The following is a 144179-nucleotide window of genomic DNA, read 5'->3' as shown; positions in this document are numbered from 1 at the left end:
CTTTCCCAAGCCTTTATGCACTCTGGTCAAAAGGGACCGGTTCAGGCTGACACACTCTATGACCTCACTCGGGGCGTGGCTACTTACTTGTACAAAGTTTATAGGAGACAAGTTATCTCATGGCTCCTAAAATCACATTCCTATCTTAACAAAAAATACTTTCATCAAGTTTCGTATTTCATATACAACGTAAAAGATGGAGACTTCGTACATGTAGAGTATATACTTTTCAAGTTACAGTATTACCTTTATAACACTTTTAATGACATCACAAAATAACAACCCATACGACATTAGTTTTCTATAGATTGACTCTGACAATTCCCCACGTTCTTATGTTAGAAATATTGTTCCAGTATTCACTTTTTAACGTGTTAGAATTTAGGCGGGAAAAGTCTGTGAAACAAAGGCACATTCCTTTCATTTATACTGGAGGTGGATAGAGAGTCTCCTTCTCCTTAAATTTACGACAGGGCGTGAGGTGTCAAAACCCCACAGTTCCCTCCTCTCCCGGTGGGAGGGGGTCTGGTTGAAGCTCCCCCTGCAAACCTGATCTGACCCATTTTGGATCCAACTAGGACAGTCATGACAACACCCAGTTTTATGCTGTTTTAGTCTATACAACATTTTACATTTTAGTCATTTAGCAGACACTCTTATCCAGAGCGACTTAGAGTTAGTGAGTGCATACATTTTTTTTCTTCTCATAATGGCCCCCCGTGGGAATCGAAACCACAACCCTGGCGTTGCAAACGCCATGCTCTACCAACTGAGCTACACGGTACCTATACAACATGTCCCCCTGTCACCTACAGCAGAACCTGATGAAAAACATGGGGGTAAACAACAAAATTGGCCATGCTTTCTTGTCCTACCAGATCTGCGATGAGAAGGTTCTAGCCTGTGTATCCCTCTGTCCTTCAACTCTTGTTGGATGTAGTTGTCTGGTTTGTCAGGTCCCAGGCTCCCATGACTTATGATTATTTATTTGCAAGTTAATTACAATCTGTACCTGATAGAGCAGATCTAGTCTCCTGTGCGGAAGTAATCCTTCTGGCGCAAGAGACTCAGAAGTTCTGACTGAACAGACGCACATTTGAGAGCCCCAGGACGGTCCATTTACTTTGTGTTGTTACAATTTATGCTATGAAATCCTGTGATTTCATTGGGGCAGTTCCCACTCATAGCAAATAGCTGGCAAAACAATCCAAACAATGTTCATATAATAATAATAATAATAATAATATGCCATTTAGCAGACGCTTTTATCCAAAGCGACTTACAGTCATGCGTGCATACATTTTTGTGTATGGGTGGTCCCGGGGATCGAACCCACTACCTTGACGTTACAAGCGCCGTGCTCTACCAGCTGAGCTACAGAGGACCACATATGCTACAGAGGACCACATATGGCCAATGCGCCCACGGAGGCAGAGCTGCTGCTGCTGGCAGTCACTGTGGGGCAGAGTAGTAAGTAACTGAACAGCTTGTTGTGAACAATATATGTTTGAAACAGGATTTACACACTTTTATGAGCATTTAAAACATAATCCAAATCAAATCTAATCTAATTTTATTTGTCACATACACGTGTTTAGCAGATGTTATTGCGGATGTAGCGAAATGCTTGTGCTTCTAGCTCCGACAGTGCAGTAATATCTAACAAGTAATATCTAACAATTTCACAACATACAGTATACCCAATACACACAAATATAAGTAAGGAATGAATTAAGAATATATACATATATGGACGAGCAATGTCAGTGCAGCATGGACTAAGATACAGTAGAATAGTATAGAATACAGTATATACATATGAGATGAGTAATGCAAGATATGTAAAAATTATTAAAGTGACTAGTGTTCCATTTATTAAAGTGGCCAGTGATTTCAATAGGCAGCAGCAGCCTCTAATGTGTTAGTGATGGATATTTAACAGTCTGATGGCCTTGAGATAGAAGCTGTTTTTCATTCTCTCGGTCCCAGCTTTGATGCACCTGTACTGACCTCTCCTTCTGGATGATAGCGGGGTGAACATGCAGTGGCTCGGGTGGTTGATGTCCTTGATGATCTTTTTGGCCTTCCTGTGACATCGTGTGCTGTAGGTGTCCTGGAGGGCGGGTAGTTTGCCCTCGGTAATGCGTTCGGCAGACCGGGTGGTGCAGTTGCCATACCAGGCGGTGATACAGCCTGACAGGACGCTCTCAATTGTGCATCTGTAAAAGTTTGTGAGTGTTTTAGGTGCCAAGCCAAATGTCTTCAGCCTCCTGAGGTTGGTGTCCAAACACACCAAGACAGTCGTGAAGAGGGCACGACAAAGCCTATTCCCCCTCAGGAGACTGAAAAGATTTGGCATGGGTCCTCAGATCCTCAAAAGGTTCTACAGCTGCACCATCGAGAGCATCCTGACTGGTTGCATCACTGCCTGGTATGGCAACTGCTCGGCCTCCGACCGCAAGGCACTACAGAGGGTAGTGCGTAAGGCCCAGTACATCACTGGGGCCAAGCTTCCTGCCATCCAGGACCTCTATACCAGACGGTGTCAGAGGAAGGCCCTAAAAATTATCAAAGACTCCAGCCACCCTAGTCATAGACTGTTCTCTCTGCTACCACACGGCAAGCGGTACCGGAGCGCCAAGTCTAGGTCCAAAAGGCTTCGTCACAGCTTCTACATCCAAGCCATAAGACTCCTGAACAGCTAATCATGGCTACCCGGACTATTTGCATTGCCCCCACACCGCACCCCACCACAACCCCCTCTTTTACGCTGCTGCTACTCTGTTTATTATTAATGTATAGTCACTTTAACTCTACCCACATGTACATATTACCTCAATTACCTCGACTAACCGGTGCCCCAGCGCATTGACTCTGTGTCACGGTTCTCTAAGACCGAACCCAGAAGCAGACCAGGACAAGGTGAGTTGAACGAATGAGAGTGTTTATTTACAGATAAAAGATGCAGAATAGTCCAGGAGACGGAGCGGGTGGCGGAGATGAGTAGGTGGTGGTGAAGTGGCAGATGAACTGATGGCACGGCAGGGGTTGGGTGAAGGTTCCGGGAGAATGACTGTAGACAGAACAAACAGAGGTAAGTACAAGGCAGGTCAACAAGGTGCAAAAAACAACAAAACTAACGCTAGTACTCAGAGGCTGATACGCTGGCAAAACATACTGTTTATGGCTAACGACCCGGCAGGGAATGGATGTCAGGTCAGAGCTTATGAAGGGGTGATGATCAGGACCAGGTGTGCCGAAGCTGATGAGAAGCAGGTGCGGGTAATCGAGTGATCACCCGCCTAGCAACGTCGCCCGGCAACCGGACAGGGTGCGTTCAGGCACCTTCGGGAAACAGGAGATACAGAGCAGAAAAATGGCAACACAGGCAGGAACAGACTCAGGACGCAGGGTTCATGACAGTACCCCCCCCTCCGACGAACGCCACCGGGCGGACTACCCGGAGCGCCAGGATGGAGGCGGTAGAAGTCACGAAGGAGGTCAGCATCAAGGATCTGACGCCGAGGAAACCAACTCCTCTCCTCAGGACCAAACCCTCCCAGTCCACGAGATACTGGAAGCCCCGGCCCCGCCATCTGGAATCCATGATGCGGCGCACTGTGTAGACAGGACCTCCTCCGATCATCCGAGGAGGAGGAGGAGGAGGTGGAGGGGGCAACAGAGGGCTGAGGAGAACAGGCTTGAGGCAGGAGACATGGAAGGTGGGATGGACTCTGAGCGTACTAGAGTCGAACCAGAACAGGATTAATCACTCTCCCCACCACAAACGGACCAATGAACCTCGGCGACAGTTTCCTTGACTCAGACCGCAGAGGAAGGTCCCGTGTAGCCAACCAGACCCTATCTCCGATTGCATAAGCGGGGGCTGTAATACGGCGACGATTTGCCTGGAGCTGATACCATTCAGAAACTCTAAGGAGGGCCTTTCTGGCCCGATGCCAGGTCCGGTGGCAACGACGAATGTGGGCCTGGACAGAGGGAACCGAGAGATCTTTCTCCTGAGAAGGAAACAAGGGGGGTTGGTAGCCGTATAGGCACTGGAAGGGAGACATCCCAGTGGCAGAAGTAGGGAGAGTATTGTGAGCATACTCAACCCAAGGCAACTGAGAGGCCCAAGAGGTGGGGTTGGAGGAAACAAGGCAGCGCAGCGTGGATTCCATCTTCTGGTTGGCTCTCTCCGCCTGTCCATTAGATTGGGGGTGAAATCCAGATGTAAGACTGACTGTAGCTCCAATGGCCAAACAGAAGGATTTCCAGACAGCAGAGGTGAACTGAGGGCCACGGTCGGAAACTATGTCACTGGGCAATCCGTGGACCCTGAAAACCTCCCTAACCAGGATCTTGGACGTCTCAGAGGCAGAGGGAAGCTTGGAGATGGGCACAAAGTGGGCGAACTTGCTGAATCGGTCCACAATAGTCAGAATGACCGTGTTCCCCTCAGAAGAGGGCAACCCAGTGACAAAGTCCAGAGCCAGATGCGACCATGGTCGCCGGGGGATCGGTAGGGGGTGAAGAAGTCCAGAGCTGGGCCGATTGGCACTCTTGTTCTGCGCACAAACTGGACAGGCAGCAACAAACCTCAGAGTATCTTCTCCCATGGCAGGCCACCAAAATCGTCTGCGTAGAAGCGCCATCGTCCGAGCCACGCCAGGGTGACAAGCCATCTTGCTGGCATGGGACCATTGGAGGACAGCCGAACGAACCGACTCAGGCACAAACAACCAACCGGGTGGACCGTTACCGGGGCCGGGCTGCGTCCGAAGGGCCGCCATAACCTCCTCCTCAATCCTCCACATAACGGCTCCCACGACAAGGTTCCGGGGAAGAATCGTCTCAGTCTTGGCCCCACTCTCCTCCGTCTTGGAGAACATCCGGGACAAGGCGTCTGCCTTGCTGTTCTTAGACCCCGGTCGGAACGTCAAGGAAAAATTAAAGCGTCCAAAAAACAACGACCACCTGGCCTGACGGGAGTTGAGACGTTTAGCCAATTGCACGTAAGCAAGATTCTTGTGGTCAGTCCAGACAACAAACGGTTGCTGCGCCCCCTTCAACCAGTGGCGCCACTCTTCCAAGGCAAGTTTCACCGCGAGAAGCTCCCGGTTACCCACATCGTAGTTCCTCTCCGTAGACGAAAGACGACAAGAGTAGTAGGCGCAGGGATGGAGTTTACCGTCAGTGGAGCATCGCTGGGACAGGATGGCGCCAACCCCCACATCAGACGCATCCACTTCAACGACAAACTGACGGGCAGTGTCAGGTTGAGAGAGAATCGGAGCGTTGGTGAATCGCCTCTTCAAATCCAGAAATGCTCGGTCCGCCTCAGGATTCTAACTGAAGGTTCTGGTACTAGAAGTCAGGGCAGTTAAAGGAGCGGCCACACGGCTGTAATCACGGATAAATCTCCGATAGAAATTCGCAAACCCCAGAAACCTCTGGAGCTGCAATCTCGTACCGGGCTGGGCCCAATCCAGAACCGCCCTAACCTTCTCTTGGTCCATCCTAATCTCTCCCCTGGAGATGATGTACCCGAGGAAGGATGTAGTGTGGGCGTGAAATTCACACTTCTCGGCCTTCACAAACAGGCGATTATCCAGCAATCGCTGCAGAACCTGCTTGACATGCTGGACGTGGCTGGAAGGCTCCTTCGAGAAGATAAGAATGTCATCCAGGTAAACGAACACAAAAAGACCGATCATATCTCTCAGGACGTCATTCACCATACTCTGGAACACTGCTGGGGCATTGGTCAGTCCAAACAGCATCACCTGATACTCGAAATGACCCATCGGTGTATTGAAACCAGTCAACCACTCGTCCCCCTCTCTGATCCGGACCAGATGATACGCATTGCGTAGGTCCAGCTTGGTGAACACAGTAGCACCCTGTAAGGAGTCGAAAGCAGAGCTCATCAAGGGCAGGGGATACTTGTTCTTGACCGTGATATCATTCAACCCCCGATAATCAATACAAGGTCGATGAGAGCCATCCTTTTTACTCACAAAGAAGAATCCTGCCCCAGGGGTGATGACGAGGGACGAATGAGACCAGCAGCTAGGGACTCCTTTATGTAGGTCTCCAAAGCCTCACGTTCAGGTCGGGAGATGCTGTATAACCGTCCCTTGGGATAGGCAGCTCCAGGGAACAGGTTTATGGCACAATCATATGGTCGGTGGGGAGGGAGTGACAGAGCCCTCTGCTTACTGAACACTTCCCCCAAATCGTGATATGTCTCGGGAACCAGGGACAAATCTGGGGGGTTAGCCTCAATCACCTGACTGGGAACAGAATGGGAACAGGCAGTCTTGAGGCAGTTAGCATGACAATCAATGCTCCAACTAGTTACCTTGCCAGTCACCCAATTGTGTTCTTTCTTTCAGCCAGGGGTATCCAAGGACCAGAGGAACATGGGAAGAAGGCAGAATGAAGAATGAGATAACCTCAGAATGATTCCCTGACAACAGCATCTTAACCGGTTCAGTCCTCATCGTGATACGTGCCAGACTACTGCCGTTCAGAGTGGTAGCTTCAATGGCTTCCGGTAATCGCTCCTTGGAAAGCCCCAGCTGTTCCACCACGTCGGCATCAATAAAGCTTCCATCGGCACCTGAATCGACGAAAGCGTTAATCGCTAAACTCTGATTCCTGTTCATGAGGGTAGCCGGGAAACGGGGTCTGACAGGGGTATTGAGAGGTTGAAACTGGCTCGCTAAAAGTCCTCCCAACTTTAGCGAGCCGAGCAGTTTGACGGCCGCTGGGAACAAGTGGAGATGTAATGTCCCGAACTACCACAGTAGAGGCAGCGGTTGGTCTTACGTCTATGTTGGCGCTCCTCCTTGGTTAACCCGTGCCGCCCCACTTGCATGGGTTCAGAATCTGGAGGCAGGACCTCTCCACTAATCCCGTGTGGTGGACAATGATCGACGCATTCTGGTCCACCTCCTGACCCGACTGGAAACTGAGAAGCTGATTGATTGGACGGGCTCCATTGCTTCTCCCTCCTTCTCTCTCGATCTCTGTTAGCCAGCCGAATAGACAAAGCTACCAAACTGTCCAGGTCACTAGGCTCCGGATAGGAGATCAACTCATCCTTGAGTTTCTCTGACAGCCCCTGGTAAAAGGCCGCTTGCAGTGACTCCTCATTCCACCCACTCTCCACAGCCAATGTTCTGAATTCGACTACGAAGTCGGCAACGCTGCGAGTTCCTTGGCAAAGAGAAAACAGGCGCTTAGCTGCGTCCTTACCTCGGACTGGATGGTCAAACAGCTTCCTCATCTCTGCCGTGAACTGCTGGTATGACGCCATGCAGGTGTCCTGTCGTTCCCATACGGCTGAAGCCCACTCCAGGGCTCTACCACGCAGCAATTCAATAACAAAGGCTATCCTAGCCTTGTCTGTGGCGTAAGAGTGGGGCTGTAGATCGAACACTAATCCACACTGCATAAGAAAGGAACGGCATCTTCCCAAATCCCCTTCATACTTCTCAGGCGTCGGAACCTTGGGCTCACTGAAGGGCACAGCTCCAGAAGCGGCAGGCGAGAGAGGTGAAACTGGTGGTGGATTCTCCACCGGCAAACTGAGCTGAGCCTGGATCTTCGTCAGACTGGTAGAAAAGATCCGAACCGATAACGCTATCTCCTGTAGCGCCGTGCTGTGTTGTCCCAACATCATCTCCTGATGGGTAATGGCATGGCGAACAGAGTCCAGGTCCGCTGGGTTAATTTATGGCCGGATCGTTCTGTCACGGTTCTCTAAGACCGAACCCAGAAGCAGACCAGGACAAGGTGAGTTGAACGAATGAGGGTGTTTATTTACAGATAAAAGATGCAGAATAGTCCAGGAGACGGAGCGGGTGGCGGAGATGAGTAGGTGGTGGTGAAGTGGCAGATGAACTGATGGCACGGCAGGGGTTGGGTGAAGGTTCCGGGAGAATGACTGTAGACAGAACAAACGGAGGTAAGTACAAGGCAGGTCAACAAGGTGCAAAAAACAACAAAACTAACGCTAGTACTCAGAGGCTGATACGCTGGCAAAACATACTGTTTATGGCTAACGATCCGGCAGGGAATGGATGTCAGGTCAGAGCTTATGAAGGGGTGATGATCAGGACCAGGTGTGCCGAAGCTGATGAGAAGCAGGTACGGGTAATCGAGAGATCACCCGCCTAGCAACGTCGCCCGGCAACCGGACAGGGTGCGTTCAGGCACCTTCGGGAAACAGGAGATACAGAGCAGAAAAACGGCAACACAGGCAGGAACAGACTCAGGACGCAGGGTTCATGACACTCTGTACCGGTACCCTCTGTATATAACCTCCCTACTGTTATTTTATTGCTGCTCTTTAATTATTTGCTATTTTTATTTTTTCTTAAACTGCATTGTTGGTTATGGGCTTGTAAGTAAGCATTTCACTGTAATGTCTACACCTGTTGTATTCGGCGCATGTGGCAAATACACTTTGATTTGATTTGATTTGAAGAGGCTCTGTTGCGCCTTCTTCACCACACTGTCTGCATGGGTGGACCATTTCAGTTTGTCAGTGATGTGTACGAAAAGGAACTTGAAGCTTTCCACCTTCTCCACTGCGGTTCCGTCTATGTGGATAGGGAGGTGCACCCTCTGCTGTTTCCTGAAGTCCACGATTATCTCATTTGTTTTGTTGACGTTGAGAGAGAGGTTATCTTCCTGGCACCACACTCCCAGAGCCCTCACCTCCTCCCTGTAGGCTGTCTCGTCATTATTGGTAATCAAGCCTACTACTGTTGTGTCGTCTGCAAACTTGATGATTGAGTTGGAGGCGTGCTTGGACACGCAGTCATGGGTGAACAGGGAGTACAGGAGTGGGCTGAGCACGCACCCTTGTGGGGCCCCAGTGTTGAGGATCAGTGAAGTGGAGATGTTGTTTCCTACCTTCACCACCCGTGGGCGGCCCGTCAGCAAGTCCAGGACCCAGTTGCACAGGGCGGGGTTCAGACCCAGGGCCTCGAGCTTAATGATGATCTTGGAGGGTACTATGGTGTTGAATGCTGAGCTATAGTCAATGAACAGCATTCTTACATAGGTATTCCTCTCGTCCAGATGGGACAGGGCAGTGTGCAGTGTGATGGCGATTGCATCATTTGTGGATCTATTGGGGCGGGAAGCACATTGAAGTGGGTCTAGGGTGACAGGTAAGGTAGAGGTGATATGATCCTTGACTAGTCTCTCAAAGCACTTCATGAATTTATATTATAAGAAACCCCCCAAAAAACAGTTTACTTATTTTTTGGGACCAATCACAAGTCGGGCGCTGCCCCTTATGCCCTAATGGGTGGGCCGCCACTGTGTGGTAGTATAGTAGTGCATTTAGTCTCCGTCCCAAACGGCACCCTAGACCGTTTATAGTGCACTACTTTTGACCATAGAGAAATCCCTGACCACTCACTGTAGATGTGATTGCCCCTAACTTGAGCAATACTACATGTAGGGGTTTTATGTAAAATAAATGGGGACAGTTTCCCGGATTAAGGGCTCTATTCAATCAGATCCGCTTTAGCCAACATCCGCATAGCTGTTGTTTTGGCGGTGTTGGAGGTAGAACAGGGTTAGAGCCGTCAAATCCACCTAAAGCAGACATTGCCATTAGCTGCACTGAGTCGCATTAACAGAAATCCCATGCAGCCATGTTTAGAAGTTCAAACACTGGAATGTGAGATGTAATTTACACCTCGATTAGGATGATAGAAATCCTCATTATTTAATTTCATGATTTTTCAATATAAACATAATTCTTTCTATATAGCCTACACTTTCTCAGTCTGAACTTTTAACTTGAGTGGGGCAGGTGTGACTTCATGACAATGATTGCAAGAGCAGCTGCAACACAGTTCCACCTCCAACACCGCCTAAACATCCGCTATGTGGTTGTCTGTTATCGCTGGTTAATGCTTGATCTGATTGAATCTAGGACTACGCCTAGTCCTGGACTAAAAAGCTTGAGCTATTTCTATGGAGAATCTCCATTGAGCAAGCTTTTTCCGACTAGGCCTTTCACTGGAATTGTGGAAGTATGGTTGTACTGCTGCATGCATCCTAAATAGCTCCCTATTACCTTTATTTTACTATGGGCCCGGTCATTAGTAGTGCACTATAAAGGGAATAGCTAGGGTGCCATTTGGGACGGAAACATGGCTTGGTTTTGAAGGGGAATTTGGATGAGTGTGTGGTCTGATGCTCCCTCTCTGCCCGGAGGTATAAGGAACAGATCTCCAGTGATGGCACTTTGTAAGCACTTGCACAGCTGATGAGCTGTAATTATGTTTTAATGATTTCTGTAGGGCATCTTTCTCCCCCCTCTGTGCAAACCCCCTACCCCCTACCCCCTCCACCCCTCCCTCTTACCTCTACAAATTAAGACAGAGTATTTTGAAAACATTTGGTGATGAAATTATCTATGTGCATCCCAAATGGCACCTTATTCCCTTTGTAGTGCACTACTTTTGTCCTATGGCCCCTAGTCAACTTAGTGCACTAAAAAGGGAATAGAGTGGCATTTGGAACACAACCTCTATGCTCTATGAAGTCTACTGATTGAAAGCTCTATGAAGTCCACCATGGCACCCACAGTTGGTTGATTGGTTGGCAGCTTTGATGTCTCCAGTCTGCCGCCCACTGTCCACGGCGGCCTGATAGTTTAGGCCCACAGATCCCCCTGATTTGCTATAATTAGGACAACTTGTTTTAGAAAAAGGGCATCGAATGACTTTGACGGCTGTGTCGCCCTGTTGACGCCCCCACCACTGCTAACCACCCCCTCTCCTCCTCCCCTTCTTCCGATCGTGTGCCCAGGGGCATCATGGGTAGCCTTGTCCCTTATTAAGGAGACCGTGGCTGTAAAGTGACAGATGTTCTGATGCGATCTGGCTGCCTCCTTGGCCTTCGTTTTTCTTGTTAGTACACACGGTTACTGAGGGTGTGGGAACTCATGGTTTAGGAGGGTGTGGGGACTCGCAGAGAGACCAGGGTTCTCTAATAACTGTTAAATATATTATTTGGAGGGCCGGATGGCGAGGTGGGTTGAAGGAAGCTATAACTCCCCTGGTGATCCCCTTACATAGTGACAGACTCAGAGCACTTCATCTCTATGTCTACGTTCCAAATGGCACCCTATCCCCTATTGACCAGGGCCCATAGGTAGTCACTATGTAGAGAATAGGGTGCCATTTGTAACACAGACTATACTCCCAGATTGGAAGATGTATCCCCCCTCTCCACTCCTCTCCTCTGCTTTCTCCTTTCTTCTCTCCCCTGTGGTGCAGGCCCTGATGTTCGGGGGTTCACTGACGTTGAAGCGTTTATAAATCTCAATTTTGGATCTATGTTGCCCCCCTGCCTGGCACAGGATAGATTAGGGTTGGGGTCCTGGGATAGGCTGTCTCCCACCCCCGTCCTCCCTCTCTTCACACCCTCCCCCATCCTTACCCTTCCCCTTCACCCATCCTCTGAGAATCTAACCCTTTTAGCTTCCTCCACAGGTAAAATTGCCAAGGACCTTGCGAGACCTGGGTTCCCCTGGAGGTAAAATCTATAATGAGGTTTTGATTTGAGCTACACGGTTCTTGAAAATGTACTTCTTTAGCTTAACCACATGCCTGCTGCCTCACAGAAGGTCAGAAAAAGCCCGGATGGACACTTACAACATCAGCTGCAACAGTGAAGGAAACAGAGAGAACAACAATAAACAGTATTAGTCCAAAGAGAGCGACCTGTAGACACTTAATCTTTCAAAAATAACTTTTCAAACGTGCTCTGCTGCTTCTTAAACGTTCACACTTTCAAAATGAATTATTCACACAGCGTTATTGAGTCATAGGGCCTGGTATTAAATCTGGTTGTCTTCTTTCTCAAACACCTTACCATAGTCCAATCTGTCTTGTTGCTGTGGTAAATCTGAGATAAATATTTGGTAGTCATCAATTAGGGACATTTTACATATCATGAAATAATTTGCTAATTAAGATCATCACAATAATCTGGAGCTGTCTAGCGTGGATAGCAGGCCTTTCACAATCTTCTTCTTCTTCTTCTTCTTCTTCTTCTTCTTCTTCTTCTTCTTCTTCTTCTTCTTCTTCTATGGTATCATGGCGGTCTGCAAACAATAGTTTAAGTGCATGCCGCAACCTACTGTGCTGGAATGTACGATCAATCATGATCTGCCCAATTCTGTATTACCATGAAAATACAATTCTAAACCAAATATATCCCTAACTTCTACCACCCCCTCCCCCCAAAGCCCCTCCCCAACCCCATTAAACTTGATCTATATCATGCTGAAACACTCCACCCTTAGGATTGTTCAGCATGTCAACAACCATTTCAACAGTAACATCTGTTGCCCCCAATATCTCTTTTGCCGTCTCCACAATAACCTTCACCCTGACATTTCTGTTTTCCACAACTCAAGTCGTATTGATAACCTTACCAATAAAAGCTATGAAGTCAACTTTATTAATTATCAAAGTGTCCTTTGACACCGCACATTCATGAGCACAAGAATTCTGAACAGGCCTCAAAACCATGCCAGGACCATCAGAAGCACCAGCCCCGACAGTAGGTCCACTTACTACAGGTACATCCATGTATGCTCCATTAGTCGCACTGTAGTTCTAGCAATCTACATCATGACTGATCCTATATCTCTGAGCCTCTCTAGCCTCTCTCAGTACCTGGCATCCACCAAATGCTGCACTGTGTTCTCCTCTACAATTACAGCACTTAACCTTCACATTGCTTCCACATTCACCGTAATCATGTGCCCCTCCACACTTGGCACATCTTTTCTTTCCTTTACACTGAGCAGCTACACCATCAGCTGTCGGCTGGCCTTTCACAATACTAGTCAACACTGTATTTGTTATGTTCTAAATCTACAGCTAGAGGGCGCTCAAACCCTAACATTAGAGTGACTCCTGATCTGAACTGACTGAACAATCAACATACAGCCTACAGTCAATTTGAGCTTCATCAGATTGTATCATCTATATTGCTTGTAGTGAATATATAATGTGGTTTGAATCAAATGTATTTTGACATTTCATTTGATTACAATAATTCAAAGTCATATTCTTATCATATTTGATGTCACTACAAACACTCATTGCCATACCTGCAATATATGCATTGAGTTGTTTTACCATAAAAAAAAAAAAACATTCATCACAATATATTACACTTAGTCAGAAGGGTTTTACTGCTAATATTGTCCCCAGATAATAATATGCATTTTGAACCCGAGAGCCTTATTTCTCACAAGATGTGCTAAGATGTTTGCTTAGTGTCAATTTCTGAATTAGAAATTCCCCACAATTCATTACCACTTTATTGATGTATCCTCCCCTGACTTCATTAAATGATTCATAAATCAACCCCTCAAAAAAACAACGTTTGCTCTGCCTAAATCTGTTTGATATCAAAATAGGGAATCAGACAGCCATCGCAGCTATAATCTTAGTTAATCATCTAATTTAATGGCCTGGGTTTGTCAAAATGATGTGATTGGTCAGATTGTAATTCTTCCAAATCAGAGTTATTTGGGACCTAATGTTTTGTGACAGATGAGTTGTGGATCTGGCAGACAGGACCAAACTTGTGGAGTTTCTCTCTAAATACTTATCATAGCGATGAGTTAAACATCCCCAGGAGGGTCAGTAGAGGTTGCCTTTGAACAAACACCTCAGGGAGACTATACTGGGACTGAACTAGAACCTAGAGGTCTTAACAACCAGTGCTGGGACCGCTACACCAACTACACGGAATTGTCCCAAATGGTACCATATTCCCTATATATTTCACTACTTTTGACCAGAACTCTATGGGCCCTGGTCAGAAGTACTGCACTATAAAGGGAATAAGGTGCCATTTGGGATGCAACCAAGGTCTTATCAACCATGCCTGTTTTGGTTTATCAAACACTACAATTAGTAATTTCTCCTGCTACTGTGGAGGAGAGAAAAAAGAATGGGAAGAAAAAAGAAAGAGAGAAGGGAATATGTTTAAGAGTGAATCTTTATCTGAGCTTAATTTCCCATGCTTTAGCAGAGTGGAGGATTTCTCCCCCCATACAGATCTCTTTGTCAGATCCTACCTACCCAGGATAGACCCAGGGGCGCTCAGAGAACATACACATCACCTAGATTTGCCTTCCAGCTCTCTTCCTCTCTCTCTCTCTCTCTCTCTCTCTCTCTCTCTCTCTCTCTCTCTCTCTCTCTCTCTCTCTCCCCCGCTGGCTTCTTTGTGAAGAACGAATTTTGGAAATCAAATCTCAGTTTGTCTGAGTAAAACTGGAGCAGACTTCAATTTGAATATATTTACTGCAACATAATTGTTCTAAGCACATATACACACACACACAACCCCCATCCTCCCCTAGCTACCAAACTTTCTCTCCAATGACAATGCAAACCAGGCATCACAGTTGGTAAATTAAACACTGTATGAATTACTGTAATGTCTCATGCAATGCACCTCCTCCATATCAGACCAATATGTGAATAACTGCAGTATGGAAAAAACTATCAGGTTAGTAGCTTGTCTATGATTAGACAAGCTACTAACCTCACTACAGTTTCACCCTCACTGTTGCTTTTATCTGGAATTGCACTGACCTTCCAGCCTTAATGGCCTGTTAATAATCCTGTTAATTATGATCCTTACAGTCACGCTTTGATGACCTGCTAATCATGACATGCTATGTCTCTGATGACCTCATCACGTTAGCTACAATAGAGGACTAGGGAGGACATGAAAGTAACCTCTCCCTCAACTTCAACAAAACAAAGGAGCTGATCGTGGACTTCAGGAGACAGCAGAGGGAGCACGCCCCCATCCACATCGACGGGGTCGCAGAGGAGAAGGTGAATAGCTTCAAGTTCCTTGGCGTACACATCCCTGACAATCTGAAATGGTCCACCCATACAGATAGTGTGGTGAAGATGGCACAACAGCGCCTCTTCAACCACAGGAGGGCGAAGAAATTTGGCTTGGCCCCTAAGACCCTCACTAACTTTTACAGATGCACCATTCAGAGGTGCATCTGCCTGCCCTCCAGGAAATGTACAGCGCCCGGTGTCACAGGAAGGCCAAGAATGTCGTCAAGGACCTCAGCCACCCGAGCCACAGCCTATTCACCCCGCTTCCATCCAGAAGGCGAGGTCAGTAAAGGTGCATCAAGCTGGGACCGAGAGACTGAAAAACAGCTTCTATCTCAAGGCCATCAGACTGTTAAATAGTCACCACTAGCCGGCCTCCGCCCAGTACCCTGCCTTGAAATTTAGTCACTGTCACTAGTCGGCTGCTACTTGGTTACTCTACCATGCACCTTAGAGGGTACTGCCCTGTTTACATAGTCATGGAACACTGGTCACTTTAATAATTTGTACATACTGTTTTACCCACTTCATGTGTATCTGTATATACTCTATTCTAGTCAAGGCCTATCCTATTTAACTATTGCTGTACATATACTATTCTTCAGATATACTATATATTCTATCCATATACTGTCCATATTGTCTATACATTCTCACACACATACACTACCGTTCAAAAGTTTGGGGTCACTTAGAAATGTCCTTGTTTTCAAAAGAAAAGCAAACCTTTTGTCCATTAAAATAACATCAACTTGATCAGAAATACAGTGTAGACATTGTTAATGTTGTAAATGGCTATTGTAGCTGGAAACTGATTTTTTAAGGAAAAAATACATAGGCGTACAGAGGCCCAATATTAGCAACCATCAGTCCTGTGTTCCAATGGCACATTGTGTTTGCTAATCCAAGTTTATCATTTTAAAAGGCTAATTGATCATTAGAAAACCCTTTTGCAATTATGTTAGCACAGCTGAAAACTGTTGTGCTGATTAAAGAAGCAATAAAACTGGCCTTCTTGAGACTAGTTGAGTATCTGGAGCATCAGCAATTGTGGGTTCGATTACATGCTCAAAATGGCCAGAAATAAAGAACTTTCTTCTGAAACTATTTTTGTTCTGAGAAATGAAGGCTATTCCATGCGAGAAATTGCCAATAAACTGAAGATCTCGTACAACGCTGTGTACTACTCCCCTCACAGAACAGCGCAAACTGTCTCTAACCAGAATAGAAAGAGGAGTGAGAGGTCCTGGTGCACAACTGAGCAAGAGGACAAATACATTAGAGTGTCTAGTTTGAGAAACAGACGCCTCACAGGTCCTCAACTGGCAGCTTCATTAAATAGTACCCGCAAAACAACAGTCTCAACATCAACAGTGAAGAGGCGACTCCGGGATGCTGACCTTCTAGGCAGAGTTGCAAAGAAAGAGCCATATCTCAGACTGGCAATAAAAAGAAAAGATTAAGATGGGTAAAAGAACACAGACACTGGACAGAGGAAGATTGGAAAAAAAGTGTTATGGACAGACAAATCGAAGTTTGAGGGGTTCGGATCACAAAGCAGAACATTTGTGAGACACAGACCAAATGAAAAGATGCTGGAGGAGTGCTTGATGCCATCTGTCAAGCATGGTGGAGGCAATGTGATGGTCTGGGGGTGCTTTGGTGGTGGTAAAGTGGAAGATTTGTACAGGGTAAAAGGGATCTTGAAGAAGGATTGCTATCACTCCATTTTGCAACACCATGCCATACCCTGTGGACGGCTCTTGATTGGAGCCAAGAAGAAGCACTCAGCTGGAATTCTGTCTATAATGGAGTGGCCAGCACAGTCACCGGATCTCAACCCTATTGAGCTGTTGTGGGAGCAGCTTGACCGTATGGTATGTAAGAAGTGCCCATCAAGCCAATCCAACTTGTGGGAGGTGCTTCAGGAAGCATGGGGTGAAATCTCTGCAGATTACCTCAACAAATTGACAACAAGAATGCCAAAGGTCTGCAAGGCTGCAATTGCTGCAAATGGAGGATTATTTGACGAAAGTAAAGTTTGAAGGACACAATTATCATTTCTATTAAAAATCATTATTTCTAACCTTGACAATGACTACATTTCCTATGCATTTTGCTATATTTCCTATTCAAACTAATTTCATGTATGTTTTCATGGAAAACAAGGACATTTCTAAGTGACCCCAAACTTTTGAACGGTAGATATATATATATATATATATATATATATATATATATATATATATATATATATATATATATATATAGTACCAGTCAAAGGTTTGGACACACCTACTCATTCCAGGGTTTTTCTTTATTTTTACTATTTTCTACATTGTAGAATGATAGTGAAGACATCAAAACTATGAAATAACACATATGGAATCATGTAGTAACCAAAAAAGTGTTAAACAAATAAAAATACATTTGATATTTGATATTCTTCAAATATCCACCCTTTGCCTTGATGACAGATTTGCACACTCTTGGCACTCTCTCAACCAGCTTCATGAGGTAGTCACATGGAATACATTTCAATTAACAGGTGTGCCTTGTTAAAAGTTAATTTGTGGAATTTCTTTCATTCTTAATGCGTTTGAGCCAATCAGTTGTGTTGTGACAAGGTAGGGGTGGTATACAGAAGATAGCCCTATTTGGTAAAAGACCAAGTCCATATTATGGCAAGAACAGCTCAAATAAGAAAAGAGAAACGACAGTCCATCATTACTTTAAGACATGAATGTTGGTCAGTACGGAAAATGTCAAGAACTTTGAAAGTTTCTTGTAGTGCAGTCGCAAAAACCATCAAGCGCTATGATGAAACTGGCTCTCATGAGGACTGCCACAGGAAAGGAAGACCCAGAAATACCTCTGCTGCAGAGGATACGTTCATTAGAGTTACCAGCCTCAGAAATTGCAACCCAAATAAATACTTCACAGAGTTCAAGTAACAGACACATCTCAACATCAACTGTTCAGAGGAGACTGCGTGAATCAGGCAAAGAAACCACTACTAAAGGACACCAATAAGAATAAGAGACTTGCTTGGGCCAAGAAACACAAGCAATGGACATTAGAGCGGTGGAAATCTGTCCTTTAGTCTGATGAGCCCAAATTTGAGATTGTTGGTTCCAACCACCGTGTCTTTGTGAGACGCAGAGTAGGTGAACAGATAATCTCTGCATATGTAGTTCCCACCGTGAAGCATGAAGGAGGAGGTATGATGTTGTGGGGGTGCTTTGCTGGTGACACTGTCAGTGATTTATTTAGAATTCAAGGCACACTTAACCAGCATGGCTACCACAGCATTCTGCAGCGATACGCCTACCCTCTGGTTTGCGCTTAGTGGAACTATCATTTGTTTTTCAACAGGACAATTACCCAACACACCTCCAGGCTGTGTAAGGGCTATTTGACCAAGAAGGAGAGTGATGGAGTGCCGCATGAGATGACCTGGCCTCCACAATCACCTGACCTCAACTCAATTGAGATGGTTTGGGATGAGTTGGACCGCAGAATGAAGGAAAAGCAGCCAACCAGTGCTCAGCACTTCCTTCAAGATTGTTGGAAAAGCATTCCTCATGAAGCTGGTTGAGAGAATGGCAAGAGTGTGCAAAGCTGTCAGTCATGAAAAGGTTGGCTACTTTGAAGATTCTCAAATATAACACTTTTTTGGTTACTACATGACTCCATAAGTGTTATTTCATACTTTTGATGTCTTTACTATTACTCTACAATGTAGAAAATAGTAAAAATAAAGAAAAACCCTTGAATGAGTAGGTGTGTCCAAACTTTTGACTGGTACTGTATATGTGCATTCGGAAAGTATTTAGACCCCTTGACTTTTTCCACACTTTGTTACGTTACAGCCTTATTCTAAAATTGATTTAATTTTGTTTTTTCCTCATCACAGTATCCCATAATGACAAAGCAAAAACAGCTTTTTAGACATTTTTGCAAATAAAAAAAATACATAAAACTGAAATATCACATTTACATAAGTATTCAGACTCTTTACTCCGTACTTTGTTGAAGCACCTTTGGCAGCGATTAGAGCCTCAAGTCTTCTTGGGTTTGACTCTACAAGTATTTGGTGTATTTGGTGAGTTTCTCCCATTCTTCTCTGCAGATCCTCTCAAGCTCTGTCAGGTTGGATGGGGAGTGTCGCCACACAGCTATTTTTAGGTCTCTTCAGAGATGTTCGATCGGGTTCAAGTCCTGGCTCTTGCTGGGCCACTCAAGGACATTCAGAGACTTGTACCGAAGCCACTCCTGCGTTGTCTTGGCTGTGTGCTTAGGATTGATGTCCTGTTAGAAGGTGAACCTTTGCTCCAGTCTGAGGTCCTGAGCGCTCTGGAGCAGGTTTTCATCAAGGATCTCTCTCTGTACTTTGCTCTGTTCATCTTTATATCGATCCTGACTAGTCTCCCAGTCCATGCCACTGAAAAACATCCTCACAGCATGATGCTGCCACCACCATGCTTCACCGTAGGGATGGTGCCAGGTTTCCTCCAGATGTGACGCTTGGCATTCAGGCCAAAGAGTCCATTCTTGGTTTCATCAGACCAGAGAATCTTGTTTCTCATGGTCTGAGAGTCCTTTAGGTGACGTTTGGCAAACTCCAAGCGGGCTGTCATGTGCCTTTTACTGAGGAGTTGCTTCTGTCTGGCCACTCTACCTTAAAAGCTTGATTGGTGGAGTGCTGCAGAGATGGTTGTCCTTCTGGAAGGTTCTCCAATCTCCACAGGGGAACTCTGGAGCTCTGTCAGAGTGACCATCGGTTTCTTGGTCACCTCCCTGGCGGCCAGCTCTAGGAAGAGTCTTGGTGGTTCCAAACTTCTTCCATTTAAGAATAATGGAGGCCACTGTGTTCTTGGGGACCTTCAATACATTTTTTGGCACCCTTCCCAAGATCTGTGCCTCGACACAATCCTGTCTCGGAGCTCTACGGACAAGCGTGTGCAATAATGTCATCAAGGCAAAGGGTGGCTATTTGAAGAATCTCAAATATAAAATATTTCTTGATTTGTTTAACACTTTTTTGGTTACTACATGATTCCATATGTGTTATTTCATAGTTTTGATCTCTTCACTTTTATTCTACAATGTAGAACATATTAAAAATAAAGATAAACCCTTGAATGAGTAGGTGTTCTAAAACTTTTGACCGGTAGTGTATATATATATATATATATATATATATATATATATATATATATATAATTCCATTATTTTACTTTTTAGATTTGTGTGTATCATTAGATATTTCTGCACTGTTGGAGCTAGGAACACAAGCATTTCGCTACACCGCAATAACATCTGCTAAATATGTGTATGCAACCAATACAATTTGATTTGATTTGACTGGAGAGGGTTGACATGGGAGAAGGTGATGGTTGGACACATGAGGTGAGTGGTGGGATAGGGAAGGGGGATGTTGGAGCCTTGGGTGGAAAGGTGTTGAATGTGTGTGTATGTCAATGTGTTTATTTGTGTGCGTGTGCCTGCTTACGTGTGCATGTGTATGTGTGTATAGGGGTGAGGTAGAGGTAGAGGGGTGTATAGAAGGTTGTGAGGAGTCCCCCAGCGCTCCTCCTGTGATGACCAGTGTCCATCAGCGTGGTCTCACGGGTGCCACGGAAACAGCAGCGCTGGCAGAAATAAAAAACACACCCTGGGAAAGTGCTTTTTTTTCCCACCAGACACGGAGTGATGGATCAGCCTGGCCACAGCACACAATGCATTTGTGAAGAGAGGGAGGGAGGGGGGGGAACAAGGTCTGGCAGAAAAACACTACCACTTTACTCCTAGTTGGCTCTAAAATATTAAACAGCTCAATATTTATTTAATTTTTCCAGACGCTGGATTCAGAGATCAACAATAGGCACACACAACACAACAAAAGAATGGACACAACACAACAAAAAAATGAAAGAAAATGAAAATCTTATTTTACCATATTGTTTAATAACACAGACACAGAGGGCCAAATTAATATTTAAATATGCATCTCTTTTATAAAATGTACATACAACATTCTATTTATCTAATAATATTAATCTAATCTGATAGAACACTATTAGACTATTACTACTATTAATTCCATCGAATGACCACAGATGACATTGGGGTCTCATCTGTGTAGTTGTCCAGTGTGCTTGTATGTGCGTGTGTGTGTGTGTGTGTGTGTGTGTGTGCGTGTGTGTGTCTCCTTACTCTCCCTCTGCTCTGAGCTAGGAGAATGGGCAGCCTGGTTTCACACTGATTGATGGAAGCTTTATTTTTTTGAGGCATCCAGAGAGAAATAGAGAGTGAGAGAGAGACCTGCTTGTCTTCAGAGAGTAGCAGACTAAATCAGCCGAGAGGGAGAAAAATAACCGCTGCTTCCTCCAATAAGTGTCCCTTTTTCCTTTGAAGGAGAGAAATCATATTATTCAAACAACAGCTTATTTAGGGTTTTCTCCGCTTTCCTTCTAGGGTTGTTTTAATAAATACATGCCTTTCTTAAATCAGCCCTCTGAGGAACTATTACTCAAATTATTGTATTTATGGAAGTAATGGGTTGGAAATTACTTCCATAAATTATACTTTGAGTATAAACTGCATTAGAAACCCGATGAAATATAAATGTGTGTAGGGTGAAAAGATATTTAAATATTAACCACTCTGTGTTAGTCTACAACCCCAGTAAAGATGCTAGTCAACTGCAATAATTGCTTTGCTGCAAAACTTTGCACTGATTTGATTGATTTGCAGTTTGCAGTGTACACAGAAGTTTTGGCCAGAACAATATAGATATTTTTCTAAGTACACAATTATGCAAATGAACAATACCCAGGTCTATTTGATGTAATAATGCAGCAGGTATGTGCATCTCACAGAATAACCCAGGTTTTTGATGTAAGGGAACTGTACATTCCAGTCCAGGCCATAAAGAGGAGAGGAGACCCCTTGGGGAATGATCCTGTATCAGGAGATTGCATATTTCTACGCTAAAGAAGCTATTCAAACCCACTAAAGCCTGAATTATTTAAGACACTGTGGGCCCTATTTCCGTCTGGCGCTAAGGAGGTGTAGGCCTAAGTGTCAAACGCACGTTAGTTTGCAATTTCAACATGTAAAAACTGGCGCACTGGCATTTTCCAGCCCTAACACAAGGTTCGTCAATTTACCAATAGTCCCCCCCCAGAAATGTTTTATACAGTACCAGTCAAAAGTTTGGAAACACTTACTCATTCAAGGGTTTTTCTTTTCTTTTTACTATTTTCTACATTGTAGAATAATAGTGAAGACATCAAAACTATGAAATAACACATATGGAATCATGTAGTAACCAAGAAAGTATTAAACAAATCAAAATACAATTTATATTTTATATCAAATAGCAACCCTTTGCCTTGATGACAGCTTTGCACACTCTTGGCATTCTCTCAACCAGCTTCACCTGGAATGCTTTTCCAACAGTCTTGAAGGAGTTCCCACATATGCTGAGCACTTGTTGGCTGCTTTTCCGTCACGCTGCCGTCCAACTCATCCCAAACCATCTCAATTTGGTTGAGGTCGGGGGATTGTGGAGGCCAGGTCATCTGATGCAGCAATCCATCACTCTCCTTCTTGGTCAAATAGCCCTTACACAACCTGGGGGTGTATTGGGTCATTGTCCTGTTGAAAAACAAATGATAGTCCCACTAAGCACAAACCAGAAGGGATGGCGTATCGCTGCAGAATGCTGTGGTAGCCATGCTGCTTAAGTGTCACCAGCAAAGCACCCCCACACCATAACACCTCCTCCTCCATGCTTTACGGTGGAACTACACATGCGGAGATCATCCGTTCACCCACACCGCGTCTAACAAAGAAACGGCGGTTGGAACCAAAAATCTCAAATTTGGACTCCAGACCAAAGGACACATTTCTTGGCCCAAGCAAGTCTCTTCTTCTTATTGGTGTCCTTTAGTAGTGGTTTCTTTGCAGCAATTCAACCATGAACGGCTGATTCACACAGTCTCCTCTGAACAGTTGATGTTGAGATGTGTCTGTTACTTTAACTCTGAAGCATTTATTTGGGCTGCAATTTCTGAGGCTGGTAACTCTAATGAACTTATCCTCTGCAGCAGAGGTAACTCTGGGTCTTCCATACATGTGGTGGTCTTTATGAGAGCCAGTTTCATCATAGTGCTTGATTGTTTTTGCGACTGTACTTGAAGAAACTTTCAAAGTTCGTGACATTTTCAGATTGACTGACCTTCATGTCTTTAAAGTAATGATGGACAGTCGTTGTCTATGCTTATTTGAGCTTTTCTTGCCATAATATGGACTTGGTCTTTTACCAAATAGGGCTATCTTCCCAACACAACTGACTGGCTCAAACGAATTAGGAAGGAAAGAAATTCCACAAATTAACTTTTAAGAAGGCACACCTGTTAATTGAAATGCATCCCAGGTGACTACTTCATGAAACTGGTTGAGAGAATGCCAAGAGTGTGCAAATCTGTCATGAAGGCAAAGGGTGGCTATTTTATTTGAAGAATCTCAAATATATCATATATTTTTATTTATTTTACAGTTTTTTGGTTACTACATGATTCTATATATATTATTTCATAGTTTTGAAGTCTTCACTATTATTCTATAATGTAAAAAATAGTAAAAATAAAGAAAAACCCTGGAATGAGTAGGTGTATTTATATTATAAAAAATCTACAAAATAATGTTTTAACAAAAGTAATACACTGGGTACTAGTATTAGCGGACCGATATAGATGTCTGTAGCGGGGGCAAAAACATTTTTTTTCAGTATCTCAGCTTTGGCAATAAAGGTAGTTGTATAATTAAGAACAGTATCTTGCAGGATTCAATAGTTGGAATTGTAAGAGTTGTTGCCCTGTCTCTTTCTCTGCGATTGTAATTCTTATTGATTCCAGAAAGAACAAAACGCTGTCCTCAAACATTTACATCAAAAGGTGCAACGTTATGGGCAAAGACACAAAACATCCACATCAAAAATACACTTAAAAAATAATATCAAATAGCATGGAAAACAAACACTTTATGTCCTTACAAACCACTTAATGTAATTGTACATTACAGTATTGTGCTGTACATAGGCTGGTCATCTAGGTTTGTACCTGTAGACTTTCCATTACCATGAAGAAAATCAATGCACAATATAGTAATTGAGTACATTGAGACATTAAGTGATTTGTGATGATGTGGCTCAGTTGGTAGAGCATGGCGCTTGCAATGCTAGGGTTGTCGGTTTGATTCTCATGGGGGACCAGTGTGTATGCACTCTGTGTATAACTACTGTAAGTTACTATGGATAAGAGTGTCTACTAAAATGGAAAAGGAATGAATAGATCATTTCAGTTTTCACATAGAAATAAGTTTCATTTGCAAAGTATTTCAAGAAACTGGAAAACATATATCAAGTATTTTTACATTCCACAAGTATTATCATATTATCAAATTTTCATAGAGTTTTGTACAGATCATTATCAGACTCAAGTTACAAATGCTGGTAAACAGTCAAATACATTTAGTTTAAATTTTTTCACAAAAGTGGGCCTTTACTGGGCCTTTACTATTCCTGTATTAGCGGACCGATATAGACGTCTTCAGCGTGGGCACATTTTTTTCTGCAAATCGCAGCACCCCCACCCCCAAACTACTTCCGGTGGCTATGGAGGAGGCAAGATCACGTGGGACCGTTCTAGCCAATGAGAGGGCAGATACGCGCGTGAACAAGAGGCCATAGAGATAGATAAAGGACTAATCTTTGTATCTGTGCCATTGTAGTGTCTGTGACAGCATGGGCAGCGAAGTAGTCAGTTTTCTTCCTTCTTCATTGGCTGATTGTGCCCAACTCATAGGTATCCCCACCCAGTTGATTAGGTCATTTTTTTCAAAGTTGCCGAAATGTCACATGCGTCCACTTATATCAGTGTCTTTTTTGTAACAACTTAACCACTACGGAACTTCTATTCGAACAAATAAGCCTCACGTTGCAAATTAACAATTAATTTTTTGTTGTTGACCGAATTCGACGCTCATTGACCTCCATACAAAAATTATGTCACGGTTAACTAAGCCAGAACCCAGAAGCAGACCAGGACACGGTACGTGAGACCAAGGTGAGTGTTTATTTATAGAGTCCGAGTGAAGCTGAATAATCCAGGGAACAGAGCGGGTGGCGTGGATGGGTTGTTGAGGGTGCAGTGGTTGGTCCGGTACTGGCTCGGCAGCCGCCGACCATCAGGCAGAGGTTGGGTGAAGGTTCCGGGTGAGAGACTGCAGACAGAACAAAACGGAGGTGAGTACACAGCAAATCAACAAGGTGCAAAACAACAAAACTAACGCTAGAACTCAAGGGCTGATACGCTGACAAACATACTGTTCATGGCTAACGATCCGGCAGGAACTGGATGTTGGGCCAGAGCCTAAGAAGGGTGATGATCAGGACCAGGTGTGCAGATTGCTGATGGGATGCAGGTGCGGAAAACCAGAGCGCTCCCCGGAGCGTTCCCGAACCCTCGGGAAACTGGAGAATACGAGCAGGAACACTAGTCACCAGACAGGACCCGACTCAGACAGCCGAGATCGTCACAGTACCCCCCCCTCCGACGAACGCCACCGGGCGGACTCCCCGGAGCGCCAGGATGGAGGCGGTAGAAGTCACTGATGAGGTCTGCGTCTAGGACCTGTCGCCGCGGAATCCAACTCCTCTCTTCAGGGCCATACCCCTCCCAGTCCACGAGATACTGGAAACCCCGGCCCCGCCGTCTGGAATCCATGATGCGACGCACCGTGTAGGCAGGACCACCTCCGATCATCCGAGGAGGAGGAGGAGGAGGCGGAGGAGGCAACAGAGGACTGAGGAAGACAGGCTTGAGGCAGGAGACATGAAAGGTGGGATGGACTCTGAGCGTCCTCGGTAGTTTGAGTCGAACTGCCACTGGATTGATCACCTTCTCCACCACAAACGGACCAATGAACTTCGGCAACAACTTCCTAGACTCAGTCCGTAACGGAAGATCCCGTGTGGCCAACCAAACCCTATCTCCGATGGTATAGGTGGGAGCGGGAATCCGGCGACGATTCGCCTGGAGCTGATACCGGTCCGAAACTCTAAGGAGTGCCTTTCTGGCCCGATGCCAGGTCCGGTGGCAACGCCGAATATGGGCCTGCACAGAAGGCACTGAGAGCTCCTTCTCCTGAGAAGGAAACAGGGGAGGTTGATAGCCATACAGGCACTGGAAGGGAGACATCCCAGTGGCAGATGTAGGAAGAGTATTGTGGGCATACTCAACCCAAGGCAACTGAGAGGCCCAGGAGGTGGGGTTGGAAGAGACCAGACAGCGTAGCGTTGATTCCATCTTCTGGTTGGCTCTCTCCGCCTGACCATTGGATTGGGGGTGAAAACCAGATGTGAGACTGACCGTAGCTCCAATGGCCAAACAGAAGGACTTCCAGACAGCAGAGGTAAACTGAGGGCCACGGTCGGAAACGATATCACTGGGAAACCGTGGACCCTGAAAACCTCCCTAACCAGGATCTCGGACGTCTCCGAGGCAGAGGGAAGCTTGGCAATTGGCACAAAGTGGGCGAACTTGCTGAATCTGTCCACGATAGTCAGAACGACCGTGTTCCCCTCAGAAGCGGGCAACCCCGTGACGAAGTCCAGGGCCAGATGCGACCATGGTCGCCGGGGAATAGGAAGGGGGTGAAGTAGTCCAGAGCTGGGCCGATTGGTACTCTTATTCTGCGCACACACTGGACAGGCAGCAACAAAACCCCCGAGTATCCTCGGCCATGGCAGGCCACCAAAAACGTCTGCGAAGAAACGCCATAGTCCGAGCCACGCCAGGGTGACAAGCCATCTTGCTGGCGTGGGACCATTTGAGGACAGCAGGACGAACCGACTCAGGCACAAACAACCGACCGGGTGGACCGTTACCGGGACCGGGCTGAGTCCGAAGGGCCGCCAGCACCTCCTCCTCAATCTTCCACATAACTGCTCCCACGACGCAGTTCCGGGGGAGGATTGTCTCGGTCTTGGACCCACTCTCCTCCGTCTTGGAGAACATCCGGGACAAGGCGTCCGCCTTGCCGTTCTTAGATCCAGGTCGGAACGTCAGGGCAAACTTGAATCGTCCGAAAAACAACGCCCACCTGGCCTGACGGGAGTTGAGACGTTTAGCCGATTGCACGTAAGCAAGATTCTTGTGGTCCGTCCAGACCATAAACGGTTGCTCCGCCCCCTCCAACCAGTGGCGCCACTCCTCCAAGGCAAGTTTCACCGCGAGAAGCTCCCGGTTACCCACATCGTAATTCCTCTCCGCAGGCGAAAGGCGACGAGAGTAGTAGGCGCAGGGATGGAGTTTACTGTCCGTGGAGCATCGCTGCGACAGGATGGCGCCAACTCCCACATCAGACGCGTCCACTTCAACGACGAACTGACGGGCCGTGTCCGGTTGAGAGAGAATCGGTGCGTTGGTGAATCGCCTCTTCAAATCCAGAAACGCTCGATCCGCCTCCGGATTCCACTTGAAGGTCCTGATGCTGGAAGTCAAGGCAGTTAACGGAGCGGCCACACGGCTGTAATCCCGGATGAATCTGCGGTAGAAATTCGCAAACCCCAAAAATCTCTGGAGCTGCAATCTCGTACCGGGCTGGGCCCATTCCAGAACCGCTCTAACCTTCTCCTGGTCCATCCTAATCTCTCCCCTGGAGATGATGTACCCGAGAAAGGATGTCGTGTGGGCGTGAAACTCGCACTTCTCGGCCTTCACAAACAGGCGATTCTCCAACAATCGCTGCAGAACCTGCCGGACATGCTGGACGTGGTCGGAAGGTTCCTTCGAGAAGATCAGAATGTCATCCAGGTAAACAAACACAAAGAGACCGATCATATCTCTCAGGACGTCGTTCACCATACTCTGGAATACCGCTGGAGCATTGGTCAGTCCAAACGGCATCACCTGATACTCGAAGTGACCCATCGGTGTATTGAAACCCGTCAACCACTCGTCCCCCTCTCTGATCCGGACCAGGTGATACGCATTGCGTAGGTCTAGCTTGGTGAACACCGTAGCACCCTGTAAGGAGTCGAAGGCAGAACTCATCAAGGGCAGGGGATACTTGTTCTTGACCGTGATGTCATTCAACCCCCCGATAATCAATACACGGTCGAAGAGAGCCATCCTTCTTACCCACAAAGAAGAATCCTGCCCCCCAGGGGTGATGACGAGGGACGAACGAGACCAGCAGCTAGGGACTCCTTGATGTAGGTCTCCAACGCCTCACGTTCAGGTCGGGAGATACTGTATAACCTTCCCTTGGGGTAGACAGCTCCAGGGACCAGGTTGATGGCACAATCATATGGTCGGTGGGGAGGGAGTGACAGAGCCTTCTGCTTACTGAAAACTTCCCCCAAATCGTGATATGTCTCGGGAACCAGGGACAAATCTGGGGGTTTAGCCTCAATCACCTGACTGGGAACCGAATGGGGGCAGGCAGTCTTGAGACAGTTAGCATGACAATCAAGGCTCCAACTCGTTACCTTGCCCGTCACCCAATCGAACGTGGGATTGTGTTCCTTCAGCCAGGGGTATCCAAGGACCAGAGGAACATGGGAAGACGGCAGAATGAAGAATGAAATCATCTCAGAATGATTCCCGACAACCGCATCTTAACCGGTTCAGTCCTCATCGTGATACGTGCCAGACTACTGCCGTTCAGAGTGGTAGCTTCAATGGCTTCCGGCAATTGCTCCTTGGAAAGCCCCAGCTGTTCCACCAACTCGGCATCTAGAAAGCTTCCATCGGCACCTGAATCGATGAAAGCGTTAATCGCTAAGCTCTGATTCCTGTTCATAAGGGTAGCCGGGAAACGGGGTCTGACAGAGGTATTGAGAGGTCGAAACTGGCTCGCTAAAAGTCCTCCCAACTTTAGCGAGCCGCGCAGTTTGACGACCCGACTGGATCCTGAGAAGCTGATCGGTTGGACGGGACCCATTGCTTCTCCCTCCTTCGCTCTCGGACTCGATTATCCACCCGAATAGACAAAGCTACCAAGCTGTCCAGGTCACTAGGCCTTGGATAGGAGATCAACTCATCCTTGAGCTGCTCCGACAGACCCTGGTAAAAGGCCGCTTGCAGAGACTCCTCGTTCCACCCACTCTCCACAGCCAACGTCTTGAACTCGATCACGAAGTCGGCCACGCTGCGAGTTCCTTGGCGAAGCGAAAACAGGCGCCTAGCTGCGTCCCTCCCTCGGACGGAATGGTCGAAGAGCTTCCTCATCTCGGCCGTGAACCCCTGGTATGAAGCCATGCAGGGATCCTGTCGTTCCCAAACGGCTGAGGCCCACTCCAGCGCTCGACCACGCAGCAACTCAATCACAAAGGCTATCCTAGCCTTGTCTGTGGCATAAGAGTAGGGCTGTAGATCGAACACTAGTCCACACTGCATAAGGAAGGAACGGCATCTTCCCAGCTCTCCCTCATACTTATCCGGCGTCGGAACCTTGGGCTCACGGATGGACACAGCTTCAGAAGCGGCAGGCGAGATGGGTGAAACCGGTAGTGGATCCTCCACCGGACACTTGCGTTGGTTCTGGACCTCCGTCAGACCGGTAGAAAGGTTCCGAACTGACAACGCGATCTCCTGTAGTACCGTGCTATGATGGCCCAACATCTTCTCCTGCTGGGTAATAGCATGGCGAACAGAGTCCAGGTCCGCTGGGTTCATTACTGGCCGGATCGTTCTGTCACGGTTAACTAAGCCAGAACCCAGAAGCAGACCAGGACACGGTACGTGAGACCAAGGTGAGTGTTTATTTATAGAGTCCGAGTGAAGCTGAATAATCCAGGGAACAGAGCGGGTGGCGTGGATGGGTTGTTGAGGGTGCAGTGGTTGGTCCGGTACTGGCTCGGCAGCCGCCGACCATCAGGCAGAGGTTGGGTGAAGGTTCCGGGTGAGAGACTGCAGACAGAACAAAACGGAGGTGAGTACACAGCAAATCAACAAGGTGCAAAACAACAAAACTAACGCTAGAACTCAAGGGCTGATACGCTGACAAACATACTGTTCATGGCTAACGATCCGGCAGGAACTGGATGTTGGGCCAGAGCCTAAGAAGGGTGATGATCAGGACCAGGTGTGCAGATTGCTGATGGGATGCAGGTGCGGAAAACCAGAGCGCTCCCCGGAGCGTTCCCGAACCCTCGGGAAACTGGAGAATACGAGCAGGAACACTAGTCACCAGACAGGACCCGACTCAGACAGCCGGGATCGTCACAAATTACTCACTTCGTGGGCTTATTTTCGTGGACAGATTTTGGGCAGAGTAAAACCTTTCACCTCTTACTCTCTGTTATAGCCTATGTTTAACAAACATTGTATTTCCGTATTGAAGCAATGCAATAAGAATAATGTGGACTGCAAACATGTTCAACATATTTAGCAAATATGGAGCAGGCTATTTAACAAACTAGGCTATTATGGACTAACATTCGAATTGGAGTTGATAACAATGCAATACATTAAAGACTGTAAATACACAACTTGAATCAACCACATATTTAGCCATGGAGCACGTTCTGATTGGCCAGTGAGGAGCCTCGACACACCCACAACTTATATATTCATCAAAACTCAGCCCTTTCCCACCAGCACCAGCTACTGCACCCATCATTTTGGTAGTGAAAACAGCAAAAAAATATTTCTGACACCCCCGAACCTATAGCGCTACTGCCAGCGCTAAGATTTACTATTGCGTTAGGTTTGTTAAAATAGAGATGTGTATGTTTTTCAAAGGCTTGATTTAGCTTTCAAATCAAATCAAAGTTTATTGGTCGTGTACACAGTTTAGAAGATGTTGTAGCGGGTGCAACGAAATGCTTGCGTTACTAGCTCCTAAAAATGCTGTAAAAATGTCAAACAATTACACAAATACTCATATAAAATGAAAAAACTAGAACTCACGAATGTGAGAACAAATCCAGTTAACAACCCAAATAACACTGCACTCTTATAAAAATAAGTGCTAAGTAGAACCATATAGGGTTCTTCGGTTTGTCCCCATTGGGAAAACCTTTTTGATGCTAAGAACTCTTTGCAGAGGGTTCTACCTAGAACCCTCTACAGTGGCTTGCGAAAGTATTCACCCCCCTTGGCATTTTTCCTATTATGTTGCCTTACAACCTGGAATTAAAATGGATTTTTTGGGGGGTTTGTATCATTTGATTTACACAACATGCCTACCACTTTGAAGATCTTTGAATAAAATAAAAGAAAATGTGAAACAAACAAGAAATAAGACAAGAAAACAGAAAACTTGAGCATGCATTACTATTCACCCCCCAAAGTCAATACTTTGTAGAGCCACCTTTTGCAACAATTACAGCTGCAAGTCTCTTGGGGTATGTCTCTATAAGCTTGGCACATCTAGCCACTGGGATTTTTGCCGGTTCTTCAAGGCAAAACTGCTCCAGCTCCTTCAAGTTGGATGGGTTCCACTGGTGTACAGCAATCTTTAAGTCATACCACAGATTCTCAATTGGATTGAGGTCTGGGCTTTGACTAGGCCATTCCAAGACATTTAAATGTTTCCCCTTAAACCACTCAAGTGTTGCTTTAGCAGCATGCTTAGGGTCATTGTCCTGCTGGATGGTGAACCTCCGTCCCAGTCTCAAATCTCTGGAAGACTGAAACAGGTTTCCCTCAAAAATGTCCCTGTATTTAGCGCCATCCATCATTCCTTCAATTCTGACAAGTTTCCCAGTCCCTGCCGATGAAAAACATCCCCAGAGCATGATGCTGCCACCACCATGCTTCACTGTGGGGATGGTGTTCTCGGGGTGATGAGAGGTGTTGGGTTTGCACCAGACATAGCTTTTTCCTTGATGGCCAAAAAGTTCAATTTTAGTCTCATCTGACCAGAGTACCTTCTTCCATATGTTTGGGGAGTCTCCCACATGGCTTTTGGCGAACACCAAACGTGTTTGCTTATTTTTTTCTTTAAGCAATGTCTTTTTTCTGGCCACTCCATTCTGTGGAATGTACGGCTTAAAGTGGTCCTATGGACAGATACTCCAATCTCCACTGTGGAGCTTTGTAGCTCCTTCAGGGTTATCTTTGGTCTCTTTGTTGCCTCTCTGATTAATGCCCTCCTTGCCTGGTCCGTGAGTTTCAGTGGGCGGCCCTCTCTTGGCATATTTGTTGTGGTGCCATATTCTTTCCATTTTTTAATAATGTATTTAGTGGTGTCCGTGGGATGTTCAAAGTTTCGGATATTTTCTTATAACCCAAACCTGATCTGTACTTCTCCACAACTTTGTCCCTGACCTGTTTGGAGAGCTCCTTGGTCTTCATGGTGCCGCTTGCTTGTTGGTGCCCCTTGCTTAGTGGTGTTGCGGACTCTGGGGCCTTTCAGAACAGGTGTATATATACTGAGATCATGTGACAGATCATGTGACACTTAGATTGTACACAGGTGGACTTTATTTAACTAATTATGTGACTTCTGAAGGTAATTGGTTGCAGCAGATCTTATTTAGTGGCTTCATAGCAAAGGGGGTGAATACATATGCATGCACCACGTTTCCGTTATTTTTTTTTTTGAATTTACATTTCACTTCACCAATTTCAACTATTTTGTGTATACCCATTACATGAAATCCAAATAAAAAAACGTTTAAATTACAGGTTGTAATTCAACAAAATAGGAAAAAGGGGAATGAATACTTTTGCAAGGCACTGTATGTAGGGTTCTTAATAGAACCCCCTGCAAATAGTTCTACCTAGACCCCTCTGTGAAGGGTTCAGCCTAAAACCCTCTGAAGGATTCTACCGAGAACCTTTTTATCTTTGGAGGGTTCCACCAGCCTTATTTTAAAATTAAATGATTTATAACTCCTGAGTGGCACAGTGTTCTAAGGCACTGCATCGCAGTGCTAGCTGTGCCACTAGAGATCCTGGTTCGAGTCCAGGCTCTTTCGCAGCCGGCCGCAACCGGGAGACCCATGGGCGGTGCACAATTGGTCCAGTGTTGTCCAAGGTAGGGGAGGGTTTGGCTGGCAGGGATGTGGGTTCGTTTCCCACGGGGGGCCAGTATGATAAATAAAAAAACTAAAAATAATAATACTTATGCATTCACTAACTGTAAGTCGCTCTGGATAAGAGCGTCTGCTAAATTACTAAAATGTAAAATAACAATACATTACATATACCATAAGGCCTTTCTTTGAGGGCCTAGTAATACCCTAACACAGTGGATTTAGGAAACTCCTGGTTTCCAGGCCTTCAAGGCACATTATTCTGGCTTGCAAAGTGATTTTTAATTCCTATTGGAATCCAGCTAGAGTTAAGATATCCAACAAGTGGAATTTTGTATCACTCACAACCTGCATTCAGAATGACTGCCAGGGTAGGGAAGATTGAATACTGAGAGTACCTCAATCATCTAAACTGGAACAACCATCTCAGTAATGGGTGCAATAAGTCTGACTACTAACAGATTGGATTTGTTTATCTTTGTGTAGCATAAAATACTCAACCAATTAATGCACATGCAAAAACACAGATATTAAAACAAACAATTTACAAAATCACCCTGCAATAAAGCATTTTGGGAAATATGATATATGGCTGTTTGAGAAGGTTTGAATCCAAAGCAACCTGCATACACATAGTTTGAAGTACAACACCAACATACAGTAGCTACTGTAGTAGGTCAAAGATGTGGGCTGGACAATCTTGGTAGAGCATTGGTGGAGTAGGCATTGTGGTGCTCATGTGAATTTCCTTTCTTTTTTTAGCTTCAGACCAATCCCTTCTTCTCACTTAAAATGTTGTTTTTTGTTTTTAAATTCCATGGTTTTTACACCAGAAGGTGATTATTCAAAATGATACAACAATTCCACATGCAAAAGGTGTCTTTCAAATTGTAATTTGAGCTCCAAATTATGTTAAACAGATCTATGTGTTTTGCCTCACGTCATTTATTGTCCCGAATCCAGTATATAGAGTTGTTATGATGAGTTTCTCGGGTATCAAGTAACTAAGAATGTAAGGATATACTTAGACACTTTTGATGGGGAGTTCATATTAGTATTTAATATGGTACCATGGTTCGTTATAACAGAAGAAGGACATAGCCCTGCCTCTGCCATCTTCGAACTCTTGAACAAAGAGATCCTCTCAGCTTATTTACCCTCTGTTACACGTTTCTTCACGAACATCTGGTACCCATCAGTGGGCATTACCTTCTTTGATGTTATTATCCTTTACCCAAAGTCAGTATATCCTGTCTATCAATTATTCTAATATCAACATAAGTAATCTCCTTTGACATAAGGAATGCAGACGCTGTGGCACCAAGTCACTTATCTACCAACTCTAACCTACTTTCCCATAATACTATAAAAACCTCAGATCAATCCACTTTTTTTCTCTCTTTTGTGGTAAGTAACATTACTCAGATATAATATTACCTAACCCAACAATTAACCTATAACTTCATATAAAAAAACAATATTCTCCAATCATTAGTATCTATATGAGTCTAAACCTTGCTACCAAAAAACATACATAGAAATAAATTCTTAACATAATGACATCATCCATACAAATACAATTATTACATGACACTTCCTAAATTACATGGATATTATAATATATTCAAATGAATATATCAAAATAAAAATAACTTCATTCTTCTTCATCCATGTTCATTCAGAGGAACCCCAATGCCTTCCTGCATGTCTCTATTATTTCCCATAGCTTTAGTTAAATTCCTAACACCTTCCTAATCTTGATGTCCAACATGTATCCCCTATATAATCACATACATTCCCTCTTTATCTACTATAATAGCATCCAATGCTATGTGATTATCACTTACATAGGCTAATGAGTGACATCTCAGACCCAATTTCTTGAAAACCCATGATTGTTAAAAGATAAAATGTTCAACTCCGACTTTGTTCTCCTATTATTCCTGAGATAGATACACATTATAACACTCTATTTTCACTCCCTGTTAAATCAGTACATCCCTGAACTGTTGATGATTGAGAAATTCAACCACAATCAGATCATATGAAAATAGCATAACACCATGATAGTAACCATTTAAGTACTTGCCTAGCAACATAGATATGTACCACTCTAAACATCCATATCAATATCACCCAATACTTCAAATATATATAATGACTAATATGTTAATATGTTAACCCAATTAATCAACATATTCATGATTTCAGTCACAATCCTCACATTAACTTCCATGTTTCAAACAGTATGATTAAACAATGTCTACTCAAAATATATCATATAAGTGTATCTTAAGACATTACCATAATGTATCATTGTTTTTAACCATAATAACTATATAAAACAGTTCTAAATTGTACAATCAATATCCTTCATTTTGAAAATAATTATACTAATACATACTAATGATTTACTTAAATCACTCAGTCATCTTATAAATTATAACCCAAAACCAAATGACTTAACTCAACCAAATTTAAAATGACAATCCTTTTTGATTCACTTTATCCTTATCAATGAAAATTAAAACCCTCAACTTTATCACCCATTACAACTGTCAGAATGTACACTTATATTAACATACAGTATAAATATCCATAATTCAATTATGACTTTCCTTATCCTGATAATAAATACAGATCATTATCTCAATGCATTCTTAAAACTATTAATTTATCAGTGTATGTACCTACTACCCAAATTAGCAAATGTATATAAATCCAATTTTATTATCAACACAGCTAAGCAACCCCTTTAATTCTCCCGGCACTTAAATCTTCTGGCGTCTCTTCATTATGTTCTTCAGATATCTTCACATTTCAAAACGACTTGCCCATGACAATGTCACAACTACAATGTCTCATTCGAGTCACCACCAACTCCACAACCTCATTGTCTTGTCCATTTGCCAACCATTATGCCCACAACATTAGAAATGTTGTATCTGAACATATATCTCTCCATTCTCACTTACTGGTGGACTCCTTTCCCACTCCCTCGAGATAAAAACCTGAGAAAAGTCGTTGATAGCTTCGATTGGTTGTTGTAGACCAGTTGCATGTAGAAGTGGTATTTTACAAAAACGTCTTCAATGCCTCTGATATACATCTTCAGCCGGTTCATAGGTTGTAACTTGTATTTAGGTTCACACCATTCTAGGCCAAATTATCCCTGCTATGCATCAAGACACCATCTGTATTTACCTCACTAGAAGACAAACATAACAGTTTAATTGATTTCATTTCTAATCCAATAAATCCATATAAACATTTACCACATGACAAATTATTATGTTTTAACAATTATTCTTAATACCAATTTCTAATATACTTCCCAAGGTCCCTTTTACGACCTAATACTGCCTAACTTCACTCAACTGCTCCCCCTATCCCTGGGCAACATTCCAATGAGATAAGGAAATCCCCTTTCTCCTGGAAGAGAAATTATACATGTCATTAATATTCAATTACATCAGTAATCCAAAGATAGTAATTACACACTGTCACGGTTTCGGCCGAGGCTGCTCCTCCTCCTTGTTCGGGCAGGCTTCGGCGGTCGTCGTCCCCGGAGTACTAGCTGCCACCATTCGATGTTTCATGTTTGTTTGGTTTTGTCTGTTTGTACACCTGTCCCTTGTTAGTGTTTGATTTTGTTTCCTATTTAGTTATCGTGTGTTGGGTCAGGTGTTATGTGTGATTGTTTTTTGTCAAGCTGTTGCTCTCTGTATTTACTCTCGTGTTTTGTTGTTTTTCGAGAGTCCGCACTGTGTGCGCTATCGTCGTTTTACGCACTGTGTTTATTGTGCGTAATTTGTATTTTGCCTCCCGGTTGGGTTGGCTGTTCGCCTGTTTGGTGCTGCTTTCGTTTACTAAAGTCTGTTCACGAACGCCCGTGTTTCCTGCGCTTGATTTCCACACCGCATCTACACTCAGCTACTGACAGAATCACACATCACACCATGGAATCAGCAGGAGCAACCGCGCCAACGGACATCATGGAGGACCGTCTTCGTGGGCAGGAGGACAGGATCAACCAGATCGGTCACGCCCTGGATCGGGTGATGAACACTCTCCACCCACGCCCCCACCTACCGGACCATCCCCATCGGTCAGTCCTCCTGTCCCCCTTCCGGAACCCAGCGGGATTCGGCTCTCGCTCCCGAGGGCGTACGACGGCTCCGCTGCAGGGTGTCAAGGGTTCCTGCTGCAAGTGGAGCTCTACCTCGCCACCGTACACCCGGCGCCCTCGGGACACGAGAGCGTCTCCGCCCTCATCTCCTGTCTCACCGGCAAGGCGTTGGAGTGGGCCAACGCCGAATGGAGGAGAATAGACGCCGCTACTATTACCTATGCGGAGTTCTCCCGCCGCTTCCGTGCCGTGTTTGACCATCCACCAGAAGGGAAGGCGGCGGGGGAGCGTCTGTTCTACCTCCGACAGGGGATGAGGAGCGCACAGGATTTTGCTTTGGAGTTCCGGACTCTAGCGGCAGATGCAGGGTGGAATGAGCGGGCCCTCATAGACCACTTCCGCTGCAGCCTCCGGGAGGACGTCCAGAGAGAGTTGGCGTGCAGGGATACCACGTTGTCGTTTGACCAACTGGTCGACATGGCCATTCGGCTGGACACCCTGCTCGCCACCCGTGGACGTCCCGGGTGGGGGTTGCCCATTCCACCTTCCGGCACCTCCGAGCCGAGCCCTATGGAGCTTGGAGGTGCTGGCGCTAGAGAACGGAGGAGTAGGAACCCGAGGGGGGCCGTTCTCTGCACCAACTGTGGCCGTGGAGGGCACACCGCGGCTAGGTGTTGGGGAAGGTCCCCCGGTGGAGGTGAAGGCAGGCCACGCATTGGGGAGTCCTCCCAGGTGAGTAGGCGCCCTACTTACCCAGAGCTTTCTGTCGTTCACATAACCTTGCCTGTTTGTTTCCCACAGGTTGCACCTCGTTCCCAGCATAAGGCGCTAGAAGATTCAGGCGCAGCTGGGAATTTTGTAGATCGCCAGTTCTGTGTAGAGTTAGGGATTCCTCTCCTTCCCGTTGATAAACCTTTCCCTGTACATGCCCTAGATAGCCGTCCGTTAGGATCTGGGTTAATTAGGGAGGTCACAGCGCCCCTTAGAATGAAGACGCAGGGGGGTCATGAGGAGACGATTCAGCTCTATCTGATTGACTCTCCTGCGTATCCGGTGGTGCTGGGACTTCCCTGGTTGATTACCCATGATCCTACTATTTCGTGGCGAGAGAAAGCTCTTAAAGGGTGGTCTGTTCAGTGTGAGGGGCTATGTCTGGGTGTTTCCATAGGGGCGACCTCGGTGGAGAGTCCAAATCAAATGCCCGCACTGCATATTCCCCCCGAGTATGAGGATTTGACACTGGTGTTTAGTAAGACAAGGGCGGCGCAGCTTCCGCCTCATAGACAGGGGGATTGTGCGATAGATCTCCAGTTAGGAGCAGCACTCCCGCGGAGCCATGTGTATCCCTTGTCTCAAGAGGAGAGGAAGGCGATGGAAACTTACATCGCCGAGTCTCTGAGACAGGGATACATACGGGCCTCCACTTCACCCGCTTCCTCAAGCTTCTTTTTTGTGAAGAAAAAAGATGGAGGTTTGCGCCCGTGTATTGATTACCGCGGTCTCAATCAGATTACGGTGAAGTACAGTTATCCACTTCCTCTGATTGCGACTATGACGGAGTCATTACACGGTGCTCAGTTCTTCACAAAATTGGATCTCAGGAGCGCATATAACTTGGTGCGCATTAGAGAGGGCGATGAATGGAAGACAGCATTTAGCACGACCTCCGGTCATTACGAGTATCTCGTCATGCCATATGGGTTAATGAATGCTCCCTCAGTCTTCCAATCCTTTGTAGATGAGATTTTCCGGGATATGCAGGGGCAGGGAGTAGTCGTGTACATAGACGATATTCTGGTGTACAGTTCTACCCGAGCTGAGCATGTAGCCCTGGTGCGCCGAGTGTTGGAGCATGACCTATATGTCAAGGCAGAGAAATGTCTGTTCTTTCAGAAGTCGGTCTCCTTTTTGGGTTATCAGTTGTCTGCGTCAGGGGTGAAGATGGAGGTTGACCGGGTGTCAGCTGTGCGTAATTGGCAAACCCCAACCACTGTGAAAGAGGTGCAACAGTTCTTGGGTTTTGCGAATTATTACCGGAGGTTTATCCGGGGTTTTGGACAGGTGGCAGCTCCCATAACGTCTCTGTTGAAGGGGGGTCCGGTGCGCTTGCGGTGGTCAGCTGAGGCGGACAGGGCTTTTGGGAGACTGAAGGACCTGTTTACCTCGGCGCCGGTGTTGGCGCATCCGGATCCCGCTTTACCATTCCAGGTAGAGGTAGACGCGTCCGAGGCCGGTATTGGGGCCGTCCTCTCACAACGGTCTGGCACACCACCTAAGCTCCGCCCCTGTGCCTTTTATTCTAAGAAGCTCAGTCCGGCGGAGCGGAATTATGACGTAGGGGACAGGGAGCTGTTAGCCGTGGTACAGGCCCTAAAGGTGTGGAGGCATTGGCTTGAGGGGGCTCAACACCCTTTCCTCATTTTGACGGACCACCGTAACCTGGAGTACATCCGGGCAGCTAGGAGACTGAATCCTCGCCAGGCCCGCTGGACTATGTTTCTAGCCCGGTTTGTGTTTAAAATCACTTACATCCCTGGGTCCCAGAACGGGAAGGCAGATGCCCTGTCTCGGCGGTATGACACGGAGGAGAGGTCCGTTGAGCCCACTCCCATACTACCAAAGTCTTGTCTGGTGGCACCGGTGGTATGGGAGGTCGATGCAGAGATCGAGCGGGCGTTACGCACCGACCCAAGTCCTCCACAGTGTCCAGTGGGTCGGACATACGTTCCGCTCGAGGTACGCGATCGCCTCATTTATTGGGCTCATACGTCCCCCTCCTCTGGACATCCAGGTATCGGCCGGACAGTTCACTGCCTTAGCACTAAGTACTGGTGGCCAACGTTAGCCAGGGATGTGAGGGTTTATGTCTCCTCCTGTTCGGTGTGTGCACAGTGTAAGGCGCCCAGACATTTGCCCAGGGGTAAGCTACAACCCCTGCCCGTTCCACAACGACCCTGGTCCCACCTCTCGGTGGACTTTGTTACAGACCTTCCCCCCTCACAGGGGAATACTACCATCCTGGTCGTTGTGGATCGGTTCTCGAAGGCCTGTTGTCTCCTTCCCATGCCGGGTCTCCCTACTGCCCTACAGACCGCTGAGGCTCTGTTTACCCATGTCTTCCGGCATTACGGGTTACCCGAGGATATAGTGTCTGATCGAGGCCCCCAGTTCACCTCCAGAGTGTGGAGAGCCTTTATGGAACGGTTGGGGGTTTCGGTGAGCCTTACCTCGGGTTACCACCCGGAGAGTAATGGGCAGGTTGAACGTGTCAACCAGGATGTGGGTAGGTTTCTGAGGTCTTATTGCCAGGGCCGGCCGGAGGAGTGGGCGAGATACGTTCCGTGGGCCGAGATGGCGCAGAACTCTCTCCGCCACTCCTCCACCCAACTAACCCCTTTCCAGTGTGTGTTAGGGTACCAGCCGGTTCTGGCACCTTGGCACGAGAGCCAGATCGAGGCCCCTGCGGTGGATGAGTGGGTGCGGCGCTCGGAGGAGACATGGAACGCTGCCCACGTACATCTGCAGCGGGCCATCCGTCGGCATAAGACGAGCGCCGATCTCCACCGCAGTGAGGGGCCTGTATACGCACCTGGAGATCGAGTCTGGCTCTCGACCAGAAACCTGCCCCTCCGCCTGCCCTGCCGGAAGCTGGGTCGGCGGTTTGTGGGGCCATTCAAAGTCCTGAGGAGGTTGAACGAGGTGTGTTACAGGTTAGAACTGCCTATTGATTACAGGAATATTAACCCCTCGTTCCATGTGTCTCTCCTCAGGCCGGTGGTAGCTGGTCCACTCCAGGACTATGAGATAGAGGAGATTCCTCCGCCCCTGTTGGACATCGAGGGGGCTCCGGCGTACACTGTGAGGTCCATCCTTGATTCGAGACGCCGGATGGGGGTCTCCAATATCTCGTGGAGTGGGAGGGGTACGGCCCGGAGGAGCGGTGCTGGGTGCCGAGGAGGGACATATTAGACCTGTCCCTGCTGACCGAGTTCCATCGGGGTCATCCTACGCGCCCTGCTCCGCGTCGTCCTGGTCGTCCCCGAGGCCGGGATCGGCGCACGGCTGGAGCCGCGCGTCAAGGGGGGTACTGTCACGGTTTCGGCCGAGGCTGCTCCTCCTCCTTGTTCGGGCAGGCTTCGGCGGTCGTCGTCCCCCGAGTACTAGCTGCCACCGTTCGATGTTTCATGTTTGTTTGGTTTTGTCTGTTTGTACACCTGTCCCTTGTTAGTGTTTGATTTTGTTTCCTATTTAGTTATCGTGTGTTGGGTCAGGTGTTATGTGTGATTGTTTTTTGTCAAGCTGTTGCTCTCTGTATTTACTCTTGTGTTTTGTTGTTTTTCGAGAGTCCGCACTGTGTGCGCTATCGTCGTTTTACGCACTGTGTTTATTGTGCGTAATTTGTATTTTGCCTCCCGGTTGGGTTGGCTGTTCGCCTGTTTGGTGCTGCTTTCGTTTACTAAAGTCTGTTCACGAACGCCCGTGTTTCCTGCGCTTGATTTCCACACCGCATCTACACTCAGCTACTGACACACACAAAACATGATACGGATATACACAGTCCTATCTCATCGATAATCGTTTGTATCAATCTAATTCCTCATAACTACTCCATAAAAAGATTATATAAAATCTCTCAAAAGATGAAAACCACTCAAAAGTTCTTTGAGTTGATAATGTGTATTTTTAATTGGTTAATCTTCAGATTTTATCCTCCGTAATTCTCACACTGATTATTTAACCCCTAAATCTGCTCCATGTGATCCCATATCAAATGATCCATTATCGTTTACTTAATCATCAACATAGGACATATCTGTTTCCGCTTCTATTGTTCCTGTCACCCCAGTAAATGTCATATTTCATTCATTTGCCAATACAATCACGTACTCCGCGTAAGTAAGCCTTGATATTTTATCCCATGCATCTATTTAAAAATTGTTTGATACGTTGTCTCCTACTTTCTTCTTAACATAATACTATAGGAGACTTCCATCAATCCTGGAAAAAAAAAACCACTCAGAAGACACTAGATAATACCATGTTTCATTAAGTTCACTACACCTTCTACTATAAACCTATAACCCCTTTCTAGTAATTTAATAATCACAACCTGTTGCATTGATGTTTTAAAATATAAAGCTATTGTTTAATAACTTCATAACTAACAAAAAATGTTTACTTAATCCATCAGCCTAATAGTAAAAACTATCTCCCATTGTTCAACATACCATAAACAGATTATTGTTTTTAGAATTAATGAACTGTCTGCATAACTCACTGTTGTTTAAACAAACTATAGAATTTAATAATAATAATAAAAAATTGTCAAAGAACATTACATATTCAACTATCTAGACATGTTCTTCATATCATCCCAATGCGTTCTACACATGTCAATATAGCCCACTTATCACTACTTTCTTTCACCCTCTTACGAAATCATGTCATTAGTAAATTTTCTCCACAAAGCACTACTACCTAATAACATATTTTCATTCACCTAAATATAAATAATTATTTTGATACCAGTCTATTAAACAATCCAAGTCAACCTTTCACATCTCCCAATGATCCTACTTAACCTTCTTCAAACAATTCAATTCAACTTTTCTCATCACCCAATTAACCTTTTTATTCTTCTAACACAGAAAATTATCCACAATATCTATCATACTCTACCGCTGACAAATTATTTTTAAATTATAGTCAAAACAAACAAAACATCTATTCACAGCGATGCAACTTTAATTACTATGTTATACTATCCGCTATGGGTTGGTAAGACAATCTCTTTCCTATAATGTTATCAATTAAACCAGTAATTCACATCAACATTATCGATGTAAGAGTTTGCTTCCGTCCCTACCTGGGCTTGAACCAGGAACCCTCTACACACATCGACAACATTCACCATCGAAAAAACACCGTTACCCGTTGCTCCACAAAATCCGCTGTCCTTGCAAAGCAAGGTAAACAACTACTTCCACACATAGCAAGTTACATCACCACTCTAAACGTCACTAGTTCTCACCACTAACTAGCTAGCCCATTCACACCAAACATTCAACCCCCTATGACTTCCTTCTCCTCAGCAGCCATTGATCCTTGTAAACCAAATGTAACCCATAATGTCCCTTACAGCTCTCTCATGTTTCAGCGAGCCCCACTGGTTAACACCCGCAGACAAAAAACATGGAAACACTTCCATTTTTTAAAACTAGTAGACAAATAACACATTCTCAAATAGCGTTCTGCATTTACCTCTATCGTAGGGTTTAAAAACTAACATAACAACATTAACCATCCTAAATTGCTGTGTTTGGTTCAGTTTATCTGTTACGATAGTATGTCCATAATACTTCTGTATTGACCTCAACCAAAAGTTGCCATAGTCCTCAGTCAATGTTATATTTCCTTTTATTCTCCGAATTCCCCTGCTTCACTTCCCATAAAGATAAGACATTCACTTCTCTGTGCGTCCTAAACTACATTCTATTTCCCCTGTAATCAACTAAGATCATAGCCACAGCTCTTATGAAACCACCAATCCGCCATTATCAGAATACATCAGATCTAGGTAACTGTCCTTTCTAAGTATGCTACAAGTAACACCAAACACTTGCTGTAGTTTACCATCATATATTGAATTCATATCCATATTATCAATATCCAATTTATTTATAGACATTACGCCACCATTCTCAATCGATTAATCTAGCAAACCCTTAGTCAACGCCCCCCAAAAAATGACTACCACGCAATCGTCTCTCTATACCTGTTAAATAAGTGAGTATTTCTATTTGAACCAAAACACGCTACAAGCCTTACATTCTACATCACCAAACCAAATACTTTTGTCGTCTTTGTCTACGCAACACATACCATCAGTTGAATTACACTCATAAATACAGATTTTACTCTATGCCATTGAAATGACAAATAAATCCCACAAATAGCGCAATTACAATGGTTTGTCTTCTTACCCGCTGATACAAAATGAAGTTCCATCACTTCACCGCTTTAGCTCTACCCTGATAATTAGTTCATTTGAAACCCTATATTGGCTTTGTACTATATTATACATTACGTCTATAACCACATTACTTATGGTCAGTTTATTCCTTAAACCTTATCTCTATCACATGATCCAACAACGGTACAAACTTAGAAAACCCTTATTCATTATTTCTCCCGCCATAACGTACGTCTACGTGTGGGTGAGCAAGTTAATACATATACAGTATAACGTTAGAAACTTCTAGGTACCAATTCTCAATACACATAAATCTCTTAAAACATTTTCCCAGCGGACCAAAAAAATAGACTGTAATTTTAGGACACAATACAAATACAAACCTTTCCACTACTCTCTAAAATAACCTCACAATCTCTATACCACTCCTTGATATTCAATGACTTAATTCTGTTATATATTGTAACTTCTTATCCAAACTTATATCAAATTATCATATCCATTTTTACAACTTATTATGCACCCCTCACATTCAAGTAACCTTCTGCTCTTTGTTCATAAGATAACCCAAGTTGTCCCATTCAATTACTTAACTATGTTAGCTGAATTTTTCTCCTTATTACTTATATTTCCTTGCCATCGTGCGCTCATTAAATTGCATGCTTTATTTCGTGTTCCTTACGACGACATTGTAATTGATATATTTTTGCACTATTTGTAACATATCCCTTAAAAAAAATAACCTTACTCATTATCTATCCATGCTGATAAATCACCAAGATATGGTCCTATATTGAAAAACCCTAATTTACTTAATTTACATTACTTTTACAAAATACTTATTCTAAATGCGGATTTGCCTGTATTAATTTCGTCATTTCCTGTCTCTCTCTTCGAGTTAAATGAAGCTCCGCTTTACTTTTAATGGTGACTGTTTTCTTCTCGATACCGGTCTATTAAACTTGCCATTCATTATCGCTATTAATTCATGCAATATTAGTAATGAAACACTTAAATTAAATCCCCATCCTGATCTGTATTAAAATGTAGTTCCTATTTGTGTTATTGTGCTATGATTCAATATGTTGCATTGCATTGGCTCCATCTCCTGGCCGTTTTGAGTAATTCACAAATTACTAATAATACTAATAATATGCCATTTAGCAGACTCTTTTATCCAAAGCGACTTACAGTCATGTGCGCATACATTTTTACGTATGGGTGGTCCCGGGGATCGAACCCACTACCCTGGCGTTACAAGCGCCATACTCTACCAATTGAGCTACAGAGGACCTAATCTCTCAGAGGATTGAACCTCCTTAATTTGTACACATCAAAAGGGCCTCAAACCCACTAATTTATAACTCGAACCTCACAACTGTTCACCTTTTTAGTATTGTATTATAGTATTTTAACCTTCAACCGTAGGCCTCAAACCTACTACCAAGGGCTTGAACCTCTGATTATTTTATAATGTCGTACACTCCATAATCTCGTCATGTTGAGGACTCGAACCTCTGACCTATGTTATCGTAGTACACATTAAAAGACCCTACGCCCAATCTTGTTACACCCATTCTCCTTCTCCTCTGTAGTTTTTTTGTCATTACTCTGACCAAACCCTTCTAAGAATCATAGCACCATTGTATTGTCTAATTTGATAATTCTCCTTACACCCCTTACATAACTCAATACCACTCATCGTCCCCCTTTTAAAATATTGAATTTTAAAAGTCAGTTACAGCTAAGTCTTACCACAGATAAGCAGAATTTGACATAATCAAAAAAATGAACGTCTGCTTACCTTTTAGTTCGGCTGTGAAATACATCCTGTTCGTTTAGACGCCAATCTGTTATGATGAGTTTCTCGGGTATCTCGGGTAGATTGTGACCCCGTGTAGCTCAGTTGGTAGAGCATGGCGCTTGCAATGCCAGGGTTGTGGGTTTGTTTCCCACGGGGGGCCAGTATGAAAAAATATATGCACTCACTAACTGTAAGTCACTCTGGATAAGAGCGTCTGCTAAATGACTAAAATGTAAAATGTATCAAGTAATTAAGAATGTTAGGATATACTTAAACACTTTTGATGGAAAGTTCATATTAGTATTTAATATGGTACCATGGTTCATTATAACAGAAGAAGGACATAGCCCTGCCTCTGTCATCTCCGAACTCACTTGAACAAAGAGATCCTCTCAGCTTGTATACCGTCTGTTACACGTTTCTTCACGAACATCTGGTACCCATCAGTGGGCATTACCTTCTTTGATGTTATTATCCTTTATCCCAAGTCAGTATATCCTGTCCATCAATTATTCTAAGATCAACATAAGTAATCTCCTTTGACATAAGGAATGCAAACTCTGTGGCACCAAGTCACTTATCTACCAACTCTAAGCTACTTTCCCATAATACTATAAAAACCTCATATCAACAGTAAATAAGAATCCAGTATATAAATACGTGGTGTGTATAAACAGTGAAACTAAAATGTCATGTACAGTAGTAGATATATAAAAATTAGCTATATGTAGAATACATTATATGAATACACAATTTGAAAAACAGTATAAAAGAAACGGTCCAGTCATTAAAGGGATAGTTCACCTAAATTACAGAATGCAAATGCAAATAGTCTGGGTAGCCATTTGATTAGATGTTCAGGAGTCTTATGGCTTGGGGGTAGAAGCTGTTTAGAAGCCTCTTGGACCTAGACTTGGCGCTCTGGTACCGCTAGCCGTGCGGTAGCAGAGAGAAAAGTCTATGATTAGGGTGGCTGGAGTCTTTTTAGGGCCTTCCTCTGACACCGCCTGGTATAGAGGTCCTGGATGGCAAGAAGCTTGGCACTACCCTCTGTAGTGCCTTGCGGTCGGAGGCCGAGAAGTTGCCATACCAGGCAGTGATGCAACCAGTCAGGATGCTCTCGATGGTGCATCTGTAGAACCTTTTGAGGATCTGAGGACCCATGCCAAATCTTTTCAGTCTCCTTAGGGGGAATAGGTTTTGTCGTGCCCTCATCATGACTGTCTTGGTGTGCTTGGACCATGTTAGTTTGTTGGTGATGTGGACACCAAGGAACTTCAAGCTCTCAACCTGCTCCACTACAGCCCTGTCGATGAGAATGGGGGCGTGCTCGGTCCTCTTCTTTTTCCAGTAGTCCACAATCATCTCCTTTGTCTTGAACACGTTGAGGGAGACGTTTTTGTGCTGGCACCACACGGCCAGGTCTCTGACCTCCTCCGTATAGTCTCGTCGTTGTCGGTGATCAGGCCTATCACTGTTGTGTCATCGGCGAACTTAGTGATGGTGTGGAGTCGTGCCTGGCCATGCAGTCATGAGTAAAAAGGGAGTACAGGAGGGGACTGAGCACACAACCCTGAGGTGCCCCCGTGTTGAGGATCAGCATGGCAGATGTGTTGTTACCTACCCTTACCACCTGGGGGTGGCCCGTCAGGAAGTCCAGGATCCAGTTGCATAGGGAGGTGTTTAGTCCCAGGGTCCTTAGCTTAGAGATGAGCTTTGAGGGCACTATGGTGTTGAACGCTGAGCTGTAGTCAATGAATAGCGTTCTCACATAGGTGTTCCTTTTGTCCAGTTGTGAAAGGGCAGTGTGGAGCGCAATAGAGATTGCATCATCTGTGGAGCTGTTGGGGTGGTATGCAAATTAGAGTGGGTCTAGGGTTTCTGGGATAATAGTGTTGATGTGAGCGATGACCAACCTTTCAAAGTATTTCATGGCTACAGACGTGAGTGCTACGGGTCAATAGTCATTTTGGCAGGTTACCTTAGTGTTCTTTGGCACAGGGACTATGGTGGTCTGCTTGAAACATGTTGGTATTACAGACTCAGACATGGAGAGGTTGAAAATGTCAGTGAAGACACTTGCCAGTTGGTCAGCGCTTGCTCAGAGTACACACCCTGGTAATCCGTCTGGCCCCGCGGCCTTGTGAATGTTGACCTGTTTAAAGGTCTTACTCACATTGGCTACGGAGAGCGTGATCACACAGTCGTCCGGAACAGCTGATGCTCTCATGCATGTTTCAGTGTTACTTGCTTCGAAGCGATCATTGAAATAATCTAGCTCATCTGGTAGGCTCGTGTCACTGGGCAGCTCGCGGCTGTGCTTCCCTTTGTAGTCTGTGATAGTTTGCAAGCCCTGCCACATCCGACGAGCGTCGGAGCCGGTCTAGTACGATTAGATTTTGTCCTGTATTGATGCTTTGCCTGTTTGATGGTTCGTCGGAGGGCACAGTGGGATTTCTTATAAGAGTCCCACTCCTTGAAAGCTCTACCCTTTAGCTCAGTGCGGATGTTGCCTGTAATCCATGGCTTCTGGTTGGGACATGTACAGTGAGGGAAAAAACTATTTGATCCCCTGCTGATTTTATACATTTGCCCACTGACAAAGAAATGATCAGTCTATAATTTTAATGGTAGGTTTATTTGAACAGTGAGAGACAGAATTACAACAAAAAAATCCAGAAAAACACATGACAGAAATGTTATAAATTGATTTGCATTTTAATGAGGGAAATAAGTATTTGACCCCCTCTCAATCAGAAAGATTTCTGGCTCCCAGGTGTCTTTTATACAGGTAACGAGCTGAGATTAGGAGAACACTCTTAAAGGGAGTGCTCCTAATCTCAGCTTGTTACCTGTATAAAAGACACCTGTCCACAGAAGCAATCAATCAATCAGATTCCAACTCTCCACAATGGCCAAGAACAAAGAGCTCTCCAAGGATGTCAGGGACAAGATTGTAGACCTACACAAGGCTGGAATGGGCTACAAGACCATCGCCAAGCAGCTTGGTGAGAAGGTGACAACAGTTGGTGCGATTATTCGCAAATGGAAGAAACACAAAATAACTGTCAATCTCCCTCGGCCTGGGGCTCCATGCAAGTTCTCACCTCGTGGAGTTGCAATGATCATGAGAACGGTGAGGAATCAGCCCAGAACTACACAGGAGGATCTTGTCAATGATCTCAATGCATCTGGGACCATAGTCACCAAGAAAACAATTGGTAACACACTACGCCATGAAGGACTGAAATCCTGCAGCGCCCGCAAGGTCCCCCTGCTCAAGAAAGCACATATACAGGCCCGTCTGAAGTTTGCCATTGAACATCTGAATGATTCAGAAGAGAACTGGGTAAAAGTGTTGTGGTCAGATGAGACCAAAATCGAGGTCTTTGGCATCAACTCAACTCGCCGTGTTTGGAGGAGGAGGAATGCTGCCTATGACCCCAAGAACACCATCCCCACCGTCAAACATGGAGGTGGAAATATTATGCTAAGGGGGTGTTTTTCTGCTAAGGGGACAGGACAAATTCACTGCTTCAAAGGGACGATGGACGGGGCCATGTACCGTCAAATCTTGGGTGAGAACCTCCTTCCCTCAGCCAGGGCATTGAAAGTTGGTCGTGGATGGGTATTCCAGCATGACAATGACCCAAAACACATGGCCAAGGCAACAAAGGAGTGGCTCAAGAAAAAGCACATTAAGGTCCTGGAGTGGCCTAGCCAGTCTCCAGACCTTAATCCCATAGAAAATCTGTGGAGGGAGCTGAAGGTTTGAGTTGCCAAACGTCAGGCTCGAAACCTTAATGACTTGGAGAAGATCTGCAAAGAGGAGTGGGACAAATTCCCTCCTGAGATGTGTTCAAACCTGGTGGCCAACTGCAAGAAATGTCTGACCTCTGTGATTGCCAACAAGGGTTTTGCCACCAAGTACTTAGTAATGTTTTGCAGAGGGGTCAAATACTCATTTCCCTCATTAAAATGCAAATCAATTTACAACATTTTGACATGCGTTTTTCTGTATTTTGTTGTTGTTATTCTGTCTCTCACTGTTCAAATAAACCTACCATTAAAATTATAGACTGATCATTTCTTTGTCAGTGTGAAAACATACAAAATCAGCAGGGGATCAAATACTTTTTTCCCTCACTGTACGTACACTCACTGTGGGGACGACGTCATCGATGCACTTATTGATGAAACCAGTGACTGATGTGGTGTACTCCTCAATGCCATCGGAAGAATCCCGGAACATATTCCAGTCTGTGCTAGCAAAACAGTCCTGTAGCCTAGCATCTGCTTCATCTGACCACTTTTATATTGACCGAGACACTGGTGCTTCGTGCTTTAGTTTTTGCTTGAAAGCAGGAATCAGGAGGATAGAGTTATTGTCAGATTTGCCAAATGGATGGCGAGGGAGAGCTTTGTACGAGTCTCTGTGTGTGGAGTAAAGGTGGTCTAGAGTTTTTTTCCCTCTGGTTGCACAGTTAACATGCTGGTAGAAATTAGGTAAAACGGATTTAAGTTTCCCTGCATTAAAGTCCCTGGCCACTAGGAGCGCCGCCTCTGGATGAGCGTTTTCCTGTTTGCCTATGGCCGTATACAGTTCATTGAGTGCGGTCTTAATGCCAGCATCGGTTTGTGGTGGTAAATAGACAGCTACGAAGAATATAGATGAAAATCTCTTGGTAGATAGTGTGGTCTACAGCTTATCATGAGATACTCTACCTCAGGTGAGCAAAACCTTGAGACTTCCTTAGATATCGTGCAACAGCTGTTGTTTACAAATATACATAGACCGCCACCCCTTGTCTTACCAGAGGCTGCTGTTCTATCCTGCCGATACAGTGTATAACCAGCCAGCTGTATTTTATTAATGTCTTCGTTCAGCCACGACTCAGTGAAACATAAGATATTACAGTTTTTAATGTCCCGTTGGTAGGATATATGTGCTTGTAGTTCATCCACTTTATTATCAAGTGATTGTACGTTGGCCAATAGTAGCGATGGCAGAGGCAGATTAGCCCCTCGTCGCCGGCTCCTTACCAGGCACTCTGATCTCCTTCCGTGATATCTCCTTTTCTTTCTACTGTGAATGATGGGGATGAGGGCCCTGTCGGGTGTCTGGAGAAAGTCCCTCTCTTCCGACTCATTAAAGAAAAAGTATTTGTCCAGTTCAAGGTGAGTAATCGCTGTTCTGAGTTCCAGAAGCTCTTTTCGGTCATAAGAGACGGTAGCAGCAACATTATGTACAAAATAAGTTACAAACAATGCGAAAAAAGTAACAAAATAGCATGGTTGGTTAAGAGTCCATAAAACGGCAGCCATCCCCTCCGGCGCCATCACTACTAGCAGATATACCTACAAATCATCACCCAAATTAGGGCAGGACACCCTTCAAGAATAACTTTTCAAAGTGCATCATTAAGATTAAACTAATTGGTTTCAACCTAGTTTGTCTTGCGGTGTCAGGGAGGGACTACACATGACTATCCCTCTCTCTCGGGGCAGACTTCCATTTAAGCAGGTCAAATATTGTTCTAGTTATTATTTAGGAGGATTTAATTAACATGAACTAAGTGTTAATTGATATGTTGCTTCTCCAGGGAGTCTGTGTGTAGGTGCTGTGAGTGGGACACTGGGACACCATGCAATTTACATACAGATTGATCTCAATTAGTAAGAGTGTTTGGCCTTGTGGAGTGGATTCATAAGCAGTACATGAAAGTTTTGCCACTGAAAATAACAGGGAATAGTGAAAAATGATTAAATGTGGAGCTAATTGTTGTTGTTTTCAAACCTCGACATGTGAATAGCTGTTTGAGAAGGTTAGAGCTCTAGAAAGATTGTACGGTGGATGTATGTATCCCAGGTAGGAGATTGTTGTTGTCTTGCCCTTGTGCCAGATGTTTTCTCCTGATTTCGCTAGCTTTGCTTCTTCCCTGGATGGGGTGGGGGAGGGAACGATATTTCCTGATACAGAACTAGAGTGCAATCTGTGAGCAGATAAAAGAAGGTGATATCATAATGTTGACATATATCAGTTTTGACCATCTATCTTAAGTTGATGGATCACAGTTTGAGAAACTGTAAGTTATATGTACCAAGGTGTTTGAAAGGCTGTCTGGAAAAGTCTGAATGTACAATGCCTTCAGAAAGTATTTACACCTATTTACTTTTTCCACATTTTGTTGTGTTACAGTCTAAATCCACTTGAATCCAACCTTGTAACACAACAAAATGTGGAAAAAGTCAAGGGATGTGAATACTTTTTGAAGGCACAATATAGTAGTGTTTTTCCAGTCTCATGCTGAATGATATCATTATCTCAGAGCTTCCAGTATTGTTTGCCGCAGTGACATTAGGGAGAATGGGCCCAATAGCAGTATCGTAGATCACTGCTCTGTTTGATCACAATTACATATTTTTTTTTTTAAAGGAGCTGGACAGGAAATCACATTGGAGGTGAATGCTTCTAACTTACAAGATCCCCCCTAAACACCTTACTCACCTATCAACTAACCGGATGGCTGCTTTCCTCTCCATTGCCCCGCCTCTAATGACGCAGTGGAGGCTCGTGACAAAGAGTGCATCCCAAATTACACCCTATTCTCTATAGCCCCGCATAGGGCTCTGGTCAAAAGTAATGCACAATACAGGGAATAGGGTGTCATTTGGGACACAGACAAAGCGTTGGGTAATTAAAGCAATAATGTGGCGGTGGATGTCGTTGATATCATTGATAAAGATTGGTAGCTAGGCAGCTCTCTGTGGTGTGTGTCAGGCTAAGCAGCCGAGTGGAGCAGAGGAGGAACGGCTCTTCCCGTCCCCTGAATCCCTCCACCCAACACCCTCCTTTCATCTTCTCCACTCAGACATGAAAAATTAATCCAAGACCTCCAGAAATATTTATCGTGAAATCTTAGCAGGGAGAACTGGTAGCACTGAAACATTTATGTCCTCCATTGGCCTCCAACAGCTGTGGACCCCTTAATTAATTTGATTGCTCACATTATACAATAAATTAATTTATACAATATTTATTATTTTCCCTTTCCTCTTTTGTTCTTTGTCTGATTATTACATACATAAGCAGATACATCTCTCTCCTGTGGGACAATTGCTTTAGGTCCAGAGGTGTCCTTTATCATACAAATAAATTCTCACAAAAGACTAGCATGGATTTTTATACAATACTGGCATATTTTCATGCTTTACATTATTAACAACAAAGGTTATGTGTGAGTGTGACCATACATAGACTAGCACATGTTTGTACACACAATACTGATGTATGACTTGTTATTATGCTTTACATGTGATTATGGGGCTGGATTATCTTCAGAGTGTGACCATACCAGTGGAGGCTGCTGAGGGGAGAACGGCTCATATTAATGGCTGGAATGGAGTCAATGGAATGGTATCAAACACATCAAAGACGTGGTTTCCATGTGTTTGATACCATTCCATTGACTCCATTCCAGTCATTATTATGAGCTGACCTCCCCTCAGCAGCCTCCACTGGACCATACACACAGTCGATTATGTATTGTTATTATGTACTGTATAAAGGATTGCATGGCTCAGGCCGGGTGTAGGTTTATCAAGGTGTTGATAACACTAGCTTCTTCTGCTATGGTCTCCCGAGTGGCGAAGTGGTTTAAGGCACTGCATCGCAGTGGTAGCTGTGCCACTAGAGATCCTGGTTCGAATCCAGGCTCTGTTGTAGCCGGCCGCGACCGGGAGACCCATGGGGCGGCGCACAATTCGCCCAGGGGAGGGAATGTCCGGCAGGTAAGTAGCTCAGTTGGTAGAGCATGGCGTTTGCAACGCCAGGGTTGTGGGTTCGATTCCCATGGGGGCCCAGTATGTAAGTCGCTCAGGATAAGAGCATCTGCTAAATGACTAAAATGTAAAAATGTAAATATCTTAGGCTACACATAATGAAATACAGTTGAAGCCGGAAGTTTACATACATCTTAGCCAAATACATTTAAACTCCATTTTTCACTATTCCTGACATTTAATCCTAGTGAAAATTCCCTGTCTTAGGTCAGTTAGGATCACCACTTTATTTTAAGAATGTGAAATGTCAGAATAATAGTAGAGAGAATGATTTATTTCAGCTTTTATTTCTTTCATCACATTCCCAGTGGGTCAGATTAGTATTTGGTAGCATTGCCTTTAAATTGTTTAACTTGGGTCAAACGTTTCGGGTAGCCTTCCACAAGCTTCCCACAATAAGTTGGGTGAATTTTGGCCCATTCCTCCTGACACAGCTGGTGTTACTAAGTCAGGTTTGTAGGCCTCCTTGCTCGCACATGCTTTTTCGTTCTGCCCACACATTTTCTATAGGATTGAGGTCAGGGCTTTGTGATGGCCACTCCAATACCTTGACTTTGTTGTCCTTAAGCCATTTTGCCACAACTTTGGAAGTATGCTTGGGGTCATTGTCCATTTGGAAGACCCATTTACGACCTAACTTTAACTTCCTGACTGATGTCTTGATATGTTGCTTCAATATATCCACATAATTTTCATTCCTCATGATGCCATCTATTTTTTGAAGTGCACCAGTCCCTCCTGCAGCAAAGCACCCCCACAGCATGATGCTGCCACCCCCGTGCTTCACGGTTGGGATGGTGTTCTTCGGCTTGCAAGCAACCCACTTTTTCCTCCAAACATAACGATGGTCATTATGGCCAAACAGTTCTATTTTTGTTTCATCAGACCAGAGGACATTTCTCCAAAAAGTACGATCTTTGTCCCCATGTGCAGTTGCAAACCGTAGTCTGGCTTTTTTATGGTGGTTTTGGAGCAGTGGCTTCTTCCTTGCTGAGCGGCCTTTCAGGTTATGTCGATATAGGACTCGTTTTACTGTGGATATAGATACTTTTGTACCTGTTTCCTCCAGCATCTTCACAAGGTCCTTTGCTGTTGTTCTTGGATTGATTTGATCTTTTCGCACCAAAGTACATTCATCTCTAGGAGACAGAACGCATCTCCTTCCTGAGCGGTATGACGGCTGCGTGGTCCCATGGTGTTTATACTTGTGTACTATTGTTTGTACAGATGAACATGGTACCTTCAGGCGTTTGGAAATTGCTCCCAAGGATGAACCAAAGTTGTGGAGGTCTACAATTTTTCTTCTGAGGTCTTGGCTGATTGCTTTTGGTTTTTCCATGATGTCAAGCAAAGAGGCACTGAGTTTGAAGGTAGGCCTTGAAATACATCCACAGGTACACCTCCAATTGACTCAATTTATGTCAATTAGCCTAAAGCCTAAAGCCATGACATCATTTTCTGGAATTTTCCAAGCTCTTTAAAGGCAAGGTCAACTTAGTGTATGTAAACTTCTGACGCACTGGAATTGTGATACAGTGAATTATAAGTGAAATAATCTGTCTGTAAACAATTGTTGGAAAAATTACTTGTGTCATGCACAAAGTAGATGTCCTAACCGACTTGCCAAAACTATAGTTTGTTAACAAGATATTTGTGGAGTGGTTGAAAAACAAGTTTTAATGACTCCAACCTAAGTATATGTAAACTTCCGACTTCAACTGTATACACACGCACAAGCACAAGCACACGCACACAAACACACAGTTTTGAACAGCTAACCTTGTGGGGACACACAATTCAGTCCCATTCAAAATCCTATTTTCCCTAACCCTAACCCTAAAACTAACCCTAATCCTAACCCGTACTCTTACCCTAACCCTAACCTTAACCCTAACCCTAACCTTAACCCAAAAACCTAACCTCCCCACAATAATAGTTAAACACGTCCACATACAAACACATATACACACACACACACTCTTCAGGATAAGAGAGTGTTAAGTTCACATGGAAACTGTCATCCTCATTATAGAACAACACAGAGATGACATAAAACACTACAGGCCCATAAGAGACATTTAGCTCCTAGCGACTCCTGTGTGCAGAAGCATCCTTCCCTCCCCAACTCCCTGTGCTGCTCACACACTACACCACACCGCACAGAATAACAATCAACTCAAGGGTTGGCTCTGACAGGCTATAGCATAGCGGTGTCTCTGTCTGAGATTCCAACATAACATATTCCCTCCCTAATCGATATCAAAAGCATGAGGGGAAGACATACAAGACAGCAAGGCGAAAGCAAACAAATATGCGTCTGTTCAGTGAGGGGAGAGAATTAGAACTTGGCTGTGTCTTCCTCTCCTTACCTGTCGTTATCTGCTTTAGTTCTCTTAATGTTAGCTCCTCTATTCTCGGTCCCATCACATTTGTTTTATACCAGTCCCTTTGAACAGCTGAAAGATATTGAGCCCCCTTTGATCATGCAATCCTTCTGAATTCCAAATCAGAAATGAGCCTCCCCTCCCCTCAGCCCCCCTCAAAATACCTCTGCTAGGTCGTCTCCCCCTTTTCTGCAACTATTTGGTTTGTTTACTATATACCACCAACCGAAGTAGGAAGAAGGGGGTGAAATTAAACAGAAAGAAGAGAAGGAAAGAAAGAAAAACATGAGATACAGAAAGAGAAAATTAGAGACATGAGAGAGCCTGAGAGAAAGGAAAGCCTGCGTGGGTTGTGTACATTTTCTTAATTAATGTTTATAAATGTAACAAAGAGAGAGGAGTTGAAGGGAAAAAATAAAAGAGAAACATTGCCACAAGACGCATTGGCGGCGCGCCTGCCTGTCTGCTTTGCTTTTCTCTTGTTCTCTTCATTTTCTTTGAAGGCGGCATGCGTTTTCTAATGATGACCCTTGGCATTGTGAGACACCTGGGACTTCACGCAGCCGCCACGGAGCCACGGAGGACAAGTAGGGAGGCTGATCAAAATTAGCCCATTCTCATTTCAAACAGAATTTGGCCCAGCCACTGATCACAGTGAAGCACATAGAGAGCCTGGGCACCTCATGGTCTTGCAGAGCTGGAGTAGAGAGACATGCACCAACTAGACCTGGTCGGTGGGAGTGGGAGGCCCTCCCCTGGAGATGGTGGCGTTGCGGCGGAGGGAGCAGGGGGAGCAGGGGAGCAGGTGGAAGACGACACAGTGACATGACTGTGGGACGCCAGGGATCTGGATGTTTTTTCGGCTGTTATTCCCTGTTAAAAGATTTAAACCATCGGGGTATGACAGATCCCTTTGATGTTTGCTAAGCATAGAGCCAGGGTACGAGAGAAAGACTGATAGAAAGAAAGAGAGAAAGAGAGGTAGGCATGGAGGGAAGGAAGGAAGGAAGGAAGGAAGGAAGGAAAGAAGGAAGGAAGGAAGGAAGGAAGGAAGGAAGGAAGGAAGGAAGGAAGGAAGGAAGGAAGGAAGGAAGGAAGGAAGGAAGGAAGGAAGGAAGGAAGGAAGGAAGGAAGGAAGGAAGGAAGGAAGGAAGGAAGGAAGGAAGGAAGGAAGGAAGGAAGGAGGGAGAGAACGGGTTAGGTGGTGAAGTGGAGAGGCAGGTTGTTAATAGGCAGTCATCTTTTTCAGAGCCACAAAGGAGGAGGGGTAAAGAATGGTTAAGGAGAGGTGAGGATGGTGGAAGAGGGTGGGAGGAGGGTAGGAGAACCACTGTCTCAGTGCAGCCACTCCAACAAAGGAAATATAAAAGCGGTGAGGTTGAGGCCGGGGCCAAGGCTGACTGTGAGGCAGAGAGAGAGCGAAAGAGAGAGACTACTGGCACAGAGTAGAGAAGAAGAGAAGTTGTGGTGCTTCCAACCACTACTGCAATTTTTGCCTTTTTAAATCCTAATTTGACTTTCATTTTAGAAGGAGGTAGAAGGGGTGATGGTGGTTACGGCTGTTCTCATCGGCATCAAAGGTATTTTGGTCCGCTAATATACAGAGCGAGAGAGAGAGGGAGAGAGAGAGTCGAGCCTGACACCTCATGGGAAACTCATCTCTCGCCTCCCTCTGCTGCTACAGGATCATCAGGATAAGGTAAACTATTCATCTACCCAGGCTCTAGGCAAAGAGTAGACACGTCTTCAATTAGCCAGTCAGTAACAGCATGACCCTCACAGATGCACAGAAGTCCTCTCATTCCTCTGTTTCTGTAACTCACAACTGAATACCGCTTGTCTGTTTTTCCATCATTGAGTCAAACCCCCTAGCCTGCGTGTGTGTGTGTGTGTTTAAGCCGTATTCCTTTCCTGGTGCAATGTTTGGGAGACAGATGGAAGCCAGTCTCAGCAAAGGGAATAGCAAAGATCTGAAAGCGTTTTAGCAACAATTAAAATCTTTGATGGTTTAAGCTGTTCACATCAAAAGCAACAACCCCACTGTTTGATTTTCTTTTGATGACACAGAGTATAAAAACCGATCTGCCAATTGTCAGCAAACACAGAGCTTGGTAGATCAGAGGCAGAAGGCTGTGGGAAGAGCACTGTGGAAAAGGATTAAGAAAAGCAACCAGAAGAAGGGTGGCTTAACTGCAACTGGGTTTCAATTGGGAAAGCCTGTTGATACAAACAACTTTAGCAACACAAATATTAGCACAAAAAAATCACCAAAAAGAAATATAAGCCATTCCAAAATCATGGGCATTAATATGGAGTTGGTCCCCCCTTTGTTGCTATAACAGCCTCCACTCTTCTGGGAAGGCTTTCCACTAGATGTTGGAACATTGCTGCGGGGACTTGCTTCCATTCAGCCACAAGAGTATTAGTGAGGTCGGGCACTCCAATTAGGCGTTCCAAGTCATCCCAAAGGTGTTCGATGGGGTTGAGGTCAGGGCTCTGTGCAGGCCAGTCAAGTTCTTCCACACCGATCTCGACAAACCATTTCTGTATGGACCTCGCTTTGTGCATAGGGGCATTTTCATGCTGAAACAGGAAAGGGCCTTCCCCAAACTGTTGCCACAACGTTGGAAGAACAGAATCGTCTAGAATGTCATTGTATGCTGTAGTGTTAAGATTTCCCTCCACTGGAACTAAGGGGCCTGGCCCGAACCATGAAAAACAGCCCCAGACCATTATTCCTCCTCCACCAAACTTTACAGTTGCCACTATGCATTGGGCAGATAGCGTTCTCCTGGCATCCGTCAAACCCAGATTCGTCCGTCGGACTGCCAGATGGTGAAGTGTGATTCATCACTCCAGACAACGCGTTTCCACTGCTCTAGAGTCCAATGGCAGAGAGCTTTACACCACTATAGCTGACGCTTGGCATTGCACATGGTGATCTTAGGCTTGTGTGCAGCTGCTTGGCCATGGAAACCCATTTCATGAAGCTCCCGATGAACAGTTTTTCTACTGATGTTGCTTCCAGAGGCAGTTTGGAATTCGGTAGTGAGTGTTGCAACCGAGGACAGACAATTTTTACGCGCTGCACACTTCAGCACTCGGGGGTCCCGTTCTGTGAACTTGTGTGGCCTACCACTTTGCGGCTGAGCTGTTGTTGCTCCTAGACATTTCCACTTCACAATAACAGCACTTACAGTTGACCTGGGCATCTCTAGCCGGGCTACTGCCAATGTTTGTCTATGGAGATTGCATGGCTGTGTGCTCGATTTTTTACACATGTCAACAACAGGTGTGGCTGAAATAGCTGAATCCACTAATTTGAAGGGGTTTCCACATACTTCTGTATATATATTGTATCTGTGGGTTCTGCAAATTCTTGTTAAGAAATTATAACGTTTTCTATGCCTGTGTTGACATAGTGAAGCTTGATTCCACCCCAGCCCCCCCCCCCGATGTCCTGTTGAGATGTATTAATCTGTTAATTAAGCATTCTAAAGCACACTGAAGTGTTGTCAAATCTGTAAGAAAAAGTCAGCGATACACATTGGAGTGATTATTACACCAGTTAGGGCTGGGTGGCCATGTTGTTTTATTGGGCCTAATCTTCTTCGGGGAGTTGCTTGCCAAAGAAGAATATATAATCTGCATAACATTAGAGGACAAAAGTGGATGCATCCCAAATGGCACCCTATTCCCTATATAGTGCACTAGTTTTGACCAGAGCCCTATGGGCCATGGTCAGAAGTAGTGCACTATATAGGGAATAGGATGCCATTTGGGATACATGCTCAGACTGGCTAACGAGCGGTTCCTCTGACCTATTTTCCCGCTATCCCTCCATTTTGGGCATGTTCATTAGGAAGCTAATCACAGGAGAGGCTTCTACTCTTTTACCCTGTCTGTATGCGGGATTAGTGGCGTCAGGGAGGCTTTCTGACACTGCTCTGCGCCAGGGGATCACTCCTCTTCAAGACATCACTTTCCTCCAGAAACCTTGAGTCTGTCTGTCTACCCCCCTTCTCTCTCTCTCCCTCCACAGGGAGACAAATTAATTCAAACAACTACCGTTTTAATTGAAGACACCATCAGCCACAGAAACATGAAAACATCAGCAGGACCGGAAACATCCTCACATCCATGCATTTTCAAACGCAGAATGTGTGACCGTTTTTTTTTTCTTCAGTTATATATCTGTATAATTAGGTTGGGTTTGCAAAAGGAGTTTGACAGTACTTTCCATGGCATAATTTGAACTTTAAAGGCGACCAGTGAAATAAAGTGTTTTCACAGCAAAGGGGCTTTGGAGAGATTATGCATGATTTTTCATATAATATACTGTATACCTGGTCTAATTTACACTTCCTTTGTGGAATCATATTCACAAAATCACATTCCAGCGTGCCTGGGGTTGACGACCCTGTGCTCTGGAGATTTGCAGCTGCATGCGGGATGTTTACATTTGTCTAAAAGCAGTGTAAATTGAATTCTCCTGTATGCTCCCGACAGTGACTGCTGGTGTAAAGTGGCGTGTACAGAATTGTACACTACACAGCTCTCTTCTGGGACACAAACCCTCCCTGTTGTTCCATCAAGCCTCCGAATGGAAGGAGGGAGAGATGGAAGAGAGGGAAAGATTCTCAATAAATCACGTCATCCATCCAACTGTACAGACCTAAATTAATTTGACAACAGGGATGAAAAATGGGAGAAAGCACCTCTGGATATCTGTTTGTGTGTCTTTGTTCTTCACATGGTAGAGAAACAACGACCAAAAAGGGAGTCATTGAATTCAAAGTGCTCGTTTTCAACTCCGTCTTCTCTACTCCAGCCCACACCCTCGAGCCCTTGATCGGGACAAGACCAGCACAAACCGCATCAGATCAGAAGGTGACATATCCAAAACTGTCACAAAATCACAAGAAAGGCAGTAATGGCTGCCAGAGACGTAGCAGCAGGCAGCAGTTCAGGGTGTTTCTAGTCTAGTGGGCTCTGTTCTATCGCTCCCATGCCTATTGGGGTTGTAGGAGAATCAGAGAAAAAGCTAGTTCCGCTCTGCTCTGCTCTCAGGCCTGCCGAATTAATGTGAAAGCGGCTGGATTTGATGTTGATGGCTTAGTGACAGTTGGGATGAAGGATGGTGGTTAGAGTTGAACACGAGACTCAGGTCTGATCAATGGGCCCTTTCAGACAGACAGGCCTGTGTGCAGCCAACTCGCCGAGTTATAGGATGATGCCTCCATGCTCTTCAAAAAGACCCCCCTTTCTCTGCTTTCTCACCCCTCTCTCCCCTTCTCCTACCCTATGACTCCCCCCATCTCTCACTGTGACCATCCCTTTCTCTTTTTCTCTTTCTTCCACCTCCAAAAGCATTAGATGACAAATCCGTACCCCCAGTAAAGCGAGATATCGGCCTGCCGTCTAGTTCGTCTCCTACTTTACTGCATCAGTCAGCTGCTTTTTCTGATAGACGTGCTGCTGAGCTAACATCAGGATCAAAGACCGTCAAAACAATAAGGAAATAACAGTGGTACAGAAGACTGCCCATCCACAGGAATATTCCTCCACCAGGGGACGTTATGTCCATTTGAAGGCAGTGATTTGTTTCTCTCTAACCTCTGGTAATTACTTTGATAAACTGACATTTTTGTCATCTGACATTTTTGCCATCTGACATTTTTGTCATATCAAAACCTTGTCACTCCTTGTGCAACGGAACGGAAACTTTGAACGGTAGTTAGGTTAGTTTTCCATCATCAAGGTCATGTTCTTCTGTCAAGAGAAATGAGATTCTCCTTAAAGGTCCTTAAAATGGCCTCCTGAATCCGGTCAAAAGGCCCTTCATCAAAGAGCTGTAGTAAAGGCCAGGGATGAGTGTTGGTGAGACCAAAGCCTTCCAGCAAGGCTACTGTACCATGATGGCAGGTCCCGAGGGTCCCGGAGGTATCACGACGCATGGTCGCAGAAGAAGAGACATGTTATGGATCAAATGCCAGCGGCCGTGTGAAATCAAAGGGAAAGGTGTGCGGCGAAGCAAGCGGCTTCTCCCACTTAAAGTTCAGCTGCAGAGGAAGAGGAGGTTTCATTATGGACATAATAGAGGCAGCCTAGGTCAGAAAGCAATCACAGCTCTGACACCTAGCAGACACCTAGCCCAGCAGGTAGCGGCCAGCGTCGGACATCAGAGGTTGGTAGCACTTTGGAGAGATGTCCTTCTCCAGGACCACCAGTGGAGAGAAAGGGCCAAAGGGATAGTGGCAGGCCACTGTTCCATCGGTGACAGTGTAAAAGACCCATAAGAGTGTTTTCTCAAAGCAGAAATATAGGGCCTGTCAATGCGTAACACTCTAGGCCTCCATGACAGTCTATAACTGACAAACATATCTGAGGGGAAAGTTCATACACGGATGTGCATCGAGGATTTGATAGGAAAGCTGTATACATATGTCACTGGATCTATAAGTAAGTGTGGATATGTTGACTTGACAGAACTTGGCCACATTCAAAGCTACTGTATATGTAAAAAAATTAATAATAATCTGACTTAATTTAGCCTCCTCTCACAGGAGAGACAGTTAGACCACATGCAGTATATGGCAGTTATTATGGTCACGTACAGCACAGAGACAGACCAGGCACTAGAGTAAAGCTAGACAGAGCCCATGCAGGTTCCAGCCATTATGCTGCTGCCATCCCTGTAGAGGAAACCCATATTTAACCAGGGCTAATGAAGTGCAGGACGGAGACTAATGTTCCCTCTGCCCTCTGACCTCTCCCGGGGATGGGAACTAGGACCTGGCAGGGCTCTGGCAGGGTGACATACTGTAGAGGCTGGACTTCAACAGCGCCAAACATGGATCCTCTGAACAACCATTAACCCTGACCTATAGTGTGGCCATGGACAGATCTCCCCTCAGGCTTACATCTGGTCAGGACTGGACCAGTACCAAGTCTCAGTCGGCAGCCAGGCATATAGGCAGCAGGCTGTACTGAAACACTGCTGGATAGCATACAGGCAGACTGGTAGCCGGGCGTGGGTCTGAGAGGAGTAGTCTAGCTAATTGTCTGACATGGGTCTGTCTGTGGCTAGTGGATTGTTTGAGTGTGCAAAACGTATCAATTGTCCATCAATTCTGTGTTTTACTGGATGGGATTACGACAATAAAATACATAAATACAATTTCTGCAGGAGCTCCATAGCCTTCTCCATCTATTCTACACTATACGGAGCAGAAAGAATTGCGAGACGGACAGTAATGGATGCAGGTTGGTTTACATTTAGTCCACTTTTAGAGAACTGATTTGGAAAATGAATTGATATCCTTCTGCTCACATTGCAAGAGTTCTCAGTGAGGAATGCCATTGCATTCACGTTGCTATTTTGGGACACAAAGTCTAAGCATATCAAGAGCTTATACTCATAGTCAGAGCATGTCATTACATATCAAACAATTATACAACGAGTGGGTCTAATCCTGAATGCTGATTGGTTAAAACCGCATTCCAGCCTGTGTCTATTCCACAAGTTACCACCGGCTAAATCTATGATGTTAAAATGCCTATTTACTCTGTTCCATCTGACTGCGCAATCCACTGTCTCATCAGTCCAGCCAAGGAATTTATAAACTTGATCTCCACTATAAAAAGCATTTAGACATTATGTCATAATGCTCGAAGACAGTGTTTGGAGGATATATTGACACAGTTTGCCGTCCCTTGACTTCGTCTCGGGCCTAACAACACCTGTGCCAATATCCTCCAAACACTGGCTTCTCAGGCATTATCACTTAAATAAATCATGGGACTGTGGGAATGATTATGCATCTTCTTCGTTGCAAATTAGATAAATTATTTTGTATTTCTGCATGTCATTAGTTTTTATAATTTTATTCTCACTCCAGATGTTTACAAGTCAAAATCATTCTCTGGTCACCCTATGACATGATATGAATATTGTGTTGTATTTGTGTCTCTCTCTTTTTTGCTGTATTTGGTGTACTACAAACACTGCACTTACATCACAATGACATACAAACTCAAAACGGTGGTCTGTATGTACAGGTATTTGCCAAAATAAAAGAAACACCAACATGAACATGGTGTCTTAATAGGCCGTTGGGCCACCACGAGCTGCCAGAACAGCTTCAATGCGACTTGGCATAGATTCTACAAGTGTCTGGAACTCTATTAGAGGTATACGACATAATTATAATTCTTCCATGAGAAATTCCATAATTTTGCCGCTCCAGAATCTCCCATAAGTGTTCATTTGGGTTGAGATCTGGTGACTGAGACACGCACGCACGCACGCACGCGCACACACGCACACACACACACACACACACACACACACACACACACACACACACACACACACACACACACACACACACACACACAGACACACACACACACACACACTTTAAACCCCCTATGCTCCTTTGAAATAAAATGTTTCCTTTATTTTGGCAGTTACCGGTATGTGTTTGGTTGTAACAGAGATAGAGCATTAGCAATGTATAGAAGAACTACATCTGTGGTGCTTTACAGCATTGTATACAGTACTTATCAGGAAGACGTATTGTTTTGGTGTTCCTCAGACAAGCCTTTTGCTTCTGTTTCTCTACGTTGGTTCTTGTCTTGACCTTTGGTGAGCACTGAGCAACACCTCTCCAATCATAGCCAGTCCAGTTCTGTAGTCTCTCTGTGCTCGGAAGAGTCATAAAATATTCAGGCTCCATGTTTCCCTCAGACCAGGCTGGTGGCGGTGGCTTTGTTAGCCAGGCTGCTCTCTCAACTCTCTGCTGTATCTCGCTATGGGAAGGGTAGCTTACTGCTTGCTGCTGTCCATGCTGCATACTCCATAACGGCACAGCTTGGCAATAATCAGTGATTTGTGGTTTGTGGTGGTATTGATAGAGAGGATGCGTGGTGTGGACAGCAGTATGCAGCTAGACAGCTCGCTGTGGTGAGACACAGCTAATGTAGCTGCATACTGCTGTCCATGCTAGGCGTCCTCAGTGCTCCTTACAACCACAAACCACTGATTACTGACAAACTGTGGTATGGTGTTCACTCCCAACACACCCCACACCACCATACATACCAACCTTCATTCGCTACAGGTCCTCTGTAGCTCAGCTGGTAGAGCACGGCGCTTGTAACGCCAAGGTAGTGGGTTCGATCCCCGGGACCACCCATACACAAAAATGTATGCACGCATGACTGTAAGTCGCTTTGGATAAAAGCGTCTGCTAAATGGCATATTATTATTATTATTATTATTATTATTATTATTAAGCCAGCTAGCTGCATACTGCTGTCCACACCAAGCTTCCTCAGTCCTCTCCTTAACACCACAAACCATTGACTATTGCTAAGCTGTGCTATGGTGTTAGTCCACTCCCAACTCACCCACACCACCATACACACCAACCTTCATTATGTGGTTATCACCACGCCAAATTCTTCCACTTTATTGGATAACTCCCATTTTCTACTTTCTGTTTGCCTGATGGACAGTTGTCTGTTGTTTGTGTTGTTCTAGCCATCATACCAGACCTGAGAGGTGGGATATTGTTGCTCTCTATGTGGGCTTTGTCAACTTATAACCAATGGCAAGATCCTGAATTATACACTAAGCTAGTTGAGCAGAAGAAACAGGCCAGGCTTGTTTTATTCACAACCTTGTGAATTCAAACAGATTGCTATGGCTGGGGAATTGAAGCAGAAAGCTATCATGCAGGGTCCAAGACGTAGCAAGAGAACAGGTAAGAATAAAGTATGTATAAAAGCACAGGTAAGCTTTAGTCTCGGGCGTAGCTACAATGTTACTCCTACCAAAAGCCACAATAAATTCTAGGTTTAACTATTATGTTAATTTTTTTGCTCTATTGAAAAATAACGACAGCTTTCACTGGACAAGTTGTTCAGAGAGGGTGTCCTGGCCTAACTCTCAGTGGTATTACTGTACAGTCGTGGTCAAAAGTTTTGAGAATGACACAAGAATTGGTCTTCACAAAGTTTGCTGCTTCAGTGTTATGAGATATTTTTGTCAGATGTTACTATGGTATACTGAAGTATAATTACAAGCATTCCATAAGTGTCAAAGGCTTTTATTGACAATTACATTAAGTTTATGCAAAGAGTCAATATTTGCAGTGTTGACCCTTCTTATTCAAGACCTCTGCAATCCGCCCTGGCATGCTGTCAATTAACTTCTGGGCCACATCCTGACTGATGGCAGCCCATTCTTGCATAATCAATGCTTGGAGTTTGTCAGAATTTGTGGGTTTTTGTTTGTCCACCCGCCTCTTGAGGATCGACCACAAGTTCTCAATGGGATTAAGGACTGGGGAGTTTCCTGGCTATGGACCCAAAATGTTGATGTTTTGTTCTCTGAGCCACTTAGTTCACTTTTGCCTTATGGCAAGGTGTTCCATCATGCTGGAAAAGGCATTGGTCGTCACCAAACTGTTATTGGATGGTTGGGAGAAGTTGCTCTCGGAGGATGTGTTGGTACCATTCTTTATTCATGGCAAAATTGTGAGTGAGCCCACTCCCTTGGCTGAGAAGCAACCCCACACATGAATGGTCTCAGGATGCTTTACTGTTGGCATGACACAGGACTGATGGCAGCGCTCACCTTGTCTTCTTCGGACAAGGTGTTTTCCGGATGTCCCAAACAATCGGAAAGGGGATTCATCAGAGAAAATGACTTTACCCCAGTCCTCAGCAGTCCAATCCCTGTACCTTTTACAGAATCCCTGATGTGTTTCCTGGAGAGAAGTGGCTTCTTTGCTGCCCTTCTTGACACCAGGCCATCCTCCAAAAGTCTTTGCCTCACTCTGCGTGCATATGCACTCGCACCTGCCTGCTGCCATTCCTGAGCAAGCTCTGCATTGGTGGTGCCCCGATCCCGCGCTGAATCAACTTTAGGAGACGGTCCAGGCACTTGCTGGGCTTTCTTGGGCGCCCTGACGCCTTCTTCACAACAATTGAACCTCTCTCCTTGAAGTTCTTGATGATCCGATAAATGGTTGATTTAGGTGCAATCTTACTAGCAGCAATATCCTTGCCTGTGAAGCCCTTTTTGTGCAAAGCAATGATGACGGCATGTGTTTCCTTGAAGGCAACCATGGTTAACAGAGGAAGAACAATGATTTCAAGCACCACCCTCCTTTTAAAGCTTCCAGTCTGTTATTCTAACTCAATCAGCATGACAGAGTGATCTCCAGCCTTGTCCTCGTCAACACTCTCACCTGTGTTAACGAGAGAATCACTGACATGATGGCAGCTGGTCCTTTGTGGCAGGGCTGAAATGCAGTGGAAATGTTTTTTTGGGATTAAGTTCACTTTCATGGCAAAGAGGGTCTTTGTAATTAATTGCAATTCATCTGATCACTCTTCATGACATTCTGGAGTATATGCAAATTGCCATCATCAAAACTGAGGCAGCAGACTTTGTGAAAATTAGTATTTGTGTTATTCTCAAAACTTTTGACCACGACTGTAGACCTCTGATACCTGTTACTAACAACCTACCCGGCAAAACATAGCTGGATTGTTGCCACCTGGAAATACAATTGTCCTTATTTGATATCTGAGATAGGGATTTCTACATAATAGACAATGGATAAGTGTGACCCAGTGGCTACAACATAACCTGCTCTTCACGTAAGGTGACATGATAATAACACACATATAGGCTTTGTCCCAAATTAAAACCGATTCCCTATTAGGTGCACTACTTTTGACTATGGACAATAAGGCTCTGGTCAAAAGTAGTACACTATATAGGGAATAGGGGAACATTTGGGATGCAGACACTATCCCTCATTTACATTCATAACATACTGACGGCTTCCAACAGCTCATCCAGGATATCTAATCCCATCATTATTTTCCTAGCGTCTCCTTGTTCCTGGAATCTCCTAACGCAGTCCCATGACTAAAGCCTGTAACAGGGAGAGGAGGAGGAGGTGGTGGTGGAGGAGGAGGAGGAAGAGGAGGAGAAGGATATAGAGGAGGAGAGTGTTTGTATGTGTCTGGCTGCCAGTGGTGGTGCAGTGTGTTATAAACCCCGGGCTTCTCTCATGTCTCCTCCATCCTGACATGCAGCTATTCCAGGCTGATGAGGAGCTGCGCTCAGTCGGTTAGCAAGGACTTCGCTAGGCAGGAAGCGGCAGCACAGACCCAAATCCTTCCCCCCTATCCCCCATCCCTTCCTCCACACAGACCCAAATCATCCCCCCGTACCCATCCCTCCCATAACACCTCCATAAGTATTACATTAACTCCAGTCATACCTATCTGAGGAGCTGTGTGTGTGCAAAGCTAAGTGTGTGTGTGTGTGTGTGTGTGTGTGTGTGTGTGTGTGTGTGTGTGTGTGTGTGTGTGTGTGTGTGTGTGTGTGTGTGTGTGTGTGTGTGTGTGTGTGTGTGTGTTTGTGTGTAGCCCTCCTTATGCATTATTTCTGCCGTCTTCCATTCTCATCAGCATGGATGGGGATCCAGGTGGTAAACAAGGCCTGAGCTGCCTGTCAAAGTGTTGGGTGGCTGAGTGTCTGCACTTCACCCCCTCTGCTTCTGCCTCCCTGGCCCAGTCTACCCTGGACTCTTCTACATAGCCAAACCTGTCCTCCTCCCCAAACAAGCAGGCAGGACTTGCACGGGGGCAACCCTCACCTATTTAGAGAAAGTATTACTATTGGGCTACTCACTCACATTCTATTCCTAATCTATTCGCAACAATATAGCAATACAATATAATTGAGTTGCATCGGTTTTATCTGTGTTCATGTTAATATCTTTACTATCAACCTGAGAAATACTGACAGATAACAGAATAGAACAGAACACTTAATGTAATATATTAGGGTTAATATATTGAGTGCATTATGAGTGTTCACACCCCTGTTACAGCCAGATTTTTAAATTGATTAAATTTAGATTTTGTGTCACTGGCCTAAACACAATACCCCATAATGTCAAAGTGGAATCTTTTTTAAAGATTTTTTTTACAAATTAATAAAAAATGAAAAGCTGAATCGCAATTAGTAGTCTTTTGAATGGCAATTATATCCCTTTGTTATGACAATCCTAAATAAGTTCAGGAGTAAAAATGTGCTTAACAAGCCACATAATAAGTTGCATGGACTCTGTTTGCAATAATAGTGTTTACCATAATTTTTGAATGACTACCACGTCTCTGTACCCCACACATACAGTTATCTGAAAGGTCCCTCAGTCGAGCAGTGGATTTTAATCACAGATTCAACCACAAAGACCAGGGAGGTTTTCCAATGCCTCACAAAGAAGAGCACCTATTGGTAGATGGGTAAAAATAAAAAAGCAGACATTGAATATCCCTTTGAGCATGGTGAAGTTATTAATTACACATTGGATGGTGTATCAATGCACCCAGTCACATCAAATATACAGGTGTCCTTCCTAATTCAGTTGCCGGAGAGGAAGGAAACCATTCAGGGATTTCACCATGAGGCCAATGGTGACTTTAAAACACTTACATAGTTTAATGGCTGTGATAGGAGAAAACTGAGGATGGATCAACAACATTGTAGTTGCGCCACAATATTAAAGAAGAAAGCCTGTACAGAATAAAATATTCAAAAAAATGCATTCTGTTTGCAATAAGGCACTAAAGTAAAAATGAAAAAAAAAGTGTCAAAGAAATTAACTTAATGTCCTGAGTACAAAGCATCATGTTTGGGGCAAATCCAAAACAACACATCACTGAGTGCCACTCTTCATATTTTCAAGCATGGTGGTGGCTAATTCATGTTATGGGTATGCCTGTCATCAGCAAGGACTAGGGAGTTCTTTAGGATAAAAAAGAAAAGGAATAGAGCTAAGCACAGGCAAAATCCTAGAGGAAAAGGTGGTTCAGTCTGCATTCCAACAGACACTGGGAGACAAATTCACTTTTCAGCAGGACAATAACCTAAAACACAAGGCCAAATATACACTGGAGTTGCTTACCAAGTTGACATTGAATGTTCCTGAGTGGCCTACTTACAGTTTTGACTTAAATTGAAAATGGCTGTCTAGCAATGATCAACAACCAACTTGACAGAGCTTGAACCAACTTGACAGACCAGAACCTATATAAACTTTTCTTCATTCTATGAGCATTATATGGCAAGGCATTAATTGTGATAGCACACAGGGCTGCGGTCCAGAAGATTGTGGGTTCGCAGACCACCGGGGACAAGAGTAGGGGTGGAAAGATGTCCTTTATAGTCAAAGCATTGCATTAATATATTATTATATTTGCAGGTCCGAGAAAAGAAAAGCCTTTTATAAACATTTCATGCAATTCTATGTAATTTTACATATTAGCAGAATCTTTTTTAATACCTCACAAATTACTGAAATTACAGGCTAAGAATGGACAGAGAGATAGGCCTGTGTGTTCATTTTATCATATTCCTCCAATTCCAAATCAGTGTGTCTTGTTTCCAACGAAACTGTCCCTGTTTGCAAATAATTAAATCTGAGACATCATTAGGAATCTGAGCATGGTACTTTCAAAAGTAGGGCCTACCTTTCCACCCCTACAGATGCAGAAAATGGTAAGTTTAACTGTTGGCTACTCTTCTTCCATTGCTTAACCCAACGAGAGAAGGTGTTTCCCTAAAAGTTGTCTGGGTTTAAACATCTTCTATTGTACAGAAAGTGAATAGCTTAATGAATTGATAGTGACAAAATTAGATTACTTTCCAAGCACAGTCAATTTTTTGTCTCCTCGGCTATAGAAGGTTGTAGCTCAGGTTGTCAATGAAACGTAAAAATTATATTCCCATATACATCAGAGTCAAGTCTTTTCTGGGTATTTTACAGCTTGTTTCTAGCATAAAGCATAGTTATACAGTAGATCACTTTATATAATTGGATCCATTTTATTTTCCTAAAAATCTTAAGCTAACAAGGCCTTTGCTTTTTGTAATTTGCTTTGATAAAAGGTACGCCTATTGCATACCCTCTCATACCCCGTCAATTCGAGTATTGGTCTTAACAGCCCTTCACTGACACTGAGGTAGGCTTTTTAAAGAGTGCATGGTGGGTGGAGGAATTGACCGACACATCTATGGATATAGTAGCCTATAGCCTAATTGCGTTTGTCAAACAGGTAGGCATACCTCTTATGCCTTAAATAGGAAGAAATAGTCTCCAACACAAAGCCCTCTTGTTGTTAGTAAAGTCTAATTAAATTTGCCTCATTTCAGCGCCATGCGCTGTCCATTTCCGATTGTACATGCCGCGGCTGCTGCTTGAAGTTTCAGCACCACAATGTACATTACTCGAATCTGGCTTATTGTGAGGTCAATAACTCTGATAAATACATAATGGGCAAGAAACATATTGTTTTTAATAGAATCAATTATTGTAGTAGCAAGCTATGAAAGTTGACCTCCGGTCCTCCTTCTCATCTTCGCGCTCTCCTTCTCAAACTGAACAGAACATAGCCAATAGGCTAGTCCGTGCGCAAGTGTTTTTTGCATTTTTTGGACTAGGCCTAATCAAAAATTACTTTCGGAAGAAACCTTTGACTCTCCTTATAAACTGCCACCGTAGGCCCACACAGCACAGCCATTGGTTAGGCATCACACAAAAAACGTGTTTGATCAGCAAGAGCAGAGGAGGCCAAGGGTCAGGGTTGGAACATCCATTGAAAATATGAAGAGTGTGTAATGCAGCCTAGTTGTATTTAGACCATGATCCATAGCCTATATACTATAGGATACGAAGTGCATGCTCGAAGGAGCACAGAGCAAAGTTATATTTCTAAGTATTTAGACCATCCCAGCAGCTATCTTAGAAATATAACGTTGCTCTGTGCTTCTTCGAGCATGCACTTCGTGTCCTATAGCACATAGGCTATGGATCTTTGATTGAGACCACACTAAATAGCCTATATGCGCACTTGATATTGGGCGCCCAGCAGAGAATCAGAGATGAGGGATGCCATTGGGCACACATCGATATATAGCCTAATAATCAACTAATTCTAAAACACTGAGAAATATTGAAAATTGAATATTGAAAAATGTCATAAATTACAAATTACATGACCCTCCCCTGGAATAGATTTAATAAATATATATATACTAAAACCTCCCCTTGACGGAAATTAAAAAATCATGACCTTCCCCCATTTTCCTCCAGGTAACCACTCTTTAAATTTCAATCCATCCCTTAAATAAGTATTCACACCCCTGAGTCAATACATGTTAGAATCACCTTTGGCAGTGATTCCAGCTGAGAATCTTTCTGGGTAAGTCTCTAACAACTTTTCACACCTGGATTATACGATATTTACACATTATTCTTTTAAAAAATCTTCAAGATCTGTGAAGTTCGTTGTTGATCATTGCTAGAGAGCCATTTTCAAGCCGATTTAATTAAAAACTGTAACTAGGGCACTCAGACACAATCAATGTCATCTGGGTAAGCAACTCCAGTGTATATTTGGCCTGCTGAAAGGTGAATTTGTCTCACACTGAACTAGGTTTCTTCTAGGAATTTGCCTCTAAACCATTTATTTACAGTACCAGTCAAACGTTTGGACACACCTACTCATTCCAGGGTTTTACTTTATTTTTACTATTTGTACATTGTAGAATAATAGTGAAGACATCACAACTATGAAATAACACATATGGAATGTAGTAACCAAAAAAGTGTAGTAACCAAAAAAGTTAATCAAATCAAAATATATTTTATATTTGAGAATCTTCAAATAGCAACCCTTTGCCTTGATGACAGCTTTGCACACTCTTGGCATTCTCTCAACCAGCTTCACCTGGAATGCTTTTTCAACAGTCTTGAAGGAGTTCCCACATATGCTGAGCACTTGTTGGATGCTTTTCCTTCGCTCGGGGGTCCGACTCATCCCAAACCATCTCAATTGGGTTGAGGTCAGGGGATTGTGGAGGCCAGGTCATCTGATGCAGCACTCCGTCACTCTCCTTCTTGGTAAAATAGCCCTTGCACAGCCTGGAGGTGTGTTGGGTCATTGTCCTGTTGAAAAACAAATAATAGTCCAACTAACCCCAAACCAGAGGGGATGGCGTATCATTGCAGAATGCTGTGGTAGCCATGTTGGTTAAGTGTGCCTTAAATTCTAATTAAATCACAGACAGTGTCACCAGTAAAGCACCCCCACACCATAAAACCTCCTCCTCCATGCTTTATGGTGGGAAATACACATCATCCGTTCATCCACACCGCGTCTCACAAAGCCACAGCGGTTGGATCCAAAAATCTCCAATTTGGACTCCAGACCAAAGGACAAATTTCCACCGGTCTAATGTCCATTGCTCGTGTTTCTTGGCCCAATCAGGTCTCTTCTTCTTATTGGTGTCCTTTAGTAGTGGTTTCTTTGCAGCAATTCGACCATGAAGGCCTGATTCACACAGTCCCCTCTGAACAGTTGATGTTGAGATGTGTCTGTTACTTGAACTCTGTGAAGCATTTATTTGGCCTGCAATTTCTGAGGCTGGTAACTCTAATGAACTTATCCTCTGCAGCAGAGGTAACTCTGGGTCTTCCATTCCTTTGGCGGTCCTCATGAGAGCCAGTTTCATCATAGCGCTTGATGGTTTTTGCGACTGCACTTGAAGAAACATTCAATGTTCTTGAAATGTTCCATATTGACTAACCTTCATGTCTTAAAGTAATGATTGACTGTTGTTTCTCTTTGCTTTTTTGAGCTGTTCATGCCATAATATGGACTTGGTCTTTATCCAAATAGGGCTATCTTCTGTATACCACCCCTACCTTGTCACAACACAACTGATTGGCTCAAACGCATTAAGAAGGAAAGAAATTCCACAAATTAACTTTTAAGAAGGCACACCTGTTAATTGAAATGCATTTCAGGTGACTATCTCATGTAGCTGGTTGAGAGAATGCCAAGAGTGTGCAAAGCTGTCATCAAGGCAAAGGGTGGCTATTTGAAGATTCTCAAATAAAACATATATTTTGATTAGTTTAACCCTTTTCTGGTTACTACATGATTCCATATATGTTATTTCATAGTTTTGATGTCTTCACTATTATTCTACAATGCAAAAAATAGTAAAAATAGAGAAAAACCCTTGAATGAGTAGGTGTGTCCAAACTTTTGACTTGTGGTGTATATCCCAAAAATGTCCCTAGTCATTGCCGATGAAAAACATACCCATAACATGATGCAGCCACCACCATGCTTGAGTGGTACTTAGTGTTTTGTTGGATTTGCCCCAAACATAATGTTTTGTATTCAGGATGTAAAGTAAATTTCTTTGCCACATTTTTTGCAGTTTTACTTTAGTGCCTTAATGCAAACAGGATGCATGTTTTGGAATATTTGTATTCTGTACAGGCTTTCTTCTTTTCAGTCTTTCATTTCGGTTAGTATTGTGGAGTAACTACAATGTTGTTGATCCGTCCTCAGTTTTCTGCTATCAAAGCCATTAAACTCTGTAAGTGTTTTAAAGTCACCATTGGCCTCATGGTGAAATCCCTGAACGGTTTCCTTTATCTCCGGCAACTGAGTTAGAAAGGATGCCTGTATCTTTGTAGTGACTTGGTGTATTGATACGCCATCCAAAGTGTAATTAATAATGTCACCATGCTCAAACGGATATTCACTGTCTGCTTTTTTATTTTTACCCATCTACCAATAGGTGCCCTTCTCTGTGAGGCATTGGACATTTTCCCAATTCTTTGTGGTTGAATCTGTGTTTGAAATTCACTGCTCGACTGAGGGACCTTACAGATAATTGTATGTGTGCGGTACAGAGATGAGGTAGTCATTAAAATATCATCTTAAACACTATTATTGCAAACAGAGTCCACGCAACTTATTGTGTGACTTCTTAAGCAAATGTTTACTCCTTAACTCATTTAGGCTTGCCATAACAAAGGGGTTGTATATGTCAGTGGTGTAAAGTACTTAAGTAAAAATACTTTAAAGTACTTAAGTAGTTTTTTTGGGTATCTATACTTTACTTTACAATGTATATTTTTGAATACTTTTACTTTTACTTCACTACATTCCTAAAGAAAATAATGTACTTTTTACTCCATACATTTTCCCTGACACCCAAAAGTACTCGTTATATTTTGAATGCTTAGCAGGACAGGGAAATTGTCTCATTCACACACTTATCAAGAGAACATCCCTGGTCATCCCTGCTGCCTCTGATCTGGCGGACTCACTAAACACATGCTTCTTTGTAAATTATGTCTGAGTGTTGGAGCATCTGTAAATGTAAAAACAATAAAATGGCGCTATCTGGTTTGCTTAATATAAGGAATTTGAAATGATTATACTTTTACTTTTACTTTTGATACCTAAGTATATTTTAGCAATTACATTTACTTTTGATACTTAAGTATATTTAAAACCAAATACTTTTAGACTGTTACTCAAGTAGTATTTTACTTGGTGACTTTCACTTTTCTTGAGTCATTTCCTTTTAAGGTATCTTTACTTTTACTCAAGTATGACAATAGGGTACTTTTTCCACCACTGGAATACTTATTGACTCAAGACATTTCAGCTTTTCATGTTTAATAAATTAGTAAACATTTCTTAAAACAATTCCATTTTGACATTATGGGGTATTGTGTAGGCCAGTGACACAAAATCTTAATTTAATCCATTTTAAATTCAGGCTGTAACACAACAAAACGTGGAAAAAGTAAAGGGGTATGAATACTTTCTGAAGGCACTATATACAGTATACCATGACAAAGACGAACCAGGTGAATCCAGGTAAAAGCTATGATCCCTTATTGATGTCACCTGCTAAATCCATTTCAATCAGTGTAGAGAAGGGGAGGAGAAAGGTTAAAGAAGGATTTTCAAGCCTTGAGACAATTGAGACATGTGTATGTGTGCCATTCAGAGATTGAATGGGCAAGACAAAATATTTAAGTGCCTTTGAACGGGGTATGGCAGTAGGTGCTGGCGCACCGGTTTGAGTGTGTCAAGAACTGCAATGGTGCTGGATTTTTCATGCTCCACAGTTTCCCGTGTGTATCAAGAATTGATTGGAATCAACATAGGCCAGCATTCCTGTGAAACGTTTCAAAACCTTGCCCCGACGAATTGAGGCTGTTCTGAGGGCAAAAGGGGGTTCAACTCAATATTAGGATGGTGTTCCTAATGTTTTGTACACTCAGTGTATATATATATATATATATATATATATATATATATATACAGTGGGGAGAACAAGTATTTGATACACTGCCGATTTTGCAGGTTTTCCTACTTACAAAGCATGTAGAGGTCTGTAATTTTTATCATAGGTACACTTCAACTGTGAGAGACAGAATCTAAAACAAAAATCCAGAAAATCACATTGTATGATTTTTAAGTAATTAATTTGCATTTTATTGCATGACATAAGTATTTGATACATCAGAAAAGCAGAACTTAATATTTGGTACAGAAACCTTTGTTTGCAATTACAGAGATCATACGTTTCCTGTAGGTCTTGACCAGGTTTGCACACACTGCAGCAGGGATTTTGGCCCACTCCTCCATACAGACCTTCTCCAGATCCTTCAGGTTTCGGGGCTGTCGCTGGGCAATACGGACTTTCAGCTCCCTCCAAAGATTTTCTATTGGGTTCAGGTCTGGAGACTGGCTAGGCCACTCCAGGACCTTGAGATGCTTCTTACTGAGCCACTCCTTAGTTGCCCTGGCTGTGTGTTTCGGGTCGTTGTCATGCTGGAAGACCCAGCCACGACCCATCTTCAATGCTCTTACTGAGGGAAGGAGGTTGTTGGCCAAGATCTCGCGATACATGGCCCCATCCATCCTCCCCTCAATACGGTGCAGTCGTCCTGTCCCCTTTGCAGAAAAGCATCCCCAAAGAATGATGTTTCCACCTCCATGCTTCACGGTTGGGATGGTGTTCTTGGGGTTGTACCCATCCTTCTTCTTCCTTCAAACATGGTGAGTGGAGTTTAGACCAAAAAGCTCTATTTTTGTCTCAAAAGACCACATGACCTTCTCCCATTCCTCCTCTGGATAATCCAGATGGTCACTGGCAAACTTCAGACGGGCCTGGACATGCGCTGGCTTGAGCAGGGGGACCTTGCGTGCGCTGCAGGATTTTAATCCATGACGGCATAGTCTGTTACTAATGGTTTTCATTGAGACTGTGGTCCCAGCTCTCTTCAGGTCATTGACCAGGTCCTGCCGTGTAGTTCTGGGCTGATCCCTCACCTTCCTCATGATCATTGATGCCCCACGAGGAGAGATCTTGCATGGAGCCCCAGACCGAGGGTGATTGACCGTCATCTTGAACTTCTTCCATTTTCTAATAATTGCGCCAAAAGTTGTTGCCTTCTCACCAAGCTGCTTGCCTATTGTCCTGTAGCCCATCCCAGCCTTGTGCAGATCTACACTTTTATCCCTGATGTCCTTACACAGCTCTCTGGTCTTGGCCATTGTGGAGAGGTTGGAGTCTGTTTGATTGAGTGTGTGGACAGGTGTCTTTTATACAGGTAACGAGTTCAAACAGGTGCAGTTAATACAGGTAATGAGTGGAGAACAGGAGGTCTTCTTAAAGAAAAACTAACAGGTCTGTGAGAGCCGGAATTCTTACTGGTAGGTAGGTGATCAAATACTTATGTCATGCAATAAAATGCAATAAAATGCAAATTAAAAATCATACAATGTGATTTTCTGGATTTTTGTTTTAGATTCCGTCTCTCACAGTTGAAGTGTACCTATGATAACAATTACAGACCTCTACATGCTTTGTAAGTAGGAAGACCTGCAAAATCGGCAGTGTATCAAATACTTGTTCTCCCCACTGTATGTGTGTGTGTGTGTGTGTGTGTGTATGTTAGTGTGCTCAATTATATTGTAAAATATTTTACTGGTACCTAAACTAACAACACATTTGTGTAAAGGCCTACTCCCTCAAATAATACACACAGGCATGCATGCAGGGACATAATAACTGTTGTGTAGCACAATCATACCTATGCTGTATGCTTTCAGTGAAATAATGGAAACTGACAAACCCCATCTGTGTCCATCTCTAAGCCAGTAAAATTGCTTTTTGATTACCGACAAGCATATATTTTGTTCCTTCTTTAGATCAGTGCTCTTCGAGCTACAATGGTTCTGGATTCACTGAGGTATGCATTTCCCACAGGAGCCACCTGCCAGACATACATCCACTCAGTCAGCTGCTCTGATTTATCCCTATAATACCACCACAACACAGCAGGGGGCAGTAAAGGACTTAAAAACATATTATAGGTTATTATAGTGGCAGTGGAGGGCCTCAGAACCATTCTAGACTTGAAGAAGAAGGAAACCAGATTGACTCTATGTTCTCCTAAGTAAAAGCATTGCTTACACTGATTCCTAAACAAGTCAAGTAGGTTTTTAGTGTGTTACCTTGCATATTTGGATCTCCTCTAAAACACCAGAAAATATAACAGATGCACTGTAGAGTGTGTTGGACTGACAAGGCTGTATGCTACCTCAGCTCAACATAGAATCCGTTCACAAAGAGCATAGGGCCTTTGTGTGGGCGAAAAGGACGTTTACAATTTTTTCAAAGTCTTAATGCGTATGAATACTGTATGAAGTTTTATACATTTGAATATTGTATGTTTGGTTTGAGTTCGATGTGTATGAATAGTGTACATTTGGACATAGTTTGATGCGTCTGAATAGTTTATGTTCTGAATAGTATACATTTGGTACATTATATTGGTGATGATAGTGCCAATAAAACAAATAAATTCTGATTTGATTTTATACTTATAAAAGAGCAGCTCAAGGTTTCCTCATCCAGCCGGTTCTTGCCGAGATGGAGGAAAACTCAGGTCTCATGTTTACCAGTCTACCGGAATGTGAGCAGCGATAACTTCTTAGTGAACACTCCATACAAAATACATAACGTTATACACTGCACTATAAAATACAGCTCTAATAGTAGGAGAGCACTCTCCTGGCCATGTGTTTGATACTGTTTTACTAGACCCTACACTTTCCCAAAGAGACAAGCATCATATCCAACTGCCACAAAATCCCCCCACTGAAAAAAATATATCTAGCATTCAACCAAATCATTCCATTTTGAGTGGCTGTATGGTAGTTTTTTTTGGGGGGGCTTGTGTGTCAACATTATGTTTTAATTTATGTCTAGGCTGGTATCCTTTAACTAATGGGTGTTCTTTTTGCCCGGAAAGATGTAGCCATCAAAGAATCACCATGCAAAGGCAAATAATTTTCATTTCATCATTTCAATTCCTGGAAAATATAAAATAAGACATATCAAAAACCAGTTATCGGGGTAATTTATTGACTGACAATTTTGATATGCTCCGACTGACTGGAAACACAAATTATCCATGTAGCACTAAAACCTATTTACCTCCTCATTTAAAATGCAGACAGGCGTGACCACAGCGCTGACACACTGCTGGGCTATGAACAGAGTCAATTAGGAGAGGCTATGTTATTTGTAAATTAAATAGAGGGGCTACCTCACCCACTGTGGTACAGGAGCTAACACCTCTCAATGCAACAATAACAGCTGCTAGGTCCTGTTCCAGAGGGAGAGAGAGGGGGGGAGAGAGAGAGAGAGAGAGAGAGAGAGAGACAGAGAGAGAGAGAGAGAGAGAGAGAGAGAGAGAGAGAGAGAGAGAGAGAGAGAGAGAGAGAGAGAGAGAGAGAGAGAGAGAGAGAGAGAGAGAGAGAGAGAGAGAGAGAGAGAGAGAAAGAAAGAAAGAACAAGGTCTGTTCATTAAGCAGTGATATCTTTCCTGGGTTTGTCCACCTGTCCTGATCACGTTAACATTAATAATGCATGGTGGAGTGCAGTAATACAACCATTCCATTTGCTCTGACTCTCCTCTCTCAGCCTCCTCTCACAGGCACTTCTGCACCGCTGCACCACTGCACAGGGGGACAAATGTAATCTTTCCCCTTTATCTAGGGTCTTCTCTTGTATATTACCACCCAAAGAACACGTCTCTGGTGACACACACGCTCGTGCACGAACCAATAAACACACACAGGCACATACACACACATACACACACCAAAATGGGTTACCCTTTCTTTTTGGGTTCACTACACTCTGAAAACAATACAGCAGCCGTGGTTTCTACCAGAGGAAAGTTGTCAATTTGGAGTCAGTGTATCTAAAGAATGTCCATTCCGCTGCCATTTCCTATCTACTATGGTACATAAGAGACCACAGAACAAGACGATTGTTCTCCACAGAGAAATGCCAGAAAGAGACAAATAGAGATAGAGAGACAGAGATAGACAGAGAAATAAAAGCCAAGAAAGATAGATTTTTCATACACAGACATGCCTTTCAATACGGTTATTATTCTCCAAGTGACCACCATACATTTTTAAATTAGCAGAAATTGTTTTGGGACATTGCCTTAAATCACTGGATCTGCCTGTTAAGAATAGATTGGAGGGGATGTACATACATTTAAAACACCTGTAATGAAAATGAAACATAGCATGGCCTCTCTCAAACATTAGGCTGTCTGTAAGAGGGCCAGAAAGAGACAGAACATATGGAATATCACAGGGATCACATCATAATAACCTTTTTATGGGGCTATATCCAAACAGTCAATAAGGAAAGAAGGAAAGACCGCACCAGCTGCATCGCACGGTATTAATAAGCTGCAGATGCTTGCTAGTTGGGTAAATAGTACTTATTATGTTTTTAATGTAACGGTCCTAATCCGGAGCTCAGATTTCCATTTTGATGCAAACATGAAGGAGATTGAGGGGTTCATCGAAACAGCCAAGTAATTAATGTGGGGCTCCTCGGCCAGGCGGCCAGGACATAAGAATGTTAACAGAGTGTAAGAGAGGGACCCATGTGAGGGAGAATACAGAGTGAGGGCTTTATTACTGAGGCCCAGACAGGGGGTGACACAACTCCAATTGGGAACATCACAGTTCCTTCTGCTGCTTCTTATCCTCCGTTCAGATCTCCTCTCTCCCTCACTTTTTTAATGTATTCACCCATTTATTAACCGTCTCTCCCTCTTTCGCTTTCGCTCTCCCTTTCTCGCTCGATCCCTCTCTTTCTCTCTATTGCTCTCTCTCTTGCTTTTTCCCGATCTGTCTCTTTCTTCCCTCCCTCCCTCCCTCCCTCCCTCCCTCCCTCCCTCTTTTTCCCCTTCTCTCTCGCTCCCCCTCTTTTTCCGACTCTCTCTCTCGCCCCCCTCCCTCCCTTCTCTCTCTCTCTCTCTCTCTCTCTCTCTCTCTCTCTCTCTCTGCTCTCTCTCGCTCTCGCTCTCTCTCTCTCTCTCTCTCTCTCTCTCTCTCTCTCTCTCTCTCTCTCTCTCCTTATCATGGGGATCTGTTCTCATTAGCAGTCGGCTGCATGCATTCCCCTCGTTTGCATTTGCTGTGCTGTGCAAGAGCAGCCCTGTATTACCATAAGGGGAAAGAGGGAGGGAGAGAGAGAGAGAGTGGGAAGAGAGTGGGGAGAGCGAAAGAGAGCGAAAGAGAGTGAAAGAGAGACAGAGGCGAAAGAGGTAGAGAGAAATAGAAAGAGAGATAAACAGAGGAGAGAGAAAGATAGCGAGAGGAAATACAGGGGGAGAGAGAGAGATGATAGAGAGCGCAGAAGAGAGCAAAGAGAGAGAAAAAGAGAGATAGAGATCTTATGCAGGCGATGCTTCATCACAGCGAGGTAAGCAGACATCTGAGGCCGTGTCTTTTCCCACGAGCTCCACCGTGTCATTAACGGGATTAATCAAGGCCCTAATTTGGTAATTATGTTTTTTAATGTATGTAATGATAGCTGATTTAATGTATGTGAATGAGTGCAGTCTCTTGACTCATTACCAACAATTTGCCTGAGACACACATAATTACACTCTCTTACAACCCATACATATTTATCTTTGCTATTCGTTTTTTTGGACTGTGTGTGGATTGAGAAAACACAGTTTAGGTCTGAGTGGCTTCCCAATCCTTTAAGGGATGCTGCAACATTTTGGGATTAGGTATTTTTTCTACTTACCCAGAGTCAAATGAACTCACGGATACCATTTTTATGTCTTTGCGTGCAGTTTGAAGATAATTGCCGTAAGCTTATTGTTAGCTTAGCTCAATTGCTGGAAGTCTCCTGTCAAAAGCAGGGAAATCAACATTCTAACTGCTCAATCCAAAGTTTGGTGGTTAGCACTTTGTACTCTATTTATTGTACTCTATAAGCATACAGTGCATTCGGAAAGTATTCAGACGCCTCCACTTTTTCCATATTTTGTTCCATTACAGCCTTATTCTAAAATTTATTACATTATTTTTTTCCTCATCAATCTACACACAATACCCCATAATGACAAAGCGAAAACAGGTTTTTAGAAATATTTGCAAATTTATAAAATAAAATAAAACAGAAATACCTTATTTACATAAGTATTCAGACCCTTTGCTATGAGACTCGAAAATTGAGCTTAGGTGCATCCTGTTTCCATTGATCATCCTTGAGATGTTTCTACAACTTGATTGGAGTCCACCTGTGGTAAATTACATTGATTGGACATGATTTGGAAAGGCACAAACCTGTCTATATAAGGTCCCACAGTTGACAATGCATGTCAGAGCACAAACCAAGCCATGGGGTCGAAGGAATTGTCCGTAGAGCTCCGAGACAGGATTGTGTTGAGGCACAGGTCTGGGGAAGGGTACCAAAAAATGTATGCAGCATTGATGGTCCCGAAGAACACAGTGGCCTCCATCATACTTAAATGGAAGAAGTTTGGAACCACCAAGACTCTTCATAGAGCTGGCCGGCCAGCCAAACTGAGCAATCGGGGGAGAAGGGCCTTGGTCAGGGAGGTGACCAAGAACCCGATGGTCACTCTGACAGAGCTCCAGAGTTCCTCTGAGGAGATGGGAGATCCTTCCAGAAGGACAACCATCTCTGCAGCACTCCACCAATCAGGCCTTTATGTTAGAGTGGCCAGACGGAAGCCACTCCTCAGTAAAAGGCACATGACAGCCCGCTTGGAGTTTGCCAAAAGGCACCTAATGACTCTCAGACCATGAGAAACAAGATTCTCTGGTCTGATGAAACCAAGATTGAACTCTTTGGCCTGAATGTGAAGCGTCACCTCTGGAAAAAACCTGGCACCATCCCTATGGTGAAGCATGGGGTTGGCAGCATCATGCTGTGCGGATGTTTTTCCACGCCAGGGAAAGATTAACAGAGCAAAGTACAGAGAGATCCTTGATGAAAACCTGCTAAAGAGCGCTCATGATCTCAGACTGGGGTGAAGGTTCACCTTCCAACAGGACAACGACCCTAACCACACAGCCAAGACAACGCAGGAGTGGCTTCGGGACCAGTCTCTGAAGGTCTAGTTCCCTGCTTTTGAGAGGAGCTGGCTACTGTACCCGGAGACTTCCAGCAATTGCGCTAAACTAATGATAAGCTAACATTCATTATCTTCAAACTTCACGCAGAGACACACAAATTATATCCATGAGTTAATCTAAATCCCCAAATCTCCCAGTATCCTTTTAATGTATGCTTTACAAACACAGGCTGATCAACATGCAGATGAGAGCAGTCTACTCTAAATGCAACTCAAATAATATGTCGCTGGATGTATAGTTGCATGTGTTGACTGAATATTACATTCTCTAGGGGTTTAAGACAAGGATGTCCTTTATCAACGTATCTATTTATTATGGCAATCCAAATATTTGCTATAAAGATAAGAGAGGCAAAGCACTTGGTTCATAGACTGTATAGGTCACTGTCCTTTAGCCACAGGGTTCAAAGCCTATGCACATGTGACTGACAGGGTATCGAACCTGGGTTTTCTCTGCACCCCAAATACATTTTTTATTAAGTTTAAGTTGACCTAAAATCCAACATTTCCCAAGTGATTCCATACATTGAAACTACAGTAGTTAGGTGGAGATTGCCTTCACCTCTCTCTCCCTGCAGTCTAGAACTGGAAAGCTTCCAAAACGGGTCACGTGGCTCGTGACGTGTCTTTGTGCACTGCTAGCTCTTCTCCATTGTCAATCAAAGAGCAATTGAGAAATCTGCGAATTGTGGACAAATTCTTTATTTTATTGAAAGCGTAAAGCCAAATTATCTATTTAAAAAAAATCTAAAGTACTATCGGCTTTGAGTCAGGAAATGTGTACTTCTCCACCTAAATCGATTGCGATTATTTTATATCATTATTTTATGCTGCCAACTGCAACAACAGCGGAGATAGGTAACAACTTCACATATGCGCTCTTATGGGAATCCCTTTACGTAAAAACTGCACATAAGGCCCATATTCACAATCACAGATGCAACAACAACCTACAAACTGACTAAATTCTCATGAGTATTGAGGAAAACTACTGGAGGGGCGCCAAACCATATTTATTTGAGCCTGACTATTCTGACGAAGAATTTAGGCAAATTGAGCTTCAGATGACCACCAACGCTCTAGCCACCGAGGCTGCAGCAGGCCCACAGCCCTGGCCAATCCCCAGGATGAACGCAGATTGGTGGTGCAATTGTGGTAACAGTGCTCCAATGCCGACTCATGAAGTCTGCTTATGCTGCAGACAATTTGATTACATATGGAGGAACTTATTGATGATGAGGAGCAGTTAGTTTGCTTTTGCAACCACATGGATTTTGTTGCCCACATCAACTCTGGTGTCCTGGAAATAAAATCTGTATCCCAAAAAGAAATTGGAGATGCAACCCCGTTCCAGCTGGGCCAAATGGACTGTTATCCAATGAGTAAGTAGCAAAACTTTGGTTTATTGAATGATCGCTTATCATAAACCTCTATGAGCTGGACATTTAGTGGGTTTATGTTTTCATATTAGCCCAAACACTATCCAGATATGTTTACAATGTTTTTGGCATATTTTATTTGAGTAGGATATAGGAAATATAGGCCTACATATTGAACAGCAAAATCTAAGAACAGAAAATAAGTAAGTACATGACTTCTGCTCCAGATTCCCAAATCCACTTTGCCTTTTCATCTATAATTGTCATTACAAACAGTTCAGTCTGGTCTCATACCACATTGTTTTAGAGTTGGTCCTCCGCGATGAGACACTGGGTCCAGGAGTCCGGATTCCTCTCCCATCCTGCGTGGTTAATGCCATCCGAGCAAAATATCCATCGCCTACACTGGTTTTCAGGAAGTGGAAGACTCCCAGGACTTGTGAATAGTCAAAGTTACAGGTACAATACTTTCTGAAAGTATTCATACCCCTGATTCACTCCACATTTTGTTGTGTTACAGACTCAATTCAAAATGGATTAAATATATTTTAATTCTCACCCAGCTACACACAATATCCCATAAAGGGGAAAACATGTTTTTAGACATTTCTGCAAATTAATTGAAAATGAAATGCAGAAATATCTAATTTACATACAGTAAGTATTCACACACCTAAGTCAATACATGTTAGAATCACCATTGGCAGCAATTACAGCTGTAAGTCTTTCTGGGTAAGTCTCTAAGAGCTTTGCACACCTGGATTGTACTATATTTGCACATTATTCTTTAAATAATTCTTCAAGCTATGTCAAGTTGGCAGTTGTTCATTGCTGGGCAGCCATTTTCAGGTCTTGCCATAGATTTTCAAGCCGATTTTAGTTAAAACTGTAACTAGGCCACTCAGGAACATTCAATGTCATCTTCGTAAGCAACTCCAGTGTATATTTGGCCTTGTGTTTTAGGTTATTGTCCTGCTGAAAGGTGAATTTGACTCCCAGTGCCTGTTGGAAAGCAGACTGACACAGGTTTTCCTGTAGGATTTTGCCTTTGCTTAGCTCTATTCCATTAATTTTTTTCTTCTGTGTTTTGGAATGTCCAGTCGATGGGAATACAGAAGGAACAGCTGTGTCCTTGAGTTTTCTTCTGTGTTTTGGAATGTCCAGTCGATGGGAATACAGAAGGAACAGCTGTGTCCTTGAGTTTTCTTCTGTGTTTTGGAATGTCCAGTCGATGGGAATACAGAAGGAACAGCTGTGTCCTTGAGTTTTCTTCTGTGTTTTGGAATGTCCAGTCGATGGGAATACATAATGAACAGCTGTGTCCTTGAGTTTTCTTCTGTATTTTGTTCCCATTATCTCAGATTGTATATCTCTTTTGTAGTCATCATCGATGAGGTGCTTACTACACACAGGTAGATTTGCAAGATTGGATGTAGGAGTGTTTACATTGTATTTCCTGTTTTTTATTGCTACTAGCCATCTTCTGCATCTGTCTGTATCTTTCAACGGAAAACAGTGAAACGTTATGCCTTCTTTCCTAGATTTCTTATATAAAGTGCAGCCAGGCACCGAACACCAGCTTGCGCTTGCTGCCATCTCTTTGGATTTCCACTTTCAGAACTAACTTTAGGATACCTGTGATGTCTTTCAACTTTTCCGCCAGCTCCTTCTTCCCCCCATAAAATTCACATCTGTGACTTCAAGCTCCAAATACATCACAGAGTTTGCCCCATGAGAGCGCACATGCGCAGTTGTTACCTATCTTCGCTGTTGTTGTAGTCGGCCACAGAAAATAATGATGTAAAATCATCGCAATGGTTTTAGGTGGAAAGGTACACATTTCCTGACTCATAACGGATAATTATTTTGATAAAAAATAGCTCATTTGGCCATACACTTTCAATGAAACAAAGAATGTGTCCGGAATTCGCAGATTTCTCAATCGCTCTTTGACTGACAACAGAGCAGAGCTAGTAGTGCACAAAGAAACGTCCCAAGTCACGTGACCCATTTTTGCAGCTTTCCAGTTCTAGACTGCAGGGAGAGAGAGGGGGTGAAGGCAAACTCCACCTAACTAGTTTCAATGTATGGAATCACTTGGGAAATGTGGGATTTTAGGTAAACTTCCCCTTTTAGTCTAAGCATTAATTCTGGAAGGTAACACAAGGTTTTAGGTCTTAGGGGTGAAACATATACTTTACGACTATCCAGCTTCCTTGATAAACATCTGCACTGAGAGGACCACAAGGAGTCTTGAGGGGGAACGCATTAGGATATGCGACTACAGTAGGTACCACAGTGTCCTATAAACAGGTAATTGCATTCTAGCCCCGAGGCAGCTGGGGGGTCTGACCTGTGAAACCCTGTAGAACCCTGCTAAACCCTGGCCTTGGTGTCTGAGGAGAGCGGTCTCTAGAATCATTACTCTAGAGGATAGGCCCTGACAGTTGACCCCTGATCTTTAACACTAACAGCAGGTGCAAAAAGGCACTCAAGTGAAGTCCTACCCTAGCAGGTCAGGTACATTGGAGCACATAGTAGCGAAACTATTCAGAACGTTTTGCAATGGAAAACTTAAACAGGCATTTATGTTTTGGACAAGTACATGATAGTAAAGATTATGAGCTGTCAACAGAGGGAGGCTAAAACCCTCATCATGGTACAGGCGTATAAACACATCAGACATAAAATGTTATCTGTGACAAAATATTAATGAAAGTCCTCTAAATGGCAGTTGGTTATTGGTTTGCACCTGCATTCAAGCCACAAGCAGATTTGATTATTAATACCCCCCCCCCCCCCCCCACCACACACACACACACACACCCACACACCAAGGTCCTCTGTGTAGAAACTCCTGGTAAAAGTACAGGAGGAGCGCTGGGTAAATGTTGAATCTATGACTAAACTCCAGGCGTACATAAAGAAGAGAGGAGAGAAGCTAGTGGAGAAATGGAGGGATGGAGAGAGAGAGAGAGAGAGAGTGAGAGCGAGAGAGAGACACAGAGAGAGAGAGAGAGAGAGAGAGAGAGAGAGAGAGAGAGAGAGAGAGAGAGAGAGAGGGGGGGGGGGATGTGTGAAAGTTGGGAAGTGTTAGAGATGGGAAGCTTTTCCTAATTAAGTAGCTTCTAATCAGTCTCTGATCTGGGGCGGGGGTGGGTGAGGTCGTTCCCTGGGTGTCATCTGCAATATTAAACCATGCTGCTCCTCTGTCCTCCCACTCTCTGTTTGTTGTGGCATGCATGGCTAAAACTGATCCCTTTAATAACGCCAGCAAATATGCAAATGGCAGTTTCAATATACCAAACCTTCTGCGGTCTATCCTCTCTTAATTCAAACAAAAGGCAAGAGCGGGACCTTGTCACTCAAACTTCCAAACACACACACACACACATGCACGCACTCGCACACTCACAAATACACACACACTCCCCTCACACCCAACCCTGCAGTTCTCCCATTACAACACACAGGCCAGCTTATTAAGGGGGAGTTTGTGTGGAGATGGATTTGGTTCTTCCCAAGAGGCTGGAGGACTGAGCTTATTTTTCTGGCTCTGGAATGATCATGGGCCACATCTTAAGCAAAGTAATTTGTTGTTGCTGTCACGATTCAGACAGACGACCAGAGGACCACAATTGCGTCACACCAGAAAGTTTATTAAACTTAAGGGAAAAGGGAAGTAGGGAGTGAATGAAGGCTCCAGGGGTAACAGGGATCCCGTCCAATGCGCTGGGTCTGTGCCCCCCCCAGTGGCAGCGATGCGTCCTATGAAGCCGGTGGTGGGTGGTCCAGAAGTCCTGGGGGGGGGGAGACACAGACACAACAGGGCGGAATGAAACCAGGCAGCAGTACAGTTCAAGGGAAATCCAAAATACGTAGTAGCAAGGCAGAAGGCTGGTCAGAGTTACCGGGATTGAAGAGTAGTCAGGAGTCGTAATGGCAGAAGCAGGTCTGGATCTCCTGAGGCAGAAGAGTATCCAAAAACAGGCAGGTCCGGGGTCACAAAACCAGGGTGAGCCAGAAGCGCGAGCAAACAGGTTCCGGGTGTGAGCTTTGCAGACGATCTGACACCGGAGAGCTGAAAGACAGGGCCTTAAATACTGGGAGAGGTTAGTGGGTAATGCAGCGCAGCTGGCAGAGTAATTAGAGCCGAGCAGAGCAGGGACAGGTGGAGCTAGTTAGGCTGAGTAGAGAGAGGGAGGTGAGCAGAGTGGAAGATAGTGGAAACAAATTAAGGTGGTAACCCGGTGGAGTGAGAGGGCTCATGACAGAACCCCCCCCCCAAGGGACGGCCCCAGAAGTCCCAAGAGCAACACCACGCCGGGCGGGAGGAGGGGAGCCGGAGGAGGGCTAGAACTCCTCCGAACGGTCCGAGTGAACGTCCTCATCCTCGGAGGAAGCCGGAGGGCCGTGGTCGGGAGATGGGACAGGTCCCGAGACAGGATCAGGCACAGGACAGGAAGCCGAGCGGGCCGGACGGTTAGGGACCCCTCTGGGGCGGCCCCTACGGATTGCAGGTTGATCCGGATGCCGTTGGTGGAAAGCGGTGATGAGAGTCCTATCCACAATCCGACTAGCTGGCACCCAGGTCCTTTCCTCAGGTCCATAGCCCTCCCAGTCAATGAGGTACTGGAGACCCCTACCCCTCCGTCTGGACCGAAGCAGGCGGCGGACGGTGTAAACCAGACCACCATCGACGAGCCGTGGAGGAGGAGGACCAGGCGCAGCAGGGACCAGCGGACTCTCATGGATGGGCTTAATCTTAGACACATGGAAAGTGGGGTGCACCCTCAGGGAATTAGGCAGTTGGAGCCGGACAGCAGTTGGGCTAATCACTCTTATGATAGGGAATGGGCCAATGAACCGAGGTGCCAGCTTCTGCGACTCCACCCTGAGTGGCAGGTTCTTCGATGACAACCACACCCTTTGACCAACATGGTAGGTGGGAGCAGGAATTCTCCGACGGTTGGCCCCGGTAGTGTAGCTGGCAACGGACCTGAGGAGTGTGGCTCGGGCTTGTGACCAGGTGCGGCGACATCGACGGGCAAAAGCAAGTGCAGATGGGCAAGTAACCTCCTCCTCCTGGCTGGCAAATAGAGGAGGCTGGTATCCATAAACACATTGGAAAGGGGACATACCGATGGCAGAGCAGGTCAGAGAATTGTGTGCGTACTCCACCCATGTCAATTGCTGCGACCAGGAGTGGGGGTTGCGTGAAGTCATGCATCGCAGTGCCTTCTCGAGCTCCTGATTAGCCCGCTCTGACTGCCCATTGGATTGGGGATGGAATCCGGAAGTCAGACTGACTGTGGCTCCCAGCAGGTGACAGAACTCCTTCCAAAAAGCGGAGGAGAATTGTGGACCACGGTCAGAAACAACATCCCTTGGCAGTCCGTGGATCCGGAAGACGTGTTCCAGGACCACCTGGGCGGTCTCCTTGGCGGTTGGGAGCTTGGGGAGGGGAATGAAGTGTGCCATCTTGCTGAAACGGTCAACGATGGTGAGAATGACGGTCATGCCACTTGAAGGGGGCAGCCCCGTGACAAAGTCAAGGGCGATGTGAGACCAGGGACGTCTGGGCACAGGCAGGGGCTGCAGCAATCCGGCTGGGGGCTGGCAGGACGACTTGTGTTGGTTGCAGATGGGGCAGGCTTGGACGAATTCCCGTACATCCTTCCTCAGAGAGGGCCACCAGAACCTCTGGGCGAGCAGGTTGTAAGTGCGGGTGGAGCCAGGGTGACAAGCTAGGCGGGAGTCATGTCCCCACTGAATGACCTGGGACCTCAGGTCTTCGGGGACAAAAAGGCGGTCAGCTGGGCAAGTGCTGGGACCTGGCTGGTTACGGAGAGCCTCCAGCACCTGTTCCTCAACAGCCCAGGTCAGAGCTGCAACGATGCAGGGACTTGGCAGAATCGACACAGGGTCCTTGGAGGGGGTGTCATCCTTCTGGAATTGACGGGAGAGGGCGTCTGGCTTGGTGTTGCGTGATCCAGGCCGGTATGACAGAGTGAAATTAAACCTGGTGAAGAACAGGGCCCAGCGGGACTGCCTGGAGTTCAACCGTTTGGCCGTGCGGATGTACTCCAAGTTCTTATGATCGGTCCAAACGAGAAATGGAATGGTGGACCCCTCCAGCCAGTGACGCCACTCCTCCAAGGCAAGCTTCACAGCCAGCAGCTCACGGTTCCCTATGTCGTAATTGCACTCAGAGGGGGACAACCGACGTGAGAAAAAGGCACAGGGATGGAGCTTCCTATCCTCCGCAGCCCACTGAGAAATCACAGCACCAACTCCCACATCCGGGCGTCCACCTCCACAATGAATTGCCGGTCCACATCAGGCATCTGGAGGATGGGAGCGGAGGTGAACCTCACCTTGAGGGTACTGAAGGCTTTGTCGGCTGCTGGGGTCCAGGTGAAGGGTTGCTTGGTGCTGGTTAGAGCAGTGAGAGGGGCAGCAACGGTACTGTAGTTCGGATAAACTTCCTATAGAAGTTAGCAAACCCCAGAAACTGTTGCAGCTTCTTTCTGTTCTCCGGAACTGGCCATGAAGTGACTGCTGATACTTTGGCAGGATCCATTTGGATACTTCCTTCTGCCACTATGTACCCCAGGAAGGCCACTGTCTTGACGTGAAACTCACATTTCTCTGCCTTGGCGTAGAGGGAATTCTCCAGAAGACGATGAAGGACTTGCTGGACATGGCGGGTGTGTTCAGACAGGTTTCTGGAGTAAATTAAGATGTCATCCAGGTAAACGAAGACAAACTTGTTTAACATGTCCCGCAGTACATCATTCACTAGAGCCTGGAACACAGCAGGAGCATTGGTGAGGCCAAAAGGCATAACCAGATACTCGTAGTGGCCTGTTGGTGTATTGAATGCGGTTTTCCATTCATCTCCCTCCCGGATCCGCACTAGGTGGTAAGCGTTTCTGAGATCCAACTTGGTAAAAACAGTGGCTCCCTGGAGCAACTCAAAAGCAGAGGTGAGCAGAGGCAGAGGGTAACGGTTCTTCACTGTGATGTCGTTGAGTCCCCTGTAGTCGATGCAGGGGCGAAGAGATCCGTCCTTCTTCCCCACAAAGAAGAAGCCAGCACCAGCAGGAGATGAAGATGAACGGATTAATCCTGCGGACAGAGAGCCATTGATGTAGTCCTCCATGGACTTTCTTTCAGGAGCAGACAACGAATAAAGACGACCCCTTGGAGGAGCTGTTCCAGGGAGGAGGTCGATGGCACAGTCGTACGGTCGGTGAGGGGGCAGAGATGTGGCTCTTGCTTTGTTAAACACCTCTCTGAGACCATGGTAGCATTCTGGGACATTGGAGAGGTCAGGAGCGGAGTTAGTAGGTACTGGCCGAGGGGGTAGTGCGGCAGCAAGCAGGCAGGTTCGGTGGCAGTCCTCTCCCCACTCCCTGATCACCCCGGTCACCCAGTCGAGCTGAGGGTTGTGCCGGGCGGAGCCATGGGTAACCCAGGATGAGGGGTTGGCCTGGAGAGGGGAGCAGGTGAAACTGGATAGTTTCTTGATGGTTTCCGGACAGACCCATCGAGACCGGGGGCCGTGACATGAGTGACCGATCCGAGTAAGTGTCCGTCCAGTGCCCGGGCAGGAATAGGAGGTGTCAAACGGAGGTTCTCCAGTCCCAGTTGGCGTGCCAGCTTGATGTCCATTATGTTGGCTTCGGCGCCAGAATCCACCAGAGCAGCCAGGGTGTGAGTTGAGTCAGAGAGGCGGAGGTGAACTTGCAGCAGGGGTTTGCGGTCGGAGGACTGGATGGTCATTGAACTCAACCGGACTCCCCCTACGCCCGGTGAGCTTCGGCCCTTTAAAGGGCAGGTTACCACACGATGTCCATCACCTCCACAATAGAGGCAGAGGTTTGAGGTGAAGCGGCGCTGGCGCTCTGCAGGAGTGAGGGAGGCTCGCCCAATCTCCATAGGCTCAGACTGATCAAGCTGACCTGGGTGAGTGGCAGTAGATGACAGGAGCCCAGTCGGATCTCTCCGAATGCCGGTAGTAGGTGGACCTTGGCGCCCCCTCTCACGACGACGGGTCTGTATCCTTCTGTCGATCCTGACAGTCAGTGCGATGGCTTCATCAAGAGTGGAAGGCAGTTCATGGGAGACCAACTCGTCCTTGATATAGTCAGCCAAACTATGGAAGAACGCGTCCACCAACGATGGTGTGTTCCAAGAACTTCGTCTAGCCAGGGTTCGGAAGTCGATGGAATGGTCTGCGACTGTACGTCTGCCTTGTCGAATACTGAACAGTTCACGAGACGCCTCTGCGGTGGGTGAATCCAGGTCAAACACCTTCAGCATCTCCTCAGCAAACAGGTCGAAGGTTGCACATGCGGGGGTTTGACGTTCGAACTCTGCTGTTCCCCAGAGTCGAGCTCGGCCCGTCAGGTGAGTGATGGCATACCCAACTTTAGCCCCCTCCGTGGCGAAGGTCCTTGGCTGCAAGGAGAACTGAAGTCGGCAGCTAGTCAGGAATGGCCGGACCTGGGTTGAATCGCCGTTGAACCGCTCGGGGTTTCCAATCTTGGGTTCGGAGCAGCGGCTGCAATGACCGGGGCAGGTAACTCGGGGGCTGGGCTGGTGGGCAGACTGGCTGGGGTAAGGTTGGTGAGGAGTTGAATGATCATGGCGAGTTGTTGTTGCTGCTGCTGGAACTGCTGCTCATGCTCATCGGTTTCCATGTCGGGGAAAGTGTGCGCTGAGTCCATAATGGTCAGATCGTACTGTCACGATTCAGACAGACGACCAGAGGACCACAATTGCGTCACACCAGAAAGTTTATTAAACTTAAGGGAAAAGGGAAGTAGGGAGTGAATGAAGGCTCCAGGGGTAACAGGGATCCCGTCCAATGCGCTGGGTCTGTGCCCCCCAGTGGCAGCGATGCGTCCTATGAAGCCGGTGGTGGGTGGTCCAGAAGTCCTGGGGGGAGACACAGACACAACAGGGCGGAATGAAACCAGGCAGCAGTACAGTTCAAGGGAAATCCAAAATACGTAGTAGCAAGGCAGAAGGCTGGTCAGAGTTACCGGGATTGAAGAGTAGTCAGGAGTCGTAATGGCAGAAGCAGGTCTGGATCTCCTGAGGCAGAAGAGTATCCAAAAAACAGGCAGGTCCGGGGTCACAAAACCAGGGTGAGCCAGAAGCGCGAGCAAACAGGTTCCGGGTGTGAGCTTTGCAGACGATCTGACACCGGAGAGCTGAAAGACAGGGCCTTAAATACTGGGAGAGGTTAGTGGGTAATGCAGCGCAGCTGGCAGAGTAATTAGAGCCGAGCAGAGCAGGGACAGGTGGAGCTAGTTAGGCTGAGTAGAGAGAGGGAGGTGAGCAGAGTGGAAGATAGTGGAAACAAATTAAGGTGGTAACCCGGTGGAGTGAGAGGGCTCATGACAGTTGCTGTATGGTATGTAAACGCTGCATGTATTCATTGGTGGTATGGTATACACATACATACAGCTTAACCCATGTTGGACCAGTTCCCCAGACAGTTAACCTTATAAGTCAATTGTTGTGCTGTACATGTTTTCTTTACACATGGCATGCATATACAATCATAGTTGTATACATATTATGTAAATGATAGTTTGAATCATAAATAACTGCAATCTTGACTTCGTACTGGACCAGTTCCCCAAGACCAGACAAACACCATATCATACCGGATACATAAATAATAACCACAAGTAGAAAGACCCAGAATCTTCTCTATCTCTGAAAAGATTCCACAGTCTGAGGATGGGGTACAAAAGGCCAAGTACCCCATAACGAAGGAAGAAGCATTTATATCCTTGCTGCTAAACACGTTCATTAATAATGGATGAACGTGCAGATCTCCCTCATCTTCCCTGTGTATTTACATGTCGCCACTGACTCAGTGATGATGCCACATTCTGTGCCCCAAATGGCACCCTATTCCCAACCTAGTGCACTACCAGAACCCATATGGGCTCCGGTCAAAAGTAGTGAACTATATAGGAATAAGGCGCAATTTGGGATGCAGGCCATAGAGAAGTAGTGCTGTAGCTGAGTAGGCTGAAGTCTGTTCTGTCAGAGGAGTCTCGGGATAAAGAGAGCTAACAGTACCAGGAGACGTTAGTTTGGCCTGTGGGGAATTCTGTAGAATACGGGTGGAAGAGAAAGCGCTGCTCTCAGCTGCTTAACCCAGTCAACTAAAAACATTCAAAGAATTCAGGCAGTCGCGGCTGCCAAACTGATGTTCTGTGTATTACAAGCACTGAGCTGAGCCCAATGTTAAATTCATGCCTCATTTCAAGAGTGTCATTGCTTCCTGGTGCATTTTAAAGCAGGCCAATCGTTGGCAAGATCTGTGGGCACAATATGGTGACACATGATAAAACATGGAAGGTAACATGTTAAGGTCACAGATTAGGGCCACGAAATCAGACTGATTGATCAATGAGTAACGTGGGGGATTGAATGTCAAAGAGAAGAAAAGCTCATCCTGCCGACTATGCCAGTGTGTAGTATCATGTGTTACACAAAGGGTTCCTGACAAAAAAATATGTATTTGAAGTAATCTATTTGTAATTACAGAAACAATGTATGTTCTGAGGACAGTGATGTAAAAATGAATGTTCTGTAAGCATGAATGGATGCTTGATGATCATTATCGTGATATAATCATTAAGCCTCGAAAAGGAATACAGAAATCACCAGCCAAACAATGGACATTGACTGAATTCATTGTCAATGGTGACAGTAGGGTCATATTGCTGTTTGTCCGCTGGATATACAGTACAGTACTGCGTTGCTAGTTGCTTGCGGGTGTCAACCATGGAGCATGGCTATGACCTAGTGTTAATCGCGGGCAGATACATCACTAGGTGTGAATGAGGTGAGAATGAGGTGAAAATGAGCAAACCAAGAAACATCTGAGACCATCAATACAAATCAAACGGTGTGTGTGTGTGTGTTTGCATGTGTGCATGCGTGTGTGCGTGTGTGTTTATATGCGTGTGATACTCCATACAGAGTTGGTGCATTGGAATATTACTGGTGGTGCTGGAAATCTAGTAGATGGGCAACATCTAAATGTAGTTTGGAATTAGAATACATTCCAGCCTGCTAAGTGGTAAACTCTGCAGCCCTCTGTAACCTCAGATAGCTCTGGATAAAAGTTACTTCAGCAGCTACATCATGGTTAATTATTAATTGACAGTAAGACACATGTGGCTTCATTAAGATCATCATTATGTCTGAGGGTAACATACCAAAGCTGGGGGTAACTGCAGTCAGAGCACTTAGGCACACAGATGGTCCTGTAACACCATTCAAAAGCTGTACCCTTACACAGGGAGCTTGGGCAGGAGAGTGATCCTGGTATGGGTGTACCATTAACCACAGTGCTAAAGTGCCTATGCTAAGGATCTGTGTATCTGCTTCAGGGAAGCTCACAGCAACAGCTACAGACAAGCTCCACAAGGAGGGCTTGGTAAACGACATGTTTAACTCTGGTTTGAAGGGAACAGAGTGATACCTTGAAAGATCTTGATGTAGATTCTGCCATGGCTGTTATCTACTGAGGCTATTCTACATCACATAGGCTATACTCCAAAGTGCATCCCAAATGGCACCCTATTCCCTATAGTGCAATTATTTTGACCAGATCCCTGTGAGCCCTAGTCAAAAGTAGTGCACTGTATAGGGAATAGGGTGCCATTTGGGACACATAGGTTGGGTGGTGGTGAAATCAAAGTCCAATCATGCTCTTTCTGAGTGTAAACGTCCTGTTGTTTTACCCTCAATGTGACACCACTGCACTTCAGGTGATGGTTATTATCATGAGCAGAGAAATTGACAAACTATATTAAACTTTTTTGTATGAAATGCTCCCCCACAACAAAACATTGAATGTATAATGGAATAGCACGTTAAGGTGGATTAGACGGTGGATTTTCCTGAAGCCAGGTAAAATGTCTGGAAACTGGGGTTGTTTCCATTTTCTGAAGAAGTGAAGAAAGAAAAAGAAAGAAAGCAGTTGTTTGAAAAAAGAAAGAAAGCAGTTGTTTGAATTCCAGCCACAGTTATCTAGGTCAGTTGAACTAATTGCTTAAAGGTCTCTGAATTATTCAAAAAAATTGGGATACCTACTTGAAAAGATGGAATCAAAGAATTGAGGATTTTTTATTAATAAGTAACGATTTAAATCCTCTGTACTTACACCATTGGAGGCTTCATGTGGAGCAGGAAGGAGTGGCGTTTCTGCTGCCAATATTTTATGTTCCATCGTAACACTCCAATATGTTCCAACACAACACTCTGTACAACATGGGACCCACCCGTCGATGTTGTATGTAGGCCTACAGAAGTAACACAAAAGTGGAACGATGCAATTGGGCTTTTTGGTGCATTCAGAGATACCGCACAGGTATGAATATTGTCTTTATTGAGCCTTTGTTTGTTTTTGTTTGTTGAGTTTGTAAGTTGTTAAAGAGCAATAGCCTATACCTAACTTTTCATAATGTGTCACGCCCTGATCGAGAGAACTCTCATTGGTTGGGTCAGGGTGTGAGTTTTCTGTTGAGATCTATGTTAGTGTATTTCTAGGTGGTAGATCTAGGTTGTGTTTCTATGTTTGGCCGGGTGTGATTCCCAATCAGAGACAGCTGTCGCTCGTTGTCTCTGATTGGGGATCATACGTAGGTAGCCTGGTTGCCTACCTTAGTTGTGGGATCTGGTTCCGTTTAGGCTTGTATGTGTATAGCCGGAGGACTTCACATTACGTTGTTGCTTGTTTTGTTGTATGTTTATTTAGTTAATAAACATGTACGCTTTTCACACTGCACCTTGGTCTGACCCGTCTCTCAACGATCGCGACATAATGTTTGTTCTTATCTTAATTGTAATGTTTGGTCGGGAAGTAGGAGGGTGGAATCGTCTCTTCCTCCCTGGAGGTGAAACAGGTTAAATGGAGTTGAAAATTAGTTTTTAGCATCATTCCCTAGCTGGTCTAGTAACAGCCAGCAGAATGTGGATATACTCTGTGTTAATAGAGGACAGGATAATACAGTGTTAGTTTGAGAGAGAGAGAGAGAGAGAAAGAGAGAGAGAACAGTGTTCATTTGTGAAGAGTGGCAGAGAAGGTGGAAACCGGACAGATCCTCAACATGATCAGGCATGAAGTCAATTAGAGAGAAGAGAAGGAGTGTAAAGAGTAAAGCGAGAAAGGGGGGAGGGAGAGGAAGAGAGAGAGAGGGTGAGGGAGGTAGAGAGAGAGAGAGTGAGAGAGAGAGAGAGAGAGAGAGAGAGCGCATATGTACGTGAGGGAGGATGTAGCAGACACTGTACTTAAGTAGAGGTCATGTGAGAAAATAGGAACAACCTTGTATGGCAATTACTGAGAGTGAAAATGTAAATTGGAAAATAGATTATTACTAAAACTAAAGGTCCATTGTCTTGTCTGTGAGGATGATATTTTAGTTTGAATGACAATTTGCTTCGTGCTTGACCAAATCGCTGAAAGAATAAGACTAATATAATGTAATTTCTGGACTTTCAGACAATATTTGTATTGTTCTTACTATTAATTATAGTAAAAGTACAGTATGCTATATAACGACTTTTACAATATCTTTAAAATACAATAACTCTCTTCACCTCCGATAATCTAAGAAAAATCCAGATCAATTAAAATCTAGTCTTTTGGGGACTTGAGCATGTCCCTCAATTATCCCATTTAACATTCCAAATATGCAATTAAACTAATTGTTAAAGAGGAGTTCACCATGTAAGGGTTGATGAGGGGTGCCCCCCTGCCCCCCTGCCTCTCATCCCATGCCCCTTCTCTCCTCACCTCCTCCTACAGAGCTCTCCGGCCCTCCTTATTAAGCCCTACTATCCCCAGTATAGCGCCATCTCCCTACATTATACTGTAGCTTGTTAATAATGCATTAATGAAGAGCAGAGAAGAGCAGCTTTTCAAGATTAGGTGGCTGACCTCTGTGATAATGGGGCTTTGGAACAGGGCCAGACAACCACTACACTGGTGTCAGCTAACCTTGGGTTAAATAAGATTCTGGTAGAGAGAGAGGGGGATGGAGGGAGTGAGGGAGGGGGGGAAGGAGAGAGAGAGAAAGACCCCCCTCGCCCAAGGAAATGTAAATTATTATTTTGTTGCAGACACACATGGGTGAAAATATGAAATAGTTAGAGGAGTGGGAGGAAGGAGAATCCTGCTCTTGTTTCCATCTTCAGACTAGATAATTGTTTGGTAGAAACACCATTACCAGATGCTTAGGAGATGACAGGCCGATGCAGGTTATTGTTGTAGTTGTGTGTGTGTGTGTGTGTGTATCTTCTACCTGTGAAGTATAATGCAGACACAGTGAAATGATACACTGGTATGGATGGCTGTCAGCGACAGCGTAGCAGGGGTGTTCCTTCTGTGTCACTTCCTTCCGTTCCCTCAGAGTGACATCCGTGGTTTCACACCAGACGTGTCGCACACACACACACACATACACACAGAAACACACGTGTAGCTGAGTGTTTGGCAGCATCCTTCTCCTGCAAATGTATAATGATGCAAACTATGCCGCAAATGTAATCACCAAACAATACACCACCATGACAAACAATGCCAAACGGCTTGGTTTAAATATTTTAAATAACCTGCTTCTCTATTCCTTTGGACGGTAGGGATCTCATCTCTCAGTCAGGTAAGATGAATTTGCCTGTCTTGTCTGTCTCCCTGCTGCTCTGTTATGAAATCGTGATAGAAATATCTGAAGGAAATTCTAATCACAAGGGTGTTTCGCAACACTTACTTATCTAAACCACAAAGGAAGAAAGAGTTCCCAGCAGATGCTGTCACCTCTGTATACCAGCCCCTGTCAGGGAGGGAAAATGTGCCTAAAGACACATCAACTCCCACCCAGGCTATGTACTAGACTGGGCTGAGTCCCAAATTGTCACCCTATTCCCAATGTAGTACACCACTATTGTCAAAAGTAGTGCATTATGTAGGGTAAAGGGTGCCATTTGGGACGCAACCTGGAACACTGTCTTGCCAAACTGCTGCAAACTTAACAGCCAGATGCTGAGAACAACAAACGGAATGAGGAAGAAGTGATAGGAAAATGGGATGAAATGTTTCCTAAAGTAAACACACAGTAAACACACAGCTACGTCCCCTCACCTCTGTCTCTACATCCCAACACACAACGGCACTGCACTGTACTGTACTTTGTTTGTTGCTAATTTCCCTGTTGTCTAAAGCCTCCATTTGAAAGATGCTATATGGAAAAAGAAAACAGACAAAATTGGAGAAAGACTTTGGTACTTTGGTCTGTAATATATAAATAACTTTTCAGAGTGGACTAAAACGACTTGTGTTCAATTAAGCCTTAATAACTACATCTGGCTCGCTGTAAAGTTGGGGTAATTTTAAGCTCCCTGATGCTTTCAGATATCCATCTCCACATAAAAAGGGCCAGTTCAGAAACTGTTGTCCCAAAGTAGGTTCTTAAAAAGACCCTCTAATCATTGAGTATGAATGTTGAAAGAGGTACAGATTGAAGGCCAATGGGAGGAAAGTCCTGGGACTTTTATCTTGGACAGTTAAAGAAAATGATGAGGATCTTGAGCTCACTCAGATAAGTGAATATATTTAATGTTTGAAAGAATCACAGAGTGTGGTGTCTTTGGTCCTTGATGCCTACTGGGACTTAGAGGCGTTGGTTGGTTCATGAAGAGGAATGAAGAGGCTCTGAAACCTCAGCAGGCCTCTAAGTTGATTTATTTATCAGGTTTCTCTCCATCTCCCGAGTGGCAGCCGAGCCCAGCAGAGCTGTGTGTGATGGAAGCCCAGGGGTTGGTCTACATGGCTGCGCCAAGCACCAAGTACACCCCCCCGCCCCACACACGCCTCATACCAACTCCCCCCGCCTCACTGGGGCATTAGACTGAGACTGACCATACAGACCCTTAAAACAGACACTGAGCCAGGTCAGACCGCACTGCTGTAGTTTGGCATCCCTCAGTATAGTATTCTCTCTGTCTCTCTCTCTCTCGCTCAGCCTTTCTCTCTGTTTCTTTGAGACTGGGTGAGACATGATGAGACGGGCTGAAACGTGGTGGTACCGCCAATCCATATGTCACAGCTCTTTGTTTGACCCTGGGAAAGATATCTGTTACCAAAGACACCTGGAAAGCACATTCACATAAACACAAAAAGCAGCATACCACACAAACACAATACACACATACGGTAACACTATTACCTCATTGACCTGGAGCAGGGAGGGAGAGGTGGAGATAGAGAGAGAGAGATGAGAGATGAGAGAGGGGGGAAAGAGAGAGAGAGAGGGAATGGGAATGGGGGAGAGGGAGTGAGTGAGTGAGTGAGAGAGAGAGAGAGAGAGAGAGAGAGAGAGAGAGAGAGAGAGAGAGAGAGAGAGAGAGCGAGAGACCCTCCAACCCAAAAAGGCCTGTGGTGTTGATGGTATCCTCAATGAAATGATAAAATATACAGACCACAAATTTCAATTAGCTATACTTAAACTCTTTAACTTCATCCTTAGCTCTGGCATCTTCCCCAATATTTGGAACCAAGGACTGATCACCCCAATCCACAAAAGTGGAGACAAATTTGACCCCAATAACTACCGTGGGATATGCGTCAACAGCAACCTTGGGAAAATCCTCTGCATTATCATTAACAGCAGACTAGTTCATTTCCTCAGTGAAAACAATGTACTGAGCAAATGTCAAATTGGCTTTTTACCAAATTACCGTACGACAGACCATGTATTCACCCTGCACACCCTAATTGACAAACAAACAAACCAAAACAAAGGCAAAGTCTTCTCATGCTTTGTTGATTTCAAAAAAGCTTTTGACTCAATTTGGCATGAGGGTCTGCTATACAAATTGATGGAAAGTGGGGTTGGGGAAAATACATACAACATTATAAAATCCATGTACACAAACAACAAGTGTGCGGTTAAAATTGGCAAAAAACACACATTTCTTTCCACAGGGCCGTGGGGTGAGACAGGGATGCAGTTTAAGCCCCACCCTCTTCAACATATATATCAACGAATTGGCGAGGGCACTAGAACAGTCTGCAGCACCCGGCCTCACCCTACTAGAATCTGAAGTCAAATGTCTACTGTTTGCTGATGATCTGGTGCTTCTGTCACCAACCAAGGAGGGCCTACAGCAGCACCTAGATCTTCTGCACAGATTCTGTCAGACCTGGGCCCTGACAGTAAATCTCAGTAAGACAAAAATAATGGTGTTCCAAAAAAGGTCCAGTTGCCAGGACCACAAATACAAATTCCATCTAGACACCGTTGCCCTAGAGCACATAAAAAACTATACATACCTCGGCCTAAACATCAGCGCCACAGGTAACTTCCACAAAGCTGTGAACGATCTGAGAGACAAAGCAAGAAGGCCCTTCTATGCCATCAAAAGGAACATAAAATTTGACTTACCAATTAGGACAGGGGTGTCAAACTCATTTTAGCTCAGGGGCCACATGGAGGAAAATCTATTCCCAAGTGGGCCAGACCGGAAAAATCATGGTATATATAACTTAAAAACAACAACTTCAGATTGTTTTCTTTGTTTTAATACGATCAACATACAACATAAAGCTGGAGCCTGAGGACAGTGTGTCCAAAATAGTACAAGCACAACATCACTATTAATCATAAAACACGTCAAGTTTATTTGAAAATTCTAAAGAAAAAGAACACACAAACACACAATGCCTCAGTGATTAACAGAACTGTTTCACAGATCACAGAACTATATCAGGGTGTCATTTCTCAGGCAGAAATTTAGATAAAAATAATGAAATCCTGTTCCCCAAACAAGTGCAAGAACCACAGAGTCAAGAATAGGTTAAATATACAAATAAAATGAAATCAATTAAAAACAATAGCACATCAACATAAAAACATATAAACATAAAGCTGGAGCCTGAGGACAGTGTCCAAAAGCACAACATCACTATTAATCATAAAACACCTCAAGTTATTTGAAAGTTCTGAGGACAAAGAACCCACAAACACACAATGCCTCAGTGATTCACAGAAGTATATCACAGATCACAGAACTATATCAGGGTGTCATTTCTCAGGCAGAAATGTAGATAAAAATAATGAAATCCTGTTCCCCAAACAAGTGCAAGAACCACAGAGTCAAGAATAGGTTAAATATACAAATAAAATAAAATCAATTAAAAACAATAGCACATCAACATTAAAACATATAAACATAAATCTGAAAGCGTTGCTCAAACTCCCGTAACAGTCCCGTTATTTTATCTTTGAACCGCTTCATGTCTGCCACATGTTGGGTCGCGCACACATTTTCAGACAGGGGAAGTGAGCTGCATCACCACCGGCAAGTTGCGTCTCCCACAATGACAGCTTCAACTTGAAAGAACGTATGCTGTCATAATACTGCGTGACAACTTTGTTGCGCCCTTGCAGCTGTTTGTTCAAGTTATTCAGGTGCTCTGTAACATCCACCATAAATGCAAGATCCTGCATCCATTCTGCGGAATGAAATTCTAACACTGGTTTGCCCTTTTCTTCCATGAACTGTTCAATTTCTTCTCGTAAATCAAAGAAACGCCTCAGCACAGCACCTCGGCTTAACCATCTTACCTCAGTGTGGTATGGCAGGCCATAGATGTGGTCTTTCTCTCTGAGAAGGCTGTCAAACTGACGGTGATTCAGGCTTCTGGATCGGATGAAATTAACAGTTTGGATGACCACCTTCATGACGTTATCCATCTTTAATGACTGGCAACACAAAGCCTCCTGGTGCAAAATACAGTGAAAAGTCAAAAATCACGTCCTCCATTTGCAGATTGCACTTTCTCTCTGAACTTTGTCACAACGCCTGCTTTTTTCCCGATCATTGAGGGCGCACCATCTGTAGCCAGGCTGACAGCGCGGGACCAGTCCACTCCGACCCTGTCCAGCGCGCCCGACGAATGCGGTAAAAATATCAGCTGCTGTCGTTGTATCTGTCATCGGCACCAACTCCACGAACTCCTCGGTGACGGTCAATGTGTCATCAACTCCGCGGATGAAAATGGCCAGTTGTGCAACATCTGTAATGTCCGTGCTTTCATCAATTGCAACCGAAAACGCAATAAATGACTTTACTTTTGCTTCAACTGGCTGTCCAAATCCACTGAAAGATCGGAAATCCTGTCTGCAACTGTGTTTCTTGTCAGGCTGATATTTGCAAAAAGCCTGCCGCTTTTCAGGGCACACAATCTCCGCTGCCTTCATCATGCATGTTTTTACAAATTCACCCTCACTAAATGGTTTTGAAGCCACTGCGATTTCATTAGCAATGAGGTAGCTAGCTTTCACTGCAGCGTCACTGATGTCTCGGCTGTGAGTAAACACAGACTGCTGTTTCTTCAGACCCGCCAACAGTTCATTCACCTTCTCTCATCTCCGCTGTCCTTGAAAGTTGTCATATTTGTCGGCATGAAGACTCACATAGTGGCGCGAAGGTTATATTCTTTCAGCACTGCAACATGCTCTGAACACACCAAACATACAGCTTTCCCATTCAATTCCGTGAATAAATAGGATGACCATTTTTCTTGGAACACTCTGCACTCTGCGTCCACTTTTCTCTTTTTTGACAGAGACATATTGGGGCAATGAGGGTGCCAAAGCACATAATGTTAAAAGTAGAAGCCGTAATAAATATCGCGGGCAAAACAAAGTAGCTCATTGGCTGTACGTGCTTGACCTACTTGCTCTGCCCCGGTATAAACAGTTTGCTTGCTTAACACAATTGCTATTGCGCCATCCAGTGGACGCAATTGGAACAGCAGTTTATTTGATTGAAAAATTGCAGCGCATTTTTATACTTTACAAAATTATTAGACATATATTTTTTTTATTTTAAAAAAATAATTTAAAAAAATCATCTCGCGGGCCGGATTAAACCCGCGGGCCGGACGTTTGACACCCCTGAATTAGGATCTGGCTAAAAATACTTCAATCAGTTATAGAACCCATTGCCCTTTATGGTTGTGAGGTCTGGGGTCCGCTCACCAACCAAGAATTCACAAAATGGGACAAACACCAAATTGAGACTCTGCATGCAGAATTCTGCAAAAACATCCTCCGTGTACAACGTAAAACACCAAATAATGCATGCAGAGCAGAATTAGGCCAACACCCGCTAATTATCAAAATCCAGAAAAGAGCCGTTAAATTCTATAACCACTTAAAAGGAAGCGATTCCCAAATCTTCCATAACAAAGCCATCACCTACAGAGAGATGAACTTGGAGAAGAGTCCCCTAAGTAAGCTGATCCTGGGGCGCTGTTCACAAACACAAACAGACCCCACAGAGCTCCAGGACAACAACAACAACAACAACACAATTAGACCCAACCAAATCATGAGAAAACAAAAATATAATTACTTGACACATTGGAAAGAACAAACAAAAAAACAGAGCAAACTAGAATGCTATTTGGCCCTAAACAGAGAGTACACAGTGGCAGAATACCTGACCACTGTGACTGACCCAAACTTAAGGAAAGCTTTGACAATGTACAGACTCAGTGAGCATAGCCTTGCTATTGAGAAAGAATAGAACCTGGCTATCAAGAGAATATAGGCTATGTGCACACTGGCCACAAAATGAGGTGGAAACTGAGCTGCACTTCATAACCTCCTGCCAAATGTATGCCATATTAGAGACACATATTTCCCTCAGATTACAGCGATCCACAAAGAATTCGAAAACAAACCCAATTTTGATGAACTCCCTTATCTACTGGGTGAAAAACCACAGTGTGCCATCACAGCTGAAAGATTTGTGACCTGTTGCCACAAGAAAAGGGCAACCAGTGAAGAACAAACACCATTGTAAATACAACCCATATTTATGTTTACTTATTTTCCCATTTGTACTTGTTTCCTATTTGCACATTGTTACAACACTGTATATATACATAATATGACATTTGAAATGTCTTTATTCTTTTGAAACTTCAGAGTGTAATGTTTACTGTTAATATTTATTGTTTATTTCACTTTTGTTTACTATCTACTTCACTTGCTTTGGCAATGTTAACATACGTTTCCCATGCCAATAAATCCCTGAGAGAGAGAGAGAGAGAGAGAGAGAGAGAGAGAGAGAGAGAGAGAGAGAGAGAGAGAGAGAGAGAGAGAGAGAGAGAGAGAGAGAGAGAGAGAGAGAGAGAGAGAGAGAGAGAGGTGAAAGTTGGGAAGTGTTAGAGAGATCACAACAGCAGTCTTTTGTGTGATTGATTTGGAGCCAAGTAATACAACTCAACTAGGAAGCACCAGTTTTGGGGCTCATGCCATTAAGAAACTCAATCAGTCCTTTTGTTGTTTGTTCCAAAATGGCTCATATTGATAACAAAATAACAGAAAGCATTTCTGTTGATGTTAGTTTTTTTCCCATTATTTCGTTCCAGCATGTTTACCACACAGGACCCCACTGATAAAAAGAACATCTGGCTTTTATGCATAGCTGAACGACTACACATGTATTATACATGATGATCTATTTGTAAGTCAGCCAAAACACAGATTATTGTACAGCCATATTTCTCAATATTAGGAAGGTGTTCCTAGTGTTTGGTGTACTCAGTGTACATGCACACACACGAACACACTTTATTGTGATTAGTATAGCATAGTTGCCAAATATGTTCTTTTTTATCATAATATTTTGATGCTATACAAGGGCACTTGAAGCATAAAATGCATCTCTGAAAACAATTTTAAAGAGCTTCAGAAGTGCCGTCTTTATTGAATTACTTATCGTTAATGCTGTGTTTGATATGCTTATCAATACAAGAGCACCTTTTTTTCCCAACAAGTTCTCACGGTCTCACGTCAGAATTAGACGTTTATCCATGTTTTTTAAAACGTCAAATTTTGAAGTTGTCAAATTTTGAAGTGTTTAAGGTAAGTTTAGGCATTATCTCCGATTTTTTAAGGTTAGGGTTAAGTTTAGGCATTAACTTAGAAATCATTAAGGTTATGTATTAAGTCCGAATGGTTAAGGTTTGGGATAGGCTTAAAACAAAAATCTAAAAAATGACTTTCTATCCGTGGATTCAAACATTCAACCTTTGGCACCAGAGGTAGATACAGTATTTACACCCATTTGCCATCCCCATCCACAACGCCCTAGCAAAACCGAAACCTACTTGAAGGTAACAGCGCTTACTGTTGCCCCTAGTGGCCGGTTAACACGTCATCGCCAGACGTCCTCAGACATGGATGGACGTTGAATAATGACCTAGCTGTTTTTTCATCTAAAAGTTTTACTGTGCGTGACGTTTCAAATGCATTCTGTCATTACTAGATAATGTGATAGGTATTTTAACATTGTATTATTTTTATACACACAAAAAAAACATTTGATTAATAAAATATTTCATAATTCTTCTTCCTCAAATGATCTTTGCGAGAGGGAGGGAATCTGATTTAATTGGTCCCCAACTTGCGGCTCAGACACTTCATGCTGGATAAATGGAGTTAGCCCTGAGTTAGCCTGACCGAGAACAGGTTAGTTCTGAAGGATTCGTTGCCATATAAATGTACCTGACTAAAAGGTGAGCCACATTTGTATGACTAGTTTTCCCAAGTTGAACTCAGAGTTACCTTGTTAACTCCTCAAACCTGATTCGTAGGACACCCCTCTGGGCACTTTTGGGGAGGGAGATGGAATTTTACATTTACATTTAAGTCATTTAGCAGACGCTCTTATCCAGAGCGACTTACAAATGTGCATTCAACTTAGGATAGCCAGTGGGACAACCACATCTTGATCACAGTAAGTACACTTCTGTAGAAACCTCATGATGGGTATAGGGAAAATTCGAGTATCATATAGTAGCCTAAACCTATCGATGTTACATTGAACTGGGTGAATGGAATATGAGTGACAGTCATCCAATATGTGACCGACCGGCTCGATTCGGTTTTATGTAGCAACATTTGAAATTGTGTTTTTTACATTGAATAAAAGTAGAGACTCTGAGCTAGAAAATGGTATATCATACACTAGAGTTGAGGAACAATGGGAAAGTCATTCTGCTTTGAAAGTTGATAAACTTGTAACCTCACGTTTGAGAAAATGGCCCTTGAATGTTTTGGTACACCTACTGGAGAGCTCTTCTTTGTCTACACCCATTCAGTATCGTTCACACCCGGCATTCCTAGCCGCGTCCTCAGAGTATGCGCAGACCAGCTGGCTGCTGTGTTTACGGACATTTTCAATCTCTCCCTATCCCAGTTTGCTGTCCCCACATGCTTCAAGATGGCCACCATTGTTCCTGTACCCAAGAATGCAAAGGTAACTGAACTAAATGACTATCACCCTGTAGCACTCACTTCTGTCATAATGAAGTTTTTTGAGAGACTAGTCAAGGATCATATCACCTCCACCTTACCTGTCACCCTAGACCCACTTAAATTTGCTTACCACCCCAATAGGTCCACATACGACGCAATCGCCATCACACTGCACACTGCCCTATCCCATCTGGACAAGAGGAATACCTATGTAGGAATGCTGTTCATCAAATATAGCTCAGAATTCAACACCATAGCACCCTCCAAGCTCATCATTAAGCTTGAGGCCCTGGGTCTCAATCCCGCCCTGTGCAATTGGGTCCTGGACTTCCTGACTGGCCGCCCCCAGGCCTCAGGAGGCTGAAGAAATTTGGCCTGTCACCTAAAACCCTCACAAACTTTTACAGGTGCACAATTGAGAGCATCCTGTCGGGCTGTATCACCACCTGGTACGGCAACTGCACCACCCACAACCGCAGGGCTCTCCAGAGGGTGGTCTGCACAACGCATCACCGGGGGCAAACTACCCTCCCTCCAGGACACCTACAGCACCCGATGTCACAGGAAGGCCAAAAAGATAATCAAGGACAACTACCACCTGAGCCACTGCCTGTTCACCCCGCTATCATCCAGAAGGCGAGGTCAGTACAAGTGCATCAAAACTGGGACCGAGAGACTGAAAAACTGCTTCTATCTCAAGGTCATCAGAATGTTAAACCGCCATCACTAGCACAGAGAGGCTGCTGCATACAGACCTAAAAATCATTTTTTACATTTTACATTTTACGTCATTTAGCAGACGCTCTTATCCAGAGCGACTTACAGTTAGTGCATACATTATTTTTTTATACTGGTCCCCCGTGGGAAACAAACCCACAAATCACTGGCCACTTTAATAAATGGAACGATTGTCACTTTAATAATGCCACTTTGATTATGTTTACATATCTTGCATTACCCATCTCATATGTATATACTGTATTCTATACTATCTATTGCATCTTAGCCTATGCCACTCTGATAATGACATTGCTCATCCAAATATTTATATATTCTTATTCCATTCCTTTACTTATATTTGTGAGTAATAGGTTTTTGTTGTGGAACTGTTAGATATTACTTACTTGCTAGATATTGCTGCACTGTTGGAACTAGAAGCACAAGCATTTCGCTACACGTGACCAATAAATCTGATTTTTATTTTATTTAATTTTAAGCTTTAGCCCTACCAATCTCTTTAAGGATTCACATGTGAACAACCAAAGATTTCAAGACTAAAGGCTGGTTTATACTACAGCTGTGTCGTAAATTTAATCTGGATTGCCAGAGTGTGCTCTGGGCGTTCGTAAACTCAGAGCATTGTCAGATTGTCCATTCATAAATACAGAGCGTTTCGCACTCGTAGGGTTCAGAGCGCACACTGGACGCTCTGGCCGAGGAGTAGGGTTGATCAGAGCGTTCTGATCTAACAACAGCGGTCAAGCACCCAAGCTAACTGGCTAACGTTGGCTAGCTTGCTAGCTACTTCCAGACACAAATGAGAGAACAGATCACTCTGACCATTTTACTCGCCCTAGCAGAGCTGGTTAGGCTGTTTTTATGTTATCCAGAGCGTTGGTGACTGCAACTGTGCTGCTGAAAACAATTTAATTACACTTTTTTGCCAATGTTTACTGACACCGGCCATATTCAATGGGTGTTGAGAGTTCGTAAAATCGTCAGTTATTCTGCGCTCTGGCACACTCAGACCAGAGTGCTTTGAAATCGGAGTAGCTAGCCAGAGCGAATTTACCAGCTACGTCTATCAACAGTTGTCGCAGTGACATCATGAACATTCTTGAAAAGGTTACTTGCATAGTGGAGTCTTTTGTTTAGACATGTAGCTAGCTAGCTAAACAATGAAACATAAACTCATAACGTTACTACCCTGCATGAATCTGCAGGTAGCTAACCAACCAGGTTCAATGTTAGCTAGCTAACATTAGGCTTTAACTAGTGATGCAAATAACTCTGAGATACGAATAATATTACTACACAGATGATACACGTAACGTTAGGTAGCGAGCCAGCCAGCCAGCCAGCTAACGTTAGCTAGCTAACAGTACACTTTAACTTGAAATTAAAAGGACTTTCTGACAAAAGTAGAAACATGTAATATCTGAAAATGTAGGTAGCTAGACTATCTTACCTGTATACATGGATGGACGCTTCTACCTCTCTGTCACAGATGCCATGGTTTCCCTTAGTTTGAAGATGTAATCTGGAGACAGGTGTTTTATACAACAGCCTTCTGTGTTTTCTCTTTTCGACTCCGTCTGCATATTTGCAATCAAACACCTGAATTTTCTCAATCTCCTTAGCTATCATACTCTAATTCCACTGATTTCAAAACTCGGTCCTCCAGAAAGTGGAGAGCAACACTTATGCAGTTCTACTTCGTAATATATATTTTTTAAAGCTGCATGTTATAGACAGAAGCGTGCTACATGGCAGACCAATCCGAACTCATCTCTCGGCATGTCCAGCCCACTCATTATCTCAGCCAATCATGGCTAGCGGGAAGGCTGCTGTCTTTTTCCGTGGCTAAACCAACTAGGCTCATAATTTAACAATTTTATTCATATTTACAGATGGCATACAAGTTTGTTATTAAAGCACTTGAAAGTTCACATGTTCCAGAAGGCATTTCTGCCAAAAAACTCATTTAGATAAAACAAATTAAAAAGTTAAAATGGCTCTCCTGTGAAGTAATGACCCGTGCCATCCACCTAGGTTCCTGAAACGAGTCACATATACTAATGGAGGATGTTATTTCAGTTTTGGGTTCGAGCAGGGCCTTAAATTTGGCAGAAGCAACCGGGCTCGGGTAGGGCCTGAACGTCGCGGGCATGGGTAGGGCTCTATTTTCAGGAACTATTAAGACGATTGAAATGTAAAGCCTCGTCAGAGCCTTCCCGATGTTGATGTCACCCATTAGAAGCAATAGTGATGCGAGGTGCCACACTGTCACCGTCCCAAATGGCACCCTATTTCCTATTTTGTGAACTACTTTTGACCAGGGCTCGTAGGGCTCTGGTCAAAAGTAGTGCAAGGGTGCCATTTGGGATGCCACACACTGACCGCCACACTGCATGTCCCTACAAGGCTGCAAAGCTTCAGTACATGACTGGGAAGACGGCCAAAGCCCTCTGTAAATAAGAGAGGGAAAGATGAAATATGAACGACGGAGAGGCAGACAGCTGAACAAACGCAATGAGCCTACAGATGTTGGTTCTTAATTTGTGTAGGATCTTAATGTGGATTATAATTAATGGATGATACATTTTTCATTATGTCAGATCAAGTCTGACAGTTTAAAGAGGAAATTACAAAACGTTATAATTTAAAAAAAATCTTGAATACACTACAAGTTTGCATTTCCTGCTATGCAGATCAAATTAAGATACGTCATCTGTAACAGCTCCACCGCTCTGGCTCTTCCCCCCACTCTTTACACAATCAACCATGTAAATTATTGAAATATCATGAAAAATAAATAGTTCAATAAAATAATGACTTGCCAAGCCCCAATTATGCATTTTAGCTGCTAATATCCAGTGTTATTTCTTCTTCTATGGTAATGAAAAAGATGGGATGTTTATCTAGAAAACAGCACAGGGGAAGGAGGGATGTGTGTGTGTAGGAATGTGTCAGAGAGCGTATTGAATCCTCTATAAGTCCTAAACAGAGAGGACACATTAAACAGATACCTGCCAGTCTCTATTTATCCACCAAACAAGAACATCTAAGGAATAAAACCAGGTGAACTTGACATGGCTCACTTCCAATAGAAGATGGGGATCTCACTCTCTCTCTCTCAATCTCCTCTCCTCTCTCGTCGTGCTTAGCTTTGAAGCAGCAGGCTGAATGAATGAGTACTATAGGAGAGGTACGAAGAGGAAGAGAGAGCAAAAGGCTGATGTTAAACGTCCATTGTTTTAACCGTTTGAGGCTTTATCCCTATGTTCTCCTTCGACTTCCTCCTCAAAGAGCTGATTCCCTGGGAGTCTCTGGTGCTTTGAGCCAGGAGTACCCACCCCTCTTCCTCTGGTCCTTACATGTGATCGCCTTGATTTTAATGAGGCCCGCTCCCCTTCACTCGGCGTCGTGCCGTGCAGACCCCCTGTGATGTGTTCTAAAGGGGTAGGGAGATCCAGGAGAGGTAGGTTGAGTCCAAAAAGTCACCCTTTTCTCATTATAGTGCAGTACTATTGACTATGGGTTCCTGGTCAAAAGAAGTGCACTATAGAGAACAGGGTGCCATTTGGGACGCATCCGTAGTGTAGTGGAGGGGCCTTGTAAGGCTGTTGAACACCAGTGACCCCTGCCTTCCCTCCTGCCTCCCCCACTCCACCCCTCTCAGTTGGTCCTCTCAGGCTGTCTCTAATGTTTTATTAACCAAGTTCACAGGTTCACACTCTTCAGAGAGACCACTGTAGCCTGTCAATCAGTCATCTAGTGTTAAAGTGGGATGCTGCTGTATAGCGCCATAGTGGACTGGGACTGGGACCTGCATGACTGCATGTATCACACACTGCAGATTGATATACAGATTTCTGGGATTGTCTCTTACAGCATGCTGACAATACAGCCGTTGGGACATGATATGAAATCTGTAAAGGCCCTGGATGTGCCGTTCTTCTAAGCATACCCTTATGGAAAAAACACATGAATTTCACGTGTGATCTCATGTAACCACGTGATGTTTTGTGAAGTTAATGTGATAACATTTGACAACATTTGAGCATGTGAAAACATGATCTCATGTGATACACGTCACAACATTTGAGCACATATGAAAACCCTGGTGTCAAATGTCATTGAGAATGTTTTACTTTGTAATGCATAAGTGACATTAATTCAATCACTGACCACGTTTACATGCACACCGATATCCCATAATTATTTGGGATATTCAAGTATTCTGTTTTTGATTTGACGCATATAAACATCATATCCCGTTTACAATAACCCGAAAAAGCTTGTATCCCGGTTATGAGAAACCCGGATAAGATGCCTGGGATATGCTGATCTAAGGCATGTAAACATCTTACTGTTGTTTTTGCGGTCTGTGCAGTCCAAATGTCATCAGTTTGACTGGTTTTAAGGAAATGCTGAGAAAACAACGAAATACGTTTCTGATAAGTCTTCAGTTCGTCTTGTGTGCATATTTTATGTGGTTGAAATACTGCTTGCATAACAGTGTCAAGGATAACACGTGCATTTGCATTTTCTCTAGAGATGCTGAAAGAAAGAAATCACATTTCTCCACTCCTGTTCCCGAGACAAAATAAAAATTTGTTGTATCATTTTTGCAGGAGTTTATATTATATTACGCTACATGTGAGGGTTATAGACCTACAGTCAGTGTCCATATTTCAGTTACTATTCCATTTAACCCATATACTTAAAAGAGGAATATTCTGTTTATTCATGAGCAGGATATCAAAGGTGCATGTAAACAGTTTATCCCAAATACAACCTTAAGTAGCATATGAGCTATTATCCAGAATACTGTGATAACACGGTAACTTATGGGCCCCTGCAGGTTTTCTCTAGTTCCCGATTAGTTCCAGGGACATCACCAAGAACGTTTTTAGAACATTGTGTCATTGTCCCCTGGATTACTTGTGATTAAACCTCACTTGGGATTTGATCTCACAACCTCTTTGTTGCTAGGTACCTGAAGTTCCTGCTGCGCCCCCAGGTGTGTGGATATAATGGAGAGTGACTGTACATACAGTGTATTGCTAATTATAAATGTTTTGTACTTTGCCTAAAGTATATACAACAACTTGAAGGTGTTATTTCTATAAAATGACAGTAGGCAATGTACTGGTGGGGCTCATTAGCATATTTGGGGACGTGGTCAAATATATGTGTATTTGTGCCAACCATCAGTGGAAGTGTTGTAGCAGTTTGTCACGCCCTGACTCAGGGGACGCTTATATGTTGAGTCAGGGTGTGTATATTGTCACGCTCTGGCTCCGGGACTTTGTATTTTGAGCCAGGGTGTGTTCGTTTGGTTGTGTTTTGTTTGGTTGGGTTGTCATTGGTTGTGTTTTCCTTGTTTGTATTGAGTGACTCCCAATCAGAGGTAACGAGTGTCAGCTGTTGGCTCGTTAGCTCTGATTGGGAGCCATATTTAATCTGTGTGTTTTCACCTTGTGTTTGTGGGTTTTTGTTCCTTGTCAGTCATTGTCACTGTGGACTTCACGTATCGTCATTTGTTTTGTACTTTAACTATTAAAAGTAATGTTCGTTTCACACGCTGCGCCTTGGTCCACTCCTTCTCGTCAAGACGATCGTGACAGAAAAACCCACCAAAAAAGGACCAAGCAGCGTGTCCAGGAGCAAGGAGACTGGACATGGGAGGAAGCGCCGGGTAAGGAGATAGAGAGGCTGGCGATGGCCCAGGTGGGCAAATCGTGGTCCTGGGAGGACATGCTCGGGGGCAAGGGACCTTGGGGTAGGATCAAGGCCCTGGCGAGAGAGGAGCAACGGCGTCAGCAGGGCCATCGTCGGAAGGACGAGAGGCAACCCCAATAAATTTTTTTGGGGGGCACATGGCTTAGGCGGCTGGGCAGCAGGAGGCTGCCACAGGGCAATTTGGAGAGGAGGCCACCGGGTTTTGGGGGCCAGAAGGCAGGTTGGCGAGGCCGGGATGGAGAGCGGAACCAACTTCCCGTACTCAGGCATGGCAGCATGGGACGGGGCATGTTCCGCGGTATGCGGAGCAGCGTACGGTGCCACGCAGTGGTCCGGCACAGTCCTGTACGTCCTGTGCGAGCACCCCCGCACGTGTCGTGCGAAGGGGGGTATGCAGCCAGGACGGAGTGTGCCGGCTCAACGCTCGTGGTCTCCTGTGCCTCTCCGCGGTCCCGGATATCCTGCTCCAGTATCACGTGCTGTCATGTCGGTACGGGTACACAGCCCTGTACGTCCTGTGCGGATGCCTCACACAGAGTGTGTGAAGGTAGGCATTCAGCCGGGACGGGTTGTGGCCGCTCTTCATTCCAGGTCTCCTATCCGTCTCCACAGTCCGGTGAGGCCTGTCCCTGCTCCACGCACTAAGTTAATGGTGCGCGTCGCCAGCCCAGCCCGGCCTATCCCTGCTCCACGCACCAAGCCTACGGGGTGCGTTGCCAGCCCAGCCCGGCCTGTCCCTGCTCTACGCACAAAGCCTACGGTGTGCGTCGCCAGCCCAGCCCGGCCTGTTCCTGCTCTACGCACAAAGCCTACGGTGTGCGTTGCCAGCCCAGCCCGGCCTGTCCCTGCTCTACGCACAAAGCCTACGGTGTGCGTCGCCAGCCCAGCCCGGCCTGTTCCTGCTCCACGCACAAGGCCTACGGTGTGCGTCGCCAGCCCAGCCCGGCCTGTTCCTGCTCCACGCACAGAGCCTACGGTGTGCGTCGCCAGCCCAGCCCGGCCTGTTCCTGCTACTCGCACCAAGCCAAGGGTGCGAGTCGTCAGCCTGGTCCAGCCTGTTCCTGCTCCACGCACAGAGCCTACGGTGTGCGTCGCCAGCCCAGCCCGGCCTGTTCCTGCTACTCGCACCAAGCCAAGGGTGCGAGTCGTCAGCCTGGTCCAGCCTGTTCCTGCTACTCGCACCAAGCCAAGGGTGCGAGTCGTCAGCCTGGTCCAGCCCGTTCATGCTACTCGCACCAAGCCAAGGGTGCGAGTCGTCAGCCTGGTTCAGCCCGTTCCTGCTACTCGCACCAAGCCAGGGAGTGCGAGTCGTCGGCCTGGTCCAGCCCGTTCCTGCTACTCGCACCAAGCCAAGGGTGCGAGTCGTCAGCCTGGTTCAGCTCGTCCCTGCTACTCGCACCAAGCCAAGGGTGCGAGCCGTCAGCCTGATCCAGCCCATTCCTGCTACTCGCACCAAGCCAGGGATGCGAGTCGTCAGCCTGGTGAGGCCCGTTCGAATCCACGCATCAAGCCTAGGGTGCGTATCGTCGGCCAGGTCCGGTCCGTTCCTGCCTCACGCGCCAAGCCAGGGTGCGCGTCGTCAGTCCAGATCCTACCAGCTGGGTCAGATCGGACCGGGGGCGCCTACGGGGGGATTGAAGAAGGGTGGTGGTCAAGCCCGAAGCCGGAGCCGCCTCCGAGGAGTAATGCCCACCCAGCCCTCCCCTGTTTGGGGTTTTTGAGGCGCGGTCGCAGTCCGCGCCTTTAGGGGGGGGTACTGTCACGCTCTGGCTCCGGGACTTTGTATTTTGAGCCAGGGTGTGTTCGTTTGGTTGTGTTTTGTTTGGTTGGGTTGTCATTGGTTGTGTTTTCCTTGTTTGTATTGAGTGACTCCCAATCAGAGGTAACGAGTGTCAGCTGTTGGCTCGTTAGCTCTGATTGGGAGCCATATTTAATCTGTGTGTTTTCACCTTGTGTTTGTGGGTTTTTGTTCCTTGTCAGTCATTGTCACTGTGGACTTCACGTATCGTCATTTGTTTTGTACTTTAACTATTAAAAGTCATGTTCGTTTCACACGCTGCGCCTTGGTCCACTCCTTCTCGTCAAGACGATCGTGACATATATTCCTTGTTGTGCTTTTTCTATGTGGCTTGTCTAGTATATATAGTTCTATGTTGGCCGGTGTGGTTCCCAATCAGAGGCAGCTGTCGCTCGTTGTCTCTGATTGGGGGCCATACTTAGGCAGCCTATTGGCACTGTCTAGTTGTGGGATCTTGTTCCTTGTAAGGTATGTTGTGTGTGCTACCTTGGACTTCACGTTTCGTTTCGTTTATTGTTTTGTCGAGTGTTTATTGGTTTAATAAAGATGTACGTATATCACGCTGCGCCTTGGTCTGTCCCGTCATTAAACGAACGTGACAGAAGATCCCACCAAACGAGGACCAAGCAGCATGCCCAGGGGGAGCGGATGACCATGTCACAGGTGGCCAATTTGTGGTCATGGGAGGAGATATTTGTGGAGAAAGGACCATGGGCTAAGGTAGATGCCCAGGCAGGAGAGAAGCAACGGCAACACGGAGGAGGCCGGTCGAGGAGGAAGCCTGAGAAGCAGCCCCAATAAAACATTTTTGGGGGGGGCACACGGGGTGGTTGGCGGAGCCTAGGGTTAGAGCAGAGCCAACTCCCCATACTCACGCGAAGAGGCGTATGACTGGGCAAGCTCCGTGTTATGCGGAGCTACGTACTGTGTCGCCAGTGCGCCGGCACAGTCCTGTATGTCCTGTGCTTGCACCATGCACGTGCCGTGCGAAGATGGGCATCCAGCCAGGACGGGGTGTGCCGGCTCAACGCTCCTGGTCTCCAGTACGTCTCCTCGGTCCCGCATATTCTGCGCCAGTTCTACGAACTGTATCGCCAGTGCGTGTGCACAGCCCAGTGCGTCCTGTGCCAGCGCCCCGCACGTGTAGTGCGAAAGTGGGCAGCCAGCCAGGACGGGTTGTGCCAGCTCTCCGCTCCAGACCTCCAGTCCGCCTTCACAGTCCGGTCCGGCCCGTTCCTGCTCCTCGCACCAAGCCAGTGGTGCACATCGCCAGTCCGGCCCGGCCTGTTCCTGCTCCTCGCACCAAGCCAGTGGTGCGCATTGCCAGCCCGGCCCGGCCTGTTCCTGCTCCTCGCACCAAGCCAGTGGTGCGCGTCGCCAGCCCGGCCTGTTCCTGCTCCTCGCACCAAGCCAGTGGTGCGCGTCGCCAGCCCGGCCCGGCCTGTTCCTGCTCCTCGCACCAAGCCGAGGTCCAGACCAGACCAGGGGCGCAACAGGGAGGCGGAGAGTAAGAGGTCGTCACGCCCTGAGCCGGATCTGCCTCCGAGGCGGAAATTCCACCCGGCCCCTACCCTGTTATGTTTATGTTGTGCAGTCGGAGTCCGCACCTTTGGGGGGGGGTACTGTCACGCCCTGACTCAGGGGACGCTTATATGTTGAGTCAGGGTGTGTATATTCCTTGTTGTGCTTTTTCTATGTGGCTTGTCTAGTATGTATAGTTCTATGTTGGCCGGTCTGGTTCCCAATCAGAGGCAGCTGTCGCTCGTTGTCGCTGATTGGGGACCATACTTACGCAGCCTATTGGCACTGTCTAGTTGTGGGATCTTGTTCCTTGTAAGGTATGTTGTGTGTGCTACCTTGGACTTCACGTTTCGTTTCGTTTCGTTTATTGTTTTGTCGAGTGTTTATTGGTTTAATAAACATGTACGTATATCACGCTGCGCCTTGGTCTGTCCCGTCATTAAACGAACGTGACACAGTTTAAGTGTTTGATTGTTATGCTGATGCATTTGAGTACCTCCTTTGACAAAGTCGGTTATGCAAATGTTGTAAGTGCATGTGGCATTAATGTGCTGCACTGTAAAAAAGGTTATTGTGCATTTTCCAGTTATGTAATGGCAACTTGTTGCTAGAAGTAGCTGTGAGTTTGTATATTTATATTTCTGGTTTGTGTACATTTTCCAAATGTTTCTCCCAAATTGCTTGTTATGATCTTATCTCATCAAAGCCGGGCTCGGTTGAGACATGTCTCCCAAAGCAAAACCTGCCTAGCCACCCTGCTTCTTAACACATTGCTTGCTTAACCTGGAAGCCAGCCATACCAATGTGTCAGAGGAAACACTGGTTGACTAATGACAAAACGAAGGAGCTGATCGTGGACTTCAGGAGACAACAGAGAGAGCACGCCTCTATTCACATCGACGGGACCGCAGTGGAGAAGGTGAAAAGATTCAGGTTCCTCGGCGTACATATCACTGACAATCTGAAATGGTCCACCCACACAGATATTGTGGTGAAGAAGGCGCAACAACACCTCTTCATCCTCAGGAGGCTGAAGAAATTTGGCTTGGCCGGTAAGACCCTCACAAACTTTTACAGATGTACAATTAAGAGCTTCCTGTCGGGCTGTATCACCGCCTGGTACGGCAACTGCACCGCCCGCAATCGCAGGACTCTCCAGAGGGTGGTGCGGTATGCCCAACGCATCACCGGGGGTACACTGCCTGCCCTCCAGGACACCTACAGCACCCGATGTCACAGGAAGGCCAAAAAGATGATCAAGGACATCAACCACCAGAGCCAAGGCCTTTTCACCCCGCTATCATCCAGAAGGCGAGGTCAGTACAGGTGCATCAAAGCTGGGACAGAGAGACTGAAAAACAGCTTCTATCTCAAGGCCATCAGACTGTTAAATAGCCATCACTAGCCGGCTACCACCCGGTTACTCAACCTTGCACCTTAGAGGCTGCTGCCTTATGTACATAGACATGGAATCACTGGTCACTTTAAATGGAACACTAGTCACTTTAATAATGTTTACATACTGTATTTTACTGTATTTTTGTCAATGCCCCTCAGACATTGCTTGTCCTAATATTTCTTAATTCCATTCTTTTACTTTTAGATTTGTGTGTATTGTTGTGAATTGTTAGATAGTACTGCACTGTTGGAGCTAGGAACACAAGCATTTCGATACACTCGCAATTACATCTGCTAAATATGTGTATGTGACCAATATAATTTGATTTGACTGAAGTCAGCTTGCAGGTTCCCTGCCCACCACAAGGAGCTACTAGAGTGCAATGAACCAAGGAAAGCCCCCCGGCCAAACCCTCTCCTAACCCGGACAGTTGTGCACCACTCTATGGGGCTCCCGGTCACGGGCAGCTGTGACACAGCCTGTGATCAAACTCCAGGCTGTAGTGGCACCTCAGCACTGTGATACAGTGCCTTAGATCACTGTGCCATTTGGGAGGGCATTTGTCTTTTCTAAACTGGAAACCATTTTCCAGTTAGTTATTGGAAAATTCACAATAACTTACAGGCAACTGGCAGCCACTAGCAATACAGGCCAGTAAACTATTGTGCATTCACTGGTTCTTCTGTTGACAAATGTTACTTGCTAATTGGCAGCATACTGTAGCAGTGGCAGCCTATCAAATGTACTGCAGGCGTGACTTATTGGAGGCGTGGCTTTCAGCTTGCTCTTTTTTGTCTACCATTAGAGCTGGGTTGCCCAACCCTGTTCCTTGAGAGCTACCCTCCTGTAGGTTTTCGCTCCAACCCCAGGTGTTACTAACCTGATTCATCTTATCAACCTGCTAATTATTAGAATCAGGTGTGCTAGATTAGGGTTGGAGCAAAAACCTACAGGACGATAGCTCTCCAGGAACAGGGTTGGGCAGTCCTGCATTAGAGGGAATGTAATCTCAGTTAATCTGCTCTGTTGTATTCTGTTCAGAAACACTAAGCTTGTAAATGCTCCAGCAGACATAAGTGCATGTGATAGCAAATAGCCATACAATAATTCCCTTACAGCTAGTCACCATGCAGATCAGTGACAGATGTCAGTAAGCTACTGTGACATTTTCAATAACCTTTTGACCTTTTTGTAAACCAGGGAACAACAATGTACTGTAACCATGCTCTTATTTTTGAGAGTGTGTGGATACACTACCGGTCAAAAGTTTTAGAACACCTACTTTATTTTTACTATTTTCTACATTGTATAATAATAGTGAAGACATCAAAACTATGAAAAACACATATGGAATCATGTAGTAAGCAAAAAAGTGTTAAACATATCAAATATATTTTATATTTGAGATTCTTCATATAGCCACCCTTTGCCTTAATGACAGCTTTGCACACTCCTGGCATTCTCTCAACCAGCTTCATGAGGTAGTCACCTGGAATGCATTTCAATTAACAGGTGTGCCTTCTTAAAAGTTAATTTGTGGAATATCTATTTTTTACATTTTAGTCATTTAGCAGATGCTCTTATCCAGAGCGACTTACAGTCAGTTAGTTTTTTTTTTTTTTTTTTTTCATACTGGCCCACCATAGGAAACTAACCCACATCCCTGCCAGCCAAACCCTTCCCTACCTTGGACGACGCTGGACCAATTGTGCGCCGCCCGTGGGTCTCCCGGTCGCGGCCGGCTGCGACAGAGCCTGGACTCTAACCAGGATCTCTAGTGGCACAGCTAGCACTGCGATGCAGTGCCTTAGACCACTGCGCCACTCGGGAGTCGAAACCCAGGAACATTAATGTCAATTGTCCCTGAACACTGCTACTTTTTCGTTGGTGTAATCACACCATTTTAGACTTGATTATGGGCAACTTTTAGCAGTGCAGAAATGTATTCTTGTCAATAAATCTGTGGCAGCAGACCTGGTGGCGTAGTTGTAAATTCCGATTGTTGGAATCTCCCTTACAGAAAAAACACATGATTTCATGTGGAAAATCACATGATGAAAATCACGATATCACATTTTGGAATAATTCACATGACATTTGAAAACGTGATCACTGAAATTAACATTTCACATGTGAAAACGTGTTTTTTCTCATGTGAAAATGTGTGTTTTTGGAAGACTTCAAGTGACATTTCACGTGAAGCGTGGTTTTTCACATGTGAAAACGTGGTTTTGGAACACTTCATGTGACATTTGAAAACATGTGATCACTGAAATTCATGTATTTTTTCCGTAAAGGTGAGGACCATGTTAGGATGTTTTTAAGAGCTTCTCAAGACATTTCTTTTACTAGTTGTCAGGATGGTCCCAGACCTGTTTTGATCAGAAGGACCCTTTTTGGAAGACAAGGATTCTTTGTAAGTCAAAGGGTTCTACCTAGAACCATATACAATAATTCCCAGCATGCTCTATTGCAGGGAGATTTTCAGAATTGTTTGTTTTACTGTAATATCTGTGTTTTTGCATTTACATTGATTGGTTAATACATTTTATCCTACACATACAGTTTTCTACACTAATTCAATCTGTCGGAATTATTGCACCCGTTACGGAGATGGTAGTTCCAGTTTAGATGATTGAGGTAGTCTCAATATTCATCCTTCCCTATCCTGGCAGTAATTCAGAATGCAGGTTGAGGGTGGGGTGATTAACAATTCCACTTGTTGGCTACCCTAACTTTGGCTGGATTTCAATAGGAATTACACATAACTTTGCAAACTAGCAAAATGTGACTTCTAGGCCTGATGAGGCCTGTAAACAGAATATTCCTAACATCACTGTGTTAGGGTATAACTAGACCCTCAAAAAAAGGCGTTATGATATACAGTGCATTCGGAAAGTGTTTAGACCCCTTGACTTTTTCACAATTTCGAGTCTCATAGCAAAGGGTGTGAATACTTCAGGTATTGCTGTTTATTAAATGATTTATACATTTGCAACAATTTCTCAAAACCTGTTTTTGCTTTCTCATTATGGGGTATTATGTGTAGATTGATGAGATGTTTTATTTTTTTAAATCCACTTTAGAATAAAGCTGTAACGTAACAACGTGGTAAAAGGGAAGGGGTCTGAATACTTTCCGAATGCACTGTATGTATTGTCATGAATAATACAATGTTAAAGGCTAATAAGGCTGGTGGAACCCTTCATAGAAGGTTGTAGGAAGAACCTTTAGATAATAAAATGGTTATTGGTAGAACCCTTCGTAGAGGGTTCTAGGCAGAACCCTTCATAGAGGGTTGGCTGATGATTGGCTAAGAGAAATTGATAAAAAGATTGTGGGAGCTGTTTTGTTAGACTTCAATGCAGCTTTTGACATTATTGATCATATAATCTGCTGCTGGAAAAACGTATATGCTATGTCTTTACATCCCCTGCTATATTGTGGATTGAGAGTTACCTATCTAACAAAATGCAGAGGGTTTTCTTTAATTGAAGCCTCTCAAACATAATCCAGGTAGAGTCAGGAATTCCCCAGGGCAGCTGTCTAGGCCCCTAACTTTTTTCAATATTTACTGATGACGTGCCACTGGCTCTGAGTAAAGCCTGTGTGTCTATGTACGCTGATGACTCAACACTATTTACGTCCGCTACTACAGCTAGTAAAAACACTGCAACACTTAAGAAAGAGCTGCAGACAGTTTCAGAATGGCTGGCAATAAATAAGTTAGTCCTAAATATTTCAAAGACTAAACGTTTTGTATTTGGGACAAATCATTCACTAAACCCTAAACCTCAACTAAATATTTTGATGAATAATGTGGACACTAGCATGTTGAGGAGACTAAATTGCTTGGAGTAACCCTGGATTGTAAACGGTAATGGTCAAAACATATTGATGCAACACTATCAAAGATAGGGAGAGGTCTGTCCATAAGGCAGGTCCTACAGTCCCTAGTTTTGTCACACCTGGACTACTGTTCAGTTGTGTGGTCAGGTGCCAAAAAGAGGGACTTAGGAAAATTAGAATTATCCCAGAACAGGGCATAACGGCTGGCCGTTAAATGTACAGTGCATTCGGAAAGTATTCAGACCCCTTGAATTTTCCACATTTTGTTACGTTGCAGCCTTATTCTAAAAATTATTAAATAAAATGTTTTCCTCATCAATCTACACTCAATACCCCATAGTGACAAAGCTAAAACAGGTTATTTACATAAGTATTCAGACCCTTTGCTATGAGAAATTGACCTCTGGTGCATCCTGTTTCTATTGATCATCCTTGAGATGCTTCTACAACTTGAATGGAGTCCACCTGTGGTAAATTCAATTGATTGGACATGATTTGGAAAGGCACACACCTGTCTATGTGAGGTCCCACAGTTGACAGTGTATGTCAGAGCAAAAATCAAGCCATGAGGTCAAAGGAATTGTCCGTAGAGCTCCGAGACAGGATTGTGTCGAGGCACAGATCTGGGGAAGGGTACCAAAAAATATCTGCAGTATTGAAGGTCCCCAAGCACACAGAGGCCTCCATTATTCTTAAATGGAAGAAGTTTGGAACCACCAAGACTCTTCCTAGAGCTGGCCGCCTGGCCAAACTGAGCAATCGGGGGAGAAGGGCCTTATTCAGGGAGGTGACCAAGAACCTGATGGTCACTCTGACAGAGCTCCAGAGCTCCTCTGTGGAGATGGGATAACCTTCCAGAAGGACAACCATCTCTGCAGCACTCCACCAATCAGTCCTTTATGGTGGAGTGGCCAGACGGAAGCCATTCCTCAGTAAAAGGCACATTATAGCACGCTTGGAGTTGCTAAAAGGCACATAAAGGACTCAGACCATGAGAAACAAGATTCTCTGGTCTGATGAAACCAAGATTGAACTCTTTGGCTTGAATGCCAAGCGTCACGTCTGGTGGAAACCTGGCACCATCCCTACGGTGAATCATGTTGGTGGCAGCATCATGCTGTGGAGATGTTTTTCAGCAGCAGGGACTGGGAGACTAGTCAGGATCGAGGGAAAGATGAAGGGACCAAAGTACAGAGAGATCCTTGATAAAAACCTGCTCCAGAGCGTCCAGGACCTCAGACTGGGGCAAAGGTTCACCTTCCAACAGGACAACGACACTAAGCAAACAGCCAAGACAATGCAGGAGTGGCTTCGAGCCAAGTCTCTGAATGTCCTTGAGTGGCCCAGAGAGAGCCCAGACTTGAACCCGATCGAAAATCTCTGGAGAGACCTGAAAATAGCTGTGTAGCGATACTCCCCATCCAACCTGACAGCGCTTGAGAGGATCTGCAGAGAAGAATGGGAGAAACTCCCCACATACAGGTGTGCAAAGCTTGTAGTGTCATACCCAAGAAGACTCGAGGTTGTAATCGCTGCCAAAGGTGTTTCAACAAAGTACTGAGTAAAGGGTCTGAATACTTATGTAAATGTGATATTTCATTTTTGTTTTTTAATACATTTGCAAAACTTTCCCAAAAACTTTTTTTGCTTCGTCATGATGGGATATTGTGTGTAGATTGATGAGGTAATAAAAAATTAAGACAAATTTCAGAATAAGGCTGTAACGTAAGAAATGTGGAAAAAGTCAAGGGGTCTGAATACTTTCTGAATGCACTGTACACGGAAAGCTGACATTAATATGCATGTCAATCTCTCCTTGCTCAAAGTAGAAGAGAGATTGACTTACTAACTACTTGTATTTGTGAGAGGGGATGCAAACTCAAAATTGAATACATTTCAACTCTATATCTGACATGGTGCAGGTTTTTTCTTTTTTTAAGCCCATAACCATCTGTGGGAGGTGTATATTTCTTTTTCAAAGTAGATTTGTTTAAGACTACCAAGAAACACTGTGTGACCCTGATTTAGCCCACTGCTGTAAAATGTTAAACTACCAGCACACAGCTCGGACACCCATGAATACCCCACAAGACATGCCATCAGAGGTCTCTTCACAATCCCCAAGTCCAGAACAGACTATGGGAGGTGCATAGTACTAAATATACCTATGACCAATGTTCCCTCACGCAGTAGCCCTGAGACTGCCGTGCAGCTCCCCGGGACTGCTTTGCAGAAATATCAGTCTACAGAAAGAAGCGCGAGATTGAACTTCACTCAACTTTCTAGAGCAGTGGTCACCAACCAGTCAATCATGGTCTACGAGGCATTTCTAGTCGATCGCCAAACATTTCTGTTAAAAAAAACAACAATAAAGCCTTCTGTTTCAAAAAAATGTATTTGTCTCAGGCTGTTGGCGGTAGGTGCACCCGATTCAGCTGCCCTGCCCACCGGGTAGGCGAACTGTTGCCATTTTGAACCATTTCATGTGTCTGAAGGCACAAACTCTGCCTTCCGGGCCCAGAGAGCAAATCAAGTGCACTATAGGTCTACCGTTGGCCACTCGGATGGCTCAGATGATCGTGTCTGCAGTAACGTGGAATATTTCACATTCTCCGTTCATAGGAGTAACAACATGAATTTGTACAGGCTCAAGATTCGCCATCAGCTGGAAGACGGTGTCTCTTTTTAGTCAGTGTCAGCGGAGGAAATGGAGAGCGGAGGGATGTTGAGAGGCGGACCCTCCCTCCGCTGAGACTGACCCTCAGATGCAGGCGCCATCAGCCCAGTAAAATAAAAATACAAAGCAAATGATTTAAATGTATGCTCACTCAGCTGTGCTTCACAAGTAATACAACAACGGATATATTACCGGTGTGATCATATAGCCTACCTCAAATTTTGAAATAAAATTTTACAAAATGGTCCGAACAACAAATCATTGGCAGGGCAATTCAAGCAATGCCAATATGTGATGGTAACGTATTGGGCCTATAGCTTACTGCACAAACCTCATTGCTACAGAACAGTTTTTAATTGGTTAATGTTGCATTGGCATACTTTTTTAAAGTAATGTTAAAGCGGTAGATCTTGGATTGCATTTTGACTCAAAGTGATCTTGACTCAGAAAAGGTTGGTGACCACTGTTCTAGAGTTTTCCTTGTTAACACTATCAACGTTTCCCTATACTGTGGAAATTGTGACACGCAATATTAGCCACACTCAATGCAACATACCAAAACAAAACAAACTATGCAAGACATTTTGTTGTAGGCAGAACACATCGGAGTAGGATTCTAATGCATTGACACGCACTACTCAGCCGTACTATACACAGACCGGTGAGCCATTGGCATATACAGTGAGGGAAAAAAGTAATTTGATCCCCTGCTGATTTTGTATGTTTGCCCACTGACAAAGACATGATCAGTCTATAATTTTAATGGTAGGTTTATTTGAACAGTGAGAGACAGAATAACAACAAAAAAATGTTATAAATTGATGTGCATTTTAATGTGGGAAATAAGTATTTGACCCCTCTGCAAAACATGACTAGTAGTAGCAAAACCCTTGTTGGCAATCACAGAGGTCAGACGTTTCTTGTAGTTGGCCACCAGGTTTGCACACATCTCAGGAGGGATTTTGTTCCACTCCTCTTTGCAGATCTTCTCCAAGTCATTAAGGTTTCGATGCTGACGTTTGGCAACTCGAACCTTCAGCTCCCTCCACAGATTTTCTATGGGATTAAGGTCTGGAGACTGGCTAGGCCACTCCAGGACCTTAATGTGCTTCTTCTTGAGCCACTCCTTTGTTGCCTTGGACGTGTGTTTTGGGTCATTGTCATGCTGAAATACCCATCCACGACCCATTTTCAATGCCCTGGCTGAGGGAAGGAGGTTCTCACCCAAGATTTGACGGTACATGGCCCCGTCCATCGTCCCTTTGATGCGGTGAAGTTGTCCTGTCCCCTTAGCAGAAAAACACCCCCAAAGCATAATGTTTCCACCTCCATGTTTGACAGTGGGGATGATGTTCTTGGGGTCATAGGCAGCATTCCTCCTCCTCCAAACACGGCGAGTTGAGTTGATGCCAAAGAGCTCGATTTTGGTCTCATCTGACCACAACACTTTCACCCAGTTCTCCTCTGAATCATTCAGATGTTCATTGGCAAACTTCAGACGGGCCTGTATATGTGCTTTCTTGAGCAGGGGGACCTTGCGGGCGCTGCAGGATTTCAGTCCTTCACGGCATAGTGTGTTACCAATTGTTTTCTTGGTGACTATGGTCCCAGCTGCCTTGAGATCATTGACAAGATCCTCCCGTGTAGTTCTGGGCTGATTCCTCACTGTTCTCATGATCATTGCAACTCCACGAGGTGAGATCTTGCATGGAGCCCCAGGCCGAGGGAGATTGACAGTTCTTTTGTGTTCCTTCCATTTGCGAATAATCGCACCAACTGTTGTCACCTTCTCACCAAGCTGCTTGGCGATGGTTTTGTAGCCCATTCCAGCCTTGTGTAGGTCTACAATCTTGTCCCTGACATCCTTGGAGAGCTCTTTGGTCTTGGCCATGGTGGAGAGTTTAGAATCTGATTGATTGATTGCTTCTGTGGACAGGTGTCTTTTATACAGGTAACAAGCTGAGATCAGGAGCACTCCCTTTAAGAGTGTGCTCCTAATCTCAGCTCGTTACCTGTGTAAAAGATACCTGGGAGCCAGAAATCTTTCTGATTGAGAGAGGGTCAAAACATTTTTTCCCTTATTAAAATACAAATCAATTCATAACATTTTTGACATGCGTTTTTCCGGATTTTTGTTGTTGTTATTCTGTCTCTCACTGTTCAAATAAACCTACCATTAAAATTATAGACTGATAATTTCTTTGTCAGTGGACAAACGTACAAAATCAGCAGGGGATCAAATACTTTTTTCCCTCACTGTATGGACTGTGTTTACAGCATTAGCGGTTGTGAGTTGATGCGCTTGTTTTGAGACCAAAGCGAGAGCTGAATGTAGCCACGTGTGCATATCCTTTGCTAGTTAGTGAGTTATTAGCCCAGCTATAGATCATTTGTAGTCAGCAATAAGGGAGTGATTGCTTCCTACAAGTGCACAAAACGTATACATTTCTAGACATCTTTGGAAAGCGAGTTAGGTAAAGAGCTTTTTATTTTGTCTTAAAGGGGCAGTGTTTTATTTTGAGACAGGCTTGAATAAGCTAAGTAGGCAATAGGTCATCTTTGTCTGATTCTCTGTAATAATGGCATGGGAACAATAATGCATTTTATTTTGTAAAGTGTTTTTTTGAATCAAACAACATAACAACATTTTCAGTCACCTCCTTGTCTGAAGGACAAGTGGATTAACAGGTTAATGTCAAGCCCTGCAAATTTTTTCAAAGATCTCATGGAATGTAGGCCTACATTGAACACCACACATTGGATGCTACTGTATGCTGAATGATAGAACAGGTAGGCCACTCTGGTAGGCCTATTTTATGATCACATAGCCACAGTAACCTACATGGCCACTGTTCAAACTGTAACTTAAAGCGGGTACAGCCTCAGTGTTCACAGTAAACACGCGCTGGAAGTTGCACAGAATAATTTGCTCAGTGCCCAAATACATTTGAGGGATCATTGGCCATGACTACATGGAACTATATTCCACATCAAGTAACTCATGCAAACAGTAAAATTAGATTTTTAAAAAATACAGATAAAAATGCATCTTATGGAACAGCGTCGACTGTGAAGAGACACACACAGGCACAGACACATGCATACACACTCATGATAACATATGCGCTATACACACATGGATTTTGTGTTGTAGATATTGTATGTGATATTAGAGTAGTGGCCAGAGGGCACACACTTAATGTGTTGTGAAATCTGTTGTGAAATGTATTGTAATGTTTTTTAAATTGTATAACTATCTTAATTTTGCTGGACCCCAGGAAGAGTAGCTGCTGCATTGGCAGCAGCTAATGGGGATCCATAATAAATACAAATACAAATACAATACAGGGGGTTCTTTGAAGAACTCTATATAGAGGGTTCTAGATAGAACCCTCTGCAAAGCGTTCTACCCAGCAACAAAAAGGCTTCCCCTATAGGGACAAACCGAAGAACCCTGTATATAATACATCTCGGCACTTAGCAAAAGAGTGCCATCTGTACTGCTATTTTAGTTATCAATTAATCTGACTATTCTCTCATGTATTTAATTTAATTATTTCAGAAATTTGAGGGTTTTCTGTATATTTGTCTAATGTTGGTGAGGTATATTATTCTGTTTCAATGTTACTTATGAATCCCTATGATAAATATATTTATTTTTAACAAACCTGAGATTCACTTTGAAGTCCAAAGTGTACAAATACAGTTGAAATCAGTTATTAAGACAGGCATGGTGATGAAGCAGAAAGATCGGAATGCCGTGGACCAAGAGGATGTGAGTTCAAATCCCAGGTGAGGACATGTTGAATAATAATTGCTGTATAAATAAACATACATAATGTAGTCATGTATATCAAAAATGTTAGTTGAAAACACTGTGTGTATCATAACGTCTCATTTTTTTTTCACGTTTGTAGTGTTCTAAAACCACGTTTTCACATGTGAAATGTCAAACGTGAAGTCTTCCAAAAACACGTTTTCACGTGAAATGTCACGTTAAGTGTTCCAAAAACATGTTTTCACAAAAAATCATGTGATTTTACGTAAAGGTAATATAAGAACATGTAGTGGATAGTATGAGATTATAAGAATATGAAGTGAAAGTAATAAATATGTTGAATATGAGTATGTAGAAGTACAGTAATAAGAGAATGTAGTGGTACTAATGAATATGTAGTAGTACTGTAATAAAAGTATGTATCGGTACAGTAGTAATTAACCATACTGCAATAATGAAACCTGCAAAATATGCCAGATGAAAGACGTACAGTTCAGTAATGACTGTTATGGACGATCATCATTTAGAGCTTCAACGCAGCACCCAGCTTCTGTTCCTTTTCATGTTTGTGTCAGAATAACACCTGCTGGAGTAAACCTGGGGTTTGACAGGAGCTTCTGTTGATTCTGTGACAATCCCCTGCCTTGTTGCACACACACACACGGATGAACGTATGCACACATATTGTGTGTACAGTATTGTGTATACATTGTGTGTAATTCTCAGCGGTATGGGAGAAGATGGCACAGTCAGAGGTGACAGTAGCGCACCCGACACAGGAAGGTAGAGGAGAGACATGGGGGTGTGTACCACCGAAAGGGGAGAAGGTGAAAGTGTGCCCCCCGGACAGGATCAGAGAGTGGGTTGTCACGTCACCATAGGGACCTACCTGCCTGGTGAGCCCAATGGGCCCACCTCACACCTCTCTCTCTCTTCCTTCCCTTCTTCCTTCCGTCCGTCCTGGGAGAACCATCTTGGAGGATGAATAAAACATTATAAAAGCCAATGCACACAATAATGCATTTTTGCATTTTTGCATTTATAACACTGCAAATATACTGAACAAAAATATAAACGCAACGTTTCATGACCTGAAATAAAAGATCCCAGACATTTTCCATATGCACAAAAAGCTTATTTACAATTACAACCAAATAATTGCAGCATTACCGCGAAAATGGAAGAGGAAAGTGGAAGGGGGAAATAGTAAGGAACTTGTCTGTCGGCCCTGCATTAAAGACCATCATTGGTTAAAGAAAATTGTGATAAATAAAAAAGTATACCAGTTTCATTTAAGGACCAAAGGATTGACAGCCGTCCCATATAATTTAGATTGCAAAATAGTTGGGAAGAGATTTTTGACATACCGATTCCATGGCAAATGGTTTGTGAACTGATGCGCAAAACGACGCCGGATTCAAAACTTTTTCAATTTTAAATTATTATACAAATTTCTTGCTACCAATAGAAGGTTATTTATATGGGGCATACAATCTTCCCAGCTCTGCAGATTTTGCTGCGAAGAGATAGAATAATTAGATCATTTGTTTTGGTACTGTCCATTTGTAGCTTGTTTTTGGTCACAGGTCCAGGAATGGCTGAAGGATTGCAATATTTACCTGGAGCTAACCCTGCAGATAGCACTACTGGGTGATCTAAAAAGTCATAGTCAATCGATCAATAATATAATAATACTCAATTTACAATCTGTAGAAACAATGAGAATAAAAGGGTTCAGAACTTTTGTGAAACATCACAGTACAGTTGAAAAATATATTGCAAATAGAAATCCAATATGTATGGTGTTAAGAGATAGATGGGAGGGGTTGAATGGAGTTGAAGGTTGGGACTAATAACAACTAATAACAACAAGATAAATAATGTGTCCATAATAAGTATATAGGTTATAGGTTAAGCACTTTTGTAGAAGGGCACAGTTTTGAAAGATATGGCATATAGAAGCAAACCAGATGGACATCATGAAAATGATCGGAGAGGTTGAGGGTAGAGGAGGTTCAGGAGTAAAAACCAAGAAAATAGAACAATTGTAAAATTGACTGTGTCCATAAAATGTATATAGTATGTATAAGCTGGAAGTAGATGCCTAAGCGTTGTTGTTCACTAGTTTACTCCAATTAGGGGAGGGGTGTTGGGGTTGGAAAGTAATAAAGGAAAATGTATTTAAAAAAAGGATGTGTATATATGTATGTATATGTATTTGTATATATGTATGTGTATATACAGTGGGGGGGAAAAGTATTTAGTCAGCCACCAATTGTGCAAGTTCTCCCACTTAAAAAGATGAGAGAGGCCTGTAATTTTCATCATAGGTACACGTCAACTATGACAGACAAATTGAGGAGAAAAAATTATCCAGAAAATCACATTGTAGGATTTTTTATGAATTTATTTGCAAATTATGGTGGAAAATAAGTATTTGGTCACCTACAAACAAGCAAGATTTCTGGCTCTCACAGACCTGTAACTTCTTCTTTAAGAGGCTCCTCTGTCCTCCACTCGTTACCTGTATTAATGGCACCTGTTTGAACTTGTTATCAGTATAAAAGACACCTGTCCACAACCTCAAACAGTCACACTCCAAACTCCACTATGGCCAAGACCAAAGAGCTGTCAAAGGACACCAGAAACAAAATTGTAGACCTGCACCAGGCTGGGAAGACTGAATCTGCAATAGGTAAGCAGCTTGGTTTGAATAAATCAACTGTGGGAGCAATTATTAGGAAATGGAAGACATACAAGACCACTGATAATCTCCCTCGATCTGGGGCTCCACGCAAGATCTCACCCCATGGGGTCAAAATGATCACAAGAACGGTGAGCAAAAATCCCAGAACCACACGGGGGGACCTAGTGAATGACCTGCAGAGAGCTGGGACCAAAGTAACAAAGCCTACCATCAGTAACACACTACGCCGCCAGGGACTCAAATCCTGCAGTGCCAGACGTGTCCCCCTGCTTAAGCCAGTAATTGTCCAGGCCCGTCTGAAGTTTGCTAGAGTGCATTTGGATGATCCAGAAGAGGATTGGGAGAATGTCATATGGTCAGATGAAACCAAAATAGAACTTTTTGGTAAAATCTCAACTCGTTGTGTTTGGAGGACAAAGAATGCTGAGTTGCATCCAAAGAACACCATACCTACTGTGAAGCATAGGGGTGGAAACATCATGCTTTGGGGCTGTTTTTCTGCAAAGGGACCAGGACGACTGATCCGTGTAAAGGAAAGAATGAATGGGGCCATGTATCGTGAGATTTTGAGTGAAAACCTCCTTCCATCAGCAAGGGCATTGAAGATGAAACGTGGCTGGGTCTTTCAGCATGACAATGATCCCAAACACACCGCCCGGGCAACGAAGCATTTCAAGGTCCTGGAGTGGCCTAGCCAGTCTCCAGATCTCAACCCCATAGAAAATCTTTGGAGGGAGTTGAAAGTCCGTGTTGCCCAGCGACAGCCCCAAAACATCACTGCTCTAGAGGAGATCTGCATGGAGAAATGGGCCAAAATACCAGCAACAGTGTGTGAAAACCTTGTGAAGACATACGTAAAACGTTTGACCTGTGTCATTGCCAACAAAGGGTATATAACAAAGTATTGAGAAACTTTTGTTATTGACCAAATACTTATTGTCCACCATAATTTGCAAATAAATTCATTAAAAATCCTACAATGTGATTTTCTGGATTTTTTTCTCTCATTTTGTCTGTCATAGTTGACGTGTACCTATGATGAAAATTACAGGCCTCTCTCATCTTTTTAAGTGGGAGAACTTGCACAATTGGTGGCTGACTAAATACTTTTTCCCCACTGTATGTACTTGTGGCAGAAAATATTACTGTTCTGAATCAGTCACTCAGTAAAAGTACTGCTTAGTACAAGAGCTATGTAGAATAGATTATTGTGGCAGAACATATTACTGTTCTGAATCAGTCACTCAGTAAAAGTACTGCTTTGTACATGAGCTATGTAGATTGTGGTTAAGGTCTTGGGGGTCTGTCCTTATTGTCTACAGCTGGACACTCAGTCTCACCCATATTTCATAGCAGGAAGGTCTCCATTAAAAGGCCACTACACATGACCATGTACAACCTTATGTTATGTTGATTGGGTAAATGGCTCAAGGGTCTAGCCCTATTGTCTACAGCTGGACAGCCATTCTTTGAAAGGCCACTACACATAACACAAGGTTAGGTAAATGTCTTGAGGGTCTAGCCTCCCCAAAATATGACTAACTAAAACAACATAAGGATGAAGTGACTGTCATTATGGTAGTCTTTATTGTGATTTGTAACGAATGAATAAGAAGAACAGCCAATTCCAAACACCAAAACCAAGCGTGTAGCTCACAATATGACATACAGTATAAACAGTCATCAGCCAGAGGAAGAGAACATATGTGCGCACATGATTTCCAAACCACACTCCAACATCTGAACATTTACTGTAGGGTGCCATGCGTGATAGTAGCATCCTGGAAAGACACTTAACCAGCTGGTGTGAGGAAGTAGTCCTTGAGGTTGTTGCACAAATCTATAGCACTCTGGTTGCCCTGTCTGCTGACATGTTTCTTGGGACCAGGAAGCTGGTGTCTCCTTGTACCACCTGTCTCCATTCTCCTGGATGTAGGTCCCCAGTGGGTGTGGAGTGGTCAACAAACGTGGGGTGGCTGTACCGTGTTGATGACTCTGTGTTGTCAGTGTCTGAAGTATCTGTGGTGCAAAGGTAGCTGTGGAGGGCCATGCAGGCCTTTCTCTGGGGCAACCTCAAGGGCTCGTCACAGGATCCCTATCTTGCAGCAAGGATCCCAAAGCAGTTCTCTGAAATTCTTCTGGCTCTTGAGTGGTGGTAATTGTAGATCTTCTTGGCATCATCAAGGCCAGAAGAACCTTTGAATAAAATATGTTTTTCCATTAGTATTGAACAGGAACATGAAGGCTGTCAAATGTCTACTGCAACAACTGTGTAGCCTATGCTTTGGACATAGGCCCCCATCCTCTTACTGGGATGCCAGATTACTTTTATGTGAGGCATATAATTACAACGTCTATAATGGTATAATTTTCACATCATATGTATAGTCACATGTATTTAGTGTATCTTACCTGGATATGGTCGCATCATCTTTACCATCAGAGGGAATGCCTTGTCTCCCACAAAGACATATATGCTCTGTGTTTGGGTCCCTGGCAAGCACTCTGGCCTTGGTAGCGACAGCTAGCCTGCAATGAGTTGGAAGCCGAACTTGCTTCGCCAGAAGATTCCCGCACTTCCCGACCGACCATATGCACCCACGTCTATCATGGTGATGCGGTACTTTGCATCGCAGACTGCCATCAGTCATTGAAAAAAATCCCTTGTAGTTGTAGTACTCTCTGCCCGAGTTTGCCAGAGCTCAGATCCGAATATGTTTTCCGTTGACAGCTACTGCACGAAACTCTATAGCGATTTCTGCCCATGTTGCCACGGAGCGATAAGCAACAAAATCCTCCTTCAGGACATGCCATATAGCCTGGCACTCTTCCGTAACAATGGCACAAACTGTTGAGATTCCTAGCTTATAACTCACAGCGATACTTTGTTGTGCGCTGCCACTCGCCACAGACCGAAGGGTCACAGACAGTCTTTCTGCAGCACAGACAAGCTGTGAGTTCTCTCGGGCGAAATGTTAGAGACAAGCCGCTGAAGCAAGTCGTCAAAATTGGCAACCCATATCCAAAAGTATTGAAAATGTCTTTCCTCAACAATGCTTCGCATAGGTTGGACATGAGACATGTATTCTCCATCGTCCCCTCTTGTAGTGTTCAGTGGAGTTAAAGCTCTAGGAATTGCAATTCATAGAGAGACATGTTTGCTTCTGCTTCTGTGGCTAAAAAGTAGCGTCGTAAAGCATAGAACACCAGACTAGCCAGACATGTAGCTAGGTAGTTAGTATTTGTAAACAAAAAGGCATTAACACCGGATCCGGAAGTTTAAATGTCGTTGCTAGCTACAGTCAAAGAGTGCCTCGGCCCCTCTTGCTTGGTAAGCTACTCTGGCTCCGCAAGCCCCCTAGTGGATATACACTACACAAGTCGGACTTCCTCTCTGGGTGGAACGCAACGACGATGTGGACAAAAATGTGCGCTGCCCCCAAAAAACAGACTCCACCCTTGCACATGCACGCACGTCGATCGATGGATTGGAGCTTGTAGCCACCTTTAGAAATCAGGAGCAGGTGTGGGATGGGCTTGGTGACCACTTACACACCTTCCTGTACACACCTTATAGTGGACCAAAAGTGGTGTAGAACTTGTTACACACGATGGCCATCCGGACGGACTAGCCTATCCAGTTTACATTACGCTTCCCCGTCTCCAAATGGACCCTATTTGGGAACAACAACAACAATAAATATTTTCTCTGTGCCGCTACGTTGCCGCGCGCTGTACTGTGTCTCTACTGAAGGGCAGGTTCCAGAGACGGAAGTGACATTTAGGAAGGGCTAAAACAATGGCGCAGCAGTGCTTTAATGTCTCATAAAATGTCCTCTAAACATGGCTTTTCCATCTGAGAGCATCTCCAGGCTGAGTCAAATGCACTAACTGTGCATGAAAGAGTCTGGTCCCCCTCAGGACCGCCAAGTCTGATACCCACAAGAATAAACTGGCCTTTAACTCCACAGAGCTCTGCAGAGCAGAAAATACATCAGGCCTTTTTTCAAGCTCCATGTGCCAAGGGGAAAGAGCAACACCAAACTGTGGCTCTATATTTCTGGAAGGATTTGACTGAGGGGAACCTTCTTTAGTGGCAGCTGTGTCATGATGCATACAACACTTATGATACAAACTCTTATGTTAAAACCCTTGCATGTTTTTGCATTAAAAAAAAAAACATATCTTATTTGATTAAATCCTGAAATTAATTATGTTGATCAAATAAATGTTCAGTTAAATAAAGTGTAATGTTGACAGTAGTATATTTTTAGATATAGTGTAAATGTTTTCATCTACATTGTTAATATTAGGCAAGAATGTTCATTATTTTTATTTCCAAGCCAATGGATCACGGAAATAAAACATAAGGAGAAGAACTCTGTAGTTGTATGCTTTCTGACGGAAACTGCATAAAAAGGTTTAGTGAACTATAATATCTACAGTAGGCTAAGTATTACAAACATGACATTACTAGGCTTGAGGATAAATCAATTCAGTATCCAGTAGCAGAGGACTTATAAACTTATTGAATTATAAACGCCAACATGCTTCAGATGTGTTGCTTTTTTCAGGAACACTCTATATTTTAAGAAACTATTTTCAAGAAGTGCTTTTAAAATTGATGGAGGAGGAGCGTGTCGCCCTTCACCCCGATGGGCAGCCAGCTAGATCACAACAGTTTGGTGATGACTGCAGCCTGCATTGCGCTCCTCAACAAAACAAATATTTTTTACCAAGTGGCTGTGGTTGTGAAGCACATACATCCCGCAGCTCTGATTTTACATCCTGTTACATAAATGATTCAAAGCACTCAATATAAATATTAAAACTAATAGCTTCACTATTCAGCTATTACTCCGTCATTCCCTGAAATCATCATAAAACATTCAGAGCCTTTTAGAAAATTTACACACTTGAATTTGATGGCAGGAGAGGGAGGATGTCAGAGTGCCAGGCCCTGGAAGCTTAAATAATAGTGGAAAGCTGTTTATGGACCATGCTTTATTTATTCATCGTCTCCCTCTGAGTAACTTCAGCCTAGATGGAGGGAGGGAGAAAGAGAGAGGGGGCGTATAGGAGAGGGAAGAGAGAGAGATGGGGAGACAGAGAGAGAGGGAGAGAGATAGAGTGAGAGGGAGGGATGATGGAATGAGTGAGTGAGAGAGACAGAGAGAGTGAGACAGAGATAGATTGAGACAGGAGGAGTAAGAGAAAATCAAAGTCAAGCTATCAAGGGAAAAAAGCTCAAACATAACCCTTCCCACACTAGCAGGGGAGGGGAAAAAATGAAGTCTATGAGATTCTCAGCACAAGGTCAATCAATGAGAGGACACTGGGCCCAGGAGCGCCTAAAGGATTTTGAAGACACATAACAGGGTTATTCATTTTTAATCACTAGCTACCTTCTACAGCCCAGACCGCCATAAATCAATCACAACTTATTGGGGGAGGATCAATTACGCAAACTTTAAAACATTTAATGACAGATAATGAAGAGGTCCCAGGAGGGCAAGAGGACTGGCTGGCTGTCCAGGCTGAGGCCTCACTGATGCCCCATGATGAACTGGGGGCATGCAGCAGTGCAAAGGCCGCTGGGGGTGGAGAGGCAGGCCGGGGCCAAACATCCAAGGCCAGGTCTTAGAGAACTCAATGCCAGTCAAGCGGTACTAGCAGATAGCAGACACTGGTAAAGAGAACATTTATGGGGATTATTGGCTGTGTGTAGTACTAAAAGGCAACATTAGCTTGACAGACTCAATGGTCTGCTGTACCTACACACAAGGTAATCCTTCACTATATCACGTATAACCACCCTGCAAACATCGGACCCTCAATCAAAACAGACAGCTGAAGAGAGAAACACTAAAACAATTTCATAGGAATGTAATGAGATAATTTTTTGTGTCAGGCTTTTTGAAAAGCAATTACCAACATTATCATCATCTTGAGTGGTTGTTGCTCTTGTGGTACAACAGTAGTAGTATTGTAAATCCTTTCGCTATATACAGGGATTTGTTTATACATTCATAAGTGGACATTTAAGTAGAAACATTTACATTATTTGCGACATTTTCAAAAGCTCATTATTAAAGAGCCCTGAGGCCATCCCCTGTGGCACGGTCTCACATCACTGAGCTCTAAACAATGAATGCATCCCAAATGACACACTATTCCCTATATAGTGCATTACTTTTGACCAGAGCCCTAAGGGAATAGGGTGCCATTTGGGATGCAAACAATCTTTAAACAGCACAGCCAGTCACATTCAAACCCTCCCTTTAAAGCTGTCCTACTGACTCACATTCTGCACCACTCATCTGACCTTGTCACCCAACGCTTTTAAGCAGTTTGTGTCCTTCTGAAAATGTTTAATGTTTAATGTGTCACAGTCTCTTTAGCTTGTGTGTCTAACCTTAAGCACATAATATATTCATAATCGAGAGTACAAAACCGTACAAAGGACTTTTAATATGGCTATGGTATACATTCTTTGTTAAAAAAAGGACTCAAATGTGGAAAAATATACCATATTACATTACTTGCAGTGGAATTTACCTCATAGCTTTCTCTCTTTATTTATTCAGATATAAAGATGCATATAACCATGCAATGACAAGCTCCAGTATGGCAAACATATTATATTAGGTGACTGCAACTAAATTACATTTGCTCCTATGCAACAAAAATCCAATTAGAAGTGAACTTTAAACAGGTGTTTTGGATAGAGAGGATCAAAGTAGATAAAATGCCATGTCTGGTGGGAATCATAGATACAGTGACATACTGGCCTTGTCCATGTGGTCTGCTTTATGATGGTATTTGCTGTTGATTCTGTATCCATGTACACATAGCTTATTAGCTAAGCAGAATAACACAAATCAAAGAGCATCATAACAGTGCATATCGTGGCGTGTCAGGTAAGCTTGTTTTTATACGATGGCTTGGTGGTGAATGTATTTTTCATTACTCTGGTTACTGTATCATTCCCATTGGATATTCCTTCCAGATGTTTGTGCCGGTCCCAGGGGCATTCCAGCAGCTGCACGGGGGCTGAGGAGGGGACTTGTGTCTGAGCCCACATCTGTGCTGACTGCCACCATCCTATCTGATCACTAAAACAATCTCTTTATCACTCTGACAAAGAAAGTAGAGAGAACACTAACATACTCTATGTGCATTATCAAATCAAATCAAATTGTATTGGCCACATGCGCCGAATACAACAGCTGCAGACATTACAGTGAAATGCTTACTTACCAACAGTGCATGCTTACTTAACCAACAGTGCATTTATTTTGAATAAAAAAGTAAAATAAAACAACAACAAAAAAGTGGTGAGAAAAAAAGAGCAGAAGTCAAATAAAATAACAGTAGGGAGGCTATATATACAGGGGGGTACCGGTGCCGGTGGGTAGAGTTGAAGTGATTATGCATAAATAACTAACAGAGTAGCAACAGCGTAAAAAGATGGGGTGGGGGTGGGGGTGGGGGGGCAGTGCAAATAGTCCGGGTAGGCATGATTAGCTGTTCAGGAGTCTTATGGCTTGGGGGTAGAAGCTGTTGAGAAGTCTTTTGGACCTAGACTTGGCACTCCGGTACCGCTTGCCGTGCGGTAGCAGAGAGAACAGCCTATGTCTAGGGTGGCTGGAGTCTTTGACAATTTTGAGGGCCTTCCTCTGACACCGCCTGGTATAGAGGTCCTGGATGGCAGGAAGCTTGGTCCCAGTGATGTACTGGGCCATACGCACTACCCTCTGTAGTGCCTTGGGGTCGGAGGCCAAGCAGTTGCCATACCAGGCGGTGATACAACCAGTCAGGATGCTCTCGATGGTGCAGCTGTATAATTTTTTGAAGGATCTGAGGACCCATGCCAAATCTTTTCAGTCTCCTGAGGGGAATAGGCTTTGTCGTGCCCTCTTCACGACTGTCTTGGTGTGTTTGGACCATGATAGTTCGTTGGTGATGTGAACACCAAGGAACTTGAAGCTCTCAACCTGTTCCACTACAGCCCCGTCGATGAAAATGGGGGCGTGCTCAGTCCTATTTTTTTTCCTGTAGTCCACAATCATCTCCTTTGTCTTGGTCACGTTGAGGGAGAGGTTGTTATCCTGGCACCACACGGCCAAGTCTCTGACTTCCTCCCTATAGGCTGTCTCATCGTTGTCGGTGATCAGGCCTACCAGTGTTGTGTCGTCTGCAAACTTAATGATGGTGTTGGAGTCGTGCCTGGCCATGCAGTCATGGGTGAACAGGGAATACAGGAGGGGACTGAGCACGCACCCCTGAGGGGGATCAGTGTGGCAGATGTGTTGTTACCTACCCTTACCAACTGGGGGCAGCCCGTCAGGAAGTCCAGGATCCAGTTGCAGAGGGAGGTGTTTAGTCCCAGGATCCTTAGCTTAGTGATGAGCTTTGAGGGCACTACGGTGTTGAATGCTGAGCTGTAGTCAATGAATAGCATTCTCAAGTAGGTGTTCCTCTTGTCCAGGTGGGAAAGGGCAGTGTGGAGTGCAATAGAGATTGCATCATCTGTGAATCTGTTGGGGCGGTATGCAAATGGGGGTGGGTCTAGGGTTTCTGGGATAATGGTGTTGATGTGAGCCATGACCAGCCTTTTAAAGCACTTCATGGCTACAGATGTTAGTGCTACGGGTCGGTAGTCATTTAGGCAGGTTATCTTAGTGTCCTTGGGAACGGGGACTATTGTGGTCTGCTTGAAACATGTTGGTATTACAGACTCAGCAGGGACATGTTGAAAATGTCAGTGAAGACACTTGCCAGTTGGATAGCACATGCTCGGTGTACACATCCTGGTAATCCGTCTGGCCCTGCGGCCTTGTGAATGTTGACCTGCTTAAAAGTCTTACTCACATCGGCTACGGAGAGCGTGATCACATAGTCATCCAGAACAGCTGGTGCTCTCATGCATGCTTCAGTGTTGCTTGCCTCGAAGCGAGCATAGAAGTGGTTTAGCTCATCTGGAAGCTTTGTGTCACTGGGCAGCTCGCGGCTGTGCTTCCCTTTGTAGTCTGTAATAGTTTTCAAGCCCTGCCACATCCGACGAGCGTCAGAGCCGGTGTAGTACGATTCAATCTTAGTCCTGTATTGACTCTTTGCCTGTTTGATGGTTCGTCGGAGGGCATAGTGGGATTTTTTATAAGCTTCCGGGTTAGTCCCGCTCCTTGAAAGCGGCAGCTCTACCTTTTAGCTCAGTACGGATGTTTCCTGTAATCCATGGCTTCTGGTTGGGGTATGTACGTACGGTCACTGTGGGGACGACATCATCGATGCACTTATTGATGAAGCCAGTGACTGATGTGGTGTACTCCTCAATGCTATCTGAAGAATCTCGGAGCATGTTCCAGTCTGTGGAAGCAAAACAGTCCTGTGGCTTAGAATCTGCGTCATCTGACCACTTTTTTATTAACCGAGTCACTGGTGCTTCCTGCTTTAGTTTTTGCTTATAAGCAGGAATAAGGAGGATAGAGTTATGGTCAGATTTGCCAAATGGAGGGCGAGGGAGAGCATTGTATGCGTCTCTGTGTGTGGAGTAAAGGTGGTCTAGAGTTTTTTTTTTTCCCTCTGGTTGCACATTTAACATGCTGGTAGAAATTAGGTAGAAAGGATTTAAGTTTCCCTGCATTAAAGTCCCCGGCCACTAGGAGCGCTGCCTCTGGAAGAGCGTTTTCCTGTTGACTTATGGCCTTATACAGCTCATTCAGTGCAATCTTAATGCCAGCATTGGTTTGTGGTGGTAAATAGGCAGCTATGAAAAATATAGATGAAAACTCTCTTGGTAAATAGTGTGGTCTACAGCTTATCATAAGATACTCTACCTCAGGCGAGCAAAACCTAGAGACTTCCTTAGTATTTGATTTTGTGCACCAGCTGATGTTTACAAATATACACAGACCGCCACCCCTTGTCTTACCGGAGTCAGCCGTTCTATCCTGCCGATGTAGCGTATAGCCCGCTAGCTGTATGTTGTCCATGTCGTCGTTCAGCCACGACTCGGTGAAACATAAGATATTACAGTTTTTAATGTCCCGTTGGTAGGATAACCGTAATCTTAGGTCATCTAATTTATTCTCAAATGATTGAAGATTGGCTAATAGGATTGATGGGAGAGGCAGTTTACTCGCTCGCCATCAGATCCTTACAAGGCACCCCGACCTACGTCCACAATATCTCTGTCTCTTCCTCATGCATTATGTCTTTACAGTATGCATAGAGAATGCAGTTCAAAGGACTGCCCTGTTTGTTTTGCAGTGACATGTTTAGAAGACAGTCAGTTGTGTTTCCCCAACCATATTGCCAACAGAAAATATAATTTAGTCTTCTCTCTAGGGGATGGAGGGAGGTGAAGAGGTACTTAGCTACTGAGGGCTCTGATTCTGGATGATTTTCCCCCTTTTTTGCTCTTTCCTCTTTTTTCCTTTTGCTCCTCTGAGACCAGTGGCCATAGATATGATTTCATATCAGTTTACAAAGTTCATTTCACACATCTCATAGGGCCCGATTCAGAATTCTCAGTAGTTGGTATTCAGACTTACCTTAAGCAGATGTGTAGAGAGCTATGCGGATGTGGCTGTCTTGCAGCACTGAATACTTTTAATTCAACCCCCGAAAACACACACACTGAGTGGCCGACAGAATTGATCAGGGACTATTCATTGAATTCGTTAATTAAAAAAATAATCTAAAGCAATCCCTTTCACCCTTTGACACATACGAAAACAAAGGTGTGATAATTCTACAGTGGTCCCTGCAGTGTACGCTCAAACCGGCATGATTACAACACTTATTTAGAACGTCCAGTTACGATTGATGCAACAATCACTGTTTGAGCTGGCCAAACAGTTTTTTTTACAGACACATTTTGCACAAACACAGTCTTTACAACGTTATGTCCTCAATGTGAGCAGTTTTTTTTTTATGCAATGTTCTGACATTCACAGAAGTAGCGACAGCATGACACAATTCTCATTCAAACCTGAAAATTTAGGCTACATTAGTCGTAGTGCTAATTGAGGAAAGAGTGACCTAACACAAGCGGTCATATTTAGCTAACTCTTGGCTGACAGAAATCATAATATTAATTAGCTAATAGCAATTACTATTGCTATTGACCTCACCAGTGATCAAATTTATTGAGTAAAACACTTTTAAAAAATCAAAAGTAATTAAGACGACGGGTAGTTTGTGCGCGCCGCCGTGTTTGTTTTTTCGCGTCAACCAAAGATAAGAGGTTACAAAATGAGTTGTGTCTGTTTGCGGTATGCATGTTGAAGGGGGTGTGTTGTCTACCGTCATTCACTTCCATCAATCACTTCCGAAAGTTTACTCGAAAGACGAGTGAACCATCCCTTCACCTCGTTTTGTTATAACATCTTTGGTCTGACAGACGTTTACGTGACAACCAGAATGCATTGCATGAAGTCAACAAACATGGCGCCACACATAGCTGGCAATTAGCTTAGCATTAGCTCATCATAATCAGTCCAACCTTCAAAAAAGTATTTTACACACATCATATGTGTCTATTACATTCTATGCACGAATCAGAATGCATGATTTGTCACCAGTACTTGAAAACATGTGAATAAAACAGTAAATACATTATGCTCCATACATACATACGGTATGCTACAGTAGAAACAACAAAACGATATACAGAAACTATAATGATAAC

The sequence above is a fragment of the Coregonus clupeaformis genome, chromosome 26 (assembly GCF_020615455.1).
Source record: "Coregonus clupeaformis isolate EN_2021a chromosome 26, ASM2061545v1, whole genome shotgun sequence".
In the NCBI taxonomy this organism is placed as follows: Eukaryota; Metazoa; Chordata; class Actinopteri; order Salmoniformes; family Salmonidae; genus Coregonus; species Coregonus clupeaformis.
Note: the sequence above shows the minus strand (reverse complement) of the source record.